A 144,179-nucleotide genomic window follows, 5' to 3' on the forward strand; every position below is an offset into this window, starting at 1 on the left:
AATGTCACAAAAGGACTACGCATTGATCGTTCCCTGGAAGACCAGTAGTAGTTTCCGATGCACATCTGGAGGCATTCTGTAATCTGTATACTATCAGAGTGTTGATGAAACACAGAAATTGCATCGGGATTGTACACAACAGTCACCATGCACACTTTCGTCCATGGGAGTAATGTCTCAAACAGTTTACGCTTTGATCGTTCCCTGGAAGATCGGTGGTAGTTTCCGATACACATCTGGGGGCATTCTGTAATGTGTGGACTATCAGATTGTTGATGAAACACAGAAATTGCATCGGGATTGTATACAACAGTCACCATGCGCACTTTCCTCCATGTTAGTAATGTCTCAAACAGTCTACGCTTTGATCGTTCCCTGGAAGACCAGTAGTAGTTTCCGATGCACATCTGGGGGCATTCTGTAATGTTTGGACTATCAGAGTGTTGATGAAACACAGAAATTGCATCAGGATTGAATACAACAGTAACCATGCGCACTTTCCTCCATGGGAGTAATGCCTCAAACAGTTTACGCTTTGATCGTTCCCTGGAAGACCAGTAGTAGTTTCCGATGCACATCTGGGGGCATTCTGTAATCTGTGGACTATCAGAGTGTTGATGAAACACACAAATTGCATCGGGATTGAATACAACAGTCACCATGCGCACTTTCCTGCATGGGAGTAACTTCTCAAACAGTTTATGTTTTGATCGTTCCCTGGAAGACCAGTAGTAGTTTCCGATGCACATCTGGCGACATTCTGTAAAGTGTGGACTAACAGAGTGTTGATGAAACACAGAAATTGCATCAGGATTGAATACAACGGTCACCATCTGCACTTTCCCCCATGGGAGTAATGTCTCAAACAGTTTACGCTTTGATCGTTCCCTGGAAGACCAGTAGTAGCTTCCGATGCACATCTTTAGGCATTCTGTAATCTATGGACTATCAGAGTGTTGATGAAACACAGAAATTGCATCGCGAATGAATACAACAGTCACCATGCGCACTTTCCTCCATGGGAGTAATGTCTCAAACAATCTACGCTTTGATCGTTCCCTGCAAGACCAGTAGTAGCTTCCGATGCACATCTGGAGACTTTCTGTAATCTGTGGAATTTCAACGTGTTGATGAAACACAGAAATTGCATCGGGATTGAATACAACAGTCACCATGTGCACTTTCCTCCATGGGAGTAATGTCTCAAACAGTCTACGCTTTGATCGTTCCCTGGAAGACAAGTAGTAGTTTCCGATGCACATCTGGCGTCATTCTGTAACCTGTGGACTATCAGAGTGTTGATGAAACACAGAAATTGCATCAGGATTGAATACAACAGTCACCATGCGCACTTTCCTCCATGGGGGTAATGTCTCAAACAGTCTACGCTTTGATCGTTTCCTGGAAGACCAGTAGCAGTTTCCGATGCACATCTTGAGGCATTCTGTAATCTGTGGACTATCAGAGTGTTGATGAAACACAGAAATTGCACCGGGATTGAACACAACAGTCACCATGTGCACTTTCGTCCAAGGGAGTAATGTCTCAAACAGTTTACGCTTTGATCGTGCCCTGGAAGATCAGTAATAGTTTCCGATGCACATCTGGGGGCATTCTGTAATGTGTGGACTATCAGATTGTTGATGAAACACAGAAATTGCATCAGGATTGAATACAACAGTAGCCATGCGCACTTTCCTCCATGGGAGTAATGTCACAAACAGTCTACGCTTTGATCGTTTCCTGGAAGACCGGTAGCAGTTTCCGATGCACATCTTGAGGCATTCTGTAATCTGTGGACTATCAGAGTGTTGATGAAACACAGAAATTGCATCGGGATTGAACACAACAGTCACCATGCACACTTTCGTCCATGGGAGTAACTTCTCAAACAGTTTATGTTTTGATCGTTCCCTGGAAGACCAGTAGTAGTTTCCGATGCACACCTGGCGACATTCTGTAAAGTGTGGACTAACAGAGTGTTGATGAAACACAGAAATTGCATCAGGATTGAATACAACGGTCACCATCTGCACTTTCCCCCATGGGAGTAATGTCTCAAACAGTTTACGCTTTGATCGTTCCCTGGAAGACCAGTAGTAGCTTCCGATGCACATCTTTAGGCATTCTGTAATCTATGGACTATCAGAGTGTTGATGAAACACAGAAATTGCATCGCGAATGAATACAACAGTCACCATGCGCACTTTCCTCCATGGGAGTAATGTCTCAAACAATCTACGCTTTGATCGTTCCCTGCAAGACCAGTAGTAGCTTCCGATGCACATCTGGAGACTTTCTGTAATCTGTGGAATTTCAACGTGTTGATGAAACACAGAAATTGCATCGGGATTGAATACAACAGTCACCATGTGCACTTTCCTCCATGGGAGTAATGTCTCAAACAGTCTACGCTTTGATCGTTCCCTGGAAGACAAGTAGTAGTTTCCGATGCACATCTGGCGTCATTCTGTAACCTGTGGACTATCAGAGTGTTGATGAAACACAGATATTGCATCAGGATTGAATACAACAGTCACCATGCGCACTTTCCTCCATGGGGGTAATGTCTCAAACAGTCTACGCTTTGATCGTTTCCTGGAAGACCAGTAGCAGTTTCCGATGCACTTCTTGAGGCATTCTGTAATCTGTGGACTATCAGAGTGTTGATGAAACACAGAAATTGCACCGGGATTGAACACAACAGTCACCATGTGCACTTTCGTCCAAGGGAGTAACGTCTCAAACAGTTTACGCTTTGATCGTTCCCTAGAAGACCAGTAGTAGCTTCCGATGCACATCTTTAGGCATTCTGCAATCTATGGACTATCAGAGTGTTGATGAAACACAGAAATTGCATCGCGAATGAATACAACAGACACCATGCGCACTTTCCTCCATGGGAGTAATGTCTCAAACAGTCTACGATTTTGATCGTTCCCTGCAAGACGATTAGTAGTTTCCGATGCACATCTGGCGACATTCTGTAATGTGTGGACGAACAGAGTGTTGATGAAACACAGAAATTGCATCAGGATTGAATACAACGGTCACCATCTGCACTTTCCTCCATGGGAGTAATGTCTCAAACAGTTTACGCTTTGATCGTTCCGTGGAAGACCAGTAGTAGCTTCCGATGCTCATCTGTGGGCATTCTGTAATGTGTGGACTATCAGAGTGTTGAGGAAACACAGAAATTGCATCGGGATTGAATACAACTGTCACCATGCGCACTTTCCTCCATAAGAGTAATGTCTCAAACAGTCTACGCTTTGATCGTTCCCTGCAAGACCAGTAGTGGTTTCCGATGCACATCTGGAGGCATTCTGTAATCTGTGGACCTTCAAAGTGTTGATGAAACACGGAAATTGCATCGGGATTGATCACAACAGTCACCATGCGCACTTTCCTCCATTTGAGTAATGTCACAAAAGGTCTACGCATTGATCGTTCCCTGGAAGACCAGTAGTAGTTTCCGATGCACATCTGGAGGCATTCTGTAATCTGTGGACTATCATAGTGTTGATGAAACACAGAAATTGCATCGGGATTGAACACAACAGTCACCATGCACACTTTCGTCCATGGGAGTAATGTCTCAAACAGTTTACGCTTTGATCGTTCCCTGGAAGATCAGTAGTAGTTTCCGATGCACATCTGGGGGCATTCTGTAATGTGTGGACTATCAGATTGTTGATGAAACACAGAAATTGCATTGGGATTGTATACAACAGTATCCATGCGCACTTTCCTCCATGTTAGTAATGTCTCAAACAGTCTACGCTTTGATCGTTCCCTGGAAGACCAGTAGTAGTTTCCGATGCACATCTGGGGGCATTCTGTAATGTTTGGACTATCAGAGTGTTGATGAAACACAGAAATTGCATCAGGATTGAATACAACAGTAACCATGCGCACTTTCCTCCATGGGAGTAATGCCTCAAACAGTTTACGCTTTGATCGTTCCCTGGAAGACCAGTAGTAGTTTCCGATGCACATCTGGGGGCATTCTGTAATCTGTGGACTATCAGAGTGTTGATGAAACACACAAATTGCATCGGGATTGAATACAACAGTCACCATGCGCACTTTCCTGCATGGGAGTAACTTCTCAAACAGTTTATGTTTTGATCGTTCCCTGGAAGACCAGTAGTAGTTTCCGATGCACATCTGGCGACATTCTGTAAAGTGTGGACTAACAGAGTGTTGATGAAACACAGAAATTGCATCAGGATTGAATACAACGGTCACCATCTGCACTTTCCCCCATGGGAGTAATGTCTCAAACAGTTTACGCTTTGATCGTTCCCTGGAAGACCAGTAGTAGCTTCCGATGCACATCTTTAGGCATTCTGTAATCTATGGACTATCAGAGTGTTGATGAAACACAGAAATTGCATCGCGAATGAATACAACAGTCACCATGCGCACTTTCCTCCATGGGAGTAATGTCTCAAACAATCTACGCTTTGATCGTTCCCTGCAAGACCAGTAGTAGCTTCCGATGCACATCTGGAGACTTTCTGTAATCTGTGGAATTTCAACGTGTTGATGAAACACAGAAATTGCATCGGGATTGAATACAACAGTCACCATGTGCACTTTCCTCCATGGGAGTAATGTCTCAAACAGTCTACGCTTTGATCGTTCCCTGGAAGACAAGTAGTAGTTTCCGATGCACATCTGGCGTCATTCTGTAACCTGTGGACTATCAGAGTGTTGATGAAACACAGAAATTGCATCAGGATTGAATACAACAGTCACCATGCGCACTTTCCTCCATGGGGGTAATGTCTCAAACAGTCTACGCTTTGATCGTTTCCTGGAAGACCAGTAGCAGTTTCCGATGCACATCTTGAGGCATTCTGTAATCTGTGGACTATCAGAGTGTTGATGAAACACAGAAATTGCACCGGGATTGAACACAACAGTCACCATGTGCACTTTCGTCCAAGGGAGTAATGTCTCAAACAGTTTACGCTTTGATCGTGCCCTGGAAGATCAGTAATAGTTTCCGATGCACATCTGGGGGCATTCTGTAATGTGTGGACTATCAGATTGTTGATGAAACACAGAAATTGCATCAGGATTGAATACAACAGTAGCCATGCGCACTTTCCTCCATGGGAGTAATGTCACAAACAGTCTACGCTTTGATCGTTTCCTGGAAGACCGGTAGCAGTTTCCGATGCACATCTTGAGGCATTCTGTAATCTGTGGACTATCAGAGTGTTGATGAAACACAGAAATTGCATCGGGATTGAACACAACAGTCACCATGCACACTTTCGTCCATGGGAGTAACTTCTCAAACAGTTTATGTTTTGATCGTTCCCTGGAAGACCAGTAGTAGTTTCCGATGCACACCTGGCGACATTCTGTAAAGTGTGGACTAACAGAGTGTTGATGCAACACAGAAATTGCATCAGGATTGAATACAACGGTCACCATCTGCACTTTCCCCCATGGGAGTAATGTCTCAAACAGTTTACGCTTTGATCGTTCCCTGGAAGACCAGTAGTAGCTTCCGATGCACATCTTTAGGCATTCTGTAATCTATGGACTATCAGAGTGTTGATGAAACACAGAAATTGCATCGCGAATGAATACAACAGTCACCATGCGCACTTTCCTCCATGGGAGTAATGTCTCAAACAATCTACGCTTTGATCGTTCCCTGCAAGACCAGTAGTAGCTTCCGATGCACATCTGGAGACTTTCTGTAATCTGTGGAATTTCAACGTGTTGATGAAACACAGAAATTGCATCGGGATTGAATACAACAGTCACCATGTGCACTTTCCTCCATGGGAGTAATGTCTCAAACAGTCTACGCTTTGATCGTTCCCTGGAAGACAAGTAGTAGTTTCCGATGCACATCTGGCGTCATTCTGTAACCTGTGGACTATCAGAGTGTTGATGAAACACAGAAATTGCATCAGGATTGAATACAACAGTCACCATGCGCACTTTCCTCCATGGGGGTAATGTCTCAAACAGTCTACGCTTTGATCGTTTCCTGGAAGACCAGTAGCAGTTTCCGATGCACTTCTTGAGGCATTCTGTAATCTGTGGACTATCAGAGTGTTGATGAAACACAGAAATTGCACCGGGATTGAACACAACAGTCACCATGTGCACTTTCGTCCAAGGGAGTAATGTCTCAAACAGTTTACGCTTTGATCGTTCCCTAGAAGACCAGTAGTAGCTTCCGATGCACATCTTTAGGCATTCTGCAATCTATGGACTATCAGAGTGTTGATGAAACACAGAAATTGCATCGCGAATGAATACAACAGACACCATGCGCACTTTCCTCCATGGGAGTAATGTCTCAAACAGTCTACGATTTTGATCGTTCCCTGCAAGACCATTAGTAGTTTCCGATGCACATCTGGCGACATTCTGTAATGTGTGGACTAAAAGAGTGTTGATGAAACACAGAAATTGCATCAGGATTGAATACAACGGTCACCATCTGCACTTTCCTCCATGGGAGTAATGTCTCAAACAGTTTACGCTTTGATCGTTCCGTGGAAGACCAGTAGTAGCTTCCGATGCTCATCTGTGGGCATTCTGTAATGTGTGGACTATCAGAGTGTTGAGGAAACACAGAAATTGCATCCGGATTGAATACAACTGTCACCATGCGCACTTTCCTCCATAAGAGTAATGTCTCAAACAGTCTACGCTTTGATCGTTCCCTGCAAGACCAGTAGTGGTTTCCGATGCACATCTGGAGGCATTCTGTAATCTGTGGACCTTCAAAGTGTTGATGAAACACGGAAATTGCATCGGGATTGATCACAACAGTCACCATGCGCACTTTCCTCCATTTGAGTAATGTCACAAAAGGTCTACGCATTGATCGTTCCCTGGAAGACCAGTAGTAGTTTCCGATGCACATCTGGAGGCATTCTGTAATCTGTGGACTATCAGAGTGTTGATGAAACACAGAAATTGCATCGGGATTGAACACAACAGTCACCATGCACACTTTCGTCCATGGGAGTAATGTCTCAAACAGTTTACGCTTTGATCGTTCCCTGGAAGATCAGTAGTAGTTTCCGATGCACATCTGGGGGCATTCTGTAATGTGTGGACTATCAGATTGTTGATGAAACACAGAAATTGCATTGGGATTGTATACAACAGTATCCATGCGCACTTTCCTCCATGTTAGTAATGTCTCAAACAGTCTACGCTTTGATCGTTCCCTGGAAGACCAGTAGTAGTTTCCGATGCACATCTGGGGGCATTCTGTAATGTTTGGACTATCAGAGTGTTGATGAAACACAGAAATTGCATCAGGATTGAATACAACAGTAACCATGCGCACTTTCCTCCATGGGAGTAATGCCTCAAACAGTTTACGCTTTGATCGTTCCCTGGAAGACCAGTAGTAACTTCCTGGCAGATTAAAACTGTGTGCCCGACCGAGACTCGAACTCGGGACCTTTGCCTTTCGCGGGCAAGTGCTCTACCAACTGAGCTACCGAAGCACGACTCACGCCCGGTACTCACAGCTTTACTTCTGCCAGTATCCGTCTCCTACCTTCCAAACTTTACAGAAGCTCTTCTGCTTACCATGCAGAACTAGCACTCCTGAAAGAAAGGATATTGCGGAGACATGGCTTAGCCACAGCCTGGGGGATGTTTCCAGAATGAGATTTTCACTCTGCAGCGGAGTGTGCGCTGATATGAAACTTCCTGGCAGATTAAAACTGTGTGCCCGACCGAGACTCGAACTCGGGACCTTTGCCTTTCGCGGGCAAGTGCTCTACCAACTGAGCTACCGAAGCACGACTCACGCCCGGTACTCACAGCTTTACTTCTGCCAGTATCCGTCTCCTACCTTCCAAACTTTACAGAAGCTCTTCTGCTTACCATGCAGAACTAGCACTCCTGAAAGAAAGGATATTGCGGAGACATGGCTTAGCCACAGCCTGGGGGATGTTTCCAGAATGAGATTTTCACTCTGCAGCGGAGTGTGCGCTGATATGAAACTTCCTGGCAGATTAAAACTGTGTGCTCGACGGAGACTCGAACTCGGGACCTTTGCCTTTCGCGGGCAAGTACTCTACCAACTGAGCTACCGAAGCACGACTCACGCCGGTACTCACAGCTTTACTTCTGCCAGTATTCGTCTCCTACATTCCAAACTTTACAGAAGCTCTTCTGCTTACCATGCAGAACTAGCACTCCTTAAAGAAAGGATATTGCGGAGACATGGCTTAGCCACAGCCTGGGGGATGTTTCCAGAATGAGATTTTCACTCTGCAACGGAGTGTGCGCTGATATTAAACTTCCTGGCAGATTAAAACTGTGTGCCCGACCGAGACTCGAACTCGGGACCTTTGCCTTTCGCGGGCAAGTGCTCTACCAACTGAGCTACCGAAGCACGACTCACGCCCGGTACTCACAGCTTTACTTCTGTCAGTATCCGTCTCCTACCTTCCAAACTTTACAGAAGCTCCTCTGCTTACCATGCAGAACTAGCACTCCTGAAAGAAAGGATATTGCGGAGATATGGCTTAGCCACAGCCTGGGGGATGTTTCCAGAATGAGATTTTCACTCTGCAGCGGAGTGTGCGCTGATATGAAACTTCCTGGCAGATTAAAACTGTGTGCCCGACCGAGACTCGAACTCGGGACCTTTGCCTTTCGCGGGCAAGTGCTCTACCAACTGAGCTACCGAAGCACGACTCACGCCCGGTACTCACAGCTTTACTTCTGTCAGTATCCGTCTCCTACCTTCCAAACTTTACAGAAGCTCTTCTGCTTACCATGCAGAACTAGCACTCCTGAAAGAAAGGATATTGCGGAGACATGGCTTAGCCACAGCCTGGGGGATGTTTCCAGAATGAGATTTTCACTCTGCAGCGGAGTGTGCGCTGATATGAAACTTCCTGGCAGATTAAAACTGTGTGCCCGACCGAGACTCGAACTCGGGACCTTTGCCTTTCGCGGGCAAGTGCTCTACCAACTGAGCTACCGAAGCACGACTCACGCCGGTACTCACAGCTTTACTTCTGCCAGTATCCGTCTCCTACCATCCAAACTTTACAGAAGCTCTTCTGCTTACCATGCAGAACTAGCACTCCTGAAAGAAAGGATACTGCGGAGACATGGCTTAGCCACAGCCTGGGGGATGTTTCCAGAATGAGATTTTCACTCTGCAGCGGAGTGTGCGCTGATATGAAACTTCCTGGCAGATTAAAACTGTGTGCCCGACCGAGACTCGAACTCGGGACCTTTGCCTTTCGCGGGCAAGTGCTCTACCAACTGAGCTACCGAAGCACGACTCACGCCCGGTACTCACAGCTTTACTTCTGCCAGTATCCGTCTCCTACCTTCCAAACTTTACAGAAGCTCTTCTGCTTACCATGCAGAACTAGCACTCCTGAAAGAAAGGATATTGCGGAGACATGGCTTAGCCACAGCCTGGGGGATGTTTCCAGAATGAGATTTTCACTCTGCAGCGGAGTGTGCGCTGATATGAAACTTCCTGGCAGATTAAAACTGTGTGCCCGACCGAGACTCGAACTCGGGACCTTTGCCTTTCGCGGGCAAGTGCTCTACCAACTGAGCTACCGAAGCACGACTCACGCCCGGTACTCACAGCTTTACTTCTGCCAGTATCCGTCTCCTACCTTCCAAACTTTACAGAAGCTCTTCTGCTTACCATGCAGAACTAGCACTCCTGAAAGAAAGGATATTGCGGAGACATGGCTTAGCCACAGCCTGGGGGATGTTTCCAGAATGAGATTTTCACTCTGCAGCGGAGTGTGCGCTGATATGAAACTTCCTGGCAGATTAAAACTGTGTGCCCGACCGAGACTCGAACTCGGGACCTTTGCCTTTCGCGGGCAAGTGCTCTACCAACTGAGCTACCGAAGCACGACTCACGCCCGGTACTCACAGCTTTACTTCTGCCAGTATCCGTCTCCTACCTTCCAAACTTTACAGAAGCTCTTCTGCTTACCATGCAGAACTAGCACTCCTGAAAGAAAGGATATTGCGGAGACATGGGTTAGCCACAGCCTGGGGGATGTTTCCAGAATGAGATTTTCACTCAGCAGCGGAGTGTGCGCTGATATGAAACTTCCTGGCAGATTAAAACTGTGTGCCCGACCGAGACTCGAACTCGGGACCTTTGCCTTTCGCGGGCAAGTGCCATGTCTCCGCAATATCCTTTCTTTCAGGAGTGCTAGTTCTGCATGGTAAGCAGAAGAGCTTCTGTAAAGTTTGGAAGGTAGGAGACGGATACTGGCAGAAGTAAAGCTGTGAGTACCGGGCGTGAGTCGTGCTTCGGTAGCTCAGTTGGTAGAGCACTTGCCCACGAAAGGCAAAGGTCCCGAGTTCGAGTCTCGGTCGGGCACACAGTTTTAATCTGCCAGGAAGTTTCATATCAGCGCACACTCCGCTGCAGAGTGAAAATCTCATTGTGGAAACATCCCCCAGGCTGTGGCTAAGCCATGTCTCCGCAGTATCCTTTCTTTCAGGAGTGCTAGTTCTGCATGGTAAGCAGAAGAGCTTCTGTAAAGTTTGGATGGTAGGAGACGGATACTGGCAGAAGTAAAGCTGTGAGTACCGGCGTGAGTCGTGCTTCGGTAGCTCAGTTGGTAGAGCACTTGCCCGCGAAAGGCAAAGGTCCCGAGTTCGAGTCTCGGTCGGGCACACAGTTTTAATCTGCCAGGAAGTTTAATATCAGCGCACACTCCGCTGCAGAGTGAAAATCTCATTCTGGAAACATCCCCCAGGCTGTGGCTAAGCCATGTCTCCGCAATATCCTTTCTTTCAGGAGTGCTAGTTCTGCATGGTAAGCAGAAGAGCTTCTGTAAAGTTTGGAAGGTAGGAGACGGATACTGGCAGAAGTAAAGCTGTGAGTACCGGGCGTGAGTCGTGCTTCGGTAGCTCAGTTGGTAGAGCACTTGCCCGCGAAAGGCAAAGGTCCCGAGTTCGAGTCTCGGTCGGGCACACAGTTTTAATCTGCCAGGAAGTTTCATATCAGCGCACACTCCGCTGCAGAGTGAAAATCTCATTCTGGAAACATCCCCCAGGCTGTGGCTAAGCCATGTCACCGCAATATCCTTTCTTTCAGGAGTGCTAGTTCTGCATGGTAAGCAGAAGAGCTTCTGTAAAGTTTGGAAGGTAGGAGACGGATACTGGCAGAAGTAAAGCTGTGAGTACCGGGCGTGAGTCGTGCTTCGGTAGCTCAGTTGGTAGAGCACTTGCCCGCGAAAGGCAAAGGTCCCGAGTTCGAGTCTCGGTCGGGCACACAGTTTTAATCTGCCAGGAAGTTTCATATCAGCGCACACTCCGCTGCAGAGTGAATATCTCATTCTGGAAACATCCCCCAGGCTGTGGCTAAGCCATGTCTCCGCAATATCCTTTCTTTCAGGAGTGCTAGTTCTGCATGGTAAGCAGAAGAGCTTCTGTAAAGTTTGGAAGGTAGGAGACGGATACTGGCAGAAGTAAAGCTGTGAGTACCGGGCGTGAGTCGTGCTTCGGTAGCTCAGTTGGTAGAGCACTTGCCCGCGAAAATCAAAGGTCCCGAGTTCGAGTCTCGGTCGGGCACACAGTTTTAATCTGCCAGGAAGTTTCATATCAGCGCACACTCCGCTGCAGAGTGAAAATCTCATTCTGGAAACATCCCCCAGGCTGTGGCTAAGCCATGTCTCCGCAATATCCTTTCTTTCAGGAGTGCTAGTTCTGCATGGTAAGCAGAAGAGCTTCTGTAAAGTTTGGAAGGTAGGAGACGGATACTGGCAGAAGTAAAGCTGTGAGTACCGGGCGTGAGTCGTGCTTCGGTAGCTCAGTTGGTAGAGCACTTGCCCGCGAAAGGCAAAGGTCCCGAGTTCGAGTCTCGGTCGGGCACACAGTTTTAATCTGCCAGGAAGTTTCATATCAGCGCACACTCCGCTGCAGAGTGAAAATCTCATTCTGGAAACATCCCCCAGGCTGTGGCTAAGCCATGTCACCGCAATATCCTTTCTTTCAGGAGTGCTAGTTCTGCATGGTAAGCAGAAGAGCTTCTGTAAAGTTTGGAAGGTAGGAGACGGATACTGGCAGAAGTAAAGCTGTGAGTACCGGGCGTGAGTCGTGCTTCGGTAGCTCAGTTGGTAGAGCACTTGCCCGCGAAAGGCAAAGGTCCCGAGTTCGAGTCTCGGTCGGGCACATAATTTTAATCTGCCAGGAAGTTTCATATCAGCGCACACTCCGCTGCAGAGTGAAAATCTCATTCTGGAAACATCCCCCAGGCTGTGGCTAAGCCATGTCTCCGCAATATCCTTTCTTTCAGGAGTGCTAGTTCTGCATGGTAAGCAGAAGAGCTTCTGTAAAGTTTGGAAGGTAGGAGACGGATACTGGCAGAAGTAAAGCTGTGAGTAACGGGCGTGAGTCGTGCTTCGGTAGCTCAGTTGGTAGAGCACTTGCCCGCGAAAATCAAAGGTCCCGAGTTCGAGTCTCGGTCGGGCACACAGTTTTAATCTGCCAGGAAGTTTCATATCAGCGCACACTCCGCTGCAGAGTGAAAATCTCATTCTGGAAACATCCCCCAGGCTGTGGCTAAGCCATGTCTCCGCAATATCCTTTCTTTCAGGAGTGCTAGTTCTGCATGGTAAGCAGAAGAGCTTCTGTAAAGTTTGGAAGGTAGGAGACGGATACTCGCAGAAGTAAAGCTGTGAGTACCGGGCGTGAGTCGTGCTTCGGTAGCTCAGTTGGTAGAGCACTTGCCCGCGAAAGGCAAAGGTCCCGAGTTCGAGTCTCGGTCGGGCACACAGTTTTAATCTGCCAGGAAGTTTCATATCAGCGCACACTCCGCTGCAGAGTGAATATCTCATTCTGGAAACATCCCCCAGGCTGTGGCTAAGCCATGTCTCCGCAATATCCTTTCTTTCAGGAGTGCTAGTTCTGCATGGTAAGCAGAAGAGCTTCTGTAAAGTTTGGAAGGTAGGAGACGGATACTGGCAGAAGTAAAGCTGTGAGTACCGGGCGTGAGTCGTGCTTCGGTAGCTCAGTTGGTAGAGCACTTGCCCGCGAAAGGCAAAGGTCCCGAGTTCGAGTCTCGGTCGGGCACACAGTTTTAATCTGCCAGGAAGTTTCATATCAGCGCACACTCCGCTGCAGAGTGAAAATCTCATTCTGGAAACATCCCCCAGGCTGTGGCTAAGCCATGTCACCGCAATATCCTTTCTTTCAGGAGTGCTAGTTCTGCATGGTAAGCAGAAGAGCTTCTGTAAAGTTTGGAAGGTAGGAGACGGATACTGGCAGAAGTAAAGCTGTGAGTACCGGGCGTGAGTCGTGCTTCGGTAGCTCAGTTGGTAGAGCACTTGCCCGCGAAAGGCAAAGGTCCCGAGTTCGAGTCTCGGTCGGGCACACAGTTTTAATCTGCCAGGAAGTTTCATATCAGCGCACACTCCGCTGCAGAGTGAATATCTTATTCTGGAAACATCCCCCAGGCTGTGGCTAAGCCATGTCTCCGCAATATCCTTTCTTTCAGGAGTGCTAGTTCTGCATGGTAAGCAGAAGAGCTTCTGTAAAGTTTGGAAGGTAGGAGACGGATACTGGCAGAAGTAAAGCTGTGAGTACCGGGCGTGAGTCGTGCTTCGGTAGCTCAGTTGGTAGAGCACTTGCCCGCGAAAATCAAAGGTCCCGAGTTCGAGTCTCGGTCGGGCACACAGTTTTAATTTGCCAGGAAGTTTCATATCAGCGCACACTCCGCTGCAGAGTGAAAATCTCATTCTGGAAACATCCCACAGGCTGTGGCTAAGCCATGTCTCCGCAATATCCTTTCTTTCAGGAGTGCTAGTTCTGCATGGTAAGCAGAAGAGCTTCTGTAAAGTTTGGAAGGTAGGAGACGGATACTGGCAGAAGTAAAGCTGTGAGTACCGGGCGTGAGTCGTGCTTCGGTAGCTCAGTTGGTAGAGCACTTGCCCGCGAAAGGCAAAGGTCCCGAGTTCGAGTCTCGGTCGGGCACACAGTTTTAATCTGCCAGGAAGTTTCATATCAGCGCACACTCCGCTGCAGAGTGAATATCTCATTCTGGAAACATCCCCCAGGCTGTGGCTAAGCCATGTCTCCGCAATATCCTTTCTTTCAGGAGTGCTAGTTCTGCATGGTAAGCAGAAGAGCTTCTGTAAAGTTTGGAAGGTAGGAGACGGATACTGGCAGAAGTAAAGCTGTGAGTACCGGGCGTGAGTCGTGCTTCGGTAGCTCAGTTGGTAGAGCACTTGCCCGCGAAAGGCAAAGGTCCCGAGTTCGAGTCTCGGTCGGGCACACAGTTTTAATCTGCCAGGAAGTTTCATATCAGCGCACACTCCGCTGCAGAGTGAAAATCTCATTCTGAGACCAGTAGTAGTTTCCGATGCACATCTGGGGGCATTCTGTAATCTGTGGACTATCAGAGTGTTGATGAAACACACAAATTGCATCGGGATTGAATACAACAGTCACCATGCGCACTTTCCTGCATGGGAGTAACTTCTCAAACAGTTTATGTTTTGATCGTTCCCTGGAAGACCAGTAGTAGTTTCCGATGCACATCTGGCGACATTCTGTAATGTGTGGACTAACAGAGTGTTGATGAAACACAGAAATTGCATCAGGATTGAATACAACGGTCACCATCTGCACTTTTCCCCATGGGAGTAATGTCTCAATCAGTTTACGCTTTGATCGTTCCCTGGAAGACCAGTAGTAGCTTCCGATGCACATCTTTAGGCATTCTGTAATCTATGGACTATCAGAGTGTTGATGAAACACAGAAATTGCATCGGGATTGAATACAACATTCACCATGCGCACTTTCCTCCATGGGAGTAATGTTTCAAACAGTCTACGCTTATATCGTTCCCTGCAAGACCAGTAGAAGTTTCCGATGCACATCTGGAGGCATTCTGTAATCCGTGGACATTCAAAGTTTTGATGAAACACGGAAATTGCATCTGGATTGATTACAACAGTCACCATGCGCACTTTCCTCCATTTGAGAAATGTCTCAAAAGGTCTACGCATTAATCGTTCCCTGGAAGACCAGTAGTAGTTTCCGATGCACATCTGGAGGCATTCTGTAATCTGTGGACCTTCAAAGTGTTAATGAAAAACAGAAATTGCTTCGTGATTGAATACGACAGTCACCAAGCGCACTTTCCTCCATGGGAGTAATGTCACAACCAGTCTCCAGTAGAAGTTTCCGATGCACATCTGGAGGCATTCTGTAATCCGTGGACATTCAAAGTTTTGATGAAACACGGTAATTGCATCTGGATTGATTACAACAGTCACCATGCGCACTTTCCTCCATTTGAGAAATGTCTCAAAAGGTCTACGCGTTAATCGTTCCCTGAAAGACCAGTAGTAGTTTCCGATGCACATCTGGAGGCATTCTGTAATCTGTGGACCTTCAAAGTGTTAATGAAAAACAGAAATTGCTTCGTGATTGAATACGACAGTCACCAAGCGCACTTTCCTCCATGGGAGTAATGTCACAACCAGTCTACGCTTAGATCGTTCCCTGGAAGACCAGTAGTAGTTTCCGATGCACATCTGGAGGCATTCTGTAATCTGTGGACTATCAGAGTGTTGATGAACCACAGAAATTGCATCGGGATTGAATAGAACAGTCACCATGCGCACTTTCCTGCATGGGAGTAACTTCTCAAACAGTTTACGTTTTGATCGTTCCCTGGAAGACCATTAGTAGTTTCCGATGCACATCTGGCGACATTCTGTAATGTGTGGACTAACAGAGTGTTGATGAAACACAGACATTGCATCAGGATTGAATACAACGGTCACCATCTGCACTTTCCTCCATGGGAGTAATGTCTCAAACAGTTTACGCTTTGATCGTTCCCTGGAAGACCAGTAGTAGCTTCCGATGCTCATCTGTGGGCATTCTGTAATGTGTGGACTACCAGAGTGTTGAGGAAACACAGAAATTGCATCGGGATTGAATACAACTGTCACCATGCGCACTTTCCTCCATGGGAGTAATGTCTCAAACAGTCTACGCTTTGATCGTTCCCTGCAAGACCAGTAGTGGTTTCCAATGCACATCTGGAGGCATTCTGTAATCTGTGGACCTTCAAAGTGTTGATGAAACACGGAAATTGCATCGGGATTGAATACAACAGTCACCATGCGACTTTCCTCCATTTGAGTAATGTCACAAAAGGTCTACGCATTGATCGTTCCCTGGAAGACCAGTAGTAGTTTCCGATGCACATCTGGAGGCATTCTGTAATCTGTGGACTATCAGAGTGTTGATGAAACACAGAAATTGCATCGGGATTGAACACAACAGTCACCATGCACACATTCGTCCATGGGAGTAATGTCTCAAACAGTTTACGCTTTGATCGTTCCCTGGAAGATCAGTAGTAGTTTCCGATACACATCTGGGGGCATTCTGTAATGTGTAGACTATCAGATTGTTGATGAAACACAGAAATTGCATCGGGATTGTATACAACAGTCACCATGCGCACTTTCCTCCATGTTAGTAATGTCTCAAACAGTCTACGCTTTGATCGTTCCCTGGAAGACCAGTAGTAGTTTCCGATGTACATCTGGGGGCATTCTGTAATGTTTGGACTATCAGAGTGTTGATGAAACACAGAAATTGCATCAGGATATAATACAACAGTAACCATGGGCACTTCCCTCCATGGGAGTAATGCCTCAAACAGTTTACGCTTTGATCGTTCCCTGGAAGACCAGTAGAAGTTTCCGATGCACATCTGGGGGCATTCTGTAATCTGTGGACTATCGGAGTGTTGATGAAACACACAAATTGCATCGGGATTGAATACAACAGTCACCATGCGCACTTTCCTGCATGGGAGTAACTTCTCAAACAGTTTATGTTTTGATCGTTCCCTGGAAGACCAGTAGTAGTTTCCGATGCACATCTGGCGACATTCTGTAATGTGTGGACTAACAGAGTAATGATGAAACACAGAAATTGCATCAGGATTGAATACAACGGTCACCATCTGCACTTTCCCCCATGGGAGTAATGTCTCAAACAGTTTACGCTTTGATCGTTCCCTGGAAGAGCAGTAGTAGCTTCCGATGCACATCTTTAGGCATTCTGTAATCTATGGACTATAGGAGTGTTGATGAAACACAGAAATTGCATCGCGAATGAATACAACAGACACCATGCGCACTTTCCTCCATGGGAGTAATGTCTCAAACAGTCTACGCTTTGATCGTTCCCTGCAAGATCAGTAGTAGCTTCCGATGCACATCTGGAGACGTTCTGTAATCTGTGGAATTTCAAAGTGTTGATGAAACACAGAAATTGCATCGGGATTGAATACAACAGTCACCATGTGCACTTTCCTCCATGGGAGTAATGTCTCAAACAGTCTACGCTTTGATCGTTCCCTGGAAGACAAGTAGTAGTTTCCGATGCACATCTGGCGTCATTCTGTAATCTGTGGACTATCAGAGTGTTGATGAAACACAGAAATTGCATCAGGATTGAATACAACAGTCACCATGCCCACTCTCCTCCATGGGAGTAATGTCTCAAACAGTCTACGCTTTGATCGTTTCCTGGAAGACCAGTAGCAGTTTCCGATGCACATCTTGAGGCATTCTGTAATCTGTGGACTATCAGAGTGTTGATGAAACACAGAAATTGCATCGGGATTGAACACAACAGTCACCATGCGCACTTTCGTCCAAGGGAGTAATGTCTCAAACAGTTTACGCTTTGATCGTTCCCTGGAACATCAGTAATAGTTTCCGATGCACATCTGGGGGCATTCTGTAATGTGTGGACTATCAGATTGTTGATGAAACACAGAAATTGCATCAGGATTGAATACAACAGTAGCCATGCGAACTTTCCTCCATGGGAGTAATGTCACAAACAGTCTACGCTTTGATCGTTCCCTGGAAGACCATTAGTAGTTTCCGATGCACATCTGGCGACATTCTGTAATGTGTGGACTAACAGAGTGTTGATGAAACACAGAAATTGCATCAGGACTGAATACAACAGTCACCATGTGCACTTTCCTCCATGGGAGTAATGTCTCAAACAGTTTACGCTTTGATCGTTTCCTGGAAGACCAGTAGTAGCTTCCGATGCACATCTGTGGGCATTCTGTAATGTGTGGACTATCAGAGTGTTGATGAAACACAGAAATTGCATCGGGATTGAATACAACAGTCACCATGCGCACTTTCCTCCATGGGAGTAATGTTTCAAACAGTCTACGCTTATATCGTTCCCTGCAAGACCAGTAGAAGTTTCCGATGCACATCTGGAGGCATTCTGTAATCTGTGGATATTCAAAGTGTTGATGAAACACGGAAATTGCATCTGGATTGATTACAACAGTCACGATGCGCACTTTCCTCCATTTGAGAAATGTCTCAAAAGGTCTACGCATTGATCCTTCCCTGGAAGACCAGTAGTAGCTTCCGATGCACATCTGGAGGCATTCTGTAATCTGTGGACCTTCAAAGTGTTAATGAAAAACAGAAATTGCTTCGGGATTGAATACAACTGTCATCATGCGCACTTTCCTCCATGGGACTAATGTCTCAAACAGTTTACGCTTAGATCGTTCCCTGGAAGACCAGTAGTAGTTTCCGATGCACATCTTTATTCATTCTGTAATCTGTGGACTATCAGAGTGTTGATGAAACACAAAAATTGCATCGGGATTGAATACAACAGTCACCATGCGCACTTTCCTCCATGGGTGTAATGTCTCTAACAGTTTACGCTTTGATCGTTCCCTGCATGACCAGTAGTAGTTTACGATGCACATCTGGAGGCATTCTGTAATCTGTGGACATTCAAAGAGTTGATGAAACACAGAAATTGCATCGGGATTGAATACAACAGTCACCATGCGCACTTTCCTCCATGGGAGTAATGTCTGAAACAGTCTACGCTTTGATCGTTCCCTGGAAGACCAGTAGTAGTTTCCGATGCACATCTGGGGGCATTCTGTAATGTTTGGACTATCAGAGTGTTGATGAAACACAGAAATTGCTTCGGGATTGAATACAACAGTCACCATGCGCACTTTCCTCCATGGGACTAATGTCTCAAACAGTTAACGCTTTGATCGATCCCTGGAAGACCAGTAGTAGTTTCCGATGCACATCTGGGGGCATTCTGTAATGTGTACACTATCAGAGTGTTGATGAAACACAGAAATTGCATCGCGAATGAATACAACAGACACCATGCGCACTTTCCTCCATGGGAGTAATGTCTCAAACAGTCTACGCTTTGATCGTTCCCTGCAAGACCAGTAGTAACTTCCGATGCACATCTGGAGACATTCTGTAATCTGTGGAATTTCAAAGTGTTGATGAAACACAGAAATTGCCTCGGGATTGAATACAACAGTCACCATGCGCACTTTCCTCCACGGGAGTAATGTCTCACACAGTCTACGCTTTGATGGTTCCCTGGAAGACCAGTAGTAGCTTCCGATGAACATCAGGAGGCATTCTGTAATCTGTGGACTTTCAAAGTGTTGATGAAACACAGAAAGTGCATCGGGTATAATGCAACAGTCACCATGCGCACTTTCCTCCATTTGAGAAATGTCTCAAAAGGTCTACGCATTAATCGTTCCCTGGAAGACCAGTAGTAGTTTCCGATGCACATCTGGAGGCATTCTGTAATCTGTGGACCTTCAAAGTGTTAATGAAAAACAGAAATTGCTTCGGAATTGAATACAACAGTCACCAAGCGCACTTTCCTCCATGGGAGTAATGTCACAACCAGTCTACGCTTAGATCGTTCCCTGGAAGACCAGTAGTAGTTTCCGATGCACATCTGGAGGCATTCTGTAACCTGTGGACTATCAGAGTGTTGATGAAACACAGAAATTGCATCGGGATTGAATAGAACAGTCACCATGCCCGCTTTCCTGCATGGGAGTAACTTCTCAAACAGTTTACGTTTTGATCGTTCCCTGGAAGACCATTAGTAGTTTCCGATGCACATCTGGCGAAATTCTGTAATGTGTGGACTAACAGAGTGTTGATGAAACACAGAAATTGCATCAGGATTGAATACAACGGTCACCATCTGCACTTTCCTTCATGGGAGTAATGTCTCAAACAGTTTACGCTTTGATCGTTCCCTGGAAGACCAGTAGTAGCTTCCGATGCGCATCTGTGGGCATTCTGTAATGTGTGGACTATCAGAGTGTTGAGGAAACACAGAAATTGCATCGGGATTGAATACAACTGTCACCATGCGCACTTTCCTCCATGGGAGTAATGTCTCAAACAGTCTACGCTTTGATCGTTCCCTGCAAGACCAGTAGTGGTTTCCGATGCACATCTGGAGGCATTCTGTAATCTGTGGACCTTCAAAGTGTTGATGAAACACGGAAATTGCATCGGGATTGAATACAACAGTCACCATGCGGACTTTCCTCAATTTGAGTAATGTCACAAAAGGTCTACGCATTGATCGTTTCCTGGAAGACCAGTAGTAGTTTCCGATGCACATCTGGAGGCATTCTGTAATCTGTGGACATTCAAAGTGTTGATGAAACACGGAAATTGCATCGGGATTAAGTACAACAGTCACCATGCGCACTTTCCTCCATGGGTGTAATGTCTCTAACAGTTTACGCTTTGATCGTTCCCTGCAAGACCAGTAGTAGTTTACGATGCACATCTGGAGGCATTCTGTAATCTGTGGACATTCAAAGAGTTGATGAAACACAGAAATTGCATCGGGATTGAATACAACAGTCACCATGCGCACTTTCCTCCATGGGAGTAATGTCTGAAACAGTCTACGCTTTGATCGTTCCCTGGAAGACCAGTAGTATCTTCCGATGCACATATGTGGGCATTCTGTAATGTGTGGACTATCAGAGTGTTGATGAAACACAGAAATTGCATCGGGATTGAATACAACAGTCACCATGCGCACTTTCTTCCATGGGAGTAATGTTTCAAACAGTCTACGCTTATATCGTTAACTGCAAGACCAGTAGAAGTTTCCGATGCACATCTAGAGGCATTCTGTAATCTGTGGACATTCAAAGTGTTAATGAAACACGGAAATTGCATCTGGATTGATTACAACAGTCACCATGCGCACTTTCCTCCATGGGAGTAATGTCACAACCAGTCTACGTTTAGATCGTTCCCTGGAAGACCAGTAGTAGTTCCCGATGCACATCTTTAGGCATTCTGTAATCTGTGGACTATCAGAGTGTTGATGAAACACAAAAATTGCATCGGGATTGAATACAACAGTCACCATGCGCACTTTCCTCCATGGGTGTAATGCCACAACCAGTCTACGTTTAGATCGTTCCCTGGAAGACCAGTAGTAGTTCCCGATGCACATCTTTAGGCATTCTGTAATCTGTGGACTATCAGAGTGTTGATGAAACACAAAAATTGCATCGGGATTGAATACAACAGTCGCCATGCGCACTTTCTTCCATGGGTGTAATGTCTCTAACAGTTTACGCTTTGATCGTTCCCTGCAAGACCAGTAGTAGTTTACGATGCACATCTGGAGGCATTCTGTAATCTGTGGACATTCAAAGTGTAATGAAACACAGAAATTGCATCGGGATTGAATACAACAGTCACCAAGCGCACTTTCCTCCATGGGAGTAATGCCACAACCAGTCTACGTTTAGATCGTTCCCTGGAAGACCAGTAGTAGTTCCCGATGCACATCTTTAGGCATTCTGTAATCTGTGGGCTATCAGAGTGTTGATGAAACACAAAAATTGCATCGGGATTGAATACAACAGTCACCATGCGCACTTTCCTCCATGGGTGTAATGTCTCTAACAGTTTACGCTTTGATCGTTCCCTGCAAGACCAGTAGTAGTTTACGATGCACATCTGGAGGCATTCTGTAATCTGTGGACATTCAAAGCGTTGATGAAACACAGAAATTGCATCGGGATTGAATACAACAGTCACCATGCGCACTTTTCTCCATGGGAGTAATGTCTGAAACAGTCTACGCTTTGATCGTTCCCTGGAACACCAGTAGTAGTTTCCGATGCACATCTGGGGCATTCTGTAATGTTTGGACTATCAGAGTGTTGATGAAACACAGAAATTGCATCAGGATTGAATACAACAGTAACCATGCGCACTTTCCTCCATGGGAGTAATGTCTCAAACAGTTTACGCTTTGATCGTTCCCTGGAAGACCAGTAGTAGTTTCCGATGCACATCTGGGGGCATTCTGTAACCTGTGGACTATCAGAGTGTTGATGAAACACAGAAATTGCATCGGGATTGAATACAACAGTCACCATGCGCACTTTCCTGCATGGGAGTAACTGCTCAAACCGTTTACGTTTTAATCGTTCCCTGGAAGACCAGTAGTAGTTTCCGATGCACATCTGGCGACATTCTGTAATGTGTGGACTAACAGAGTGTTGATGAAACACAGAAATTGCATCAGGATTGAATACAACGGTCACCATCTGCACTTTCCTCCATGGGAGTAATGTCTCAAACAGTTTACGCTTTGATCGTTCCCTGGAAGACTAGTAGTAGCTTCCGATGCACATCTTTAGGCATTCTGTAATCTATGGACTATCAGAGTGTTGATGAAACACAGAAATTGCATCGCGAATGAATACAACAGACACCATGCGCACTTTCCTCAATGGGAGTAATGTCTCAAACAGTCTACGCTTTGATCGTTCCCTGCAAGACCAGTAGTAGCTTCCGATGCACATCTTGAGGCATTCTGTAATCTGTGGACTATCAGAGTGTTGATGAAACACAGAAATTGCATCGGGATTGAACACAACAGTCACCATGCGCACTTTCGTCCATGGGAGTAATGTCTCAAACAGTTTACGCTTTGATCGTCCCTGGAAGATCAGTAGTACTTTCCCATGCACATCTGGGGGCATTCTGTAATGTGTGGACTATCAGATTGTTGATGAAACACAGAAATTGCATCGGGATTGAATACAACAGTCACCATGCGCACTTTCCTCCATGTTAGTAATGTCTCAAACAGTTAACGCTTTGATCGTTCCCTGGAAGACCAGTAGTAGTTTCCGATGCACATCTGGGGGCATTCTGTAATGTTTGGACTACCAGAGTGTTGATGAAACTCAGAAATTGCATCAGGATTGAATACAACAGTATCCATGCGCACTTTCCTCCATGGGAGTAATGTCTCAAACAGTTTACGCTTTGATCGTTCCCTGGAAGATCAGTAATAGTTTCCGATGCACATCTGGGGGCATTCTGTAATGTGTGGACTATCAGATTGTTGATGAAACACAGAAATTGCATCAGGATTGAATACAACAGTAGCCATGCGCACTTTCCTCCATGGGAGTAATGTCACAAACAGTCTACGCTTTGATCGTTCCCTGGAAGACCATTAGTAGTTTCCGATGCACATCTGGCGACATTCTGTAATGTATGGACTAACAGAGTGTTGATGAAACACAGAAATTGCATCAGGATTGAATACAACAGTCACCATGCGCACTTTCCTCCATGGGAGTAATGTATCAAACAGTTTACGCTTTGATCGTTTCCTGGAAGACCAGTAGTAGCTTCCGATGCACATCTGTGGGCATTCTGTAATGTGTGGACTATCAGAGTGTTGATGAAACACAGAAATTGCATCGGCATTGAATACAACAGTCACCATGCGCACTTTCCTCCATGGGAGTAATGTTTCAAACAGTCTACGCTTTTATCGTTCCCTGCAAGACCAGTAGAAGTTTCCGATGCACATCTGGAGGCATTCTGTAATCTGTGGACATTCAAAGTGTTGATGAAACACGGAAATTGCATCGGGATTGATTACAACAGTCACGATGCGTACTTTCCTCCATTTGAGAAATGTCTCAAAAGGTCTACGCATTGATCGTTCCCTGGAAGACCAGTAGTAGTTTCCGATGCACATTTGGAGGCATTCTGTAATCTGTGGACCTTCAAAGTGTTGATGAAAAACAGAAATTGCTTCGGGATTGAATACAACAGTCACCATGCACACTTTCCTCCATGGGTGTAAAGTCTCTAACAGTTTACGCTTTGATCGTTCCCTGCAAGACCAGTAGTAGTTTACGATGCACGTCTGGAGGCATTCTGTAAACTGTGGACATTCAAAGTGTTGATGAAACACAGAAATTGCATCGGGATTGAATACAACAGTCACCATGCGCACTTTCCTCCATGGGAGTAATGTCTCAAACAGTCTACGTTTTGATCGTTCCCTGCAAGACCAGTAGTGGTTTCCGATGCACATCTGGAGGCATTCTGTAATCTGTGGACCTTCAAAGTGTTGATGAAACACGGAAATTGCATCGGGATTGAATACAACAGTCACCATGCGGACTTTCCTCCATTTGAGTAATGTCACATAATGTCTACGCATTGATCGTTCCCTGGAAGACCAGTAGTAGTTTCCGATGCACATCTGGAGGCATTCTGTAATCTGTGGACTATCAGAGTGTTGATGAAACACAGAAATTGCACCGGGATTGAATACAACAGTCACCATGCGCACTTTCCTCCATGGAAGTAATGCCTCAAACATTTTACGCTTTGATCGTTCCCTGGAAGACCAGTAGTAGTTTCCGATGCACATCTGGTGGCTTTCTGTAATGTGTACACTCTCAGAGTGTTGATGAAACACAGAAATTTCATCATGATTGAATACAACAGTCACCATGCGCACTTTCCTCCATGGGAGTAATGTCTCAAACTGTCTACGCTTTGATCGTTTCCTGGAAGACCAGTAGTAGCTTCCGATGCACATCTGGAGGCATTCTGTAATCTGTAGACCTTCAAAGTGTTGATGAAAAACAGAAATTGCTTCGCGATTGAATACAAAAGTCACCAAGCGCACTTTCCTCCATGGGAGTAATGTCACAAACAGTCGACGATTAGATCGTTTCCTGGAAGACCAGTAGTAGTTTCCGATGCACATCTTTAGGCATTCTGTAATCTGTGGACTATCAGAGTGTTGATGAAACACAGAAATTGCATCATGATTGAATACAACAGTCTCCATGCGCACTTTCCTCCATGGGAGTAATGTCTCAAACTGTCTACGCTTTGATCGTTTCCTGGAAGACCAGTAGTAGTTTCCGATGCACATCTGGAAGCATTCTGTAATCTGTAGACCTTCAAAGTGTTGGTGAAAAACAGAAATTGCTTGGGGATTGAATACAACAGACACCAAGCGCACTTTCGTCCATGGGAGTATTGTCACAAACAGTCGACGATTAGATCGTTCCCTGGAAGACCAGTAGTAGTTTACGATGCACATCTGGAGCATTCTGTAATCAGTGGACTATCAGAGTGTTGATGAAACACAGAAATTTCATCGGGCTTGAATACAACAGTCACCATGCGCACTTTCCTCTACGGGAAGTATGTCTCAAACAGTCTACGCTTTGATCGTTCCCTGGAAGACCAGTAGTAGCTTCCGATGCACATCTGGTGGCATTCTGTAATATGTGGACTATCAGAGTGTTGATGAAACGCAGAAATTGCATCGGGATTGAACACAACAGTCACCATGCGCACTTCCCTAAACAGGAGTAATGTCTCAAACAGTCTACGCTTTGATCGTGCCCTGGAAGACCAGTAGTAGTTTCCGGTGCACTTCTGGTGGCATTCTGTAATCTGTGAACTATCAGAGTGTTGATGAAACACAGAAATTTAATAGGGATTGATTACAACAGTCACCATGCGCACCTTCCTCCATGGGAGTAATGTCTCAAAGAGTTTGCGCTTTGATCGTTCAATGGAGGACCAGTAGTAGTTTCCGATGCACATCTGGAGGCATTCTGTAATCTGTGGTCTATCAGAGTGTTGATGAAACGCAGAAATTGCATCGGGATTGAATACAACAGTCACCATGCGCACTTTCCTCCATGGGAGTAATGTCTCAAACAGTCTACGCTTTGATCGTTCCCTGGAAGAGAAGTAGTAGTTTCCGATGGACATCTGGGGGCATTCTGTAATGTTTGGACTATCAGAGTGTTGATGAAACACAGAAATTGCATCAGGATTGAATACAACAGTAACCATGCGCACATACCTCCATGGGAGTAATGTCTCAAACAGTTTACGTTTTGATCGTTCCCGGGAAGACCAGTAGTAGTTTCCGATGCACATCTGGGTGCATTCTGTAATCTGTGGACTATCAGAGTGTTGATGAAACACAGAAATTGCATCGGGATTGAATACAACAGTCACCATGCGCACTTTCCTCCATGGGAGTAACTTCTCAAACAGTTTACGTTTTGATCGTTCCCTGGGAGACCAGTAGTACTTTCCGATTCACATCTGGCGAAATTCTGTAATGTGTGGACTAAAAGAGTATTGATGAAACACAGAAATTGCATCTGGATTGAAAACAACGGTCACCATCTGCACTTTCCTCCATGGGAGCAATGTCTCAAACAGTTTACGTTTTGATCGTTCCCTGGAGGACCAGTAGTAGCTTCCGATGCACATCTGTGGGCATTCTGTAATGTGTGGACTATCAGAGTGTTGATGAAACACAGAAATTGCATCGGGATTGAATACAACTGCCACCATGCGCACTTTCGTCCATGGGAGTAATGTCTCAAACAGTCTACGCTTTGATCGTTCCCTGCAAGACCAGTAGTGGCTTCCGATGCACATCTGGAGGCATTCTGTAATCTGTGGACCTTCAAAGTGTTGATGAAACACGGAAATTGCATCGGGATTGAATACAACAGTCACCATGCGCACTTTCCTCCATTTGAGTAATGTCACAAAAGGTCTACGCATTGATCGTTCCCTGGAAGACCAGTAGTAGTTTCCGATGCACATCTGGAGGCATTCTGTAATCTGTGGACTATCAGAGTGTTGATGAAACACAGAAATTGCACCGGGATTGAATACAACAGTCACCATGCGCTCTTTCCTCCATGGAAGTAATGCCTTAAACATTTTACGCTTTGATCGTTCCCTGTAAGACCAGTAGTAGTTTCCGATGCACATCTGGGGGCTTTCTGTAATGTGTGGACTCTCAGAGTGTTGATGAAACACAGAAATATCATCATGATTGAATACAACAGTCACCATGCGCACTTTCCTCCATGGGAGTAATGTCTCAAACTGTCGACGCTTTGATCGTTTCCTGGAAGACCAGTAGTAGTTTCCGATGCACATCTGGAGGCATTCTGTAATCTGTAGACCTTCAAAGTGTTGATGAAAAACAGAAATTGCTTCGGGATTGAATACAACGGTCACCAAGCGCACTTTCCTCCATGGGAGTAATGTCACAACCAGTCTACGCTTAGATCGTTCCCTAGAAGACCAGTAGTAGTTTCCGATGCACATCTTTAGGCATTCTGTAATGTGTTGACTATCAGATTGTTGATGAAACACAGAAAATGCATCGGGATTGAATACAACTGTCACCATGTGCACTTTCCTCGATGGGAGTAATGTCTCAAACAGTCTACGCTTTGATCGTTCCCTGCAAGACCAGTAGTGGCTTCCGATGCACATCTGGAGGCATTCTGTAATCTGTGGACCTTCAAAGTGTTGATGAAACACGGAAATTGCATCGGGATTGAATACAACAGTAACCATGCGCACTTTCCTCCACTTGAGTAATGTCACAAAAGGTCTACGCATTGATCGTTCACTGGAAGACCAGTAGTAGTTTCCGATGCACATCTGGAGGCATTCTGTAATCTGTAGACTATCAGAGTGTTGATGAAACACAGAAATTGCACTGGGATTGAATACAACCTTCACCATGCGCACTTTCTTCCATGGAAGTAATGCCTCAAACATTTTACGCTTTGATCGTTCCCTGGAAGACCAGTAGTAGTTTCCGATGCACATCTGGGGGCTTTCTGTAATCTGTGGACTCTCAGAGTGTTGATGAAACACAGAAATATCATCATGATTGAATACAACAGTCACCATGCGCACTTTCCTCCATGGGAGTAATGTCTCAAACTGTCGACGCTTTGATCGTTTCCTGGAAGACCAGTAGTAGTTTCCGATGCACATCTGGAGGCATTCTGTAATCTGTAGACCTTCAAAGTGTTGATGAAAAACAGAAATTGCTTCGGGATTGAATACAACAGTCACCAAGCGCGCATTCCTCCATGGTAGTAATATCACAACCAGTCTACGCTTAGATCGTCCCCAGGAAGACCAGTAGTCGTTTCCGATGCACATCTTTAGGCATTCTGTAATCTGTGGACTATCAGATTGTTGATGAAACACAAAAATTGCATCGGGATTGAATACAACAGTCACCATGCGCACTTTCCTCCATGGGTGTAATGCCTCTAACAGTTTACGCTTTGATCGTTCCCTGCAAGACCAGTAGTAGTTTACGATGCATATCTGGAGGCATTCTGTAATCTGTGGACATTCAAGTGTTGATGAAACACAGAAATTGCATCAGGATTGAATACAACAGTCACCATGCGCACTTTCCTCATGGGAGTAATGTCTCAAACAGTCTACGCTTTGTTCGTTCCCTGGAAGACCAGTAGTAGTTTCCGATGCACATCTTTAGGCATTCTGTAATCTGTGGACTATCAGAGTGTTGATGAAACACAGAAATTGCATCGGGACTGAATACAACAGTCACCATGCGCACTTTCCTCCATGGGAGTAATGTCTCAAACAGTTTACGCTTTGATCGATCCCTGGAAGACCAGTAGTAGTTTCCGATGCACATCTGGGATCATTCTGTAATGTTTGGACTATCAGAGTGTTGATGAAACACAGAAATTGCATCAGGATTGAATACAACAGTAACCATGCGCACTTTCCTCCATGGGAGTAATGTCTTAAACAGTTTACGCTTTGATCGGTCCCTGGAAGACCAGTAGTAGTTTCCGATGCACATCTGGCGACATTCTGTAATGTGTGGACTAACAGAGTGTTGATGACACACAGAAATTGCATCAGGATTGAATACAACAGTCACCATGCGCACTTTCCTCCATGGGAGTAATGTCACATACAATTTACGCTTTGATCGTTCCCTGGAAGACCAGTAGTAGCTTCCGATGCACATCTGTGTGCATTCTGTAATATGTGGACTATCAGAGTGTTGATGAAACACAGAAATTGCATCGGGATTGAATACCACAGTCAACATGCGCGTTTTCCTGCATGGGAGTAACTTCTCATACAGTTTACGTTTTGATCGTTCCCTGGAAGACCAGTAGTAGTTTCCGATGCACATCTGGCGACATTCTGTAATGTGTGGACTAACAGAGTGTTGATGAAGCACAGAAATTGCATCAGGATTGTATACAACGGTCACCATCTGCACTTTCCTCCATGGGAGTAATGTCTCAAACAGTTTACGCTTTGATCGTTCCCTGGAAGACCAGTAGTAGCTTCCGATGCACATCTGTGTGCATTCTGTAATATGTGGACTATCAGAGTGTTGATGAAACACAGAAATTGCATCGGGATTGAATACAAGTCACCATGCGCACTTTCCTCCATGGGAGTAATGTCTCAAACAGTCTACGCTTTGATCGTTCCCTGGAAGACCAGTAGTAGTTTCCGATGCACATCTGGGGGCATTCCGTAATGTTTGGACTATCAGAGTGTTGATGAAACACTGAAATTGCATCAGGATTGAATACAACAGTAACCATGCGCACTTTCCTCCATGGGAGTAATGTCTCAAACAGTTTACGCTTTGATCGTTGCCTGGAAGGCCAGTAGTAGTTTCCGATGCATATCTGGAGGCATTCTGTAATCTGTGGACTATCAGAGTGTTCATGAAACACAGAAATTGCATCGGGATTGAATATTACAGTCAACATGCGCGTTTTCCTGCATGGGAGTAACTTCTCAAACAGTTTACGTTTTGATCGTTCCCTGGAAGACCAGTAGTAGTTTCCGATGCACATCTGGCGACATTCTGTAATGTGTGGACTAACAGAGTGTTGATGAAACACAGAAATTGCATCAGGATTGTATACAACGGTCACCATCTGCACTTTCCTCCATGGGAGTTATGTCTCAAACAGTTTACGCTTTGATCGTTCCCTGGAAGACCAGTAGTAGCTTCCGATGGACATCTGTGGGCATTCTGTAATATGTGGACTATCAGAGTGTTGATGAAACACAGAAATTGCATCGGGATTGAATACAACAGTCACCATGCGCACTTTCCTCTATGGGAGTAATGTCTCAAACAGTCTACGCTTTGATCGTTCCTGCAAGACCAGTAGTGGCTTCCGATGCACATCTGGAGGCATTCTGTAATCTGTGGACCTTCAAAGTGTTGATGAAACACGGAAATTGCATCGGGATTGAATACAACAGTCACCATGCGGACTTTCCTCCATTTGAGTAATGTCACAAAACGTCTACGCATTGATCGTTCCCTGGAAGACCAGTAGTAGTTTCCGATGCACATCTGGAGGCATTCTGTAATCTGTGGACCTTCAAAGTGTTAATAAAAAACAGAAATTGCTTCGGGATTGAATACGACAGTCACCAAGCGCACTTTCCTCCATGGGAGTAATGTCACAACCAGTCTACGCTTAGATCCTTCCCTGGAAGACCAGTAGTAGTTTCCGATGCACATCTGGAGGCATTCTGTAATCTGTGGACTATCAGAGTGTTGATGAACCACAGAAATTGCATCGGGATTGAATAGAACAGTCACCATGCGCACTTTCCTGCATGGGAGTAACTTCTCAAACAGTTTACGCTTTGATCGTTCCCTGGAAGATCAGTAGTAGTTTCCGATGCACATCTGGGGGCATTCTGTAATGTGTGGACTATAAGATTGTTGATGAAACACAGAAATTGCATCGGGATTGTATACAACAGTCACCATGCGCACTTTCCTCGATGTTAGTAATGTCTCAAACAGTCTACGCTTTGATCGTTCCCTGGAAGACCAGTAGTAGTTTCCGATGCACATCTGGGGGCATTCTGTAATGTTTGGACTATCAGAGTGTTGATGAAACACAGAAATTGCATCAGGATTGAATACAACAGTAACCATGCGCACTTTCCTCCATGGGAGTAATGTCTCAAAGAGTCTACGCTTTGATCGTTCCCTGCGAGACCAGTAGTAGTTTCCGATGCACATCTGGGGGCATTCTGTAATCTGTGGACTATCAGAGTGTTGATGAAACACACAAATTGCATCGGGATTGAATACAACAGTCACCATGCGCACTTTCCTGCATGGGAGTAACTTCTCAAACAGTTTATGTTTTGATCGATCCCTGGAAGACCAGTAGTAGTTTCCGATGCACATCTGGCGACATTCTGTAATGTGTGGACTAACAGAGTGTTGATGAAACACAGAAATTGCATCAGGATTGAATACAACGGTCACCATCTGCACTTTCCCCCATGGGAGTAATGTCTCAAACAGTTTACGCTTTGATCGTTCCCTGGAAGACCAGTAGTAGCTTCCGATGCACATCTTTAGGCATTCTGTAATCTATGGACTATCAGACTGTTGATGAAACACAGAAATTGCATCGCGAATGAATACAACAGACACCATGCGCACTTTCCTCCATGGGAGTAATGGTTCAAACAGTCTACGCTTTGATCGTTCCCTGCAATACCAGTAGTAGCTTCCGATGCACATCTGGAGACATTCTGTAATCCGTGGAATATCAAAGTGTTGATGAAACACAGAAATTGCATCGGGATTGAATACAACAGTCACCATGTGCACTTTCCTCCATGGGAGTAATGTCTCAAACAGTCTACGCTTTGATCGTTCCCTGGAAGACAAGTAGTAGTTTCCGATGCACATCTGGTGTCATTCTGTAATCTGTGGACTATCAGAGTGTTGATGAAACACAGAAATTGCATCAGGATTGAATACAACAGTCACCATGCGCACTTTCCTCCATGGGAGTAATGTCTCAAACAGTCTACGCTTTGATCGTTTCCTGGAAGACCAGTAGCAGTTTCCGATGCACATCTTGAGGCATTCTGTAATCTGTGGACTATCAGAGTGTTGATGAAACACAGAAACTGCATCGGGATTGAACACAACAGTCACCATGCGCACTTTCGTCCAAGGGAGTAATGTCTCAAACAGTTTACGCTTTGATCGTTCCCTGGAAGATCAGTAATAGTTTCCGATGCACATCTGGGGGCATTCTGTAATGTGTGGACTATCAGATTGTCAATGAAACACAGAAATTGCATCAGGATTGAATACAACAGTAGCCATGCGCACTTTCCTCCCTATGGGAGTAATGTCACAAACAGTCTACGCTTTGATCGTTCCCTGGAAGACCATTAGTAGTTTCCGATGCACATCTGGCGAAATTCTGTAATGTGTGGACTAACAGAGTGTTGATGAAACACAGAAATTGCATCAGGATTGAATACAACAGTCACCATGCGCACTTTCCTCCATGGGAGTAATGTCTCAAACAGTTTACGCTTTGATCGTTTCCTGGAAGACCAGTAGTAGCTTCCGATGCACATCTGTGGGCATTCTGTAATGTGTGGACTATCAGAGTGTTGATGAAACACAGAAATTGCCTCGGGATTGAATACAACAGTCACCATGCGCACTTTCCTCCATGGGAGTAATGTTTCAAACAGTCTACGCTTATATCGTTCCCTGCAAGACCAGTAGAAGTTTCCGATGAACATCTGGTGGCATTCTGTAATCTGTGGACATTCAAAGTGTTGATGAAACACGGAAATTGCATCTGGATTGATTACAACAGTCACGATGCGCACTTTCCCCCATTTGAGAAATGTCTCAAAAGGTCTACGCATTGATCGTTCCCTGGAAGACCTGTAGTAGTTTCCGATGCACATCTGGAGGCATTCTGTAATCTGTGGACCTTTAAAGAGTTGATGAAAAACAGAAATTGCTTCGGGATTGAATACAACAGTCATCATGCGCACTTTCCTCCATGGGACTAATGTCTCTAACAGTTTACGCTTAGATCGTTCCCTGGAAGACCAGTAGTAGTTTCCGATGCACATCTTTAGGCATTCTGTAATCTGTGGACTATCAGAGTGTTGATGAAACACAAAAATTGCATCGGGATTGAATAAAACAGTCACCATGCGCACTTTCCTCCATGGGTGTAATGTCTCTAACAGTTTAGCTTTGATCGTTCCCTGCAAGACCAGTAGTAGTTTACGATGCACATCTGGAGGCATTCTGTAATCTGTGGACATTCTAAGCGTTGATGAAACACAGAAATTGCATCGGGATTGAATACAACAGTCACCATGCGCACTTTCCTCCATGGGAGTAATGTCTGAAACAGTCTACGCTTTGATCGTTCCATGGAAGACCAGTAGCAGTTTCCGATGCACATCTGGGGGCATTCTGTAATGTTTGGACTATCAGAGTGTTGATGAAACACAGAAATTGCTTCGGGATTGAATACAACAGTCACCATGCGCACTTTCCTCCATGGGACTAATGTCTCAAACAGTTTACGCTTTGATCAGTCCCTGGAAGACCAGTAGTAGTTTCCGATGCACATCTGGGGTCATTCTGTAATGTGTACACTATCAGAGTGTTGATGAAACACAGAAATTGCATCGCGAATGAATACAACAGACACCATGCGCACTTTCCTCCATGGGAGTAATGTCTCAAACAGTCTACGCTTTGATCGTTCCCTGCAAGACCAGTAGTAGTTTCCGATACCCATCTGGTGTCATTCTGTAATCTGTGGACTATCAGAGTGTTGATGAAACACAGAAATTGCATCAGGATTGAATACAACAGTCACCATGCGCACTTTCCTCCATGGGAGTAATGTCTCAAACAGTCTACGCTTTGATCGTTTCCTGGAAGACCAGTAGCAGTTTCCGATGCACATCTTGAGGCATTCTGTAATCTGTGGACTATCAGAGTGTTGATGAAACACAGAAATTGCATCGGGATTGAACACAACAGTCACCATGCGCACTTTCGTCCAAGGGAGTAATGTCTCAAACAGTTTACGCTTTGATCGTTCCCTGGAAGATCAGTAATAGTTTCCGATGCACATCTGGGGGCATTCTGTAATGAGTGGACTATCAGATTGTTGATGAAACACAGATATTGCATCAGGATTGAATACAACAGTAGCCATGCGCACTTTCCTCCATGGGAGTAATGTCACAAACAGTCTACGCTTTGATCGTTCCCTGGAAGACCATTAGTAGTTTCCGATGCACATCTGGCGACATTCTGTAATGTGTGGACTAACAGAGTGTTGATGAAACACAGAAATTGCATCAGGATTGAATACAACAGTCACCATGCGCACTTTCCTCCATGGGAGTAATGTCTCAAACAGTCTACGTTTTGATCGTTTCCTGGAAGACCAGTAGCAGTTTCCGATGCACATCTTGAGGCATTCTGTAATCTGTGGACTATCAGAGTGTTGATGAAACACAGAAATTGCATCGGGATTGAACACAACAGTCACCATGCGCACTTTCGTCCAAGGGAGTAATGTCTCAAACAGTTTACGCTTTGATCGTTCCCTGGAAGATCAGTAATAGTTTCCGATGCACATCTGGGGGCATTCTGTAATGAGTGGACTATCAGATTGTTGATGAAACACAGATATTGCATCAGGATTGAATACAACAGTAGCCATGCGCACTTTCCTCCATGGGAGTAATGTCACAAACAGTCTACGCTTTGATCGTTCCCTGGAAGACCATTAGTAGTTTCCGATGCACATCTGGCGACATTCTGTAATGTGTGGACTAACAGAGTGTTGATGAAACACAGAAATTGCATCAGGATTGAATACAACAGTCACCATGCGCACTTTCCTCCATGGGAGTAATGTCTCAAACAGTTTACGCTTTGATCGTTTCCTGGAAGACCAGTAGTAGCTTCCGATGCACATCTGTGGGCATTCTGTAATGTGTGGACTATCAGAGTGTTGATGAAACACAGAAATTGCATCGCGATTGAATACAACAGTCACCATGCGCACTTTGCTCCATGGGAGTAATGTTTCAAACAGTCTACGCTTATATCGTTCCCTGCAAGACCAGTAGAAATTTCCGATGCACATCTGGAGGCATTCTGTAATCTGTGGACATTCAAAGTGTTGATGAAACACGGAAATTGCATCTGGATTGATTACAACAGTCACGATGCGCACTTTCCTCCATTTGAGAAATGTCTCAAAAGGTCTACGCATTGATCGTTCCCTGGAAGACCAGTAGTAGTTTCCGATGCACATCTGGAGGCATTCTGTAATCTGTGGACCTTCAAAGTGTTGATGAAAAACAGAAATTGCTTCGGGATTGAATACAACAGTCATCATGCGCACTTTCCTCCATGGGACTAATGTCTCAAACAGTTTACGCTTAGATCGTTCCCTGGAAGACCAGTAGTAGTTTCCGATGCACATCTTTAGGCATTCTGTAATCTGTGGACTATCAGAGTGTTGATGAAACACAAAAATTGCATCGGGATTGAATAAAACAGTCACCATGCGCACTTTCCTCCATGGGTGTAATGTCTCTAACAGTTTAGCTTTGATCGTTCCCTGCAAGACCAGTAGTAGTTTACGATGCACATCTGGAGGCATTCTGTAATCTGTGGACATTCTAAGCGTTGATGAAACACAGAAATTGCATCGGGATTGAATACAACAGTCACCATGCGCACTTTCCTCCATGGGAGTAATGTCTGAAACAGTCTACGCTTTGATCGTTCCATGGAAGACCAGTAGCAGTTTCCGATGCACATCTGGGGGCATTCTGTAATGTTTGGACTATCAGAGTGTTGATGAAACACAGAAATTGCTTCGGGATTGAATACAACAGTCACCATGCGCACTTTCCTCCATGGGACTAATGTCTCAAACAGTTTACGCTTTGATCAGTCCCTGGAAGACCAGTAGTAGTTTCCGATGCACATCTGGGGTCATTCTGTAATGTGTACACTATCAGAGTGTTGATGAAACACAGAAATTGCATCGCGAATGAATACAACAGACACCATGCGCACTTTCCTCCATGGGAGTAATGTCTCAAACAGTCTACGCTTTGATCGTTCCCTGCAAGACCAGTAGTAGTTTCCGATACCCATCTGGTGTCATTCTGTAATCTGTGGACTATCAGAGTGTTGATGAAACACAGAAATTGCATCAGGATTGAATACAACAGTCACCATGCGCACTTTCCTCCATGGGAGTAATGTCTCAAACAGTCTACGCTTTGATCGTTTCCTGGAAGACCAGTAGCAGTTTCCGATGCACATCTTGAGGCATTCTGTAATCTGTGGACTATCAGAGTGTTGATGAAACACAGAAATTGCATCGGGATTGAACACAACAGTCACCATGCGCACTTTCGTCCAAGGGAGTAATGTCTCAAACAGTTTACGCTTTGATCGTTCCCTGGAAGATCAGTAATAGTTTCCGATGCACATCTGGGGGCATTCTGTAATGAGTGGACTATCAGATTGTTGATGAAACACAGATATTGCATCAGGATTGAATACAACAGTAGCCATGCGCACTTTCCTCCATGGGAGTAATGTCACAAACAGTCTACGCTTTGATCGTTCCCTGGAAGACCATTAGTAGTTTCCGATGCACATCTGGCGACATTCTGTAATGTGTGGACTAACAGAGTGTTGATGAAACACAGAAATTGCATCAGGATTGAATACAACAGTCACCATGCGCACTTTCCTCCATGGCAGTAATGTCTCAAACAGTCTACGCTTTGATCGTTTCCTGGAAGACCAGTAGCAGTTTCCGATGCACATCTTGAGGCATTCTGTAATCTGTGGACTATCAGAGTGTTGATGAAACACAGAAATTGCATCGGGATTGAACACAACAGTCACCATGCGCACTTTCGTCCAAGGGAGTAATGTCTCAAACAGTGTACGCTTTGATCGTTCCCTGGAAGATCAGTAATAGTTTCCGATGCACATCTGGGGGCATTCTGTAATGAGTGGACTATCAGATTGTTGATGAAACACAGATATTGCATCAGGATTGAATACAACAGTAGCCATGCGCACTTTCCTCCATGGGAGTAATGTCACAAACAGTCTACGCTTTGATCGTTCCCTGGAAGACCATTAGTAGTTTCCGATGCACATCTGGCGACATTCTGTAATGTGTGGACTAACAGAGTGTTGATGAAACACAGAAATTGCATCAGGATTGAATACAACAGTCACCATGCGCACTTTCCTCCATGGGAGTAATGTCTCAAACAGTTTACGCTTTGATCGTTTCCTGGAAGACCAGTAGTAGCTTCCGATGCACATCTGTGGGCATTCTGTAATGTGTGGACTATCAGAGTGTTGATGAAACACAGAAATTGCATCGCGATTGAATACAACAGTCACCATGCGCACTTTGCTCCATGGGAGTAATGTTTCAAACAGTCTACGCTTATATCGTTCCCTGCAAGACCAGTAGAAATTTCCGATGCACATCTGGAGGCATTCTGTAATCTGTGGACATTCAAAGTGTTGATGAAACACGGAAATTGCATCTGGATTGATTACAACAGTCACGATGCGCACTTTCCTCCATTTGAGAAATGTCTCAAAAGGTCTACGCATTGATCGTTCCCTGGAAGACCAGTAGTAGTTTCCGATGCACATCTGGAGGCATTCTGTAATCTGTGGACCTTCAAAGTGTTGATGAAAAACAGAAATTGCTTCGGGATTGAATACAACAGTCATCATGCGCACTTTCCTCCATGGGACTAATGTCTCAAACAGTTTACGCTTAGATCGTTCCCTGGAAGACCAGTAGTAGTTTCCGATGCACATCTTTAGGCATTCTGTAATCTGTGGACTATCAGAGTGTTGATGAAACACAAAAATTGCATCGGGATTGAATACAACAGTCACCATGCGCACTTTCCTCCATGGGTGTAATGTCTCTAACAGTTTACGCTTTGATCGTTCCCATCAAGACCAGTAGTAGTTTACGATGCACATCTGGAGGCATTCTGTAATCTGTGGACATTCAAAGCGTTGATGAAACACAGAAATTGCATCGGGATTGAATACAACAGTCACCATGCGCACTTTCCTCCATGGGAGTAATGTCTGAAACAGTCTACGCTTTGATCGTTCCCTGGAAGACCTGTAGTAGTTTCCGATGCACATCTGGAGGCATTCTGTAATCTGTGGACCTTCAAAGTGTTGATGAAAAACAGAAATTGCTTCGGGATTGAATACAACAGTCATCATGCGCACTTTCCTCCATGGGACTAATGTCTCTAACAGTTTACGCTTAGATCGTTCCCTGGAAGACCAGTAGTATTTTCCGATGCACTTCTTTAGGCATTCTGTAATCTGTGGACTATCAGAGTGTTGATGAAACACAAAAATTGCATCGGGATTGAATACAACAGTCACCATGCGCACTTTCCTCCATGGGAGTAATGTCTCAAACAGTCTACGCTTTGATCGTTTCCTGGGAGACCAGTAGCAGTTTCCGATGCACAGCATGAGGCATTCTGTAATCTGTGGACTATCAGAGTGTTGATGAAACACAGAAATTGCATCGGGATTGAACACAACAGTCACCATGCGCACTTTCGTCCATGGGAGTAATGTCTCAAACAGTTTACGCTTTGATCGTTCCCTGGAAGATCAGTAGTAGCTTCCGATGCACATCTGGGGGCATTCTGTAATGTGTGGACTATCAGATTGTTGATGAAACACAGAGATTGCATCAGGATTGAATACGACAGTAACCATGCGCACTTTCCTCCATGGGAGTAATGTCACAAACAGTCTACGCTTTGATCGTTCCCTGGAAGACCAGTAGTAGTTTCCGATGCACATCTGGAGGCATTCTGTAATCTGTGGACTATTAGAGTGTTGATGAAACACAGAAATTGCATCGGGATTGAATACAACAGTCACCATGTGCACATTCCTGCATGGGAGTAATGTCTCAAACAGTTTACGATTTGATCGTTTCCTGGAAGACCAGTAGTAGCTTCCGATGCACATCTGTGGGCATTTTGTAATGTGTGGACTATCAGAGTGTTGATGAAACACAGAAATTGCATCGGGATTGAATACAACAGTCACCATGCGCACTTTCCACCATGGGAGTAATGTTTCAAACAGTCTACGCTTATATCGTTCCCTGCAAGACCAGTAGAAGTTTCCGATGCACATCTGGAGGCATTCTGTAATCTGTGGACATTCAAAGTGTTGATGAAACACGGAAATTGCATCTGGATTGATTACAACAGTCACGATGCGCACTTTCCTCCATTTGAGAAATGTCTCAAAAGGTCTACGCATTGATCGTTCCCTGGAAGACCTGTAGTAGTTTCCGATGCACATCTGGAGGCATTCTGTAATCTGTGGACCTTCAAAGTGTTGATGAAAAACAGAAATTGCTTCGGGATTGAATACAATAGTCATCATGCGCACTTTCCTCCATGGGACTAATGTCTCTAACAGTTTACGCTTAGATCGTTCCCTGGAAGACCAGTAGTAGTTTCCGATGCACATCTTTAGGCATTCTGTAATCTGTGGAGTATCAGAGTGTTGATGAAACACAAAAATTGCATCGGGATTGAATAAAACAGTCACCATGCGCACTTTCCTTCATGGGTGTAATGTCTCTAACAGTTTACGCTTTGATCGTTCCCTGCAAGACCAGTAGTAGTTTACGATGCACATCTGGAGGCATTCTGTGATCTGTGGACATTCAAAGCGTTGATGAAACACAGAAATTGCATCGGGATTGAATACAACAGTCACCATGCGCACTTTCCTCCATGGGAGTAATGTCTGAAACAGTCTACGCTTTGATCGTTCCATGGAAGACCTGTAGTAGTTTCCGATGCACATCTGGGGGCATTCTGTAATGTTTGGACTATCAGAGTGTTGATGAAACACAGAAATTGCTTCGGGATTGAATACAACAGTCACCATGCGCACTTTCCTCCATGGGACTAATGTCTCAAACAGTTTACGCTTTGATCGATCCCTGGAAGACCAGTAGTAGTTTCCGATGCACATCTGGGGGCATTCTGTAATGTGTGGTCTATCAGATTGTTGATGAAACACAGATATTGCATCAGGATTGAATACAACAGTAGCCATGCGCACTTTCCTCCATGGGTGTAATGTCTCTAACAGTTTACTCTTTGATCGTTCCCTGCAAGACAAGTAGTAGCTTCCGATGCACATCTGGAGACATTCTGTAATCTGTGGAATTTCAAAGTGTTGATGAAACACAGAAATTGCCTCGGGATTGAATACAACAGTCACCATGCGCACTTTCCTCCACAGGAGTAATGTCTCACACAGTCTACGCTTTGATGGTTCCCTGGAAGACCAGCAGTAGCTTCCGATGAACATCTGGAGGCATTCTGCAATCTGTGGACTTTCAAAGTGTTGATGAAACACAGAAAGTGCATCGGGATTGAACACAACAGTCACCATGCGCACTTTCCTCCATTTGAGAAATGTCTCAAAAGGTCTACGCATTAATCGTTCCCTGGAAGACCAGTATTAGTTTCCGATGCACATCTGGAGGCATTCTGTAATCTGTGGACCTTCAAAGTGTTAATGAAAAACAGAAATTGCTTCGGGATTGAATACAACAGTCACAAAGCGCACTTTCCTCCATGGGAGTAATGTCACAACCAGTCTACGCTTAGATCGTTCCCTGGAAGACCAGTAGTAGTTTCCGATGCACATCTGGAGGCATTCTGTAATCTGTGGACTATCAGAGTGTTGATGAAACACAGAAATTGCATCGGGATTGAATAGAACAGTCACCATGCGCACTTTCCTGCATTGGAGTAACTTCTCAAACAGTTTACGCTTTGATCGTTCCCTGGAAGACCATTAGTAGTTTCCGATGCACATCTGGCGACATTCTGTAATGTGTGGACTAACAGAGTGTTGATGAAACACAGAAATTGCATCAGGATTGAATACAACGGTCACCATCTGCACTTTCCTCCATGGGAGTAATGTCTCAAACAGTTTACGCTTTGATCGTTCCCTGGAAGACCAGTAGTAGCTTCCGATGCTCATCTGTGGGCATTCTGTAATGTGTGGACTATCAGAGTGCTGAGGAAACACAGAAATTGCATCGGGATTGAATACAACTGTCACCATGCGCACTTTCTTCCATGGGAGTAATGTTTCAAACAGTCTACGCTTATATCGTTAACTGCAAGACCAGTAGATGTTTCCGATGCACATCTAGAGGCATTCTGTAATCTGTGGACATTCAAAGTGTTGATGAAACACGGAAATTGCATCTGGATTGATTACAACAGTCACCATGCGCACTTTCCTCCATGGGAGTAATGTCACAACCAGTCTACGTTTTGATCGTTCCCTGGAAGACCAGTAGTAGTTTCCGATGCACATCTTTAGGCATTCTGTAATCTGTGGACTATCAGAGTGTTGATGAAACACAAAAATTGCATCGGGATTGAATACAACAGTCACCATGCGCACTTTCTTCCATAGGTGTAATGTTTCTAACAGTTTACGCTTTGATCGTTCTCTGCAAGACCAGTAGTAGTTTACGATGCACATCTGGAGGCATTCTGTAATCTGTGGACATTCAAAGTGTAATGAAACACAGAAATTGCATCGGGATTGAATACAACAGTCACCAAGCGCACTTTCCTCCATGGGAGTAATGTCACAACCAGTCTACGTTTAGATCGTTCCCTGGAAGACCAGTAGTAGTTTCCGATGCACATCTTTAGGCATTCTGTAATCTGTGGACTATCAGAGTGTTGATGAAACACAAAAATTGCATCGGGATTGAATACAACAGTCACCATGCGCACTTTCCTCCATGGGTGTAATGTCTCTAACAGTTTACGCTTTGATCGTTCCCTGCAAGACCAGTAGTAGTTTACGATGCACATCTGGAGGCATTCTGTAATCTGTGGACATTCAAAGCGTTGATGAAACACAGAAATTGCATCGGGATTGAATACAACAGTCACCATGCGCACTTTCCTCCATGGGAGTAATGTCTGAAACAGTCTACGCTTTGATCGTTCCCTGGAAGACCAGTAGTAGTTTCCGAAGCACATCTGGGGGCATTCTGTAATGTTTGGACTATCAGAGTGTTGATGAAACACAGAAATTGCATCAGGATTGAATACAACAGTAACCATGCGCACTTTCCTCCATGGGAGTAATGTCTCAAACAGTTTACGCTTTGATCGTTCCCTGGAAGACCAGTAGTAGTTTCCGATGCACATCTGGGGGCATTCTGTAATCTGTGGACTATCAGAGTGTTGATGAATCACAGAAATTGCATCGGGATTGAATACAACAGTCACCATGCGCACTTTCCTGCATGGGAGTAACTTCTCAAACCGTTTACGTTTTGATCGTTCCCTGGAAGACCAGTAGTAGTTTCCGATGCACATCTGGCGACATTCTGTAATGTGTGGACTAACAGAGTGTTGATGAAACACAGAAATTGCATCAGGATTGAATACAACGGTCACCATCTGCACTTTCCTCCATGGGAGTAATGTCTCAAACAGTTTACGCTTTGATCGTTCCCTGGAAGACCAGTAGTAGCTTCCGATGCACATCTTTAGGCGTTCTGTAATCTATGGACTATCAGAGTGTTGATGAAACACAGAAATTGCATCGCGAATGAATACAACAGACACAATGCGCACTTTCCTCAATGGGAGTAATGTCTCAAACAGTCTACGCTTTGATCGTTCCCTGCAAGACCAGTAGTAGCTTCTGATGCACATCTGGAGACATTCTGTAATCTGTGGAATTTCAAAGTGTTGATGAAACACAGAAATTGCATCGGGATTGAATACAACAGTTACCATGCGCACTTTCCTCCATGGGAGTAATGTCTCAAACAGTCTACGCTTTGATCGTTCCCTGGAAGACAAGTAGTAGTTTCCGATGCACATCTGGTGTCATTCTGTAATCTGTGGACTATCAGAGTGTTGATGAAACACAGAAATTGCATCAGGATTGAATACAACAGTCACCATGCGCACTTTCCTCCATGGGAGTAATGTCTCAAACAGTCTACGCTTTGATCGTTTCCTGGAAGACCAGTAGCAGTTTCCGATGCACATCTTGAGGCATTCTGTAATCTGTGGACTATCAGAGTGTTGATGAAACACAGAAATTGCATCGGGATTGAACACAACAGTCACCATGCGCACTTTCGTCCATGGGAGTAATGTCTCAAACAGTTTACGCTTTGATCGTCCCTGGAAGATCAGTAGTAGTTTCCCATGCACATCTGGGGGCATTCTGTAATGTGTGGACTATCAGATTGTTGATGAAACACAGAAATTGCATCGGGATTGAATACAACAGTCACCATGCGCACTTTCCTCCATGTTAGTAATGTCTCAAACAGTCTACGCTTTGATCGTTCCCTGGAAGACCAGTAGTAGTTTCCGATGCACATCTGGGGGCATTCTGTAATGTTTGGACTACCAGAGTGTTGATGAAACTCAGAAATTGCATCAGGATTGAATACAACAGTAACCATGCGCACTTTCCTCCATGGGAGTAATGTCTCAAACAGTTTACGCTTTGATCGTTCCCTGGAAGACCAGTAGTAGTTTCCGATGCACATCTTTGGGCATTCTGTAATCTGTGGACTATCAGAGTGTTGATGAAACACACAAATTGCATCGGGATTGAATACAACAGTCACCATGCGCACTTTCCTGCATGGGAGTAACTTCTCAAACAGTTTATGTTTTGATCGTTCCCTGGAAGACCAGTAGTAGTTTCCGATGCACATCTGGCGACATTCTGTAATGTGTGGACTAACAGAGTGTTGATGAAACACAGAAATTGCATCAGGATTGAATACAACAGTCACCATGCGCACCTTCCTCCATGGGAGTAATGTATCAAACAGTTTACGCTTTGATCGTTTCCTGGAAGACCAGTAGTAGCTTCCGATGCACATCTGTGGGCATTCTGTAATGTGTGGACTATCAGAGTGTTGATGAAACACAGAAATTGCATCGGGATTGAATACAACAGTAGCCATGCGCACTTTCCTCCATGGGAGTAATGTCACAAACAGTCTACGCTTTGATTGTTCCCTGGAAGACCATTAGTAGTTTCCGATGCACATCTGGCGACATTCTGTAATGTGTGGACTAACAGAGTGTTGATGAAACACAGAAATTGCATCAGGATTGAATACAACAGTCACCATGCGCACTTTCCTCCATGGGAGTAATGTATCAAACAGTTTACGCTTTGATCGTTTCCTGGAAGACCAGTAGTAGCTTCCGATGCACATCTGTGGGCATTCTGTAATGTGTGGACTATCAGAGTGTTGATGAAACACAGAAATTGCATCGGGATTGAATACAACAGTCACCATGCGCACTTTCCTCCATGGGAGTAATGTTTCAAACAGTCTACGCTTTTATCGTTCCCTGCAAGACCAGTAGAAGTTTCCGATGCACATCTGGAGGCATTCTGTAATCTGTGGACATTCAAAGTGTTGATGAAACACGGAAATTTCATCTGGATTGATTACAACAGTCACGATGCGCACTTTCCTCCATTTGAGAAATGTCTCAAAAGGTCTACGCATTGATCGTTCCCTGGAAGACCAGTAGTAGTTTCCGATGCACATCTGGAGGCATTCTGTAATCTGTGGACCTTCAAAGTGTTGATGAAAAACAGAAATTGCTTCGGGATTGAATACAACAGTCACCAAGCGCACTTTCCTCCATGGGAGTAATGTCACAACCAGTCTACGCTTAGATCGTTCCCTGGAAGACCTGTAGTAGTTTCCGATGCACATCTTTAGGCATTCTGTAATCTGTGGACTATCAGAGTGTTGATGAAACACAAAAATTGCATCGGGATTGAATACAACAGTCACCATGCGCACTTTCCTCCATGGGTGTAAAGTCTCTAACGGTTTACGCTTTGATCGTTCCCTGCAAGACCAGTAGTAGTTTACGATGCACATCTGGAGGCATTCTGTAATCTGTGGACATTCAAAGTGTTGATGAAACACAGAAATTGCATCGGGATTGAATACAACAGTCACCATGCGCACTTTCCTCCATGGGAGTAATGTCTCAGACAGTCTACGCTTTGATCGTTCCCTGGAAGACCAGTAGTAGTTTCCGATGCACATCCGGGGGCATTCTGTAATGTTTGGACTATCAGAGTGTTGATGAAACACAGAAATTGCACCTGGATTGAATACAACAGTAACAATGCGCACTTTCCTCCATGGGAGTAATGTCTCAAACAGTTTACGTTTTGATCGTTCCCTGGAAGACCAGTAGTAGCTTCCGATGCACATCTGTGGGCATTCTGTAATGTGTGCACTATCAGAGTGTTGATGAAACACAGAAATTGCATCGATATTGAATACAACTGTCACCATGCGCACTTTCCTCCATGGGAGTAATGTCTCAAACAGTCTACGCTTTGATCGTTCCCTGCAAGACCAGTAGTGGTTTCCGATGCACATCTGGAGGCATTCTGTAATCTGTGGACATTCAAAGTGTTGATGAAACACAGAAATTGCATCGGGATTGAATACAACAGTCACCAAGCGCACTTTCCTCCATGGGAGTAATGTCACAAACAGTCGACGATTAGATCGTTTCCTGGAAGACCAGTAGTAGTTTCCGATGCACATCTTTAGGCATTCTGTAATCTGTGGACTATCAGAGTGTTGATGAAACACAGAAATTGCATCATGATTGAATACAACAGTCTCCATGCGCACTTTCCTCCATGAGAGTAATGTCTCAATCTGTCTACGATTTGATCGTTTCCTGGAAGACCAGTAGTAGTTTCCGATGCACATCTGGAAGCATTCTGTAATCTGTAGACCTTCAAAGTGTTGATGAAAAACAGAAATTGCTTCGCGATTGAATACAACAGTCTCCAAGCGTACTTTCCTCCATGGGAGTAATGTCACAAACAGTCGACGATTAGATCGTTTCCTGGAAGACCAGTAGTAGTTTCCGATGCACATCTTTAGGCATTCTGTAATCTGTGGACTATCAGAGTGTTGATGAAACACAGAAATTGCATCATGATTGAATACAACAGTCTCCATGCGCACTCTCCTCCATGGGAGTAATGTCTCAAACTGTCTACGCTTCGATCGTTTCCTGGAAGACCAGTAGTAGTTTCCGATGCACATCTGGAAGCATTCTGTAATCTGTAGACCTTCAAAGTGTTGATGAAAAACAGAAATTGCTTGGGGATTGAATACAACACTCACCAAGCGCACTTTCCTCCATGGGAGTAATGTCACAAACAGTCGACGATTAGATCGTTCCCTGGAAGACCAGTAGTAGTTTCTGATGCACATCTTTAGGCATTCTGTAATCTGTGGACTATCAGAGTGTTGATGTAACACAGAAATTGCATCGAGTCTGAATACAACAGTCACCATGCGCACTTTCCTGCATGGGAGTAATGTCTCAAACAGTTTACGTTTTGATCGATCCCAGGAAGACCAGTAGTAGTTTCCGATGCACCTCTGGGGGCATTCTGTAATGTTTGGACTATCAGAGTGTTGAAGAAACACAGAAATTGCATCGGGATTGAATACAACAGTCACCAAGCGCACATACCTGCATGGGAGTAATGTCTCAAACAGTTTACGCTTTGATCGTTCCCTGGAAGACCAGTAGTAGCTTCCGATGTACATCTGGTGGCATTCTGTAATCTGTGGACTATCAGAGTGTTGATGAAACACAGAAATTGCATCGGGATTGAACACAACAGTCACCATGCGCACTTTCGTCCAAGGGAGTAATGTCTCAAACAGTTTACGCTTTGATCGTTCCCTGGAAGATCAGTAATAGTTTCCGGTGCACATCTGGGGGCATTCTGTAATGTGTGGACTATCAGATTGTTGATGAAACACAGAAATTGCATCAGGATTGAATACAACAGTAGCCATGCGCACTTTCCTCCATGGGAGTAATGTCACAAACAGTCTACGCTTTCATCGTTCCCTGGAAGACCATTAGTAGTTTCCGATGCACATCTGGCGACATTCTGTAATGTGTGGACTAACAGAGTGTTGATGAAACACAGAAATTGCATCAGGATTGAATACAACAGTCACCATGCGCACTTTCCTCCATGGGTGTAATGTATCAAACAGTTTACGCTTTGATCGTTTCCTGGAAGACCAGTAGTAGCTTCCGATGCACATCTGTGGGCATTCTGTAATGTGTGGACTATCAGAGTGTTGATGAAACACAGAAATTGCATCGGGATTGAATACAACAGTCACCATGCGCACTTTCCTCCATGGGAGTAATGTTTCAAACAGTCTACGCTTTTATCGTTCCCTGCAAGACCAGTAGAAGTTTCCGATGCACATCTGGAGGCATTCTGTAATCTGTGGACATTCAAAGTGTTGATGAATCACGGAAATTGCATCTGGATTGATTACAACAGTCACGATGCGCACTTTCCTCCATTTGAGAAATGTCTCAAAAGGTCTACGCATTGATCGTTCCCTGGAAGACCAGTAGTAGTTTCCGATGCACATCTGGAGGCATTCTGTAATCTGTGGACCTTCAAAGTGTTGATGAAAAACAGAAATTGCTTCGGGATTGAATACAACAGTCACCAAGCGCACTTTCCTCCATGGGAGTAATGTCACAACTAGTCTACGCTTAGATCGTTCCCTGGAAGACCAGTAGTAGTTTCCGATGCACATCTTTAGGCATTCTGTAATCTGTGGACTATCAGAGTGTTGATGAAACACAAAAATTGCATCGGGATTGAATACAACAGTCACCATGCGCACTTTCCTCCATGGGTGTAAAGTCACTAACAGTTTACGCTTTGATCGTTCCCTGCAAGACCAGTAGTAGTTTACGATGCACATCTGGAGGCATTCTGTAATCTGTGGACATTCAAAGTGTTGATGAAACACAGAAATTGCATCGGGATTGAATACAACAGTCACCATGCGCACTTTCCTCCATGGGAGTAGTGTCTCAGACAGTCTACGCTTTGATCGTTCCCTGGAAGACCAGTAGTAGTTTCCGATGCACATCCGGGGGCATTCTGTAATGTTTGGACTATCAGAGTGTTGATGAAACACAGAAATTGCATCAGGATTGAATACAACAGTAACCATGCGCACTTTCCTCCATGGGAGTAATGTCTCAAACAGTTTACGCTTTGATCGTTCCCTGGAAGACCAGTAGTAGCTTCCGATGCACATCTGTGGGCATTCTGTAATGTGTGCACTATCAGAGTGTTGATGAAACACAGAAATTGCATCGATATTGAATACAACTGTCACCATGCGCACTTTCCTCCATGGGCGTAATGTCTCAAACAGTCTACGTTTTGATCGTTCCCTGCAAGACCAGTAGTGGTTTCCGATGAACATCTGGAGGCATTCTGTAATCTGTGGACATTCAAAGTGTTGATGAAACACAGAAATTGCATCGGGATTGAATACAACAGTCACCATGCACACTTTCCTCCATGGGAGTAATGTCACAAACAGTCGACGATTAGGTCGTTTCCTGGAAGACCAGTAGTAGTTTCCGATGCACATCTTTAGGCATTCTGTAATCTGTGGACTATCAGAGTGTTGATGAAACACAGAAATTGCATCATGATTGAATACAACAGTCTCCATGCGCACTTTCCTCCATGGGAGTAATGTCTCAAACTGTCTACGCTTTGATCGTTTCCTGGAAGACCAGTAGTAGTTTCCGATGCACATCTTTAAGCATTCTGTAATCTGTAGACCTTCAAAGTGTTGATGAAAAACAGAAATTGCTTCGCGATTGAATACAACAGTCTCCAAGCGTACTTTCCTCCATGGGAGTAATGTCACAAACAGTCGACGATTAGATCGTTTCCTGGAAGACCAGTAGTAGTTTCCGATGCACATCTTTAGGCATTCTGTAATCTGTGGACTATCAGAGTGTTGATGAAACACAGAAATTGCATCATGATTGAATACAACAGTCTCCATGCGCACTCTCCTCCATGGGAGTAATGTCTCAAACTGTCTACGCTTTGATCGTTTCCTGGAAGACCAGTAGTAGTTTCCGATGCACATCTGGAAGCGTTCTGTAATCTGTAGACCTTCAAAGTGTTGATGAAAAACAGAAATTGCTTGGGGATTGAATACAACAGTCACCAAGCGCACTTTCCTCCATGGGAGTAATGTCACAAACAGTCGACGATTAGATCGTTCCCTGGAAGACCAGTAGTAGTTTCCGATGCACATCTTTAGGCATTCTGTAATCTGTGGACTATCAGAGTGTTGATGTAACACAGAAATTGCATCGAGTCTGAATACAACAGTCACCATGCGCACTTTCCTACATGGGAGTAATGTCTCAAACAGTTTACGTTTTGATCGATCCCAGGAAGACCAGTAGTAGTTTCCGATGCACCTCTGGGGGCATTCTGTAATGTTTGGACTATCAGAGTGTTGATGAAACACAGAAATTGCATCGGGTTTGACTACAACAGTCACCAAGCGCTCATACCTGCATGGGAGTAATGTCTCAAACAGTTTACGCTTTGATCGTTCCCTGGAAGACCAGTAGTAGCTTCCGATGCACATCTGGTGGCATTCTGTAATCTGTGGACTATCAGAGTGTTGATGAAACGCAGAATTTGCATCGGGATTGAACACAACAGTCACCATGCGCACTTCCCTCCACAGGAGTAATGTCTGAAACAGTCTACGCTTTGATCGTGCCCTGGAAGACCAGTAGTGGTTTCCGATGCACTTCTGGTGGCATTCTGTAATCTGTGAACTATCTGAGTGTTGATGAAACACAGAAATTGCATCAGGATTGAATACAACGGTCACCATCTGCACTTTCCTCCATGGGAGTAATGTCTCAAACAGTTTACGCTTTGATCGTTCCCTGGAAGACCAGTAGTAGCTTCCGATGCACATCTGTGGGCATTCTGTAATGTGCGGACTATCAGAGTGATGATGAAACACAGAAATTGCATCCGGATTGAATACAACTGTCACCATGCGCACTTTCGTCCATGGGAGTAATGTCTCAAACAGTCTACGCTTTGATCGTTTCCTGCAAGACCAGTAGTGGCTTCCGATGCACATCTGTGTGCATTCTGTAATCTGTGGACCTTCAAAGTGTTGATGAAACACGGAAATTGCATCGGGATTGAATACAACAGTCACCATGCGCACTTTCCTCCATTTGAGTAATGTCACAAAAGGTCTACGCATTGATCGTTCCCTGGAAGACCAGTAGTAGTTTCCGATGCACATCTGGAGGCATTCTGTAATCTGTGGACTATCAGAGTGTTGATGAAACACAGAAATTGCACCGGGATTGAATACAACAGTCACCATGCGCTCTTTCCTCCATGGAAGTAATGCCTCAAACATTTTACGCTTTGATCGTTCCCTGTAAGACCAGTAGTAGTTTCCGATGCACATCTGGGGGCTTTCTGTAATGTGTGGACTCTCAGAGTGTTGATGAAACACAGAAATATCATCATGATTGAATACAACAGTCACCATGCGCACTTTCCTCCATGGGAGTAATGTCTCAAACTGTCAACGCTTTGATCGTTTCCTGGAAGACCAGTAGTAGTTTCCGATGCACATCTGGAGGCATTCTGTAATCTGTAGACCTTCAAAGTGTTGATGAAAAACAGAAATTGCTTCGGGATTGAATACAACAGTCACCAAGCGCACTTTCCTCCATGGGAGTAATGTCACAACCAGTCTACGCTTAGATCGTTCCCTAGAAGACCAGTAGTAGTTTCCGATGCACATCTATAGGCATTCTGTAATGTGTTGACTATCAGATTGTTGATGAAACACAGAAAATGCATCGGGATTGAATACAACTGTCACCATGCGCACTTTCCTCGATGGGAGTAATGTCTCAAACAGTCTACGCTTTGATCGTTCCCTGCAAGACCAGTAGTGGCTTCCGATGCACATCTGGAGGCATTCTGTAATCTGTGGACCTTCAAAGTGTTGATGAAACACGGAAATTGCTTCGGGATTGAATACAACAGTCACCATGCGCACTTTCCTCCATTTGAGTAATGTCACAAAAGGTCTACGCATTGATCGTTCCCAGGAAGACCAGTAGTAGTTTCCGATGCACATCTGGAGGCATTCTGTAATCTGTGGACTATCAGAGTGTTGATGAAACACAGAAATTCCACCGGGATTGAATACAACCTTCACCATGCGCACTTTCTCCCATGGAAGTAATGCCTCAAACATTTTACGCTTTGATCGTTCCCTGGAAGACCAGTAGTAGTTTCCGATGCACATCTGGGGGCTTTCTGTAATGTGTGGACTCTCAGAGTGTTGATGAAACACAGAAATATCATCATGATTGAATACAACAGTCACCATGCGCACTTTCCTCCATGGGAGTAATGTCTCAAACTGTCGACGCTTTGATCGTTTCCTGGAAGACCAGTAGTAGTTTCCGATGCACATCTAGAGGCATTCTGTAATCTGTAGATCTTCAAAGTGTTGATGAAAAACAGAAATTGCTTCGGGATTGAATACAACAGTCACCAAGCGCACTTCCCTCCATGGGAGTAATGTCACAACCAGTCTACGCTTAGATCGTTCCCTGGAAGACCAGTAGTAGTTTCCGATGCACATCTTTAGGCATTCTGTAATCTGTGGACTATCAGATTGTTGATGAAACACTAAAATTGCATCGGGATTGAATACAACAGTCACCATGCGCACTTTCCTCCATGGGTGTAATGCCTCTAACAGTTTACGCTTTGATCGTTCCCTGCAAGACCAGTAGTAGTTTACGATGCATATCTGGAGGCATTCTGTAATCTGTGGACATTCAAAGTGTTGATGAAACACAGAAATTGCATCAGTATTGAATACAACAGTCACCATGCGCACTTTCCTCATGGGAGTAATGTCTCAAACAGTCTACGCTTTGATCGTTCCCTGGAAGACCAGTACTAGTTTCCGATGCACATCTTTAGGCATTCTGTAATCTGTGGACTATCAGAGTGTTGATGAAACACAGAAATTGCATCGGGACTGAATACAACAGTCACCATGCGCACTTTCCTCCATGGGAGTAATGTCTCAAACAGTTTACGCTTTGATCGATCCCTGGAACACCAGTAGTAGTTTCCGATGCACATCTGGGATCATTCTGTAATGTTTGGACTCTCAGAGTGTTGATGAAACACAGAAATTGCATCAGGATTGAATACAACAGTAACCATGCGCACTTTCCTCCATTGGATTAATGTCTTAAACAGTTTACGCTTTGATCGGTCCCTGGAAGACCAGTAGTAGTTTTCGATGCACATCTGGCGACATTCTGTAATGTGTGGACTAACAGAGTGTTGATGAAACACAGAAATTGCATCAGGATTGAATACAACAGTCACCATGCGCACTTTCCTCCATGGGAGTAATGTCACAAACAATTTACGCTTTGATCGTTCATTGGAAGACCAGTAGTAGCTTCCGATGCACATCTGAGGGCATTCTGTAATGTGTGGATTATCAGAGTGTTGATGAAACACAAGAATTGCATCGGGATTGAATACCACAGTCAACATGCGCGTTTTCCTGCATGGGAGTAACTTCTCAAACAGTTTACGTTTTGATCGTTCCCTGGAAGACCAGTAGTAGTTTCCGATGCACATCTGGCGACATTCTGTAATGTGTGGACTAACTGAGTGTTGATGAAACACAGAAATTGGATCAGGATTGTATACAACGGTCACCATCTGCACTTTCCTCCATGGGAGTAATGTCTCAAACAGTTTACGCTTTGATCGTTCCCTGGAAGACCAGTAGTAGCTTCCGATGCACATCTGTGTGCATTCTGTAATATGTGGACTATCAGAGTGTTGATGAAACACAGGTATTGCATCGGGATTGAATACAAGTCACCATGCGAACTTTCCTCCATGGGAGTAATGTCTAAAACAGTCTACGCTTTAATCGTTGCCTGGAAGGCCAGTAGTAGTTTCCGATGCATATCTGGAGGCATTCTGTAATCTGTGGACTATCAGAGTGTTGATGAAACACAGAAATTGCATCAGGATTGTATACAACGGTCACCATCTGCACTTTCCTCCATGGGACTAATGTCTCTAACAGTTTACGCTTTGATCGTTCCCTGGAAGACCAGTAGTAGCTTCCGATGCACATCTGTGTGCATTCTGTAATATGTGGACTATCAGAGTGTTGATGAAACACAGAAATTGCATCGGGATTGAATACAACAGTCACCATGCGCACTTTCATCCATGGGAGTAATGTCTCAAACAGTCTACGCTTTGATCGTTCCCTGCAAGACCAGTAGTGGCTTCCGATGCACATCTGGAGGCATTCTGTAATCTGTGGACCTTCAAAGTGTTGATGAAACACGGAAATTGCATCGGGATTGAATACAACAGTCACCATGCGCACTTTCCTCCATTTGAGTAATGTCACAAAAGGTCTACGCATTGATCGTTCATTGGAAGACCAGTAGTAGTTCCCGATGCACATCTGGAGGCATTCTTTAATCTGTGGACAATCAGAGTGTTGATGAAACACAGAAATTGCACCGGGATTGAATACTACAGTCACCATGCGCACTTTCCTCCATGGAAGTAATGCCTCACACATTTTACGCTTTGATCGTTCCCTGCAAGACCACTAGTCGTTTCCGATGCACATCTGGGGGCTTTCTGTAATGTGTGGACTCTCAGAGTGTTGATGAAACACAGAAATATCATCATGATTGAATACAACAGTCACCATGCGCACTTTCCTCCATGGGAGTAATGTCTCAAACTGTCGACTCTTTGATCGTTTCCTGGAAGACCAGTAGTAGTTTCCGATGCACATCTGGAGGCATTCTGTAATCTGTAGACCTTCAAAGTGTTGATGAAAAACAGAAATTGCTTCGGGATTGAATACAACAGTCACCAAGCGCACTTTCCTCCTTGGGAGTAATGTTACAACCAGTCTACGCTTAGATCGTTCCCTGGAAGACCAGTAGTAGTTTCCGATGCACATCTTTAGGCATTCTGTAATGTGTGGACTATCAGAGTGTTGATGAAACACAGAAATTGCATCGGGACTGAATACAACAGTCACCATGCGCATTTTCCTCCATGGGAGTAATGTCTCTAAATGTTTACGCTTTGATCGTTCCCTGGAAGACCAGTAGTAGTGTCCGATGCACATCTGTGGGCATTCTGTAATGTGTGGACTATCAGAGTGTTGATGAAACACAGATATTGCATCGGGATTGAATACAACTGTCACCATGCGCACTTTCCTCCATGGGAGTAATGTCTCAAACAGTCTACGCTTTGATCGTACCCTGGAAGACCAGTAGTGGTTTCCGATGCACACCTTGAGGCATTCCGTAATCTGTGGACCTTCAAAGTGTTGATGAAACACAGAAATTGCATCGGGATTGAATACAACAGTCACCATGCGCACTTTCCTCCATGGGAGTAATGTCTCAAACAGTTTACGCTTTGATCGTTCCCCGGAAGACCAGTAGTAGCTTCCGATGCACATCTGTGGGCATTCTGTAATGTGTGGACTATCAGAGTGTTGATGAAACACAGAAATTGCATCGGGATTGAATACAACTGTCACCATGCGCACTTTCCTCCATTGGAGTAATGTATCATACAGTTTACGTTTGATCGTTCCCTGGAAGACCAGTAGTTGTTTCCGATGTACATCTGGGTTCATTCTGTAATGTGCAAACTATCAGAGTGTTGTTCAAACACAGAGATTGCATTGGTATTATACACAACAGTCACCATGCGCTCTTACCTCCATGGGAGTAATGTCTCAAACAGTTTACGCTTTGATCGTTCCCTGGAAGACCAGTAGTAGTTTCCGATGCACTTCTGGGGGCATTCTGTAATCTGTGGATTATCAGAGTGTTGATGAAACACAGAAATTGCATCGGGATTGAATACAACAGTCACCATGCGCACTTTCTTGCATGGGAGTAACTTCTCAAACAGTTTACGTTTTGATCGTTCCCTGGAAGACCAGTAGTAGTTTCCGATGCACATCTGGGGGCATTCTGTAGTGTTTGGACTATCAGAGTGTTGATGAAACCCAGAAATTGCATCAGGATTGAATACAACAGTAACCATGCGCACTTTCCTCCATGGGAGTAATGTCTCAAACAGTTTACGCTTTGATCGTTCCCTGGAAGACCAGTAGTAGCATCCGATGCACATCTGTGGGCATTCTGTAATGTGTGGACTATCAGAGTGTTGATGAAACACAGAAATTGCATCGGGATTGAATACAACTGTCACCATGCGCACTTTCCTCCATGGGAGTAATGTCTCAAACAGTCTACGCTTTGATCGTTCCCTGCAAGACCAGTAGTGGCTTCCGATGCACATCTGGAGGCATTCTGTAATCTGTGGACCTTCAAAGTGTTGATGAAACACGGAAATTGCATCGGGATTGAATACAACAGTCACCATGCGCACTTTCCTCCATTTGAGTAATGTCACAAAAGGTCTACGCATTGATCGTTCCCTGGAAGACCAGTAGTAGTTTCCGATGCACATCTGGAGGCATTCTGTAATCTGTGGACTATCAGAGTGTTGATGAAACACAGAAATTGCACCGGGATTGAATACAACCTTCACCATGCGCACTTTCTCCCATGGAAGTAATGCCTCAAACATTTTACGCTTTGATCGTTCCCTGGACGACCAGTAGTAGTTTCCGATGCACATCTGGGGGCTTTCTGTAATGTGTGGACTCTCAGAGTGTTGATGAAACACAGAAATATCATCATGATTGAATACAACAGTCACCATGCGCACTTTCCTCCATGGGAGTAATGTCTCAAACTGTCGACGCTTTGATCGTTTCCTGGAAGACCAGTAGTAGTTTCCGATGCACATCTGGAGGCATTCTGTAATCTGTAGATCTTCAAAGTGTTGATGAAAAACAGAAATTGCTTCGGGATTGAATACAACAGTCACCAAGCGCACTTTCCTCCATGGGAGTAATGTCACAACCAGTCTACGCTTAGATCGTTCCCTGGAAGACCAGTAGTAGTTTCCGATGCACATCTTTAGGCATTCTGTAATCTGTGGACTATCAGATTGTTGATGAAACACAAAAATTGCATCGGGATTGAATACAACAGTCACCATGCGCACTTTCCTCCATGGGTGTAATGCCTCTAACAGTTTACGCTTTGATCGTTCCCTGCAAGACCAGTAGTAGTTTACGATGCATATCTGGAGGCATTCTGTAATCTGTGGACATTCAAAGTGTTGATGAAACACAGAAATTGCATCAGGATTGAATACAACAGTCACCATGCGCACTTTCCTCATGGGAGTAATGTCTCAAACAGTCTACGCTTTGATCGTTCCCTGGAAGACCAGTAGTAGTTTCCGATGCACATCTTTAGGCATTCTGTAATCTGTGGACTATCAGAGTGTTGATGAAACACAGATATTGCATCGGGACTGAATACAACAGTCACCATGCGCACTTTCCTCCATGGGAGTAATGTCTCAAACAGTTTACGCTTTGATCAATCCCTGGAACACCAGTAGTAGTTTCCGATGCACATCTGGGATCATTCTGTAATGTTTGGACTATCAGAGTGTTGATGAAACACAGAAATTGCATCAGGATTGAATACAACACTAACCATGCGCACTTTCCTCCATTGGATTAATGTCTTAAACAGTTTACGCTTTGATCGGTCCCTGGAAGACCAGTAGTAGTTTTCGATGCACATCTGGCGACATTCTGTAACGTGTGGACTAACAGAGTGTTGATGAAACACAGAAATTGCATCAGGATTGAATACAACAGTCACCATGCGCACTTTCCTCATTGGGAGTAATGTCACAAACAATTTACGCTTTGATCGTTCATTGGAAGACCAGTAGTAGCTTCCGATGCACATCTGAGGGCATTCTGTAATGTGTGGATTATCAGAGTGTTGATGAAACACAAAAATTGCATCGGGATTGAATACCACAGTCAACATGCGCGTTTTCCTGCATGGGAGTAACTTCTCAAACAGTTTACGTTTTGATCGTTCCCTGGAAGACCAGTAGTAGTTTCCGATGCACATCTGGCGACATTCTGTAATGTGTGGACTAACTGAGTGTTGATGAAACACAGAAATTGGATCAGGATTGTATACAACGGTCACCATCTGCACTTTCCTCCATGGGAGTAATGTCTCAAACAGTTTACGCTTTGATCGTTCCCTGGAAGACCAGTAGTAGCTTTCGATGCACATCTGTGTGCATTCTGTAATATGTGGACTATCAGAGTGTTGATGAAACACAGAAATTGCATCGGGATTGAATACAAGTCACCATGCGCACTTTCCTCCATGGGAGTAATGTCTCAAACAGTCTACGCTCTGATCGTTGCCTGGAAGGCCAGTAGTAGTTTCCGATGCATATCTGGAGGCATTCTGTAATCTGTGGACTATCAGAGTGTTGATGAAACACAGAAATTGCATCAGGATTGTATACAACGGTCACCATCTGCACTTTCCTCCATGGGAGTAATGTCTCAAACAGTTTACGCTTTGATCGTTCCCTGGAAGACCAGTAGTAGCTTCCGATGCACATCTGTGTGCATTCTGTAATATGTGGACTATCAGAGTGTTGATGAAACACAGAAATTGCATCGGGATTGAATACAACTGTCACCATGCGCACTTTCCTCCATGGGAGTAATGTCTCAAACAGTCTACGCTTTGATCGTTCCCTGCAAGACCAGTAGTGGCTTCCGATGCACATCTGGAGGCTTTCTGTAATCTGTGGACCTTCAAAGTGTTGATGAAACACGGAAATTGCATCGGGATTGAATACAACAGTCACCATGCGCACTTTCCTCCATTTGAGTAATGTCACAAAAGGTCTACGCATTGATCGTTCCCTGGAAGACCAGTAGTAGTTTCCGATGCACATCTGGAGGCATTCTTTAATCTGTGGACAATCAGAGTGTTGATGAAACGCAGAAATTGCATCAGGATTGTATACAACGGTCACCATCTGCACTTTCCTCGATGGGAGTAATGTCTCAAACAGTTTACGCTTTGATCGTTCCCTGGAAGACCAGTAGTAGCTTCCGATGCACATCTGTGTGCATTCTGTAATATGTGGACTATCAGAGTGTTGATGAAACACAGAAATTGCATCGGGATTGAATACAACTGTCACCATGCGCACTTTCCTCCATGGGAGTAATGTCTCAAACAGTCTACGCTTTGATCGTTCCCTGCAATACCAGTAGTGGCTTCCGATGCACATCTGGAGGCTTTCTGTAATCTGTGGACCTTCAAAGTGTTGATGAAACACGGAAATTGCATCGGGATTGAATACAACAGTCACCATGCGCACTTTCCTCCATTTGAGTAATTTCACAAAAGGTCTACGCATTGATCGTCCCTGGAAGACCAGTAGTAGTTTCCGATGCACATCTGGAGGCATTCTTTAATCTGTGGACAATCAGAGTGTTGATGAAACACAGAAATTGCACCGGGATTGAATACAACAGTCACCATGCGCACTTTCCTCCATGGAAGTAATGCCTCACACATTTTACGCTTTGATCGTTCCCTGCAAGACCACTAGTCGTTTCCGATGCACATCTGGGGGCTTCCTGTAATGTGTGGACTCTCAGAGTGTTGATGAAACACAGGAATATCATCATGATTGAATACAACAGTCACCATGCGCACTTTCCTCCATGGGAGTAATGTCTCAAACTGTCGACTCTTTGATCGTTTCCTGGAAGACCAGTAGTAGTTTCCGATGCACATCTGGAGGCATTCTGTAATCTGTAGACCTTCAAAGTGTTGATGAAAAACAGAAATTGCTTCGGGATTGAATACAACAGTCACCAAGCGCACTTTCCTCCTTGGGAGTAATGTTACAACCAGTCTACGCTTAGATCGTTCCCTGGAAGACCAGTAGTAGTTTACGATGCACATCTTTAGGCATTCTGTAATGTGTGGACTATCAGAGTGTTGATGAAACACAGAAATTGCATCGGGACTGAATACAACAGTCACCATGCGCATTTTCCTCCATGGGAGTAATGTCTCTAAATGTTTACGCTTTGATCGTTCCCTGGAAGACCAGTAGTAGTGTCCGATGCACATCTGTGGGCATTCTGTAATGTGTGGACTATCAGAGTGTTGATGAAACACAGATATTGCATCGGGATTGAATACAACTGTCACCATGCGCACTTTCCTCCATGGGAGTAATGTCTCAAACAGTCTACGCTCTGATCGTTCCCTGCAAGACCAGTAGTGGTTTCCGATGCACATCTTGAGGCATTCCGTAATCTGTGGACCTTCAAAGTGTTGATGAAACACGGAAATTGCATCGGGATTGAATACAACAGTCACCATGCGCACTTTCCTCCATGGGAGTAATGTCTCAAACAGTTTACGCTTTGATCGTTCCCTGGAAGACCAATAGTAGCTTCCGATGCACATCTGTGGGCATTCTGTAATGTGTGGACTATCAGAGTGTTGATGAAACACAGAAATTGCATCGGGATTGAATACAACTGTCACCATGCGCACTTTCCTCCATTGGAGTAATGTATCATACAGTTTACGTTTGATCGTTCCCTGGAAGACCAGTAGTTGTTTCCGATGTACATCTGGGTTCATTCTGTAATGTGCAAACTATCAGAGTGTTGTTCAAACACAGAGATTGCATTGGTATTATACACAACAGTCACCATGCGCTCTTACCTCCATGGGAGTAATGTCTCAAACAGTTTACGCTTTGATCGTTCCCTGGAAGACCAGTAGTAGTTTCCGATGCACTTCTGGGGGCATTCTGTAATCTGTGGATTATCAGAGTGTTGATGAAACACAGAAATTGCATCGGGATTGAATACAACAGTCACCATGCGCACTTTCTTGCATGGGAGTAACTTCTCAAACAGTTTACGTTTTGATCGTTCCCTGGAAGACCAGTAGTAGTTTCCGATGCACATCTGGGGGCATTCTGTAGTGTTTGGACTATCAGAGTGTTGATGAAACCCAGAAATTGCATCAGGATTGAATACAACAGTAACCATGCGCACTTTCCTCCATGGGAGTAATGTCTCAAACAGTTTACACTTTGATCGTTCCCTGGAAGACCAGTAGTAGCTACCGATGCACATCTGTGGGCATTCTGTAATGTGTGGACTATCAGAGTGTTGATGAAACACAGAAATTGCATCGGGATTGAATACAACTGTCACCATGCGCACTTTTCTCCATGGGAGTAATGTCTCAAACTGTCGACGCTTTGATCATTTCCTGGAAGACCAGTAGTAGTTTCCGATGCACATCTGGAGGCATTCTGTAATCTGTAGACCTTCAAAGTGTTGATGAAAAACAGAAATTGCTTCGGGATTGAATACAACAGTCACCAAGCGCACTTTCCTCCATGGGAGTAATGTCACAACCAGTCTACGCTTAGATCGTTCCCTAGAAGACCAGTAGTAGTTTCCGATGCACATCTTTAGGCATTCTGTAATGTGTTGACTATCAGATTGTTGATGAAACACAGAAAATGCATCGGGATTGAATACAACTGTCACCATGCGCACTTTCCTCGATGGGAGTAATGTCTCAAACAGTCTACGCTTTGATCGTTCCCTGCAAGACCAGTAGTGGCTTCCGATGCACATCTGGAGGCATTCTGTAATCTGTGGACCTTCAAAGTGTTGATGAAACACGGAAATTGCATCGGGATTGAATACAACAGTCACCATGCGCACTTTCCTCCATTTGAGTAATGTCACAAAAGGTCTACGCATTGATCGTTCCCTGGAAGACCAGTAGTAGTTTCCGATGCACATCTGGAGGCATTCTGTAATCTCTGGAATATCAGAGTGTTGATGAAACACAGAAATTGCACCGGGATTGAATACAACCTTCACCATGCGCACTTTCTCCCATGGAAGTAATGCCTCAAACATTTTACGCTTTGATCGTTCCCTGGAAGACCAGTAGTAGTTTCCGATGCACATCTGGGGGCTTTCTGTAATGTGTGGACTCTCAGAGTGTTGATGAAACACAGAAATATCATCATGATTGAGTACAACAGTCACCATGCGCACTTTACTCCATGGGAGTAATGTCTCAAACTGTCGACGCTTTGATCGTTTCCTGGAAGACCAGTAGTAGTTTCCGATGCACATCTGGAGGCATTCTGTAATCTGTAGATCTTCAAAGTCTTGATGAAAAACAGAAATTGCTTCGGGATTGAATACAACAGTCACCAAGCGCACTTTCCTCCATGGGAGTAATGTCACAACCAGTCTACGCTTAGATCGTTCCCTGGAAGACCAGTAGTAGTTTCCGATGCACATCTTTAGGCATTCTGTAATCTGTGGACTATCAGATTGTTGATGAAACACAAAAATTGCATCGGGATTGAATACAACAGTCACCATGCGCACTTTCCTCCATGGGTGTAATGCCTCTAACAGTTTACGCTTTGATCGTTCCCTGCAAGACCAGTAGTAGTTTACGATGCATATCTGGAGGCATTCTGTAATCTGTGGACATTCAAAGTGTTGATGAAACACAGAAATTGCATCAGGATTGAATACAACAGTCACCATGCGCACTTTCCTCATGGGAGTAATGTCTCAAACAGTCTACGCTTTGATCGTTCCCTGGAAGACCAGTAGTAGTTTCCGATGCACATCTTTAGGCATTCTGTAATCTGTGGACTATCAGAGTGTTGATGAAACACAGAAATTGCATCGGGATTGAATACAACTGTCACCATGCGCACTTTCCTCCATGGGAGTAATGTCTCAAACAGTCTACGCTTTGATCGTTCCCTGCAAGACCAGTAGTGGCTTCCGATGCACATCTGGAGGCTTTCTGTAATCTGTGGACCTTCAAAGTGTTGATGAAACACGGAAATTGCATCGGGATTGAATACAACAGTCACCATGCGCACTTTCCTCCATTTGAGTAATGTCACAAAAGGTCTACGCATTGATCGTCCCTGGAAGACCAGTAGTAGTTTCCGATGCACATCTGGAGGCATTCTTTAATCTGTGGACAATCAGAGTGTTGATGAAACACAGAAATTGCACCGGGATTGAATACAACAGTCACCATGCGCACTTTCCTCCATGGAAGTAATGCCTCACACATTTTACGCTTTGATCGTTCCCTGCAAGACCACTAGTCGTTTCCGATGCACATCTGGGGGCTTTCTGTAATGTGTGGACTCTCAGAGTGTTGATGAAACACAGAAATATCATCATGATTGAATACAACAGTCACCATGCGCACTTTCCTCCATGGGAGTAATGTCTCAAACTGTCGACTCTTTGATCGTTTCCTGGAAGACCAGTAGTAGTTTCCGATGCACATCTGGAGGTATTCTGTAATCTGTAGACCTTCAAAGTGTTGATGAAAAACAGAAATTGCTTCGGGATTGAATACAACAGTCACCAAGCGCACTTTCCTCCTTGGGAGTAATGTTACAACCAGTCTACGCTTAGATCGTTCCCTGGAAGACCAGTAGTAGTTTACGATGCACATCTTTAGGCATTCTGTAATGTGTGGACTATCAGAGTGTTGATGAAACACAGAAATTGCATCGGGACTGAATACAACAGTCACCATGCGCATTTTCCTCCATGTTAGTAATGTCTCTAAATGTTTACGCTTTGATCGTTCCCTGGAAGACCAGTAGTAGTGTCCGATGCACATCTGTGGGCATTCTGTAATGTGTGGACTATCAGAGTGTTGATGAAACACAGATATTGCATCGGGATTGAATACAACTGTCACCATGCGCACTTTCCTCCATGGAAGTAATGTCTCAAACAGTCTACGCTCTGATCGTTCCCTGCAAGACCAGTAGTGGTTTCCGATGCACATCTTTAGGCATTCCGTAATCTGTGGACCTTCAAAGTGTTGATGAAACACAGAAATTGCATCGGGATTGAATACAACAGTCACCATGCGCACTTTCCTCCATGGGAGTAATGTCTCAAACAGTTTACGCTTTGATCGTTCCCTGGAAGACCAGTAGTAGCTTCCGATGCACATCTGTGGGCATTCTGTAATGTGTGGACTATCAGAGTGTTGATGAAACACAGAAATTGCATCGGGATTGAATACAACTGTCACCATGCGCACTTTCCTCCATTGGAGTAATGTATCATACAGTTTACGTTTGATCGTTCCCTGGAAGACCAGTAGTTGTTTCCGATGTACATCTGGGTTCATTCTGTAATGTGCAAACTATCAGAGTGTTGTTCAAACACAGAGATTGCATTGGTATTATACACAACAGTCACCATGCGCTCTTACCTCCATGGGAGTAATGTCTCAAACAGTTTACGCTTTGATCGTTCCCTGGAAGACCAGTAGTAGTTTCCGATGCACTTCTGGGGGCATTCTGTAATCTGTGGATTATCAGAGTGTTGATGAAACACAGAAATTGCATCGGGATTGAATACAACAGTCACCATGCGCACTTTCTTGCATGGGAGTAACTTCTCAAACAGTTTACGTTTTGATCGTTCCCTGGAAGACCAGTAGTAGTTTCCGATGCACATCTGGGGGCATTCTGTAGTGTTTGGACTATCAGAGTGTTGATGAAACCCAGAAATTGCATCAGGATTGAATACAACAGTAACCATGCGCACTTTCCTCCATGGGAGTAATGTCTCAAACAGTTTACGCTTTGATCGTTCCCTGGAAGACCAGTAGTAGCTTCCGATGCACATCTGTGGGCATTCTGTAATGTTTGGACTATCAGAGTGTTGATGAAACACAGAAATTGCATCGGGATTGAATACAACTGTCACCATGCGCACTTTCCTCCATGGGAGTAATGTCTCAAACAGTCTACGCTTTGATCGTTCCCTGCAAGACCAGTAGTGGCTTCCGATGCACATCTGGAGGCATTCTGTAATCTGTGGACCTTCAAAGTGTTGATGAAACACGGAAATTGCATCGGGATTGAATACAACAGTCACCATGCGCACTTTCCTCCATTTGAGTAATGTCACAAATGGTCTACGCATTGATCGTTCCCTGGAAGACCAGTAGTAGTTTCCGATGCACATCTGGAGGCATTCTGTAATCTGTGGACTATCAGAGTGTTGATGAAACACAGAAATTGCACCGGGATTGAATACAACCTTCACCATGCGCACTTTCTCCCATGGAAGTAATGCCTCAAACATTTTACGCTTTGATCGTTCCCTGGAAGACCAGTAGTAGTTTCCGATGCACATCTGGGGGCTTTCTGTAATGTGTGGACTCTCAGAGTGTTGATGAAACACAGAAATATCATCATGATTGAATACAACAGTCACCATGCGCACTTTACTCCATGGGAGTAATGTCTCAAACTGTCGACGCTTTGATCGTTTCCTGGAAGACCAGTAGTAGTTTCCGATGCACATCTGGAGGCATTCTGTAATCTGTAGATCTTCAAAGTGTTGATGAAAAACAGAAATTGCTTCGGGATTGAATACAACAGTCACCAAGCGCACTTTCCTCCATGGGAGTAATGTCACAACCAGTCTACGCTTAGATCGTTCCCTGGAAGACCAGTAGTAGTTTCCGATGCACATCTTTAGGCATTCTGTAATCTGTGGACTATCAGATTGTTGATGAAACACAAAAATTGCAACGGGATTGAATACAACAGTCACCATGCGCACTTTCCTCCATGGGTGTAATGCCTCTAACAGTTTACGCTTTGATCGTTCCCTGCAAGACCAGTAGTAGTTTACGATGCATATCTGGAGGCATTCTGTAATCTGTGGACATTCAAAGTGTTGATGAAACACAGAAATTGCATCAGGATTGAATACAACAGTCACCATGCGCACTTTCCTCATGGGTGTAATGTCTCAGACAGTCTACGCTTTGATCGTTCCCTGGAAGACCAGTAGTAGTTTCCGATGCACATCTTTAGAAATTCTGTAATCTGTGGACTATCAGAGTGTTGATGAAACACAGAAATTGCATCGGGACTGAATACAACAGTCACCATGCGCACTTTCCTCCATGGGAGTAATGTCTCAAACAGTTTACGCTTTGATCGATCCCTGGAACACCAGTAGTAGTTTCCGATGCACATCTGGGATCATTCTGTAATGTTTGGACTATCAGAGTGTTGATGAAACACAGAAATTGCATCAGGATTGAATACAACAGTAACCATGCGCACTTTCCTCCATTGGATTAATGTCTTAAACAGTTTACGCTTTGATCGGTCCCTGGAAGACCAGTAGTAGTTTTCGATGCACATCTGGCGACATTCTGTAATGTGTGGACTAACAGAGTGTTGATGAAACACAGAAATTGCATCAGGATTGAATACAACAGTCACCATGCACACTTTCCTCCATGGGAGTAATGTCACAAACAATTTACGCTTTGATCGTTCATTGGAAGACCAGTAGTAGCTTCCGATGCACATCTGAGGGCATTCTGTAATGTGTGGATTATCAGAGTGTTGATGAAACACAAAAATTGCATCGGGATTGAATACCACAGTCAACATGCGCGTTTTCCTGCATGGGAGTTACTTCTCAAACAGTTTACGTTTTGATCGTTCCCTGGAAGACCAGTAGTAGTTTCCGATGCACATCTGGCGACATTCTGTAATATGTGGACTATCAGAGTGTTGATGAAACACAGAAATTGCATCGGGATTGAATACAACTGTCACCATGCGCACTTTCCTCCGTGGGAGCAATGTCTCAAACAGTCTACGCTTTGATCGTTCCCTGCAAGACCAGTAGTGGCTTCCGATGCACATCTGGAGGCATTCTGTAATCTGTGGACCTTCAAAGTGTTGATGAAACACGGAAATTGCATCGGGATTGAATACAACAGTCACCATGCGCACTTTCCTCCATTTGAGTAATGTCACAAAAGGTCTACGCATTGATCGTTCCCTGGAAGACCAGTAGTAGTTTCCGATGCACATCTGGAGGCATTCTTTAATCTGTGGACAATCAGAGTGTTGATGAAACACAGAAATTGCACCGGGATTGAATACAACAGTCACCATGCGCACTTTCCTCCATGGAAGTAATGCCTCACACATTTTACGCTTTGATCGTTCCCTGCAAGACCACTAGTCGTTTCCGATGCACATCTGGGGGCTTTCTGTAATGTGTGGACTCTCAGAGTGTTGATGAAACACAGAAATATCATCATGATTGAATACAACAGTCACCATGCGCACTTTCCTCCATGGGAGTAATGTCTCAAACTGTCGACTCTTTGATCGTTTCCTGGAAGGCCAGTAGTAGTTTCCGATGCACATCTGCAGGCATTCTGTAATCTGTAGACCTTCAAAGTGTTGATGAAAAACAGAAATTGCTTCGGGATTGAATACAACAGTCACCAAGCGCACTTTCCTCCTTGGGAGTAATGTTACAACCAGTCTACGCTTAGATCGTTCACTGGAAGACCAGTAGTAGTTTCCGATGCACATCTTTAGGCATTCTGTAATGTGTGGACTATCAGAGTGTTGATGAAACACAGAAATTGCATCGGGACTGAATACAACAGTCACCATGCGCATTTTCCTCCATGGGAGTAATGTCTCTAAATGTTTACGCTTTGATCGTTCCCTGGAAGACCAGTAGTAGTGTCCGATGCACATCTGTGGGCATTCTGTAATGTGTGGACTATCAGAGTGTTGATGAAACACAGATATTGCATCGGGATTGAATACAACTGTCACCATGCGCACTTTCCTCCATGGGAGTAATGTCTCAAACAGTCTACGCTCTGATCGTTCCCTGCAAGACCAGTAGTGGTTTCCGATGCACATCTTCAGGCATTCCGTAATCTGTGGACCTTCAAAGTGTTGATGAAACACAGAAATTGCATCGGGATTGAATACAACTGTCACCATGCGCACTTTCCTCCATGGGAGTAATGTCTCAAACAGTTTACGCTTTGATCGTTCCCTGGAAGACCAGTAGTAGCTTCCGATGCACATCAGTGGGCATTCTGTAATGTGTGGACTATCAGAGTGTTGATGAAACACAGAAATTGCATCGGGATTGAATACAACTGTCACCATGCGCACTTTCCTCCATTGGAGTAATGTATCATACAGTTTACGTTTGATCGTTCCCTGGAAGACCAGTAGTTGTTTCCGATGTACATCTGGGTTCATTCTGTAATGTGCAAACTATCAGAGTGTTGTTCAAACACAGAGATTGCATTGGTATTATACACAACAGTCACCATGCGCTCTTACCTCCATGGGAGTAATGTCTCAAACAGTTTACGCTTTGATCGTTCCCTGGAAGACCAGTAGTAGTTTCCGATGCACTTCTGGGGGCATTCTGTAATCTGTGGATTATCAGAGTGTTGATGAAACACAGAAATTGCATCGGGATTGAATACAACAGTCACCATGCGCACTTTCTTGCATGTGAGTAACTTCTCAAACAGTTTACGTTTTGATCGTTCCCTGGAAGACCAGTAGTAGTTTCCGATGCACATCTGGGGGCATTCTGTAGTGTTTGGACTATCAGAGTGTTGATGAAACCCAGAAATTGCATCAGGATTGAATACAACAGTAACCATGCGCACTTTCCTCCATGGGAGTAATGTCTCAAACAGTTTACGCTTTGATCGTTCCCTGGAAGACCAGTAGTAGCTTCCGATGCACATCTGTGGGCATTCTGTAATGTGTGGACTATCAGAGTGTTGATGAAACACAGAAATTGCATCGGGATTGAATACAACTGTCACCATGCGCACTTTCCTCCATGGGAGTAATGTCTCAAACAGTGTACGCTTTGATCGTTCCCTGCAAGACCAGTAGTGGTTTCCGATGCACATCTGGAGGCATTCTGTAATCTGTGGACCTTCAAAGTGTTGATGAAACAAGGAAATTGACTCGGGATTGAATACAACAGTCACCATGCGCACTTTCCTCCATTTGAGTAATGTCACAAAAGGTCTACGCATTGATCGTTCCCTGGAAGACCAGTAGTAGTTTCCGATGCACATCTGGAGGCATTCTGTAATCTGTGGACTATCAGAGTGTTGATGAAACACAAAAATATCACCGGGATTGAATACAACAGTCACCATGCGCACTTTCCTCCATGGAAGTAATGTCTCAAACTGTCTACGATTTGATCGTTCCTGGAAGACCTGTAGTAGTTTTCGATGCACATCTTTGGGCATTCTGTAATGTGTGGACTATCAGAGTGTTCATGAAACACAGAAATTGCATCGGGATTGAGTACAACAGTCACCTTGCGCACTTTCCTCCATTGGAGTAATGTATCATACAGTTTACGTTTGATCGTTCCCTGGAAGACCAGTAGTTGTTTCTGATGTACATCTGGGTTCATTCTGTAATGTGCAAACTATCAGAGTGTTGTTCGAACACAGAAATTGCATTGGTATTATACACAACAGTCACCATGCGCTCTTTCCTCCATGGGAGTAATGTCTCACACAGTCTACGCTTTGACCGTTCCCTAGAAGACTTGTAGTAGTTTCCGATGCACATCTGGGGGCATTCTGTAATGTGTGGACTATCAAAGTGTTGATGAAACACAGAAATTGCTTCAGGATTGAATTCAACAGTCACCATGCGCTCTTTCCTCTTTGGGAGTAATGTCTCAAACAGTCTACGTTTTGATCGTTCACTGGAAGACCAGTAGTAGTTTCCGATGAACATCTGTGGGCATTCTGTAATGTGTGGACTATCAGAGTGTTGATGAAACACCGAATATGCATCAGGATTGAATACAACAGTAACCATGCGCACTTACCTCCATGGGAGTAATGTCTCAAACAGTTTACGCTTTGATCGTTCCCTGGAAGACCAGTAGTAGTTTCCGATGCACATCTGGGGGCATTCTGTAATCTGTGGATTATCAGAGTGCTGATGAAACACAGAAATTGCATCGGGATTGAATACAACAGTCAGCATGCGCACTTTCCTGCATGGGAGTAACTTCTCAAACAGTTTACGTTTTGATCGTTCCCTGGAAGACCAGTAGTAGTTTCCGATGCACATCTGGGGGCATTCTGTAGTGTTTGGACTATCAGAGTGTTGATGAAACCCAGAAATTGCATCAGGATTGAATACAACAGTAACCATGCGCACTTTCCTCCATGCGAGTAATGTCTCAAACAGTTTACGCTTTGATTGTTCCCTGGAAGACCAGTAGTAGCTTCCGATGCACATCTGTGGGCATTCTGTAATGTGTGGGCTATGAGGGTGTTGATGAAACACAGAAATTGCATCATGATTGAATACAACAGTCACCATGCGCACTTTCCTCTATGGGAGTAATGTCTCAAACTGTCTACGCTTTGATCGTTTCCTGGAAGACCAGTAGTAGTTTCCGATGCACATCTGGAGGCATTCTGTAATCTGTAGACCTTCAAAGTGTTGATGAAAAACAGAAATTGCTTCGGGATTGAATACAAAGGTCACCAAGCGCACTTTCCTCCATGGGAGTAATGTCACAAACAGTCGACGATTAGATCGTTCCCTGGAAGACCAGTAGTAGTTTCCGATGCACATCTGGGGGCTTTCTGTAATGTATGGACTCTCAGAGTGTTGATGAAACACAGATATCGCGTCATGATTGAATACAACAGTCACCATGCGCACTTTCCTCCATGGGAGTAATGTCTCAAACGGTCTAAGCTTTGATCGTTTCCTGGAAGACCAGTAGTTGTTTCCGATGCACATCTGGAGGCATTCTGTAATCTGTAGACCTTCAAAGTGTTGATGAAAAACAGAAATTGCTTCGGGATTGAATACAACAGTCACCAAGCGCACTTTCCTAAATGGGAGTAATGTCACAAACAGTCGACGATTAGGTCGTTCCCTGGAAGACCAGTAGTAATTTCCGATGCACATCTTTGGGCATTCTGTAATCTGAGGACTATCAGAGTGTTGATGAAACACAGAAATTGCATCGGGACTGAATACAACAGTCACCATGCGCATTTTCCTCCATGGGAATAATGTCTCTAACAGTTTACGCTTTGATCGTTCCCTGGAAGACCAGTAGTAGTTTCCGATGCACATCTGTGGGCATTCTGTAATGTGTGGACTATCAGAGTGTTGATGAAACACAGAAATTGCATCGGGATTGAATACAACTGTCACCATGCGCACTTTCCTCCATGGGAGTAATGTCTCAAACAGTCTATGCTTTGATCGTTCCCGGCAAGACCAGTAGTGGTTTCCGATGCACATCTTGAGGCATTCCGTAATCTATCGACCTTGAAAGTGTTGATGAAACACAGAAATTGCATCGGGATTGAATACAACAGTCACCATGCGCACTTTCCTCCATGGGAGTAATGTCTCAAACTGTCTACGATTAGATCGTTCCTGGAAGATCAGTAGTAGTTTTCGATGCACATCTTTGGGCATTCTGTAATGTGTGGACTATCAGAGTGTTGATGAAACACAGAAATTGCATCGGGATTGAGTACAACAGTCACCTTGCGCACTTTCCTCCATTCGAGTAATGTATCAAACAGTTTACGTTTGATCGTTCCCTGGAAGACCAGTAGTTGTTTCCGATGTACTTCTGGGTTCATTCTGTAATGTGCAAACTATCAGAGTGTTGTTCAAACACAGATATTGCATTGGTATTATACACAACAGACACCATGCGCTCTTTCCTCCATGGGAGTAATGTCTCACACAGTCTACGCTTTGATCGTTCCCTAGAAGACTTGTAGTAGTTTCCGATGCACATCTGGGGGCATTTTGTAATGTGTGGACTATCAAAGTGTTGATGAAACACAGAAATTGCTTCAGGATTGAATTCAACAGTCACCATGCGCTCTTTCCTCTTTGGGAGTAACGTCTCAAACAGTCTACGTTTTGATCGTTCACTGGAAGACCAGTAGTAGTTTCCGATGCACATGTGTGGGCATACTGTAATGTGTGGACTATCAGAGTGTTGATGAAACACAGAAATTGCATCGGGATTGAATACAACAGTCACCATGAGCACTTCCCATGGGAGTAATGTCTCAAACAGTCTACGCGTTGATCATTCCCTGGAAGACCAGTAGTAGTTTCCGATGCACATCTGGAGGCATTCTGTAATCTGTGGACTATCACAGTGTTGATGAAACACAGACATTGCATCGGGATTGAATACAACAGTCACCATGCGCACTTTCCTCCATGGGAGTAACGTCTCAAACAGTTTACGCTTTGATCGTTCCCTGGAAGACCAGTAGTAGTTTCCGATTCACATCTGGGGGCATTCTGTAATGTGTTTACTATCAGAGTTTTGATGAAACACAGATATTGCATCGGGATTGAATACATCAGTCACCATGCGCACTTTCCTCCATGGTAGTAATGTCTCAAACAGTCTACGCTTTGATCGTTTCCTGGAGGACCAGTAGTAGTTTCCGATGCACATCTGGAGGCATTCTGTAATCTGTGGACCTTCAAAGTGTTGATGAATCACAGAAATTGAATCGGGATTGAATACAACAGTCACCATGCGCACTTTCCTCCATGGGAGTAATGTCTCAAACAGTTTACCCTTTGATCGTTCCCTGAAAGACCAGAAGTAGTTTCCGATGCACATCTGGGGGCATTCTGTTATGTGTGTACTATCAGAGTGTTGTTGAGACACAGAAATTGCATCAGGATTGAATACAACAATCACTATGCGCACTTTCCTCCATGGGAGTAATGTCACAAACAGTCTACGCTTTGATCGTTCCCTGGAAGACCAGAAGTAGTTTCCAATGCAGATCTGGAGGCATTCTGTAATCTGTGGACTATCAGAGAGTTGATGAAACACAGAAATTGCACCGGGATTGAATACAACAGTCACCATGCGCACTTTCCTCCATGGAAGTAATGCCTCACACATTTTACGCTTTGATCGTTCCCTGCAAGACCACTAGTCGTTTCCGATGCACATCTGGGGGCTTTCTGTAATGTGTGGACTCTCAGAGTGTTGATGAAACACAGAAATATCATCATGATTGAATACAACAGTCACCATGCGCACTTTCCTCCATGGGAGTAATGTCTCAAACTGTCGACGCTTTGATCGTTTCCTGGAAGACCAGTAGTAGTTTCCGATGCACATCTGGAGGCATTCTGTAATCTGTAGACCTTCAAAGTGTTGATGAAAAACAGAAATTGCTTCGGGATTGAATACAACAGTCACCAAGCGCACTTTCCTCCTTGGGAGTAATGTTACAACCAGTCTACGCTTAGATCGTTCCCTGGAAGACCAGTAGTAGTTTCCGATGCGCATCTTTAGGCATTCTGTAATGTGTGGACTATCAGAGTGTTGATGAAACACAGAAATTGCATCGGGACTGAATACAACAGTCACCATGCGCACTTTCCTGCATGGGAGTAACTTCTCAAACAGTTTACGTTTTGATCGTTCCCTGGAAGACCAGTAGTATTTTCCGATGCACATCTGGGGGCATTCTGTAATCTGTGGATTATCAGAGTGCTGATGAAACAGAGAAATTGCATCGGGATTGAATACAACAGTCACCATGCGCACTTTCCTGCATGGGAGTAACTTCTCAAACAGTTTACGTTTTGATCGTTCCCTGGAAGACCAGTAGTAGTTTCCGATGCACATCTGGGGGCATTCTGTAGTGTTTGGACTATCAGAGTGTTGATGAAACCCAGAAATTGCATCAGGATTGAATACAACAGCAACCATGCGCACTTTCCTCCATGGGAGTAATGTCTCAAACAGTTTACGCTTTGATCGTTCCCTGGAAGACCAGTAGTAGCTTCCGATGCACATCTGTGGGCATTCTGTAATGTGTGGGCTATGAGGGTGTTGATGAAACACAGAAATTGCATCGGGATTGAATACAACTGTCACCATGCGCACTTTCCTCCATGGGAGTAATGTCTCAAACAGTCTACGCTTTGATCGTTCCCTGCAAGACCAGTAGTGGTTTCCGATGCACATCTGGAGGCATTCTGTAATCTGTTTACCTTCAAAGTGTTGATGAAACAATGAAATTGCCTCGGGATTGAATACAACAGTCACCATGCGCACTTTCCTCCATTTGAGTAATGTCACAAAAGGTCTACGCATTGATCGCTCCCTGGAAGACCAGTAGTAGTTTCCGATGCACATCTGGGGTTTTTCTGTAATGTGTGGACTCTCAGAGTGTTGATGACACACAGAAATTTCATCATGATTGAATACAACAGTCACCATGCGCACTTTCCTCCATGGGAGTAATGTCACAAACAGTCGACGATTAGATCGTTCCCTGGAAGACCAGTAGTAGTTTCCGATGCACATCTGGGGGCTTTCTGTAATGTGTGGACTCTCAGAGTGTTGATGAAACACAGAAATCGCGTCATGATTGAATACAACAGTCACCATGCGCACTTTCCTCCATGGGAGTAATGTCTCAAACGGTCTAAGCTTTGATCGTTTCCTGGAAGACCAGTAGTTGTTTCCGATGCACATCTGGAGGCATTCTGTAATCTGTAGACCTTCAAAGTGTTGATGAAAAACAGAAATTGCTTCGGGATTGAATACAACAGTCACCAAGCCCACTTTCCTAAATGGGAGTAATGTCACAAATAGTCGACGATTAGGTCGTTCCCTGGAAGACCAGTAGTAAATTCCGATGCACATCTTTAGGCATTCTGTAATCTGTGGACTATCAGAGTGTTGATGAAACACAGAAATTGCATCGGGACTGAATACAACAGTCACCATGCGCATTTTCCTCCATGGGAATAATGTCTCTAACAGTTTACGCTTTGATCGTTCCCTGGAAGACCAGTAGTAGTTTCCGATGCACATCTGTGGGCATTCTGTAATGTGTGGACTATCAGAGTGTTGATGAAACACAGAAATTGCATCGGGATTGAATACAACTGTCACCATGCGCACTTTCCTCCATGAGAGTAATGTCTCAAACAGTCTACGCTTTGATCGTTCCCGGCAAGACCAGTAGTAGTTTCCGATGCACATCTTGAGGCATTCCGTAATCTATCGACCTTGAAAGTGTTGATGAAACACAGAAATTGCATCGGGATTGAATACAACAGTCACCATGCGCACTTTCCTCCATGGGAGTAATGTCTCAAACTGTCTACGATTAGATCGTTCCTGGAAGATCAGTAGTAGTTTTCGATGCACATCTTTGGGCATTCTGTAATGTGTGGACTATCAGAGTGTTGATGAAACACAGAAATTGCATCGGGATTGAGTACAACAGTCACCTTGCGCACTTTCCTCCATTGGAGTAATGTATCAAACAGTTTACGTTTGATCGTTCCCTGGAAGACCAGTAGTTGTTTCCGATGTACATCTGGGTTCATTCTGTAATGTGCAAACTATCAGAGTGTTGTTCAAACACAGATATTGCATTGGTATTATACACAACAGACACCATGCGCTCTTTCCTCCATGGGAGTAATGTCTCACACAGTCTACGCTTTGATCGTTTCCTAGAAGACTTGTAGTAGTTTCCGATGCACATCTGGGGGCATTTTGTAATGTGTGGACTATCAAAGTGTTGATGAAACACAGAAATAGCTTCAGGATTGAATTCAACAGTCACCATGCGCTCTTTCCTCTTTGGGAGTAACGTCACAAACAGTCTACGTTTTGATCGTTCACTGGAAGACCAGTAGTAGTTTCCGATGCACATGTGTGGGCATACTGTAATGTGTGGACCATCAGAGTGTTGATGAAACACAGAAATTGCATCGGGATTGAATACAACAGTCACCATGAGCACTTACCATGGGAGTAATGTCTCAAACAGTCTACGCGTTGATCATTCCCTGGAAGACCAGTAGTAGTTTCCGATGCACATCTGGAGGCATTCTGTAATCTGTGGACTATCACAGTGTTGATGAAACACAGAAATTGCATCGGGATTGAATACAACAGTCACCATGCGCACTTTCCTCCATGGGAGTAACGTCTCAAACAGTTTACGCTTTGATCGTTCCCTGGAAGACCAGTAGTAGTTTCCGATTCACATCTGGGGGCATTCTGTAATGTGTTTACTATCAGAGTTTTGATGAAACACAGATATTGCATCGGGATTGAATACATCAGTCACCATGCGCACTTTCCTCCTTGGTAGTAATGTCTCAAACAGTCTACGCTTTGATCGTTCCCTGGAGGAACAGTAGTAGTTTCCGATGCACATCTGGAGGCATTCTGTAATCTGTGGACCTTCAAAGTGTTGATGAATCACAGAAATTGAATCGGGATTGAATACAACAGTCACCATGCGCACTTTCCTCCATGGGAGTAATGTCTCAAACAGTTTACCCTTTGATCGTTCCCTGAAAGACCAGCAGTAGTTTCCGATGCACATCTGGGGGCATTCTGTTATGTGTGGAATATCAGAGTGTTGTTGAGACACAGAAATTGCATCAGGATTGAATACAACAATCACTATGCGCACTTTCCTCCATGGGAGTAATGTCTCAAACAGTCTACGCGTTGATCATTCCCTGGAAGACCAGTAGTAGTTTCCGATGCACATCTGGAGGCATTCTGTAATCTGTGGACTATCACAGTGTTGATGAAACACAGAAATTGCATCGGGATTGAATACAACAGTCACCATGCGCACTTTCCTCCATAGGACTAATGTCTCAAACAGTCTACCTTTTGATCGTTCCGTGGATGTCCAGGAGTAGTTTCCGATGCACATCTGGAGGCATTCTGTAATCTGTGGACTATCAGAGTGTTGTTGAAACACAGAAATTGAATCGGGATTGAATACAACAGCCACCATGCGCACTTTCCTCCACGGGAGTAAAGTCTCACACAGTCTACGCTTTGATCGTTCCCTGGAAGACCAGTAGTAGTTTTCGATGAACATCTGGAGGCATTCTGTAATCTGTGGACCTTCAAAGTGTTGATGAAACACAGATATATCCTCGGGATTGTATACAACAGTCACCATGCGCACTTTCCTTCATGGGAGTAATGTCTCAAACAGTCTACGGTTTGATCGTTTCCTGGAAGACCAGTAGTAGTTTCAGATGCACATCTGGAGGCATTCTGTAATCGTTGGACTTTCAAAGTGTTGATGAAACACAGAAATTGCAACAGGATTAAATACAACAGTCACCATGCGCACTTTCCTCCATGGGAATAATGTCTCAAACAGTCTACGCTATGATCGTTCCCTGGAAGACCAGTAGTAGTTTCCGATGCACATCTGGAGGCATTCTGTAATCTGTGGACTATCAGAGTGTTGATGAAACACAGAAATTCCCTCGGGATTGAATAAAACAGTCACCATGCGCACTTTCCTCCATGGGAGTAATGTCTCAAACAGTTTACGCTTTGATCGTTCCCTGGAAGACCAGTAGCAGTTTCCAATGCACATCAGGGGACGTTGTGTAATCTGTGGACTAACAGAGTGTTGATGAAACAAAGAAATTGCATCACGACTATATACAACAGTCACAATGCGCACTTTCCTCCATGGGAGTAATGTCTCAAACAGTTTACGCTTTGATCGTTCCCTGGAAGACCAGTAGTAGTTTCCGATGCACATCTGTGAGCATTCTGTAATGTGTGGACTATCAGAGTGTTGATGAAACACAGAAATTGCATCGGGATTGAATACAACAGTCACCATGCGCTCTTTCCTCCATGGGAGCAATGTCGCAAAACAGTCTAAGCTTTGGTCGTTCCCTGCACGACCTGTAGTAGTTTCCGATGCACATCTGGAGGCATTCTGTAATCTGTGGACCTTCAAAGTGTTGATCAAACACAGGAATTAACGCGGGATTGAATACAACAGTCACCATGTGCTCTTTCATCCACGGGTGTAATATCTCAAACAGTCTACGCTTTGATCGTACCCTGGAAGACCAGTAGAAGTTTCCGATGCACATCTGGAGGCATTCTGTAATCTGTGGACTATCAGAGTGTTGATGAAACACAGAAATTGCATCGGGATTGAATACAACAGTCACCATGCGCACTTTCCTCCACGGGAGTAAAGTCTCAAACAGTCTACGCTTTAATGGTTCCCTGGAAGACCAGTAGTAGCTTCCGATGAACATCTGGAGGCATTGTGTAATCTGTGGACTATCTGAGTGTTGATGAAACACAGAAATTGCATCGGGATTGAATACAACTGTCACCATGCGCACTTTCCTCCATGGGAGTAATGTCTCAAACAGTCTACGCTTTGATCGTTCCCTGCAAGACCAGTAGTGGTTTCCGATGCACATCTGGAGGCATTCTGTAATCTGTTTACCTTCAAAGTGTTGATGAAACAAGGAAATTGCCTCGGGATTGAATACAACAGTCACCATGCGCACTTTCCTCCATTTGAGTAATGTCACAAAAGGTCTACGCATTGATAGCTCCCTGGAAGACCAGTAGTAGTTTCCGATGCACATCTGGGGTTTTTCTGTAATGTGTGGACTCTCAGAGTGTTGATGAAACACAGAAATTTCATCATGATTGAATACAACAGTCACCATGCGCACTTTCCTCCATGGGAGTAATGTCTCAAACTGTCTACGCTTTGATCGTTTCCTGGAAGACCAGTAGTAGTTTCCGATGCACATCTGGAGGCATTCTGTAATCTGTAGACCTTCAAAGTGTTGATGAAAAACAGAAATTGCTTCGGGATTGAATACAAAGGTCACCAAGCGCACTTTCCTCCATGGGAGTAATGTCACAAACAGTCGACGATTAGATCGTTCCCTGGAAGACCAGTAGTAGTTTCCGATGCACATCTGGGGGCTTTCTGTAATGTGTGGACTCTCAGAGTGTTGATGAAACACAGAAATCGCGTCATGATTGAATACAACAGTCACCATGCGCACTTTCCTCCATGGGAGTAATGTCTCAAACGGTCTAAGCTTTGATCGTTTCCTGGAAGACCAGTAGTTGTTTCCGATGCACATCTGGAGGCATTCTGTAATCTGTAGACCTTCAAAGTGTTGATGAAAAACAGAAATTGCTTCGGGATTGAATACAACAGTCACCAAGCGCACTTTCCTAAATGGGAGTAATGTCACAAACAGTCGACGATTAGGTCGTTCCCTGGAAGACCAGTAGTAATTTCCGATGCACATCTTTAGGCATTCTGTAATCTGTGGACTATCAGAGTGTTGATGAAACACAGAAATTGCATCGGGACTGAATACAACAGTCACCATGCGCATTTTCCTCCATGGGAATAATGTCTCTAACAGTTTACGCTTTGATCGTTCCCTGGAAGACCAGTAGTAGTTTCCGATGCACATCTGTGGGCATTCTGTAATGTGTGGACTATCAGAGTGTTGATGAAACACAGAAATTGCATCGGGATTGAATACAACTGTCACCATGCGCACTTTCCTCCATGGGAGTAATGTCTCAAACAGTCTACGCTTTGATCGTTCCCGGCAAGACCAGTAGTGGTTTCCGATGCACATCTTGAGGCATTCCGTAATCTATCGACCTTGAAAGTGTTGATGAAACACAGAAATTGCATCGGGATTGAATACAACAGTCACCATGCGCACTTTCCTCCATGGGAGTAATGTCTCAAACTGTCTACGATTAGATCGTTCCTGGAAGATCAGTAGTAGTTTTCGATGCACATCTTTGGGCATTCTGTAATGTGTGGACTATCAGAGTGTTGATGAAACACAGAAATTGCATCGGGATTGAGTACAACAGTCACCTTGCGCACTTTCCTCCATTGGAGTAATGTATCAAACAGTTTACGTTTGATCGTTCCCTGGAAGACCAGTAGTTGTTTCCGATGTACATCTGGGTTCATTCTGTAATGTGCAAACTATCAGAGTGTTTTTCAAACACAGATATTGCATTGGTATTATACACAACAGACACCATGCGCTCTTTCCTCCATGGGAGTAATGTCTCACACAGTCTACGCTTTGATCGTTCCCTAGAAGACTTGTAGTAGTTTCCGATGCACATCTGGGGGCATTTTGTAATATGTGGACTATCAAAGTGTTGATGAAACACAGAAATTGCTTCAGGATTGAATTCAACAGTTACCATGCGCTCTTTCCTCTTTGGGAGTAACGTCTCAAACAGTCTACGATTTGATCGTTCACTGGAAGGCCAGTAGTAGTTTCCGATGCACATGTGTGGGCATACTGTAATGTGTGGACCATCAGAGTGTTGATGAAACACAGAAATTGCATCGGGATTGAATACAACAGTCACCATGAGCACTTACCATGGGAGTAATGTCTCAAACAGTCTACGCGTTGATCATTCCCTGGAAGACCAGTAGTAGTTTCCGATGCACATCTGGAGGCATTCTGTAATCTGTGGACTATCACAGTGTTGATGAAACACAGAAATTGCATCGGGATTGAATACAACAGTCACCATGCGCACTTTCCTCCATGGGAGTAACGTCTCAAACAGTTTACGCTTTGATCGTTCCCTGGAAGACCAGTAGTAGTTTCCGATTCACATCTGGGGGCATTCTGTAATGTGTTTACTATCAGAGTTTTGATGAAACACAGATATTGCATCGGGATTGAATACATCAGTCACCATGCGCACTTTCCTCCTTGGTAGTAATGTCTCAAACAGTCTACGCTTTGATCGTTTCCTGGAGGAACAGTAGTAGTTTCCGATGCACATCTGGAGGCATTCTGTAATCTGTGGACCTTCAAAGTGTTGATGAATCACAGAAATTGAATTGGGATTGAATACAACAGTCACCATGCGCACTTTCCTCCATGGGAGTAATGTCTCAAACAGTTTACCCTTTGATCGTTCCCTGAAAGACCAGCAGTAGTTTCCGATGCACATCTGGGGGCATTCTGTTATGTGTGGACTATCAGAGTGTTGTTGAGACACAGAAATTGCATCAGGATTGAATACAACAATCACTATGCGCACTTTCCTCCATGGGAGTAATGTCTCAAACAGTCTACGCGTTGATCATTCCCTGGAAGACCAGTAGTAGTTTCCGATGCACATCTGGAGGCATTCTGTAATCTGTGGACTATCACAGTGTTGATGAAACACAGAAATTGCATCAGGATTGAATACAACAGTCACCATGCGCACTTTCCTCCATAGGACTAATGTCTCAAACCGTCTACCCTTTGATCGTTCCGTGGATGTCCAGGAGTAGTTTCCGATGCGCATCTGGAGGCATTCTGTAATCTGTGGACTATCAGAGTGTTGTTGAAACACAGAAATTGAATCGGGATTGAATACAACAGCTACCATGCGCACTTTCCTCCACGGGAGTAAAGTCTCACACAGTCTACGCTTTGATCGTTCCCTGGAAGACCAGTAGTAGTTTTCGATGAATATCTGGAGGCATTCTGTAATCTGTGGACCTTCAAAGTGTTGATGAAACACAGACATATCCTCGGGATTGTATACAACGGTCACCATGCGCACTTTCCTTCATGGGAGTAATGTCTCAAACAGTCTACGGTTTGATCGTTTCCTGGAAGACCAGTAGTAGTTTCAGATGCACATCTGGAGGCATTCTGTAATCGTTGGACTTTCAAAGTGTTGATGAAACATGAAAATTGCAACAGGATTAAATACAACAGTCACCATGCGCACTTTCCTCCATGGGAATAATGTCTCAAACAGTCTACGCTATGATCGTTCCCTGGATGACCAGTAGTAGTTTCCGATGCACATCTGGAGGCATTCTGTAATCTGTGGACTATCAGAGTGTTGATGAAACACAGAAATTCCCTCGGGATTGAATAAAACAGTCACCATGCGCACTTTCCTCCATGGGAGTAATGTCTCAAACAGTTTACGCTTTGATCGTTCCCTGGAAGACCAGTAGCAGTTTCCAATGCACATCAGGGGACGTTGTGTAATCTGCGGACTAACAGAGTGTTGATGAAACAAAGAAATTGCATCACGACTATATACAACAGTCACAATGCGCACTTTCCTCCATGGGAGTAATGTCTCAAACAGTTTACGCTTTGATCGTTCCCTGGAAGACCAGTAGTAGTTTCCGATGCACATCTGTGTGCATTCTGTAATGTGTGGACTATCAGAGTGTTGATGAAACACAGAAATTGCATCGGGATTGAATACAACAGTCACCATGCGCTCTTTCCTCCATGGGAGCAATGTCGCAAAACAGTCTAAGCTTTGGTCGTTCCCTGCACGACCTGTAGTAGTTTCCGATGCACATCTGGAGGCATTCTGTAATCTGTGGACCTTCAAAGTGTTGATGAAACACAGGAATTAACGCGGGATTGAATACAACAGTCACCATGTGCTCTTTCATCCACGGGAGTAATATCTCAAACAGTCTACGCTTTGATCGTACCCTGGAAGACCAGTAGAAGTTTCCGATGCACATCTGGAGGCATTCTGTAATCTGTGGACTATCAGAGTGTTGATGAAACACAGAAATTGCATCGGGATTGAATACAACAGTCACCATGCGCACTTTCCTCCACGGGAGTAAAGTCTCAAACAGTCTACGCTTTAATGGTTCCCTGGAAGACCAGTAGTAGCTTCCGATGAACATCTGGAGGCATTGTGTAATCTGTGGACTATCAGAGTGTTGATGAAACACAGAAATTGCTTCGGGATTGAATACAACAGTCACCATGCGCACTTTCCTCCATGGGACTAATGTCTCAAACAGTTTACGCTTTGATCGATCCCTGGAAGACCAGTGGTAGTTTCCGAATAACATCTGGCGGCATTTTGTAATGTGTGGCCTATCAGAGTGTTGATGAAACACAGAAATTGCATCAGGATTGAATACAACAGACACCACGCTCACTTTCCTCCATGGGAGTAATGTCTCAAATGGTTTACACTTTGATCGATCCCTGGAAGACCAGTAGTAGTTTCCGATGCACATCTGGGGGCATTCTGTATTGTGTGGACTATCTGAGTGTTGATGAAACACAGAAATTGCATCGCGATTGAATACAACATTCACCATGCGCACTTTCCTCCATGGGAGTAATGTCTCACACAGTCTACGCTTTGATCGTTCCCTGGAAGACCAGTAGTAGTTTCCGATGAACATCAGGTGGCATTCTGTAATCTGTGGACTTTCAAGGTGTTGATGAAACACAGAAATTGCATCGGGATTGAATACAACAGTCACCTTGCGCACTTTCCTCCATTTGAGTAATGTCTTAAACAGTCTACGCTTTGATCGTTCCCTGGAAGACAAGTGGTAGTTTCCGATGCACATCTGGTGTCATTCTGTAATCTGTGGACTATCAGACTGTTGATGAAACACAGAAATTGCATCGGGATTGAACACAACAGTCACCATGCGCACTTTCGTCCATGGGAGTAATGTCTCAAACAGTTTACGCTTTGATCGTTCCCTGGAAGATCAGTAGTAGTTTCCGATGCACATCTGGAGGCATTCTGTAATCTGTGGACCATCAGAGTGTTGATGAAACACGGAAATTGCATCGGGATTGAATACAACAGTCACCATGCGCACTTTCCTCTATGATAGTAATGTCTCAAACAGTTTACGCTTTGATCGTTCCCTGGAAGACCAGTAGTAGTTTCCGATGCACATCTGGTGACATTCTGTAATGTGTGGACTAACAGAGTGTTGATGAAACACAGAAATTGCATCAGGATTGAATACAACAGTCACCATGCGCACTTTCCTCCATGGGAGTAATGTCACAAACAGTTTACGCTTTGATCGTTCCCTGGAAGACCAGTAGTAGCTTCCGATGCACATCTGTGGGCATTCTGTAATGTGTGGACTATCAGAGTGTTGATGAAACACAGAAATTGAATCGGGATTGAATACAACAGTCACCATGCGCACTTTCCTCCATGGGAGTAATGTTTCAAACAGTCTATGCTTATATCGTTCCCTGCAAGACCAGTAGAAGTTTCCGATGCACATCTGGAGGCATTCTGTAATCTGTGGACCTTCAAAGTGTTGATGAAACACGGAAGTTGCATCTGGATTGATTACAACAGTCACCATGCGCACTTTCTTTCATTTGATAAACGTCTCAAAAGGTCTACGCATTGATCGTTCCTTGGAATACCAGTAGTAGTTTCCGATGCACATCTGGAGGCATTCTGTAATCTGTGGACTATCAGAGTGTTGATGAAACACAGAAATTGCACCGGGATTGAATACAACAGTCACCATGCGCACATTCCTCCATGGAAGTAATGCCTCAAACAGTTTACGCTTTCATCGTTCCCTGGAAGACAAGTAGTAGTTTCCGATGCACATCTTTAGGCATTCTGTAATCTGTGGACTATCAGAGTGTTGATGAAACACAGAAATTGCATCGGGACTGAATACAACAGTCACCATGCACACTTTCCTCCATGGGAGTAATGTCTCAAACAGTTTACGCTTTGATCGATCCCTGGAACACCAGTAGTAGTTTCCGATGCACATCTGGGATCATTCTGTAATGTTTGGACTATCAGAGTGTTGATGAAACACAGAAATTGCATCAGGATTGAATACAACAGTAACCATGCGCACTTTCCTCCATTGGATTAATGTCTTAAACAGTTTACGCTTTGATCGGTCCCTGGAAGACCAGTAGTAGTTTCCGATGCACATCTGGCGACATTCTGTAATGTGTGGACTAACAGAGTGTTGATGAAACACAGAAATTGCATCAGGATTGAATACAACAGTCACCATGCGCACTTTCCTCCATGGGAGTAATGTCACAAACAATTTACGCTTTGATCGTTCATTGGAAGACCAGTAGTAGCTTCCGATGCACATCTGAGGGCATTCTGTAATGTGTGGATTATCAGAGTGTTGATGAAACACAAAAATTGCATCGGGATTGAATACCACAGTCAACATGCGCGTTTTCCTGCATGGGAGTAACTTCTCAAACAGTTTACGTTTTGATCGTTCCCTGGAAGACCAGTAGTAGCTTCCGATGCACATCTGTGGGCATTCTGTAATGTGTGGACTATCAGAGTGTTGATGAAACACAGAAATTGAATCGGGATTGAATACAACAGTCACCATGCGCACTTTCCTCCATGGGAGTAATGTTTCAAACAGTCTATGCTTATATCGTTCCCTGCAAGACCAGTAGAAGATTCCGATGCACATCTGGAGGCATTCTGTAATCTGTGGACCTTCAAAGTGTTGATGAAACACGGAAATTGCATCTGGATTGATTACAACAGTCACCATGCGCACTTTCCTCCATGGGAGTAATGTCTCAAACAGTCTACGCTTTTATCGTTCCCTGGAAGACCAGTAGTAGTTTCCGATGCACAACTGGGGGCATTCTGTAATGTGTGGAATATCAGAGTGTTGATGAAAAGCAGAAATTGCATCGGATTGAATACAACAGACACCATGCGCACTTTCCCCCATGGGAGTAATGGCTCAAACAGTCTACGCTTAGATCGTTCCCTGCAAGACCTGTAGTAGTTTCCGATGCACATCTGGCGACATTCTGTAATGTGTGGACTAACAGAGTGTTGATGATACACAGAAATTGCATCAGGATTGAATACAACAGTCACCATGCGCACTTTCCTCCATGGGAGTAATGTCACAAACAGTTTACGCTTTGATCGTTCCCTGGAAGACCAGTAGTAGCTACTGATGCACATCTATGGGCATTCTGTAATGCGTGGACTATCAGAGTGTTGATGAAACACAGAAATTGTATCAGGATTGAATACAACAGTCACCATGCGCACTTTCCTCCATGGGAGTAATGTCTGAAACAGTCTACGTTTTGATCGTTCCCTGCAAGACCAGTAGTAGTTTCCGATGCACATCTGGGGGCTTGGTGTAATGTGTGGACTCTTAGAGTGTTGATGAAACACAGAAATTGCATCATGATTGAATACAACAGTCACCATGCGCACTTTCCTCCATGGGAGTAATGTCTCAAACAGTCTACGCTTTGATCGTTCCCTGGAAGACCAGTAGTAGTTTCCGATGCACATCTGGGGGCATTCTGTAATGTTTGGACTATCAGAGTGTTGATGAAACACAGAAATTGCATCATGATTGAATACAACAGTAACCATGCGCACTTTCCTCCATGGGAGTAATGTCTCAAACAGTTTACGCTTTGATCGTTCCTTGGAAGACCAGTAGTAGTTTCCGATGCACATCTGTGGGCATTCTGTAATCTGTGGACTATCAGAGTGTTGATGAAACACAGAAATTGCATCGGGATTGAATACAACAGTCACCATGCGCACTTTCCTGCATGGGAGTAACTTCTCAAACAGTTTACGTTCTGATCGTTCCCTGGAAGACCAGTAGTAGTTTCCGATGCACATCTGGCGACATTCTGTAATGTGTGGACTAACAGAGTGTTGATGAAACACAGAAATTGCATCAGGATTGAATACAACGGTCACCATGTGCACTTTCCTCCATGGGAGTAATGTCTCAAACAGTTTACGCTTTGATCGTTCCCTGGAAGACCAGTAGTAGTTTCCGATGCACATCTGGGGGCATTCTGTAATGTGTGGACTATCAGAGTGTTGACGAAACACTGAAATTGCATCGGGATTGAATACAACAGTCACCATGCGCACTTTCCTCCATGGGAGTAATGTTTCAAACAGTTTACGCTTTGATCTTTCCCTGCAAGACCAGTAGAAGTCTCCGATGCACATCTGGAGGCATTCTGTAATCTGTGGACCTTCAAAGTGTTGATGAAACACGGAAATTGCATCGGGATTGAATACAACAGTCACCATACGCACTTTCCTCCATTTGAGTAATGTCACAAAAGGTCTACGCATTGATCGTTCCCTGGAAGACCAGTAGTAGTTTCCGATGCACATCTGGAGGAATTCTGTAATCTGTGGACTATCAGAGTGTTGATGAAACACAGAAATTGCACCGGGATTGAATACAACAGTCACCATGCGCACTTTCCTCCATGGAAGTAACGCCTCAAACAGTTTACGCTTTGATCGTTCCCTGGAAGACCAGTAGTAGTTTCCGATGCACATCTGGGGGCATTCTGTAATGTGCGGACTCTTAGAGTGTTGATGAAACACAGAAATTGCATCATGATTGAATACAACAGTCACCATGCGCACTTTCCTCCATGGGAGTAATGTCTCAAACAGTCTACGGTTTGATCGTTTCCTGGAAGACTAGTAGTAGTTTCCGATGCACATCTGAGGACATTCTGTAATGTGTGGACTATCAGAGTGTTGATGAAACACAGAAATTGCATCAGGATTGAATACAACAGTCACCATGCGCACTTTCCTCCGTGGGAGTTATGTCTCAAACAGTTTACGCTTTGATCTTTCCCTGGAAGACAAGTATTAGTTTCCGATGCACATTTGGTGTCATTCTGTAATCTGTGAAATTTCTAAGTGTTGATGAAAAACAGAAATGGCCTCGGGATTGAATACGACAGTCACCATGCGCACTTTCCTACATGGGAGTTATGACTCAAACAGTTTACGATTTGATCGTTAACTGGAAGACTAGGAGTAGTTTCCGATGCACATCTGAGGACATTCTGTAATGTGTGGCCTAACAGAGTGTTGATGAAACACAGAAATTGCATCAGGATTGAATACAACAGTCACCATGCGCACTTTCCTCCACGGGAGTAATGTCTCACACAGTCTATGCTTTGATCGTTCCCTGGAAGACCAGTAGTAGTTTCCGATGAACATCTGGAGGCATTCTGTAATCTGTGGACTTTCAAAGTGTTGATGAAACACAGAAATTGCATCGGGATTGAATACAACAGTCACCATGCGCACTTTCCTCCATGGGAGTAATGTCTCAAACAGTCTACGCTTTGATCGTTCCCTGGAAGACAAGTAGTAGTTTCCGATGCACATCTGGTGTCATTCTGTAATCTGTGGACTATCAGAGTGTTGATGAAACACAGAAATTGCATCAGGATTGAATACAACAGTCACCATGCGCACTTTCCTCCATGGGAGTTATGTCTCAAACAGTTTACGCTTTGATCGTTCCCTGGAAGACAAGTAGTAGTTTCCGATGCACATCTGGTGTCATTCTGTAATCTGTGGACTATCAGAGTGTTGATGAAACACAGAAATTGCATCAGGATTGAATACAACAGTCACCATGCGCACTTTCCTCCATGGGAGTAATGTCTCAAACAGTCTGCGCTTAGATCGTGTGCTGCAAGACCAGTAGTAGTTTCCGATGCACATCTGGAGGCATTCTGTAATCTGTGGACATTCAAAGTGTTGATGAAACACGGAAGTTGCATCTGGATTGATTACAACAGTCACCATGCGCACTTTCCTCCATGGGAGTAATGTTTTAAACAGTTTACCGCTTTGATCGTTCCCTGGAAGACCAGTAGTAGTTTCCGATGCACATTTGGAGGCATTCTGTAATCTGTGGCCTATCAGAGTGTTGATGAAACACAGAAATTGCGCCGGGATTGAATACAACAGTCACCATGCGCACTTTCCTCCATGGAAGTAATGCCTCAAACAGTTTACACTTTGATCGTTCCCTGGAAGACCAGTAGTAGTTTCCGATGCACATCTGGAGGCATTCAGTAATCTGTGGACTATCAGAGTGTTGATAAAACACAGAAATTGCATCGGGATTGAATACAACAGTCACCATGCGCACTTTCCTAGCTGGGAGTAACTTCTCAAACAGTTTACGTTTTGATCGTTCCCTGGAAGACCAGTAGTAGTTTCCGATGCACATCTGGCGACATTCTGTAATGTGTGGACAAACAGAGTGTTGATGAAACACAGAAATTGCATCAGGATTGAATACAACGGTCACCATGTGCACTTTCCTCCATGGGAGTAATGTCTCAAACAGTTTACGCTTTGATCGTTCCCTGGAAGACCAGTAGTAGCTTCCGATGCACATCTGTGTGCATTCTGTAATGTGTGGACTATCAGAGTATTGATGAAACACAGAAATTGCATCGGGATTGAATACAACTGTCACCATGCGCACTGTCCTCCATGGGAGTAATGTCTCAAACAGCCTACGCTTTGATCGTTCCCTGCAAGACCAGTAGTGGTTTCCGATGCACATCTGGAGGCATTCTGTAATCTGTGGACCTTCAAAGTGTTGATGAAACACGGAAATTGCATCGGGATTGAATACAACAGTCATCATGCGCACTTTCCTCCATTTGAGTAATGTCACTATAGCTCTACGCATTGATCGTTCCCTGGAAGATCAGTAGTAGTTTCCGATGCACAACTGGAGGCATTCTGTAATCTGTGGACTATCAGAGTGTTGATGAAACACAGAAATTGCACCGGGATTGAATACAACAGTCACCATGCAACACTTTCCTCCATGGAAGTAATGCCTCAAACAGTTTACGCTTTGATCGTTCCCTGGAAGATCAGTAGTAGTTTCCGATGCACATCTGGGGGCTTTCTGTAATGTGTGGACTCTCAGAGTGTTGATGCAACACAGAAATTGCATCATGATTGAATACAACATTTACCATGCGCACTTTCCTCCATGGGAGTAACATCTCAAACAGTTTACGCTTTGATCGTTCCCTAGAAGACCAGTAGTAGCTTCCGATGCACATCTGGAGGCATTCTGTAATCTGTGTACTATCAGAGTGTTGTTGAAACACAGAAATTGCATCGGGATTGAATACAATAGTCACCATGCGCACTTTCCTCCATGGGTGTAATGTCTCAAACTATCTACGTTTTGATCGTTTCCTGGAAGACCAGTAGTAGTTTCCGATCCACATCTGGAGGCATTCTGTAATCTGTGGACTGTCAGAGTGTTGATAAAACACAGAAAATGCATCCGGATTGAATACAACAGTCACCATGCGCACTTTCCTGCATGGGAGTAACTTCTCAAACAGTTTACGTTTTGATCGTTCCCTGGAAGACCAGTAGTAGTTTCCGATGCACATCTGGCGACATTCTGTAATGTGTGGACTAACAGAGTGTTGATGAAACACAGAAATTGCATCAGGATTGAATACAACAGTAACCATGCGCACTTTCCTCCATGGGAGTAATGTCTCAAACAGTTTACGCTTTGATCGTTCCCTGGAAGACCAGTTGTAGTTTCCGATGCACATCTGGAGGCATTCTGTAAGCTGTGGACTATCAGAGTGTTGATGAAACACAGAAATTGCATCGGGATTAAATACAACAGTCACCATGCGCACTTTCCTCCATTTGAGTAATGTCACAAAAGGTCTACGCATTGATCGTTCCCTGGAAGACCAGTTGTAGTTTCCGATGCACATCTGGAGGCATTCTGTAATCTGTGGACCTTCAAAGTGTTGATGAAAAACAGAAATTGCTTCGGGATTGAATACAACAGTCACCAAGCGCACTTTCCTCCATGGGAGTAATGTCACAACCATTCTACGCTTAGATCGTTCCCTGGAAGACCAGTAGTAGTTTCCGATGCACATCTTTAGGCATTCTGTAATCTGTGGTCTATCAGAGTGTTGATGAAACACAAAAATTGCATCGGGATTGAATACAACAGTCACCATGCCCACTTTCCTCCATGGGAGTAATGTCTCAAACAGTCTACGCTTTGATCGTTCCGTGGAAGACCAGTAGTAGTTTCCGATGTACATCTGGGAGCATTCTGTAATGTTTGGACTATCAAAGTGTTGATGAAACACAGAAATTGCATCAGGATTGAATACAACGGTCACCATGTGCACTTTCCTCAATGGGAGTAATGTCTCAAACAGTTTACGCTTTGATCGTTCCCTGGAAGACCAGTAGTAGCTTCCGATGCACATCTGTGTGCATTCTGTAATGTGTGGACTATCAGAGTGTTGATGAAACACAGAAATTGCATCGGGATTGAATACAACTGTCACCATGCGCACTTTCCTCCATGGGAGTTATGTCTCAAACAGTCTACGCTTTGATCGTTCCCTGCAAGACCAGTAGTGGTTTTCGATGCACATCTGGAGGCATTCTGTAATCTGTGGACCTTCAAAGTGTTGATGAAACACGGAAATTGCATCGGGATTGAATACAACAGTCACCATGCGCACTTTCCTCCATTTGAGTATTGTCACAATAGGTCTACGCATTGATCGTTCCCTGGTAGACCAGTAGTAGTTTCCGATGCACATCTGGAGGCATTCTCTAATCTGTGGACTATCAGAGTGTTGATGAAACACAGAAATTGCACCGGGATTGAATACAACAGTCACCATGCAACACTTTCCTCCATGGAAGTAATGCCTCACACAGTTTACGCTTTGATCGTTCCCTGGAAGACCAGTAGTAGTTTCCGATGCACATCTGGGGGCTTTCTGTAATGTGTGGACTCTCAGTGTGTTGATGCAACACAGAAATTGCATCATGATTGAATACAACAGTCACCATGCGCACTTTCCTCCATGGGAGTAACATCTCAAACAGTTTACGCTTTGATCGTTCCCTGGAAGACCAGTAGTAGCTTCCGATGCACAGCTGGAGGCATTCTGTAATCTGTGTACTATCAGAGTGTTGTTGAAACACAGAAATTGCATCGGGATTGAATACAATATTCACCATGCGCACTTTCCTCCATGGGAGTAATGTCTCAAACTGTCTACGCTTTGATCGTTTCCTGGAAGGCCAGTAGTAGTTTCCGATGCACATCTGGAGGCATTCTGTAATCTGTGGACCTTCAAAGTGTTGATGAAAAACAGAAATTGCTTCGGGATTGAATACAATAGTCACCAAGCGCACTTTCCTCCATTTGAGTAATGTCACAAAGAGTTGACGCTTAGATCGTTCCCTGGAAGACCAGTAAAAGTTCCCGATGCACATCTTTAGGCATTCTGTAATCTGTGGACTATCAGAGTGTTGATGAAACACAGAATTGCATCGGGACTGAATACAACAGTCACCATGCGCACTTTCCTCCATGGGAGTAATGTCACTAACAGTTTACGCTTTGATCGTTCCCTGGAAGACCAGTAGTAATTTCCGATGCACATCTGGGGGCTTTCTGTAATGTGTAGACTCTTAGAGTGTTGAAGAAACACAGAAATTGCATCATGATTGAAAATACAACAGTCACCATGCGCACTTTCCTCCATGGGAGTAATGTCTCAAACAGTCTACGCTTTGATCGTTCCCTGGAAGACCAGTAGTAGTTTCCGATGCCCATCTGGGGGCATTCTGTAATGTTTGGACTATCAGAGTGTTGATGAAACACAGAAATTGCATCAGGATTGAATACAAAAGTAACCATGCGCACTTTCCTCCATGGCAGTAACGTCTCAAACAGTTTACGCTTTGATCGTTCCCTGGAAGACCAGTAGTATTTTCCGATGCACATGTGGAGGCATTCTGTAATCTGTGGACTATCAGAGTGTTGATGAAACACAGAAATTGCATCGGGATTGAATACAACAGTCACCATGCGCACTTTCCTGCATGGGAGTAACTTCTCAAACAGTTTACGTTTTGATCGTTCCCTGGAATACCAGTAGTAGTTTCAGATGCACATCTGGCGACATTCTGTAATGTGTGGACTCTTAGAGTGTTGATGAAACACAGAAATTGCATCAGGATTGAATACAACAGTCACCATGCGCACTTTCCTCCATGGGAGTAATGTCACAAACAGTTTACGCTTTGATCGTTCCCTGGAAGACCAGTAGTAGCTTCCGATGCACATCTGCGGGCATTCTGTAATGTGTGGACTATCAGAGTGTTGATGAAACACAGAAATTGCATCGGGATTGAATACAACAGTCACCATGCGCACTTTCCTCCATGGGAGTAATGTCTCAAACAGTGTTCGCTTTGATCGTTCCCTGGAAGACCAGTAGTAGTTTCCGATGCCCATCTGGAGGCATTCTGTAATGTTTGGACTATCAGAGTGTTGATGAAACACAAAAATTGCATCGGGATTGAATACAACAGTCACCATGCGCACTTTCCTCCATGGGAGTAATGTCTCAAACAGTCTACGCTTTGATCGTTCCGTGGAAGAGCAGTAGTAGTTTCCGATGTACATCTGGGGGCATTCTGTAATGTTTGGACTATCAGAGTGTTGATGAAACACAGAAATTGCATCAGGATTGAATACAGCAGTAACCATGCGCACTTTCCTCCATGGGAGTAATGTCTCAAACAGTTTACACTTTGATCGTTCCTGGAAGACCAGTAGTAGTTTCCGATGCACATCTGGAGGCATTCTGTAATCTGTGGACTATCAGAGTGTTGATAAAACACAGAAATTGCATCGGGATTGAATACAACAGTCACCATGCGCACTTTCCTGCATGGGAGTAACTTCTCAAACAGTTTACGTTTTGATCGTCCCCTGGAAGACGAGTAGTAGTTTCCGATGCACATCTGGCGACATTCTGTAATTAGTGGACTAACAGAGTGTTGATGAAACACAGAAATTGCATCACGATTGAATACAACGGTCACCATGTGCACTTTCCTCAATGGGAGTAATGTCTCAAACAGTTTACGCTTTGATCGTTCCCTGGAAGACCAGGAGTAGCTTCCGATGCACATCTGTGTGCATTCTGTAATGTGTGGACTATCAGAGTGTTGATGAAACACAGAAATTGCATCGGGATTGAATACAACTGTCACCATGCGCACTTTCCTCCATGGGAGTAATGTCTCAAACAGTCTACGCTTTGATCGTTCCCTGCAAGACCAGTAGTGGTTTCCGATGCACATCTGGAGGCATTCTGTAATCTGTGGACCTTCAAAGTGTTGATGAAACACGGAAATTGCATCGGGATTGAATACAACAGTCACCATGCGCACTTTCCTCAATTTGAGTAATGTCACAATGGGTCTACGCATTGATCATTCCCTGGAAGACCAGTAGTAGTTTCCGATGCACATCTGGAGGCATTCTCTAATCTGTGGACTATCAGAGTGTTGATGAAACACAGAAATTGCACCGGGATTGAATACAACAGTCACCATGCAACACTTTCCTCCATGGAAGTAATGCCTCACACAGTTTACGCTTTGATCGTTCCCTGGAAGACCAGTAGTAGTTTCCGATGCACATCTGGGGGCTTTCTGTAATGTGTGGACTCTCAGAGTGTTGATGCAACACAGAAATTGCATAATGATTGAATACAACAGTCACCATGCGCACTTTCCTCCATGGGAGTAACATCTCAAACAGTTTACGCTTTGATCGTTCCCTGGAAGACCAGTAGTAGTTTCCGATGCACAGCTGGAGGCATTCTGTAATCTGTGTACTATCAGAGTGTTGTTGAAACACAGAAATTGCATCGGGATTGAATACAATAGTCACCATGCGCACTTTCCTCCATGGGAGTAATGTCTCAAACTGTCTACGCTTTGATCGTTTCTTGGAAGGCCAGTAGTAGTTTCCGATGCACATCTGGTGGCATTCTGTAATCTGTGGACCTTCAAAGTGTTGATGAAAAACAGAAATTGCTTCGGGATTGAATACAATAGTCACCAAGCGCACTTTCCTCCATTTGAGTAATGTCACAAAGAGTTGACGCTTAGATCGTTCCCTGGAAGACCAGTAGAAGTTTCCGATGCACATCTTTAGGCATTCTGTAATCTGTGGACTATCAGAGTGTTGATGAAACACAGAATTGCATCGGGACTGAATACAACAGTCACCATGCGCACTTTCCTCCATGGGAGTAATGTCACTAACAGTTTACGCTTTGATCGTTCCCTGGAAGACCAGTAGTAATTTCCGATGCACATCTGGGGGTTTTCTGTAATGTGTAGACTCTTAGAGTGTTGATGAAACACAGAAATTGCATCATCATTGAATACAACAGTCACCATGCGCACTTTCCTCCATGGGAGTTATGTCTCAAACAGTCTATTCTTTGATCGTTCCCTGGAAGACCAGTAGTAGTTTCCGATGCACATCTGGGGGCATCCACTAATGTTTGGAATATCAGAGTGTTGATGAAACACAGAAATTGCATCAGGATTGAATACAACAGTAACCATGCGCACTTTCCTCCATGGGAGTAATGTCTCAAACAGTTTACGCTTTGATCGTTCCCTGGAAGACCAGTAGTAATTTCCGATGCACATCTGAAGGCATTCTGTAATCTGTGGACTATCAGAGTGTTGATGAAACACAGAAATTGCACCGGAATTGAATACAACAGTCACCACGCGCACTTTCCTCCATGGAAGTAACGCCTCAAACAGTTTACGCTTTGATCGTTCCCTGGAAGACCAGTAGTAGTTTCCGATGCACATCTGGGGGCTTTCTGTAATGTGTAGACTCTTAGAGTGTTGATGAAACACAGAAATTGCATCATGATTGAAAATACAACAGTCACCATGCGCACTTTCCTCCATGGGAGTAATGTCTCAAACAGTCTACGCTTTGATCGTTCCCTGGAAGACCAGTAGTAGTTTCCGATGCCCATCTGGGGGCATTCTGTAATGTTTGGACTATCAGAGTGTTGATGAAACACAGAAATTGCATCAGGATTGAATACAAAAGTAACCATGCGCACTTTCCTCCATGGGAGTAATGTCTCAAACAGTTTACGCTTTGATCGTTCCCTGGAAGACCTGTAGTAGTTTCCGATGCACATCTGGAGGCATTCTGTAATCTGTGGACTATCAGAGTGTTGATGAAACACAGAAATTGCATCGGGATTGAATACAACAGTCACCATGGGCACTTTCCTGCATGGGAGTAACTTCTCAAACAGTTTACGCTTTGATCGTTCCCTGGAATACCAGTAGTAGTTTCCGATGCACATCTGGCGACATTCTGTAATGTGTGGACTCTTAGAGTGTTGATGAAACACACAAATTGCATCAGGATTGAATACAACAGTCACCATGCGCACTTTCCTCCATGGGAGTAATGTCACAAACAGTTTACGCGTTGATCGTTCCCTGGAAGACCAGTAGTAGCTTCCGATGCACATCTGCGGGCATTCTGTAATGTGTGGACTATCAGAGTGTTGATGAAACACAGAAATTGCATCGGGATTGAATACAACAGTCACCATGCGCACTTTCCTCCATGGGAGTAATGTCTCAAACAGTCTACGCTTTGATCGTTCCCTGGAAGACCAGTAGTAGTTTCCGATGCCCATCTGGAGGCATTCTGTAATGTTTGGACTATCAGAGTGTTGATGAAACACAGAAATTATATCAGGATTGAATACAACAGTAACCATGCGCACTTTCCTCCATGGGAGTAATGTCTCAAACAGTTTACGCTTTTATCGTTCCCTGGAAGACCAGTAGTAGTTTCCGATGAACATCTGGAGGCATTCTGTAATCTGTGGACTATCAGAGTGTTGATGAAACACAGAAATTGCATCGGGATTGAATACAACAGTCACCACGCACACTTTCCTCCATGGGAGTAATGTCTCAAACAGTTTACGCTTTGATCGTTCCCTGGAAGACCAGTAGTAGTTTCCGAAGCACATCTGGAGGCATTCTGTAATCTGTGGACTATCAGAGTGTTGATGAAACACTGAAATTGCACCGGAATTGAATACAACAGTCACCATGCGCACTTTCCTCCATGGAAGTAACGCCTCAAACAGTTTACGCTTTGATCGTTCCCTGGAAGACCAGTAGTAGTTTCTGATGCACATCTGGGGGCTTTCTGTTATGTGTAGACTCTTAGAGTGTTGATGAAACACAGAAATTGCATCATGATTGAATACAACAGTCACCATGCGCACTTTCCTCCATGGGAGTAATGTCTCAAACAGTCTACGCTTTGATCGTTCCCTGGAAGACCAGTAGTAGTTTCCGATGCCCATCTGGAGGCATTCTGTAGTGTTTGGACTATCAGAGTGTTGATGAAACACAGACATTGCATCAGGATTGAACACAACAGTAACCATGCGCACTTTCCTACATGGGAGTAATGTCTCAAACAGTTTACGCTTTTATCGTTCCCTGGAAGACCAGTAGTAGTTTCCGATGCACATCTGGAGGCATTCTGTAATCTGTGGACTATCAGAGTGTTGATGGAACACAGAAATTGCATCGGGATTGAATACAACAGTCACCACACACACTTTCCTCCATGGGAGTAATGTCTCAAACAGTTTACGCTTTGATCGTTCCCTGGAAGACTAGTAGTAGTTTCCGAAGCACATCTGGAGGCATTCTGTAATCTGTGGACTATCAGAGTGTTGATGAAACACTGAAATTGCACCGGAATTGAATACAACAGTCACCATGCGCACTTTTCCTCCATGGAAGTAACGCCTCAAACAGTTTACGCTTTGATCGTTCCCTGGAAGACCAGTAGTAGTTTCCGATGCACATCTGGGGGCTTCCTGTAATGTGTAGACTCTTAGAGTGTTGATGAAACACAGAAATTGCATCATGATTGAATACAACAGTCACCATGCGCACTCACCTCCATGGGAGTAATGTCTCAAACAGTCTACGCTTTGATCGTTCCCTGGAAGACCAGTAGTAGTTTCCGATGCACATCTGGGGGCATTCACTAATGTTTGGAATATCAGAGTGTTGATGAAACACAGAAATTGCATCAGGATTGAATACAACAGTAACCATGCGCACTTTCCTCCATGGGAGTAATGTCTCAAACAGTTTACGCTTTGATCGTTCCCTGGAATACCAGTAGTAGTTTCCGATGCACATCTGGAGGCATTCTGTAATCTGTGGACTATCAGAGTGTTGCTGAAAACACAGAAATTGAACCGGAATTGAATACAACAGTCACCATGCGCAATTTCCTCCATGGAAGTAACGCCTCAAACAGTTTACGCTTTGATCGTTCCCTGGTAGACCAGTAGTAGTTTCCGATGCACATCTGGGGGCTTTCTGTAATGTGTAGACTTTTAGAGTGTTGATGAAACACAGAAATTGCACCATGATTGAATACAACAGTCACCATGCGCACTTTCCTCCATGGGAGTAATGTCTCAAACAGTCTACGCTTTGATCGTTCCCTGGAAGACCAGTAGTAGTTTTCGATGCCCATCTGGGGGCATTCTGTAATGTTTGGACTATCAGAGTGTTGATGAAACACAGAAATTGCATCAGGATTGAATACAACAGTAACCATGCGCACTTTCCTCCATGGGAGTAATGCCTCACACAGTTTACGCTTTGATCGTTCCCTGGAAGACCAGTAGTAGTTTCCGATGCACATCTGGGGGCTTTCTGTAATGTGTGGACTCTCAGAGTGTTGATGCAACACAGAAATTGCATCATGATTGAATACAACAGTCACCATGCGCACTTTCCTCCATGGGAGTAACATCTCAAACAGTTTACGCTTTGATCGTTCCCTGGAAGACCAGTAGTAGTTTCCGATGCACATCTGGAGGCATTCTGTAATCTGTGGACCTTCAAAGTGTTGATGAAACACGGAAATTGCATCGGGATTGAATACAACAGTCACCATGCGCACTTTCCTCAATTTGAGTAATGTCACAATGGGTCTACGCATTGATCATTCCCTGGAAGACCAGTAGTAGTTTCCGATGCACATCTGGAGGCATTCTCTAATCTGTGGACTATCAGAGTGTATATGAAACACAGAAATTGCACCGGGATTGAATACAACAGTCACCATGCAACACTTTCCTCCATGGAAGTAATGCCTCACACAGTTTACGCTTTGATCGTTCCCTGGAAGACCAGTAGTAGTTTCCGATGCACATCTGGGGGCTTTCTGTAATGTGTGGACTCTCAGAGTGTTGATGCAACACAGAAATTGCATCATGATTGAATACAACAGTCACCATGCGCACTTTCCTCCATGGGAGTAACATCTCAAACAGTTTACGCTTTGATCTTTCCCTGGAAGACCAGTAGTAGTTTCCGATGCACAGCTGGAGGCATTCTGTAATCTGTGTACTATCAGAGTGTTGTTGAAACACAGAAATTGCATCGGGATTGAATACAATAGTCACCATGCGCACTTTCCTCCATGGGAGTAATGTCTCAAACTGTCTACGCTTTGATCGTTTCTTGGAAGGCCAGTAGTAGTTTCCGATGCACATCTGGAGGCATTCTGTAATCTGTGGACCTTCAAAGTGTTGATGAAAAACAGAAATTGCTTCGGGATTGAATACAATAGTCACCAAGCGCACTTTCCTCCATTTGAGTAATGTCACAAAGAGTTGACGCTTAGATCGTTCCCTGGAAGACCAGTAGAAGTTTCCGATGCACATCTTTAGGCATTCTGTAATCTGTGGACTATCAGAGTGTTGATGAAACACAGAATTGCATCAGGACTGAATACAACAGTCACCATGCGCACTTTCCTCCATGGGAGTAATGTCACTAACAGTTTACGCTTTGATCGTTCCCTGGAAGACCAGTAGTAATTTCCGATGCACATCTGGGGGTTTTCTGTAATGTGTAGACTCTTAGAGTGTTGATGAAACACAGAAATTGCATCATCATTGAATACAACAGTCACCATGCGCACTTTCCTCCATGGGAGTAATGTCTCAAACAGTCTACGCTTTGATCGTTCCCTGGAAGACCAGTAGTAGTTTTCGATGCCCATCTGGGGGCATTCTGTAATGTTTGGACTATCAGAGTGTTGATGAAACACAGAAATTGCATCAGGATTGAATACAACAGTAACCATGCGCACTTTCCTCCATGAGAGTAATGCCTCACACAGTTTACGCTTTGATCGTTCCCTGGAAGACCAGTAGTAGTTTCCGATGCACATCTGGGGGCTTTCTGTAATGTGTGGACTCTCAGAGTGTTGATGCAACACAGAAATTGCATCATGATTGAATACAACAGTCACCATGCGCACTTTCCTCCATGGGAGTAACATCTCAAACAGTTTACGCTTTGATCGTTCCCTGGAAGACCAGTAGTAGTTTCCGATGCACATCTGGAGGCATTCTGTAATCTGTGGACCTTCAAAGTGTTGATGAAACACGGAAATTGCATCGGGATTGAATACAACAGTCACCATGCGCACTTTCCTCAATTTGAGTAATGTCACAATGGGTCTACGCATTGATCATTCCCTGGAAGACCAGTAGTAGTTTCCGATGCACATCTGGAGGCATTCTCTAATCTGTGGACTATCAGAGTGTATATGAAACACAGAAATTGCACCGGGATTGAATACAACCGTCACCATGCAACACTTTCCTCCATGGAAGTAATGCCTCACACAGTTTACGCTTTGATCGTTCCCTGGAAGACCAGTAGTAGTTTCCGATGCACATCTGGGGGCTTTCTGTAATGTGTGGACTCTCAGAGTGTTGATGCAACACAGAAATTGCATCATGATTGAATACAACAGTCACCATGCGCACTTTCCTCCATGGGAGTAACATCTCAAACAGTTTACGCTTTGATCGTTCCCTGGAAGACCAGTAGTAGTTTCCGATGCACAGCTGGAGGCATTCTGTAATCTGTGTACTATCAGAGTGTTGTTGAAACACAGAAATTGCATCGGGATTGAATACAATAGTCACCATGCGCACTTTCCTCCATGGGAGTAATGTCTCAAACTGTCTACGCTTTGATCGTTTCTTGGAAGGCCAGTAGTAGTTTCCGATGCACATCTGGAGGCATTCTGTAATCTGTGGACCTTCAAAGTGTTGATGAAAAACAGAAATTGCTTCGGGATTGAATACAATAGTCACCAAGCGCACTTTCCTCCATTTGAGTAATGTCACAAAGAGTTGACGCTTAGATCGTTCCCTGGAAGACCAGTAGAAGTTTCCGATGCACATCTTTAGGCATTCTGTAATCTGTGGACTATTAGAGTGTTGATGAAACACAGAATTGCATCAGGACTGAATACAACAGTCACCATGCGCACTTTCCTCCATGGGAGTAATGTCACTAACAGTTTACGCTTTGATCGTTCCCTGGAAGACCAGTAGTAATTTCCGATGCACATCTGGGGGTTTTCTGTAATGTGTAGACTCTTAGAGTGTTGATGAAACACAGAAATTGCATCATCATTGAATACAACAGTCACCATGCGCACTTTCCTCCATGGGAGTAATGTCTCAAACAGTCTATTCTTTGATCGTTCCCTGGAAGACCAGTAGTAGTTTCCGATGCACATCTGGGGGCATCCACTAATGTTTGGAATATCAGAGTGTTGATGAAACACAGAAATTGCATCAGGATTGAATACAACAGTAACCATGCGCACTTTCCTCCATGGGAGTAATGTATCAAACAGTTTACGCTTTGATCGTTCCCTGGAAGACCAGTAGTAATTTCCGATGCACATCTGAAGGCACTCTGTAATCTGTGGACTATCAGAGTGTTGATGAAACACAGAAATTGCACCGGAATTGAATACAACAGTCACCACGCGCACTTTCCTCCATGGAAGTAACGCCTCAAACAGTTTACGCTTTGATCGTTCCCTGGAAGACCAGTAGTAGTTTCCGATGCACATCTGGGGGCTTTCTGTAATGTGTAGACTCTTAGAGTGTTGATGAAACACAGAAATTGCATCATGATTGAAAATACAACAGTCACCATGCGCACTTTCCTCCATGGGAGTAATGTCTCAAACAGTCTACGCTTTGATCGTTCCCTGGAAGACCAGTAGTAGTTTCCGATGCCCATCTGGGGGCATTCTGTAATGTTTGGACTATCAGAGTGTTGATGAAACACAGAAATTGCATCAGGATTGAATACAAAAGTAACCATGCGCACTTTCCTCCATGGGAGTAATGTCTCAAACAGTTTACGCTTTGATCGTTCCCTGGAAGACCAGTAGTAGTTTCCGATGCACATCTGGAGGCATTCTGTAATCTGTGGACTATCAGAGTGTTGATGAAACACAGAAATTGCATCGGGATTGAACACAACAGTCACCATGGGCACTTTCCTGCATGGGAGTAACTTCTCAAACAGTTTACGCTTTGATCGTTCCCTGGAATACCAGTAGTAGTTTCCGATGCACATCTGGCGACATTCTGTAATGTGTGGACTCTTAGAGTGTTGATGAAACACAGAAATTGCATCAGGATTGAATACAACAGTCACCATGCGCACTTTCCTCCATGGGAGTAATGTCACAAACAGTTTACGCGTTGATCGTTCCCTGGAAGACCAGTAGTAGCTTCCGATGCACATCTGCGGGCATTCTGTAATGTGTGGACTATCAGAGTGTTGATGAAACACAGAAATTGCATCGGGATTGAATACAACAGTCACCATGCGCACTTTCCTCCATGGGAGTAATGTCTCAAAGAGTCTACGCTTTGATCGTTCCCTGGAAGACCAGTAGTAGTTTCCGATGCCCATCTGGAGGCATTCTGTAATGTTTGGACTATCAGAGTGTTGATGAAACACAGAAATTATATCAGGATTGAATACAACAGTAACCATGCGCACTTTCCTCCATGGGAGTAATGTCTCAAACAGTTTACGCTTTTATCGTTCCCTGGAAGACCAGTAGTAGTTTCCGATGAACATCTGGAGGCATTCTGTAATCTGTGGACTATCAGAGTGTTGATGAAACACAGAAATTGCATCGGGATTGAATACAACAGTCACCACGCACACTTTCCTCCATGGGAGTAATGTCTCAAACAGTTTACGCTTTGATCGTTCCCTGGAAGACCAGTAGTAGTTTCCGAAGCACATCTGGAGGCATTCTGTAATCTGTGGACTATCAGAGTGTTGATGAAACACTGAAATTGCACCGGAATTGAATACAACAATCACCATGCGCACTTTCCTCCATGGAAGTAACGCCTCAAACAGTTTACGCTTTGATCGTTCCCTGGAAGACCAGTAGTAGTTTCTGATGCACATCTGGGGGCTTTCTGTTATGTGTAGACTCTTAGAGTGTTGATGAAACACAGAAATTGCATCATGATTGAATACAACAGTCACCATGCGCACTTTCCTCCATGGGAGTAATGTCTCAAACAGTCTACGCTTTGATCGTTCCCTGGAAGACCAGTAGTAGTTTCCGATGCCCATCTGGAGGCATTCTGTAGTGTTTGGACTATCAGAGTGTTGATGAAACACAGACATTGCATCAGGATTGAACACAACAGTAACCATGCGCACTTTCCTACATGGGAGTAATGTCTCAAACAGTTTACGCTTTTATCGTTCCCTGGAAGACCAGTAGTAGTTTCCGATGAACATCTGGAGGCATTCTGTAATCTGTGGACTATCAGAGTGTTGATGGAACACAGAAATTGCATCGGGATTGAATACAACAGTCACCACACACACTTTCCTCCATGGGAGTAATGTCTCAAACAGTTTACGCTTTGATCGTTCCCTGGAAGACTAGTAGTAGTTTCCGAAGCACATCTGGAGGCATTCTGTAATCTGTGGACTATCAGAGTGTTGATGAAACACTGAAATTGCACCGGAATTGAATACAACAGTCACCATGCGCACTTATCCTCCATGGAAGTAACGCCTCAAACAGTTTACGCTTTGATCGTTCCCTGGAAGACCAGTAGTAGTTTCCGATGCACATCTGGGGGCTTCCTGTAATGTGTAGACTCTTAGAGTGTTGATGAAACACAGAAATTGCATCATGATTGAATACAACAGTCACCATGCGCACTCACCTCCATGGGAGTAATGTCTCAAACAGTCTACGCTTTGATCGTTCCCTGGAAGACCAGTAGTAGTTTCCGATGCACATCTGGGGGCATTCACTAATGTTTGGAATATCAGAGTGTTGATGAAACACAGAAATTGCATCAGGATTGAATACAACAGTAACCATGCGCACTTTCCTCCATGGGAGTAATGTCTCAAACAGTTTACGCTTTGTTCGTTCCCTGGAAGACCAGTAGTAGTTTCCGATGCACATCTGGAGGCATTCTGTAATCTGTGGACTATCAGAGTGTTGCTGAAAACACAGAAATTGAACCGGAATTGAATACAACAGTCACCATGCGCAATTTCCTCCATGGAAGTAACGCCTCAAACAGTTTACGCTTTGATCGTTCCCTGGTAGACCAGTAGTAGTTTCCGATGCACATCTGGGGGCTTTCTGTAATGTGTAGACTCTTAGAGTGTTGATGAAACACAGAAATTGCACCATGATTGAATACAACAGTCACCATGCGCACTTTCCTCCATGGGAGTAATGTCTCAAACAGTCTACGCTTTGATCGTTCCCTGGAAGACCAGTAGTAGTTTTCGATGCCCATCTGGGGGCATTCTGTAATGTTTGGACTATCAGAGTGTTGATGAAACACAGAAATTGCATCAGGATTGAATACAACAGTAACCATGCGCACTTTCCTCCATGGGAGTAATGCCTCACACAGTTTACGCTTTGATCGTTCCCTGGAAGACCAGTAGTAGTTTCCGATGCACATCTGGGGGCTTTCTGTAATGTGTGGACTCTCAGAGTGTTGATGCAACACAGAAATTGCATCATGATTGAATACAACAGTCACCATGCGCACTTTCCTCCATGGGAGTAACATCTCAAACAGTTTACGCTTTGATCGTTCCCTGGAAGACCAGTAGTAGTTTCCGATGCACAGCTGGAGGCATTCTGTAATCTGTGTACTATCAGAGTGTTGTTGAAACACAGAAATTGCATCGGGATTGAATACAATAGTCACCATGCGCACTTTCCTCCATGGGAGTAATGTCTCAAACTGTCTACGCTTTGATCGTTTCTTGGAAGGCCAGTAGTAGTTTCCGATGCACATCTGGAGGCATTCTGTAATCTGTGGACCTTCAAAGTGTTGATGAAAAACAGAAATTGCTTCGGGATTGAATACAATAGTCACCAAGCGCACTTTCCTCCATTTGAGTAATGTCACAAAGAGTTGACGCTTAGATCGTTCCCTGGAAGACCAGTAGAAGTTTCCGATGCACATCTTTAGGCATTCTGTAATCTGTGGACTATCAGAGTGTTGATGAAACACAGAATTGCATCGGGACTGAATACAACAGTCACCATGCGCACTTTCCTCCATGGGAGTAATGTCACTAACAGTTTACGCTTTGATCGTTCCCTGGAAGACCAGTAGTAATTTCCGATGCACATCTGGGGGTTTTCTGTAATGTGTAGACTCTTAGAGTGTTGATGAAACACAGAAATTGCATCATCATTGAATACAACAGTCACCATGCGCACTTTCCTCCATGGGAGTAATGTCTCAAACAGTCTATTCTTTGATCGTTCCCTGGAAGACCAGTAGTAGTTTCCGATGCACATCTGGGGGCATCCACTAATGTTTGGAATATCAGAGTGTTGATGAAACACAGAAATTGCATCAGGATTGAATACAACAGTAACCATGCGCACTTTCCTCCATGGGAGTAATGTATCAAACAGTTTACGCTTTGATCGTTCCCTGGAAGACCAGTAGTAATTTCCGATGCACATCTGAAGGCACTCTGTAATCTGTGGACTATCAGAGTGTTGATGAAACACAGAAATTGCACCGGAATTGAATACAACAGTCACCACGCGCACTTTCCTCCATGGAAGTAACGCCTCAAACAGTTTACGCTTTGATCGTTCCCTGGAAGACCAGTAGTAGTTTCCGATGCACATCTGGGGGCTTTCTGTAATGTGTAGACTCTTAGAGTGTTGATGAAACACAGAAATTGCATCATGATTGAAAATACAACAGTCACCATGCGCGCTTTCCTCCATGGGAGTAATGTCTCAAACAGTCTACGCTTTGATCGTTCCCTGGAAGACCAGTAGTAGTTTCCGATGCCCATCTGGGGGCATTCTGTAATGTTTGGACTATCAGAGTGTTGATGAAACACAGAAATTGCATCAGGATTGAATACAAAAGTAACCATGCGCACTTTCCTCCATGGGAGTAATGTCTCAAACAGTTTACGCTTTGATCGTTCCCTGGAAGACCAGTAGTAGTTTCCGATGCACATCTGGAGGCATTCTGTAATCTGTGGACTATCAGAGTGTTGATGAAACACAGAAATTGCATCGGGATTGAACACAACAGTCACCATGGGCACTTCCTGCATGGGAGTAACTTCTCAAACAGTTTACGCTTTGATCGTTCCCTGGAATACCAGTAGTAGTTTCCGATGCACATCTGGCGACATTCTGTAATGTGTGGACTCTTAGAGTGTTGATGAAACACAGAAATTGCATCAGGATTGAATACAACAGTCACCATGCGCACTTTCCTCCATGGGAGTAATGTCACAAACAGTTTACGCGTTGATCGTTCCCTGGAAGACCAGTAGTAGCTTCCGATGCACATCTGCGGGCATTCTGTAATGTGTGGACTATCAGAGTGTTGATGAAACACAGAAATTGCATCGGGATTGAATACAACAGTCACCATGCGCACTTTCCTCCATGGGAGTAATGTCTCAAAGAGTCTACGCTTTGATCGTTCCCTGGAAGACCAGTAGTAGTTTCCGATGCCCATCTGGAGGCATTCTGTAATGTTTGGACTATCAGAGTGTTGATGAAACACAGAAATTATATCAGGATTGAATACAACAGTAACCATGCGCACTTTCCTCCATGGGAGTAATGTCTCAAACAGTTTACGCTTTTATCGTTCCCTGGAAGACCAGTAGTAGTTTCCGATGAACATCTGGAGGCATTCTGTAATCTGTGGACTATCAGAGTGTTGATGAAACACAGAAATTGCATCGGGATTGAATACAACAGTCACCACGCACACTTTCCTCCATGGGAGTAATGTCTCAAACAGTTTACGCTTTGATCGTTCCCTGGAAGACCAGTAGTAGTTTCCGAAGCACATCTGGAGGCATTCTGTAATCTGTGGACTATCAGAGTGTTGATGAAACACTGAAATTGCACCGGAATTGAATACAACAATCACCATGCGCACTTTCCTCCATGGAAGTAACGCCTCAAACAGTTTACGCTTTGATCGTTCCCTGGAAGACCAGTAGTAGTTTCTGATGCACATCTGGGGGCTTTCTGTTATGTGTAGACTCTTAGAGTGTTGATGAAACACAGAAATTGCATCATGATTGAATACAACAGTCACCATGCGCACTTTCCTCCATGGGAGTCATGTCTCAAACAGTCTACGCTTTGATCGTTCCCTGGAAGACCAGTAGTAGTTTCCGATGCCCATCTGGAGGCATTCTGTAGTGTTTGGACTATCAGAGTGTTGATGAAACACAGACATTGCATCAGGATTGAACACAACAGTAACCATGCGCACTTTCCTACATGGGAGTAATGTCTCAAACAGTTTACGCTTTTATCGTTCCCTGGAAGACCAGTAGTAGTTTCCGATGAACATCTGGAGGCATTCTGTAATCTGTGGACTATCAGAGTGTTGATGGAACACAGAAATTGCATCGGGATTGAATACAACAGTCACCACACACACTTTCCTCCATGGGAGTAATGTCTCAAACAGTTTACGCTTTGATCGTTCCCTGGAAGACTAGTAGTAGTTTCCGAAGCACATCTGGAGGCATTCTGTAATCTGTGGACTATCAGAGTGTTGATGAAACACTGAAATTGCACCGGAATTGAATACAACAGTCACCATGCGCACTTATCCTCCATGGAAGTAACGCCTCAAACAGTTTACGCTTTGATCGTTCCCTGGAAGACCAGTAGTAGTTTCCGATGCACATCTGGGGGCTTCCTGTAATGTGTAGACTCTTAGAGTGTTGATGAAACACAGAAATTGCATCATGATTGAATACAACAGTCACCATGCGCACTCACCTCCATGGGAGTAATGTCTCAAACAGTCTACGCTTTGATCGTTCCCTGGAAGACCAGTAGTAGTTTCCGATGCACATCTGGGGGCATTCACTAATGTTTGGAATATCAGAGTGTTGATGAAACACAGAAATTGCATCAGGATTGAATACAACAGTAACCATGCGCACTTTCCTCCATGGGAGTAATGTCTCAAACAGTTTACGCTTTGTTCGTTCCCTGGAAGACCAGTAGTAGTTTCCGATGCACATCTGGAGGCATTCTGTAATCTGTGGACTATCAGAGTGTTGCTGAAAACACAGAAATTGAACCGGAATTGAATACAACAGTCACCATGCGCAATTTCCTCCATGGAAGTAACGCCTCAAACAGTTTACGCTTTGATCGTTCCCTGGTAGACCAGTAGTAGTTTCCGATGCACATCTGGGGGCTTTCTGTAATGTGTAGACTCTTAGAGTGTTGATGAAACACAGAAATTGCACCATGATTGAATACAACAGTCACCATGCGCACTTTCCTCCATGGGAGTAATGTCTCAAACAGTCTACGCTTTGATCGTTCCCTGGAAGACCAGTAGTAGTTTTCGATGCCCATCTGGGGGCATTCTGTAATGTTTGGACTATCAGAGTGTTGATGAAACACAGAAATTGCATCAGGATTGAATACAACAGTAACCATGCGCACTTTCCTCCATGGGAGTAATGCCTCACACAGTTTACGCTTTGATCGTTCCCTGGAAGACCAGTAGTAGTTTCCGATGCACATCTGGGGGCTTTCTGTAATGTGTGGACTCTCAGAGTGTTGATGCAACACAGAAATTGCATCATGATTGAATACAACAGTCACCATGCGCACTTTCCTCCATGGGAGTAACATCTCAAACAGTTTACGCTTTGATCGTTCCCTGGAAGACCAGTAGTAGTTTCCGATGCACAGCTGGAGGCATTCTGTAATCTGTGTACTATCAGAGTGTTGTTGAAACACAGAAATTGCATCGGGATTGAATACAATAGTCACCATGCGCACTTTCCTCCATGGGAGTAATGTCTCAAACTGTCTACGCTTTGATCGTTTCTTGGAAGGCCAGTAGTAGTTTCCGATGCACATCTGGAGGCATTCTGTAATCTGTGGACCTTCAAAGTGTTGATGAAAAACAGAAATTGCTTCGGGATTGAATACAATAGTCACCAAGCGCACTTTCCTCCATTTGAGTAATGTCACAAAGAGTTGACGCTTAGATCGTTCCCTGGAAGACCAGTAGAAGTTTCCGATGCACATCTTTAGGCATTCTGTAATCTGTGGACTATCAGAGTGTTGATGAAACACAGAATTGCATCGGGACTGAATACAACAGTCACCATGCGCACTTTCCTCCATGGGAGTAATGTCACTAACAGTTTACGCTTTGATCGTTCCCTGGAAGACCAGTAGTAATTTCCGATGCACATCTGGGGGTTTTCTGTAATGTGTAGACTCTTAGAGTGTTGATGAAACACAGAAATTGCATCATCATTGAATACAACAGTCACCATGCGCACTTTCCTCCATGGGAGTAATGTCTCAAACAGTCTATTCTTTGATCGTTCCCTGGAAGACCAGTAGTAGTTTCCGATGCACATCTGGGGGCATCCACTAATGTTTGGAATATCAGAGTGTTGATGAAACACAGAAATTGCATCAGGATTGAATACAACAGTAACCATGCGCACTTTCCTCCATGGGAGTAATGTCTCAAACAGTTTACGCTTTGATCGTTCCCTGGAAGACCAGTAGTAATTTCCGATGCACATCTGAATTCATTCTGTAATCTGTGGACTATCAGAGTGTTGATGAAACACAGAAATTGCACCGGAATTGAATACAACAGTCACCACGCGCACTTTCCTCCATGGAAGTAACGCCTCAAACAGTTTACGCTTTGATCGTTCCCTGGAAGACCAGTAGTAGTTTATGATGCACATCTGGGGGCTTTCTGTAATGTGTAGACTCTTAGAGTGTTGATGAAACACAGAAATTGCATCATGATTGAAAATACAACAGTCACCATGCGCACTTTCCTCCATGGGAGTAATGTCTCAAACAGTCTACGCTTTGATCGTTCCCTGGAAGACCAGTAGTAGTTTCCGATGCCCATCTGGGGGCATTCTGTAATGTTTGGACTATCAGAGTGTTGATGAAACACAGAAATTGCATCAGGATTGAATACAAAAGTAACCATGCGCACTTTCCTCCATGGGAGTAATGTCTCAAACAGTTTACGCTTTGATCGTTCCCTGGAAGACCAGTAGTAGTTTCCGATGCACATCTGGAGGCATTCTGTAATCTGTGGACTATCAGAGTGTTGATGAAACACAGAAATTGCATCGTGATTGAATACAACAGTCACCATGGGCACTTTCCTGCATGGGAGTAACTTCTCAAACAGTTTACGCTTTGATCGTTCCCTGGAATACCAGTAGTAGTTTCCGATGCACATCTGGCGACATTCTGTAATGTGTGGACTCTTAGAGTGTTGATGAAACACAGAAATTGCATCAGGATTGAATACAACAGTCACCATGCGCACTTTCCTCCATGGGAGTAATGTCACAAACAGTTTACGCGTTGATCGTTCCCTGGAAGACCAGTAGTAGCTTCCGATGCACATCTGCGGGCATTCTGTAATGTGTGGACTATCAGAGTGTTGATGAAACACAGAAATTGCATCGGGATTGAATACAACAGTCACCATGCGCACTTTCCTCCATGGGAGTAATGTCTCAAACAGTCTACACTTTGATCGTTCCCTGGAAGACCAGTAGTAGTTTCCGATGCCCATCTGGAGGCATTCTGTAATGTTTGGACTATCAGAGTGTTGATGAAACACAGAAATTATATCAGGATTGAATACAACAGTAACCATGCGCACTTTCCTCCATGGGAGTAATGTCTCAAACAGTTTACGCTTTTATCGTTCCCTGGAAGACCAGTAGTAGTTTCCGATGAACATCTGGAGGCATTCTGTAATCTGTGGACTATCAGAGTGTTGATGAAACACAGAAATTGCATCGGGATTGAATACAACAGTCACCACGCACACTTTCCTCCATGGGAGTAATGTCTCAAACAGTTTACGCATTGATCGTTCCCTGGAAGACCAGTAGTAGTTTCCGAAGCACATCTGGAGGCATTCTGTAATCTGTGGACTATCAGAGTGTTGATGAAACACTGAAATTGCACCGGAATTGAATACAACAGTCACCATGCGCACTTTCCTCCATGGAAGTAACGCCTCAAACAGTTTACGCTTTGATCGTTCCCTGGAAGACCAGTAGTAGTTTCTGATGCACATCTGGGGGATTTCTGTTATGTGTAGACTCTTAGAGTGTTGATGAAACACAGAAATTGCATCATGATTGAATACAACAGTCACCATGCGCACTTTCCTCCATGGGAGTAATGTCTCAAACAGTCTACGCTTTGATCGTTCCCTGGAAGACCAGTAGTAGTTTCCGATGCCCATCTGGAGGCATTCTGTAGTGTTTGGACTATCAGAGTGTTGATGAAACACAGACATTGCAGCAGGATTGAACACAACAGTAACCATGCGCACTTTCCTACATGGGAGTAATGTCTCAAACAGTTTACGCTTTTATCGTTCCCTGGAAGACCAGTAGTAGTTTCCGATGAACATCTGGAGGCATTCTGTAATCTGTGGACCATCAGAGTGTTGATGGAACACAGAAATTGCATCGGGATTGAATACAACAGTCACCACACACACTTTCCTCCATGGGAGTAATGTCTCAAACAGTTTACGCTTTGATCGTTCCCTGGAAGACTAGTAGTAGTTTCCGAAGCACATCTGGAGGCATTCTGTAATCTGTGGACTATCAGAGTGTTGATGAAACACTGAAATTGCACCGGAATTGAATACAACGGTCACCATGCGCACTTTTCCTCCATGGAAGTAACGTCTCAAACAGTTTACGCTTTGATCGTTCCCTGGAAGACCAGTAGTAGTTTCCGATGCACATCTGGGGGCTTCCTGTAATGTGTAGACTCTTAGAGTGTTGATGAATTACAGAAATTGCATCATGATTGAATACAACAGTCACCATGCGCACTCACCTCCATGGGAGTAATGTCTCAAACAGTCTACGCTTTGATCGTTCCCTGGAAGACCAGTAGTAGTTTCCGATGCACATCTGGGGGCATTCACTAATGTTTGGAATATCAGAGTGTTGATGAAACACAGAAATTGCATCAAGATTGAATACAACAGTAACCATGCGCACATTCCTCCATGGGAGTAATGTCTCAAACAGTTTACGCTTTGATCGTTCCCTGGAAGACCAGTAGTAGTTTCCGATGCACATCTGGAGGCATTCTGTAATCTGTGGACTATCAGAGTGTTGCTGAAAACACAGAAATTGAACCGGAATTGAATACAACAGTCACCATGCGCAATTTCCTCCATGGAAGTAACGCCTCAAACAGTTTACGCTTTGATCGTTCCCTGGTAGACCAGTAGTAGTTTCCGATGCACATCTGGGGGCTTTCTGTAATGTGTAGACTCTTAGAGTGTTGATGAAACACAGAAATTGCACCATGATTGAATACAACAGTCACCATGCGCACTTTCCTCCATGGGAGTAATGTCTCAAACAGTCTACGCTTTGATCGTTCCCTGGAAGACCAGTAGTAGTTTTCGATGCCCATCTGGGGGCATTCTGTAATGTTTGGACTATCAGAGTGTTGATGAAACACAGAAATTGCATCAGGATTGAATACAACAGTAACCATGCGCACTTTCCTCCATGGGAGTAATGTCTCAAACAGTTTACGCTTTGATCGTTCCCTGGAAGACCAGTAGTAGTTTCCGATGCACATCTGGAGGCATTCTGTAATCTGTGGACTATCAGAGTGTTGATGAAACACAGAAAATGCATCGGGATAGAATACAACAGTCACCATGCGCACTTTCCTGCATGGGAGTAACTTCTCAAACAGTTTACGTTTTGATCGTTCCCTGGAAGACCAGTAGTAGTTTCCGATGCACATCTGGCGACATTCTGTAATGTGTGGACTCTTAGAGTGTTGATGAAACACAGAAATTGCATCAAGATTGAATACAACAGTCACCATTCGCACTTTCCTCCATGGGAGTAATGTCACAAACAGTTTACGTTTTGATCGTTCCCTGGAAGGCCAGTAGTAGTTTCCGATGCACATCTGCGGGCATTCTGTAATGTGTGGACTATCAGAGTGTTGATGAAACACAGAAATTGCATCGGGATTGTATACAACAGTCACCATGCGCACTTTCCCCCATGGGAGTAATGTTATAAACAGTCTACGCTTATATCGTTCCCTGCAAGACCTGTAGAAGTTTCCGATGCACATCTGGAGGCATTCTGTAATCTGTGGACATTCAAAGTGTTGATGAAACACGGAAATTGCATCTGGATTGATTACAACAGTCTCCATGCGCACTTTCCTCCATTTGAGAAATGTCTCAAAAGGTCTACGCATTGATGGTTCCCTGGAAGACCAGTAGTAGTTTCCGATGCACATCTGGAGGCATTCTGTAATCTGTGGACTATCAGAGTGTTGATGAAACACAAAAATTGCACCGGGATTGAATACAACAGTCACCATGCGCACTTTCCTCCATGGAAGTAATGCCTCAAACAGTTTACACTTTGATCATTCCCTGGAAGACCAGTAGTAGTTTCCGGTGCACATCTGGAGGCATTCTGTAATCTGTGGACCTTCAAAGTGTTGATGAAAAACAGAAATTGCTTCGGGATTGATTACAACAGTCACCAAGCACACTTTCCTCCATGGGAGTAATGTCACAACCAGTCTACGCTTAGATCGTTCCTGGAAGACCAGTAGTAGTTTCCGATGCACATCTTTAGGCATTCTGTAATCTGTGGACTATCAGAGTGTGAAGTGAAACACAAAAATTGCATCGGGATTGAATACAACAGTCACCATGCGCACTTTCCTCCATGGGAGTAATGTCTCAAACAGTCTACGCTTTGATCGTTCCCTGCAAGACCAGTAGTGGTTTCCGATGCACATCTGGAGGCATTCTGTAATGTTTGGACTATCAGAGTGTTGATGAAACACAAAAATTGCATCGGGATTGTATACAACAGTCACCATGCGCACTTTCCTCCATGGGGGTAATGTCTCAAACAGTCTACGCTTTGATCGTTCCGTGGAAGACCAGTAGTAGTTTCCGATGTACATCTGGGGGCATTCTGTAATGTTTGGACTATCAGAGTGTTGATGAAACACAGAAATTGCATCAGGATTGAATACAACAGTAACCATGCGCACTTTCCTCCATGGGAGTAATGTCTCAAACAGTTTACACTTTGATCGTTCCTGGAAGACCAGTAGTAGTTTCCGATGCACATCTGGAGGCATTCTGTAATCTGTGGACTATCAGAGTGTTGATAAAACACAGAAATTGCATCGGGATTCAATACAACAGTCACCATGCGCACTTTCCTGCATGGGAGTAACTTCTCAAACAGTTTACGTTTTGATCGTCCCCTGGAAGACCAGTAGTAGTTTCCGATGCACATCTGGCGACATTCTGTAATGTGTGGACTAACAGAGTGTTGATGAAACACAGAAATTGCATCAGGATTGAATACAACGGTCACCATGTGCACTTTCCTCAATGGGAGTAATGTCTCAAACAGTTTACGCTTTGATCGTTCTCTGGAAGACCAGTAGTAGCTTCCGATGCCCATCTGTGGGCATTCTGTAATGTGTGGACTATCAGAGTGTTGATGAAACACAGAAATTGCATCGGGATTGAATACAACTGTCACCATGCGCACTTTCCTCCATGGGAGTAATGTCTCAAACAGTCTACGCTTTGATCGTTCCCTGCAAGACCAGTAGTGGTTTCCGATGCACATCTGGAGGCATTCTGTAATCTGTGGACCTTCAAAGTGTTGATGAAACACGGAAATTGCATCGGGATTGAATACAACAGTCACCATGCGCACTTTCCTCCATTTGAGTAATGTCACAATAGGTCTACGCATTGATCGTTCCCTGGAAGACCAGTAGTATTTTCCGATGCACATCTGGAGGCATTCTCTAATCTGTGGACTATCAGAGTGTTGATGAAACACAGAAATTGCACCGGGATTGAATACAACAGTCACCATGCAACACTTTCCTCCATGGAAGTAATGCCTCACACAGTTTACGCTTTGATCGTTCCCTGGAAGACCAGTAGTAGTTTCCGATGCACATCTGGGGGCTTTCTGTAATGTGTGGACTCTCAGAGTGTTGATGCAACACAGAAATTCCATCATGATTGAATACAACAGTCACAATGCGCACTTTCCTCCATGGGAGTAACATCTCAAACAGTTTACGCTTTGATCGTTCCCTGGAAGACCAGTAGTAGTTTCCGATGCACAGCTGGAGGCATTCTGTAATCTGTGTACTATCAGAGTGTTGTTGAAACACAGAAATTGCATCGGGATTGAATACAATAGTCACCATGCGCACTTTCCTCCATGGGAGTAATGTCTCAAACTGTCTACGCTTTGATCGTTTCCTGGAATGCCAGTAGTAGTTTCCGATGCACATCTGGAGGCATTCTGTAATCTGTGGACCTTCAAAGTGTTGATGAAAAACAGAAATTGCTTCGGGATTGAATACAATAGTCACCAAGCGCACTTTCCTCCATGGGAGTAATGTCACTAACAGTTTACGCTTTGATCGTTCCCTGGAAGACCAGTAGTAATTTCCGATGCACATCTGGGGGTTTTCTGTAATGTGTAGACTCTTAGAGTGTTGATGAAACACAGAAATTGCATCATCATTGAATACAACAGTCACCATGCGCACTTTCCTCCATGGGAGTAATGTCTCAAACAGTCTATTCTTTGATCGTTCCCTGGAAGACCAGTAGTAGTTTCCGATGCACATCTGGGGGCATCCACTAATGTTTGGAATATCAGAGTGTTGATGAAACACAGAAATTGCATCAGGATTGAATACAACAGTAACCATGCGCACTTTCCTCCATGGGAGTAATGCCTCAAACAGTTTACGCTTTGATCGTTCCCTGGAAGACCAGTAGTAATTTCCGATGCACATCTGGAGGCATTCTGTAATCTGTGGACTATCAGAGTGTTGATGAAACACAGAAATTGCACCGGAATTGAATACAACAGTCACCACGCGCACTTTCCTCAATGGAAGTAACGCCTCAAACAGTTTACGCTTTGATCGTTCCCTGGAAGACCAGTAGTAGTTTCCGATGCACATCTGGGGGCTTTCTGTAATGTGTAGACTCTTAGAGTGTTGATGAAACACAGAAATTGCATCATGATTGAAAATACAACAGTCACCATGCGCACTTTCCTCCATGGGAGTAATGTCTCAAACAGTCTACGCTTTGATCGTTCCCTGGAAGACCAGTAGTAGTTTCCGATGCCCATCTGGGGGCATTCTGTAATGTTTGGACTATCAGAGTGTTGATGAAACACAGAAATTGCATCAGGATTGAATACAAAAGTAACCATGCGCACATTCCTCCATGGGAGTAATGTCTCAAACAGTTTACGTTTTGATCGTTCCCTGGAAGACCAGTAGTAGTTTCCGATGCACATCTGGAGGCATTCTGTAATCTGTGGACTATCAGAGTGTTGATGAAACACAGAAATTGCATCGGGATAGAATACAACAGTCACCATGGGCACTTTCCTGCATGGGAGTAACTTCTCAAACAGTTTACGCTTTGATCGTTCCCTGAAATACCAGTAGTAGTTTCCGATGCACATCTGGCGACATTCTGTAATGTGTGGACTCTTAGAGTGTTGATGAAACACATCAATTGCATCAGGATTGAATACAACAGTCACCATGCGCACTTTCCTCCATGGGAGTAATGTCACAAACAGTTTACGCTTTGATCGTTCCCTGGAAGACCAGTAGTAGCTTCCGATGCACATCTGCGGGCATTCTGTTATGTGTGGACTATCAGAGTGTTGATGAAACACAGAAATTGCATCGGGATTGAATACAACAGTCACCATGCGCACTTTCCTCCATGGGAGTAATGTCTCAAACAGTCTACGCTTTGATCGTTCCCTGGAAGACCAGTAGTAGTTTCCGATGCCCATCTGGTGGCATTCTGTAATGTTTGGACTATCAGAGTGTTGATGAAACACAGAAATTGCATCAGGATTGAATACAACAGTAACCATGCGCACTTTCCTCCATGGGAGTAATGTCTCAAGCAGTTTACGCTTTTATCGTTCCCTGGAAGACCAGTAGTAGTTTCCGATGAACATCTGGAGGCATTCTGTAATCTGTGGACTATCAGAGTGTTGATGAAACACAGAAATTGCACCGGAATTGAATACAACAGTCACCATGCGCACTTTCCTCCATGGAAGTAACGCCTCAAACAGTTTACGCTTTGATCGTTCCCTGGAAGACCAGTAGTAGTTTCCGATGCACATCTGGGGGCTTTCTGTAATGTGTAGACTCTTAGAGTGTTGATGAAACACAGAAATTGCATCATGATTGAATACAACAGTCACCATGCGCACTTTCCTCCATGGGAGTAATGTCTCAAACAGTCTACGCTTTGATCGTTCCCTGGAAGACCAGTAGTAGTTTCCGATGCCCATCTGGAGGCATTCTGTAATGTTTGGACTATCAGAGTGTTGATGAAACACAGAAATTGCATCAGGATTGAACACAACAATAACCATGCGCACTTTCCTACATGGGAGTAATGTCTCAAACAGTTTACGCTTTTATCGTTCCCTGGAAGACCAGTAGTAGTTTCCGATGAACATCTGGAGGCATTCTGTAATCTGTGGACTATCAGAGTGTTGATGGAACACAGAAATTGCATCGGGATTGAATACAACAGTCACCACGCACACTTTCCTCCATTGGAGTAATGTCTCAAACAGTTTACGCTTTGATCGTTCCCTGGAAGACCAGTAGTAGTTTCCGAAGCACATCTGGAGGCATTCTGTAATCTGTGGACTATCAGAGTGTTGATGAAACACTGAAATTGCACCGGAATTGAATACAACAGTCACCATGCGCACTTTTCCTCCATGGAAGTAACGCCTCAAACAGTTTACGCTTTGATCGTTCCCTGGAAGACCAGTAGTAGTTTCCGATGCACATCTGGGGGCTTTCTGTAATGTGTAGACTCTTAGAGTGTTGATGAAACACAGAAATTGCATCATGATTGAATACAACAGTCACCATGCGCACTCACCTCCATGGGAGTAATGTCTCAAACAGTCTACGCTTTGATCCTTTCCTGGAAGACCAGTAGTAGTTTCCGATGCACATCTGGGGGCATTCACTAATGTTTGCAATATCAGAGTGTTGATGAAACACAGAAATTGCATCAGGATTGAATACAACAGTAACCATGCGCACTTTCCTCCATGGGAGTAATGTCTCAAACAGTTTACGCTTTGATCGTTCCCTGGAAGAACAGTAGTAGTTTCCGATGCACATCTGGAGGCATTCTGTAATCTGTGGACTATCAGAGTGTTGCTGAAAACACAGAAATTGAACCGGAATTGAATACAACAGTCACCATGCGCAATTTCCTCCATGGAAGTAACGCCTCAAACAGTTTACGCTTTGATCGTTCCCTGGTAGACCAGTAGTAGTTTCCGATGCACATCTGGGGGCTTTCTGTAATGTGTAGACTCTTAGAGTGTTGATGAAACACAGAAATTGCACCATGATTGAATACAACAGTCACCATGAGCACTTTCCTCCATGGGAGTAATGTCTCAATCAGTCTACGCTTTGATCGTTCCCTGGAAGACCAGTAGTAGTTTCCGATGCCCATCTGGGGGCATTCTGTAATGTTTGGACTATCAGAGTGTTGATGAAACACAGAAATTGCATCAGGATTGAATACAACAGTAACCATGCGCACTTTCCTCCATGGGAGTAATGTCTCAAACAGTTTACGCTTTGATCGTTCCCTGGAAGACTAGTAGTAGTTTCCGATGCACATCTGGAGGCATTCTGTAATCTGTGGACTATCAGAGTGTTGATGAAACACAGAAATTGCATCGGGATAGAATACAACAGTCACCATGCGCACTTTCCTGCATGGGAGTAACTTCTCAAACAGTTTACGTTTTGATCGTTCTCTGGAAGACCAGTAGTAGTTTCCGATGCACATCTGGCGACATTCTGTAATGTGTGGACTCTTAGAGTGTTGATGAAACACAGAAATTGCATCAAGATTGAATACAACAGTCACCATTCGCACTTTCCTCCATGGGAGTAATGTCACAAACAGTTTACGTTTTGATCGTTCCCTGGAAGACCAATAGTAGCTTCCGATGCACATCTGCGGGCATTCTGTAATGTGTGGACTATCAGAGTGTTGATGAAACACAGAAATTGCATCGGGATTGTATACAACAGTCACCATGCGCACTTTCCCCCATGGGAGTAATGTTATAAACAGTCTACGCTTATATCGTTCCCTGCAAGACCTGTAGAAGTATCCGATGCAGATCTGGAGGCATTCTGTAATCTGTGGACATTCAAAGTGTTGATGAAACACGGAAATTGCATCTGGATTGATTACAACAGTCACCATGCGCACTTTCCTCCATTTGAGAAATGTCTCAAAAGGTCTACGCATTGACGGTTCCCTGGAAGACCAGTAGTAGTTTCCGATGCACATCTGGAGGCATTCTGTAATCTGTGGACTATCAGAGTGTTGCTGAAAACACAGAAATTGAACCGGAATTGAATACAACAGTCACCATGCGCAATTTCCTCCATGGAAGTAACGCCTCAAACAGTTTACGCTTTGATCGTTCCCTGGTAGACCAGTAGTAGTTTCCGATGCACATCTGGGGGCTTTCTGTAATGTGTAGACTCTTAGAGTGTTGATGAAACACAGAAATTGCACCATGATTGAATACAACAGTCACCATGCGCACTTTCCTCCATGGGAGTAATGTCTCAAACAGTCTACGCTTTGATCGTTCCCTGGAAGACCAGTAGTAGTTTCCGATGCCCATCGGGGGGCATTCTGTAATGTTTGGACTATCAGAGTGTTGATGAAACACAGAAATTGCATCAGGATTGAATACAACAGTCACCATGCGCACTTTCCTGCATGGGAGTAACTTCTCAAACAGTTTACGTTTTGATCGTTCCCTGGAAGACCAGTAGTAGTTTCCGATGCACATCTGGCGACATTCTGTAATGTGTGGACTCTTAGAGTGTTGATGAAACACAGAAATTGCATCAAGATTGAATACAACAGTCACCATTCGCACTTTCCTCCATGGGAGTAATGTCACAAACAGTTTACGTTTTGATCGTTCCCTGGAAGACCAGTAGTAGCTTCCGATGCACATCTGCGGGCATTCTGTAATGTGTGGACTATCAGAGTGTTGATGAAACACAGAAATTGCATCGGGATTGTATACAACAGTCACCATGCGCACTTTCCCCCATGGGAGTAATGTTATAAACAGTCTACGCTTATATCGTTCCCTGCAAGACCAGTAGTAGTTTCCGATGCACATCTGGCGACATTCTGTAATGTGTGGACTCTTAGAGTGTTGATGAAACACAGAAATTGCATCAAGATTGAATACAACAGTCACCATTCGCACTTTCCTCCATGGGAGTAATGTCACAAACAGTTTACGTTTTGATAGTTCCCTGGAAGACCAGTAGAAGTTTCCGATGCACATCTTTAGGCATTCTGTAATCTGTGGACTATCAGAGTGTTGATGAAACACAGAATTGCATCGGGACTGAATACAACAGTCACCATGCGCACTTTCCTCCATGGGAGTAATGTCACTAACAGTTTACGCTTTGATCGTTCCCTGGAAGACCAGTAGTAATTTCCGATGCACATCTGGGGGTTTTCTGTAATGTGTAGACTCTTAGAGTGTTGATGAAACACAGAAATTGCATCATCATTGAATACAACAGTCACCATGCGCACTTTCGTCCATGGGAGTAATGTCTCAAACAGTCTATTCTTTGATCGTTCCCTGGAAGACCAGTAGTAGTTTCCGATGCACATCTGGGGGCATCCACTAATGTTTGGAATATCAGAGTGTTGATGAAACACAGAAATTGCATCAGGATTGAATACAACAGTAACCATGCGCACTTTCCTCCATGGGAGTAATGTCTCAAACAGTTTACGCTTTGATCGTTCCCTGGAAGACCAGTAGTAATTTCCGATGCACATCTGGAGGCATTCTGTAATCTGTGGACTATCAGAGTGTTGATGAAACACAGAAATTGCACCGGAATTGAATACAACAGTCACCATGTGCACTTTCCTCAATGGGAGTAATGTCTCAAACAGTCTACGCTTTGATCGTTCCCTGGAAGGCCAGTAGTAGTTTCCGATGCCCATCTGGGGGCATTCTGTAATGTTTGGACTATCAGAGTGTTTATGAAACACAGAAATTGCATCAGGATTGAATACAAAAGTAACCATGCGCACTTTCCTCCATGGGAGTAATGTCTCAAACAGTTTACGCTTTGATCGTTCCCTGGAAGACCAGTAGTAGTTTCCGATGCACATCTGGAGGCATTCTGCAATCTGTGGACTATCAGAGCGTTGATGAAACACAGAAATTGCATCGGGATTGAATACAACAGTCACCATGGGCACTTTCCTGCATGGGAGTAACTTCTCAAACAGTTTACGCTTTGATCGTTCCCTGGAATACCAGTAGTAGTTTCCGATGCACATCTGGCGACATTCTGTAATGTGTGGACTCTTAGAGTGTTGATGAAACACAGAAATTGCATCAGGATTGAATACAACAGTCGCCATGCGCACTTTCCTCCATGGGAGTAATGTCACAAACAGTTTACGCTTTGATCGTTCCCTGGAGGACCAGTAGTAGCTTCCGATGCACATCTGCGGGCATTCTGTTATGTGTGGACTATCAGAGTGTTGATGAAACACACAAATTGCATCGGGATTGAATACAACAGTCACCATGCGCACTTTCCTCCATGGGAGTAATGTCTCAAACAGTCTACGCTTTGATCGTTCCCTGGAAGACCAGTAGTAGTTTCCGATGCCCATCTGGAGGCATTCTGTAATGTTTGGACTATCAGAGTGTTGATGAAACACAGAAATTGCATCAGGATTGAATACAACAGTAACCATGCGCACTTTCCTCCATGGGAGTAATGTCTCAAACAGTTTACGCTTTTATATTTCCCTGGAAGACCAGTAGTAGTTTCCGATGAACATCTGGAGGCATTCTGTAATCTGTGGACTATCAGAGTGTTGATGAAACACAAAAATTGCATCGGGATTGAATACAACAGACACCACGCACACTTTCCTCCATGGGAGTAATGTCTCAAACAGTTTACGCTTTGATCGTTCCCTGGAAGACCAGTAGTAGTTTCCGAAGCACATATGGAGGCATTCTGTAATCTGTGGACTATCAGAGTGTTGATGAAACACTGAAATTGCACCGGAATTGAATACAACAGTCACCATGCGCACTTTCCTCCATGGAAGTAACGCCTCAAACAGTTTACGCTTTGATCGTTCCCTGGAAGACCAGTAGTAGTTTCCGATGCACATCTGGGAGCATTCTGTAATGTGTAGACTCTTAGAGTGTTGATGAAACACAGAAATTGCATCATGATTGAATACAACAGTCACCATGCGCACTTTCCGCCATGGGAGTAATGTCTCAAACAGTCTACGCTTTGATCGTTCCCTGGAAGACCAGTAGTAGTTTCCGATGCCCATCTGGAGGCATTCTGTAATATTTGGACTATCAGAGTGTTGATGAAACACAGAAATTGCATCAGGATTGAACACAACAGTAACCTTGCGCACTTTCCTACATGGGAGTAACGTCTCAAACAGTTTACGCTTTTATCGTTCCCTGGAAGACCAGTAGTAGTTTCCGATGAACATCTGGAGGCATTCTGTAATCTGTGGACTATCAGAGTGTTGATGGAACACAGAAATTGCATCGGGATTGAATACAACAGTCACCACGCACACTTTCCTCCATGGGAGTAACGTCTCAAACAGTTTACGCTTTGATCGTTCCCTGGAAGACCAGTAGTAGTTTCCGAAGCATATCTGGAGGCATTCTGTAATCTGTGGACTATCAGAGTGTTGATGAAACACTGAAATTGCACCGGAATTGAATACAACAGTCACCATGCGCACTTTTCCTCCATGGAAGTAACGCCTCAAACAGTTTACGCTTTGATCGTTCCCTGGAAGACCAGTAGTAGTTTCCGATGCACATCTGGGGGCTTTCTGTAATGTGTAGACTCTAAGAGTGTTGATGAAACACAGAAATTGCATCATGATTGAATACAACAGTCACCATGCGCACTCACCTCCATGGGAGTAATGTCTCAAACAGTCTACGCTTTGATCCTTCCCTGGAAGACCAGTAGTAGTTTCCGATGCACATCTGGGTGCATTCACTAATGTTTGCAATATCAGAGTGTTGATGAAACACAGAAATTGCATCAGGATTGAATACAACAGTAACCATGCGCACTTTCCTCCATGGGAGTAATGTCTCAAACAGTTTACGCTTTGATCGTTCCCTGGAAGAACAGTAGTAGTTTCCGATGCACATCTGGAGGCATTCTGTAATCTGTGGACTATCAGAGTGTTGCTGAAAACACAGAAATTGAACCGGAATTGAATACAACAGTCACCATGCGCAATTTCCTCCATGGAAGTAACGCCTCAAACAGTTTACGCTTTGATCGTTCCCTGGTAGACCAGTAGTAGTTTCCGATGCACATCTGGGGGCTTTCTGTAATGTGTAGACTCTTAGAGTGTTGATGAAACACAGAAATTGCACCATGATTGAATACAACAGTCACCATGCGCACTTTCCTCCATGGGAGTAATGTCTCAATCAGTCTACGCTTTGATCGTTCCCTGGAAGACCAGTAGTAGTTTCCGATGCCCATCTGGGGGCATTCTGTAATGTTTGGACTATCAGAGTGTTGATGAAACACAGAAATTGCATCAGGATTGAATACAACAGTAACCATGCGCACTTTCCTCCATGGGAGTAATGTCTCAAACAGTTTACGCTTTGATCGTTCCCTGGAAGACCAGTAGTAGTTTCCGATGCACATCTGGAGGCATTCTGTAATCTGTGGACTATCAGAGTGTTGATGAAACACAGAAATTGCATCGGGATAGAATACAACAGTCACCATGCGCACTTTCCTGCATGGGAGTAACTTCTCAAACAGTTTACGTTTTGATCGTTCCCTGGAAGACCAGTAGTAGTTTCCGATGCACATCTGGCGACATTCTGTAATGTGTGGACTCTTAGAGTGTTGATGAAACACAGAAATTGCATCATGATTGAATACAACAGTCACCATTCGCACTTTCCTCCATGGGAGTAATGTCACAAACAGTTTACGTTTTGATCGTTCCCTGGAAGACCAGTAGTAGCTTCCGATGCACATCTGCGGGCATTCTGTAATGTGTGGACTATCAGAGTGTTGATGAAACACAGAAATTGCATCGGGATTGTATACAACAGTCACCATGCGCACTTTCCCCCATGGGAGTAATGTTATAAACAGTCTACGCTTATATCGTTCCCTGCAAGACCTGTAGAAGTATCCGATGCACATCTGGAGGCATTCTGTAATCTGTGGACATTCAAAGTGTTGATGAAACACGGAAATTGCATCTGGATTGATTACAACAGTCACCATGCGCACTTTCCTCCATTTGAGAAATGTCTCAAAAGGTCTACGCATTGATGGTTCCCTGGAAGACCAGTAGTAGTTTCCGATGCACATCTGGAGGCATTTTGTAATCTGTGGACTATCAGAGTGTTGCTGAAAACACAGAAATTGAACCGGAATTGAATACAACAGTCACCATGCGCAATTTCCTCCATGGAAGTAACGCCTCAAACAGTTTACGCTTTGATCGTTCCCTGGTAGACCAGTAGTAGTTTCCGATGCACATCTGGGGGCTTTCTGTAATGTGTAGACTCTTAGAGTGTTGATGAAACACAGAAATTGCACCATGATTGAATACAACAGTCACCATGCGCACTTTCCTCCATGGGAGTAATGTCTCAAACAGTCTACGCTTTGATCGTTCCCTGGAAGACCAGTAGTAGTTTTCGATGCCCATCTGGGGGCATTCTGTAATGTTTGGACTATCAGAGTGTTGATGAAACACAGAAATTGCATCAGGATTGAATACAACAGTAACCATGCGCACTTTCCTCCATGGGAGTAATGTCTCAAACAGTTTACGCTTTGATCGTTCCCTGGAAGACCAGTAGTAGTTTCCGATGCACATCTGGAGGCATTCTGTAATCTGTGGACTATCAGAGTGTTGATGAAACACAGAAATTGCATCGGGATAGAATACAACAGTCACCATGCGCACTTTCCTGCATGGGAGTAACTTCTCAAACAGTTTACGTTTTGATCGTTCCCTGGAAGACCAGTAGTAGTTTCCGATGCACATCTGGCGACATTCTGTAATGTGTGGACTCTTAGAGTGTTGATGAAACACAGAAATTGCATCAAGATTGAATACAACAGTCACCATTCGCACTTTCCTCCATGGGAGTAATGTCACAAACAGTTTACGTTTTGATCGTTCCCTGGAAGACCAGTAGTAGCTTCCGATGCACATCTGCGGGCATTCTGTAATGTGTGTACTATCAGAGTGTTGATGAAACACAGAAATTGCATCGGGATTGTATACAACAGTCACCATGCGCACTTTCCCCCATGGGAGTAATGTTATAAACAGTCTACGCTTATATCGTTCCCTGCAAGACCTGTAGAAGTTTCCGATGCACATCTGGAGGCATTCTGTAATCTGTGGACATTCAAAGTGTTGATGAATCACGGAAATTGCATCTGGATTGATTACAACAGTCACCATGCGCACTTTCCTCCATTTGAGAAATGTCTCAAAAGGTCTACGCATTGATGGTTCCCTGGAAGACCAGCAGTAGTTTCCGATGCACATCTGGAGGCATTCTGTAATCTGTGGACTATCAGAGTGATGATGAAACACAAAAATTGCACCGGGATTGAATACAACAGTCACCATGCGCACTTTCCTCCATGGAAGTAATGCCTCAAACAGTTTACACTTTGATCATTCCCTGGAAGACCAGTAGTAGTTTCCGATGCACATCTGGAGGCATTCTGTAATCTGTTGACCTTCAAAGTGTTGATGAAAAACAGAAATTGCTTCGGGATTGATTACAACAGTCACCAAGCACACTTTCCTCCATGGGAGTAATGTCACAACCAGTCTACGCTTAGATCGTTCCTGGAAGACCAGTAGTAGTTTCCGATGCATATCTTTAGGCATTCTGTAATCTGTGGACTATCAGAGTGTTGATGAAACACAAACATTGCATCGGGATTGAATACAACAGTCACCATGCGCACTTTCCTCCATGGGAGTAATGTCTCAAACAGTCTACGCTTTGATCGTTCCCTGGAAGACCGGTAGTAGTTTCCGATGTACATCTGGGGGCATTCTGTAATGTTTGGACTATCAGAGTGTTGTTGAAACACAGAAATTGCATCAGGATTGAATACAACAGTAACCATGCGCACTTTCCTCCATGGGAGTAATGTCACAAATGGTCTACGCATTGATCGTTCCCTGGAAGACCAGTAGTAGTTTCCGATGCACATCTGGAGGCATTCTGTAATCTGTGGACTATCAGAGTGTTGATGCAACACAGAAATTGCATCATGATTGAATACAACAGTCACCATGCACACTTTCCTCCATGGGAGTAACATCTCAAACAGTTTACGGTTTGATCGTTCCCTACAAGACCAGTAGTAGCTTCCGATGCACATCTGGAGGCATTCTGTAGTCTGTGTACTATCAGAGTGTTGTTGAAACACAGAAATTGCATCGGGATTGAATACAATAGTCACCATGCGCACTTTCCTCCATGGGAGTAATGTCTCAAACTGTCTACGCTTTGATCGTTTCCTGGAAGACCAGTAGTAGTTTCCGATGCACATCTGGAGGCATTCTGTAATCTGTGGACCTTCAAAGTGTTGATGAAAAACAGAAATTGCTTCGGGATTGAATACAATAGTCACCAAGCGCACTTTCCTCCATGGGAGTAATGTCTCAAACAGTCTACGCTTAGATCGTTCCCTGCAAGACCAGTAGTAGTTTCCGATGCACATCTGGAGGCATTCTGTATTCTTTGGACCTTCAAAGTGTTGATGAAACACAGAAATTGCATCGGGATTGAATACAACTGTCACCATGCGCACTTTCCTCCATGGGAGTAATGTCTCAAACAGTCTACGCTTTGATCGTTCCCTGCAAGACCAGTAGTAGTTTCCGATGCACATCTGGAGGCATTCTGTAATCTGTGGACTTTCAAAGTGTTGATGAAACACGGAAATTGCATCGGGATAGAATACAACAGTCACCATGCGCACTTTCCTCCATTTGAGTAATGTCACAAAAGGTCTACGCGTTGATCGTTTCCTGGAAGACCAGTAGTAGTTTCCGATGCACATCTGGAGATATTCTCTAATCTGTGGACTATCAGAGTGTTGATGAAACACAGAAATTGCATCGGGATTGAATACAACAGTCACCATGCGCACTTTTCCTATACGGGAGTAATGTCTCACACAGTCTACGCTTTGATCGTTCCCTGGAGGACCAGTTGTAGTTTCCGATGCACATCTGTGGGCATTCTGTAATCTGTGGACTATCAGAGTGTTGATGAAACACAGAAATTGCTTCGGGATTGAATACAACAGTCACCATGCGCACTTTCCTCCATGGGACTAATGTCTCAAAGAGTTTACGCTTTGATCGATCCCTGGAAGACCAGTAGTAGCTTCCGATGCACATCTGGAGACATTCTGTAATCTGTGGAATTTCAAAGTGTTGATGAAACACAGAAATCGCCTCGGGATTGAATACGACAGTCACCATGCGCACTTTCCTCCATGGGAGTAATGTCTCAAACAGTTTACGTTTCGATCGATCCCTGGAAGACCAGTAATAGTTTCCGATGCACATCTGGGGGCTTTCTGTAATGTGTGGACTATCAGAGTGTTGATGAAACTCAGAAATTGCATCGCGATTGAATACAACAGACACCATGCGCACTTTCCTCCATGGGAGTAATGTCTCAAACAGTCTACGCTTTGATCGTTCCCTGCAAGACCAGTAGTAGCTTCCGATGCACATCTGGAGACATTCTGTAATCTGTGGAATTTCAAAGTGTTGATGAAACACAGAAATCGCCTCGGGATTGAATACGACAGTCACCATGCGCACTTTCCTCCATGGGAGTAATGTCTCAAACAGTCAACGGTTTGATCGGTTCCTGGAAGACCAGTAGTAGTTCCCGATGCACATCTGGAGGCATTCTGTAATCTGTGGACTGTCAGAGTGTTAAAGAAACACAGAAATTACATCAGGCTTGAATACAACAGTCACCATGCGCACTTTCCTCCATGGGAGTAATGTCTCAAACAGTCTACGCTTAGATCGTTCCCTGCAAGACCAGTAGTAGTTTCCGATGCACATCTAAAGGCATTCTGTATTCTTTGGACCTTCAAAGTGTTTATGAAACACAGAAATTGCATCGGGATTAAATACAACAGTCACCATGCGCACTTTCCTCCATGGGAGTAATGTCTTAAACAGTCTACGCTTTGATCGTTCCCTGGAAGACAAGTAGTAGTTTCCGACGCACATCTGGTGTCATTCTGTAATCTGTGGACTATCAGAGTGTTGATGAAACACAGAAATTGCATCAGGATTGAATACAACAGTCACCACGCGCACTTTCCTCCATGGGAGTAATGTAACAAACAGTTTACGCTTTGATCGTTCCCTGGAAGATCAGTAGTAGCTTCCGATGCACATCTGTGGGCATTCTGTAATGTGTGGACTATCAGAGTGTTGATGAAACACAGAAATTGCATCGGGATTGAATACAACAGTCACCATGCGCACTTTCCTCCATGGGAGTAATGTTTCAAACAGTGTACGCTTATATCGTTCCCTGCAAGACCAGTAGAAGTTTCCAATGCACATCTGGAGGCATTCTGTAATCTGTGGACATTCAAAGTGTTGATGAAACACGGAAATTGCATCTTGATTGATTACAACAGTCACCATGCGCACTTTCCTCCATTTGAGAAATGTTTCAAAAGGTCTACGCATTGATCGTTCCCTGGAAGACCAGTAGTAGTTTCCGATGCACATCTGGAGGCATTCTGTAATCCGTGGACTATCATAGTGTTGATGAAACACAGAAATTGCACCGGGATTGAATACAACAGTCACAATGCGCACTTTCCTCCATGGAAGTAATGCCTCATACAGTTTACAGTTTGATCGTTCCCTGGATGACCAGTAGTAGTTTCCGATGCACATCTGGAGGCAATCTGTAATCTGTGGACCTTCAAAGTGTTGATGAAAAACAGAAATTGCTTCGGGATTGAATACAACAGTCACCAAGCGCACTTTCCTCCATGGGAGTAATGTCACAACCAGTCTACGCTTAGATCGTTCCCTGGAAGACCAGTAGTAGTTTCCGATGCACATCTTTGGCATTCTGTAATCTGTGGACTATCAGAGTGTTGATGAAACACAAAAATTGCATCGGGATTGAATACAAAAGTCACCATGCGCACTTTCCTCCATGGGAGTAATGTCTCAAACAGTCTACGCTTTGATCGTTCCCTGGAAGACCAGTAGTAGTTTCCGATGTACATCTGGGGGCATTCTGTAATGTTCGGACTAGCAGAGTGTTGACGAAACACAGAAATTGCATCAGGATTGAATACAACAGTAACCATGCGCACTTTCCTCCATGGGAGTAATGTCTCAAACAGTTTACGCTTTGATCGTTCCCTGGAAGACCAGTAGTAGCTTCCGATGCACATCTGTGGGCATTCTGTAATGTGTGGACTATCAGAGTGTTGATGAAACACAGAAATGGCATCGGGATTGAATACAACAGTCACCATGCGCACATTCCTCAATGGGAGTTATGTCTCAAACAGTTTACGCTTTGATCGTTCCCTGGAAGACCAGGAGTAGTTTCCGATGCACATCTGAGGACATTCTTTAATGTGTGGGCTAACAGTGTGTTGATGAAACACAGAAATTGCATCAGGATTGAATACAACAGTCACCATGCGCACTTTGCTCCACGGGAGTAATGTCTCACACAGTCTATGCTTTTATCGTTCCCTGGAAGACAAGTAGTAGTTTCCGATGAACATCTGGAGGCATTCTGTAATCTGTGGACTTTCAAAGTGTTGTTGAAACACAGAAATTGCATCGGGATTGAATACAACAGTCACCATGCGCACTTTAATCCATGGGAGTAATGTCTTAAACAGTCTACGCTTTGATCGTCCCCTGGAAGACAAGTAGTAGTTTCCGATGCACATCTGGTGTCATTCTGTAATCTGTGGACTATCGGAGTGTTGATGAAACACAGAAATTGCATCAGAATTGAATACAACAGTCACCATGCGCACTTTCCTCCTTTGGAGTTATGTCTCAAACAGTCTACGCTTTTATCGTTCCCTGGAAGACAAGTAGTAGTTTCCGATGCACATCTGGTGTCATTCTGTAATCTGTGGACTATCAGAGTGTTGATGAAACACAGAAATTGCATCAGGATTGAATACAACAGTCACCATGCGCACTTTCCTCCATGGGAGTTATGTCACAAACAGTTTACGCTTTGATCTTTCCCTGGAAGACAAGTAGTAGTTTCCGATGCACATCTGGTGTCATTCTGTAATCTGTGGACTATCAGAGTGTTGATGAAACACAGAAATTGCATCGGGATAGAATACAACAGTCACCATGCGCACTTTCCTCCATGGGAGTAATGTCTCAAACAGTCTACGCTTAGATCGTTCCCTGCAAGACCAGTAGTAGTTTCCGATGCACATCTGGAGGCATTCTGTATTCTTTGGACCTTCAAAGTGTTGATGAAACACAGAAATTGCATCGGGATTGAATACAACTGTCACCATGCGCACTTTCCTCCATGGGAGTAATGTCTCAAACAGTCTACGCTTTGATCGTTCCCTGCAAGACCAGTAGTAGTTTCCGATGCACATCTGGAGGCATTCTGTAATCTGTGGACTTTCAAAGTGTTGATGAAACACGGAAATTGCATCGGGATAGAATACAACAGTCACCATGCGCACTTTCCTCCATTTGAGTAATGTCACAAAAGGTCTACGCGTTGATCGTTTCCTGGAAGACCAGTAGTAGTTTCCGATGCACATCTGGAGATATTCTCTAATCTGTGGACTATCAGAGTGTTGATGAAACACAGAAATTGCACCGGGATTGAATACAACAGTCACCATGCAACACTTTCCTCCATGGAAGTAATGCCTCAAACAGTTTACGCTTTGATCGTTCCCTGGAAGACCAGTAGTAGTTTCCGATGCACATCTGGGGGCTTTCTGTAATGTGTGGACTCTCAGAGTGTTGATGAAATACAGAAATTGCATCGGGATTGAGTACAACAGTTACCTTGCGCACTTTCCTCCATGAGACTAATGTATCAAACAGTTTACGTTTGATCGTTCCCTGGAAGACCAGTAGTTGTTTCCGATGTACATCTGGGTTCATTCTGTAATGTGCAAACTATCAGAGTGTTGTTCAAACACAGAAATTGCATTGGTATTATACACAACAGTCACCATGCGCTCTTTCCTCCATGGGAGTAATGTCTCAAATAGTCTACGTTTTGATCGTTCCCTAGAAGACTTGTAGTAGTTTCCGATGCACATCTGGGGGCATTCTGTAATGTGTGGACTATCAGAGTGTTGATGAAACACAGAAATTGCATCGGGATTGAATACAACAGTCACCATGCGCACTTTCCATTGGAGTAATGTCTCAAACAGTCTACGCGTTGATCGTTCCCTGGAAGACCAGTAGTAGTTTCCGATGCACATCTGGAGGCATTCTGTTATCTGTGGACTATCACAGTGTTGATGAAAGACAGAAATTGCATCAGGATTGAATACAACAGTCACCATGCGCACTTTCCTCCATGGGAGTAATGTCTGAAACAGTCTACGATTTGATCGTTCCCTATAAGACCAGTAGCAGTTTCCGATGCACATCTGGAGGCATTCTGTAATCTGTGGACTATCAGAGTGTTGATGAAACACAGAAATTGCATCGGGATTGAATACAACAGTCACCATTCGCACTTTCCATTGGAGTAATGTCTCAAACAGTCTACGCGTTGATCGTTCCCTGGAAGACCAGTAGTAGTTTCCGATGCACATCTGGAGGCATTCTGTTATCTGTGGACTATCACAGTGTTGATGAAAGACAGAAATTGCATCAGGATTGAATACAACAGACACCATGCGCACTTTCCTCCATGGGAAAAATGTCTCAAACAGTTTACCGCTTTGATCGTTCCCTGGAAGACCAGTAGTAGTTTCCGATGCACGTCTGGAGGCATTCTGTAACGTGTGGACTGTCAGAGTGTTGACGAAACACAGAAATTGCATCAGGATTGAATAAAACAGTCACCATGCGCACGTTCCTCCATGGGAGTAACGTCTCAAACAGTTTACGCTTTGATCGTTCCCTGGAAGACCAGTAGTAGTTTCCGATGCACATCTGGGGGCATTCTGTAATGTGTTTACTATCAGACTGTTGATGAAACACAGAAATTGCATCAGGATTGAATACAACAGTAACCATGCGCACTTTAGTCCATGGGAGTAATGTCACAAACAGTCTACGCTTTGATCGTTCCCTGGAAGACCAGTAGTAGTTTCCGATGCACATCAGGAGGCTTTCTGTAATCTGTGGACTTTCAAAGTGTTGATGAAACACGGAAATTGCATCGGGTTTGAATACAACAGTCACCATGCGCACTTACCTCCATTTGAGTAATGTCACAAACAGTCTACGCTTTGATCGTTCCCTGCAAGACCAGTAGAAGTTTCCGATGCACATCTTTAGGCATTCTGTAATCTGTGGACTATCAGTGTGTTGATGAAACACAGAAATTGCATCGCGATTGAATACAACAGTCACCATGAGCACTTTCCTCCATGGGAGTAATGTCTCAAACAGTCTACGATTTGATCGTTTCCTATAAGACCAGTAGTAGTTTCCGATGCACATCTGGAGGCATTCTGTAATCTGTGGACCTTCAAAGTGTTGATGAAACACAGAGAGTGCATCGGGATCGAATACAACAGCCACCATGCACACTTTCCTCCACAGGAGTAATGTCTCACACAGTCTACGCTTTGATGGTTTCCTGGAAGACCAGTAGTAGCTTCCGATGAACATCTGGAAGCATTCTGTAATCTGTGGACTATCAGAGTGTTGATGAAACACAGAAATTGTTTCGGGATTGAATACAACAGTCAACTTGCGCAGTTTCCTCCATGGGAGTAATGTCTCAAACAGTTTACCGCTTTGATCGTTCCCTGGAAGACCAGTAGTAGTTTCCGATGCACATCTGGTGGCATTCTGTATTGTGTTTACTATCAGAGTGTTGATGAAACACAGAAATTACATCAGGATTGCATACAACAGTAACCATGCACACTTTCCTCCATGGGAGTAATGTCACAAACAGTCTACGATTTGATCGTTCCCTATAAGACCAGTAGTAGTTTCCGATGCACATCTCGAGGCATTCTGTATTCTGTGGACTATCAGAGTGTAGTTCAAACACAGAAATTGCATCGGGATCGAATACAACAGCCACCATGCGCACATTCCTCCACGGGAGTAATGTCTCACACAGTCTACGCTTTGATGGTTCCCTGGAAGACCAGTAGTAGCTCCCGATGAACATTTGGAGGCATTCTGTAATCTGTGGACTATCAGTGTGTTGATGAAACACAGAAATTGCTTCGGGATTGAATACAACAGTCACCATGCGTACTTTTCTCCATCGGACTAATGTCTCAAACAGTTTACGCTTTGATCGTTCCCTGGAAGACAAGTAGTAGTTTCCGATGCACATCTTTGGGCATTCTGTAATCTCTGGACTATAAGAGTGTTGATGAAACACAGAAATTGAATCGGGATTGAATACAACAGTCACCATGCGCACTTTCCTCCATGGGAGTAATGTTTCAAACAGTCTACGCTTTGATCGTTCCCTGCAAGACCAGTAGAAGTTTCCGATGCACATCAGGAGGCATTATGTAATCTGTGGACCTTCAAAGTGTTGATGAAACACGGAAATTGCATCGGGATTGATTACAACAGTCACCATGCGCTCTTTCCTCCATTTGAGTAATGTCACAAACAGTTTACGCTTTGACCGTTCCCTGGAAGACCAGTAGTAGTTTCCGTTGCACATCTGTGGGCATTCTGTAATGTGTGGAATATCAGAGTGTTGATGAAACACAGAAATTGCATCGGGATTGAATACAACTGTCACCATGCGCACTTTCCTCCATGGGAGTAATGTCTCATGCATTCTACGCTTTGATCGTTCCCTGCAAGACCAGTAGTAGTTTCCGATGCACATCGGGAGGCATTCTGTAATCTGTGGACCTTCAAAGTGTTGATGAAACACAAAAATTGCATCGGGATTGAATACAACAGTCACCATGCGCACTTTCCTCCATGGGAGTAATGTCTCAAACAGTCTACGATTTGATCGTTCTCTATAAGACCAGTAGTAGTTTCCGATGCACATCTGGAGGCATTCTGTAATCTGTGGACTATCAGAGTGTTGATGAAACACAGAAATTGCTTCGGGATTGAATACAACAGTCACCATGCGCACTTTCCTCCATCGGACAAATGTCTCAAACAGTTTACGCTTTGATCGTTCACTGGAAGACCAGTAGTAGTTTCCGATGCACATCTTTAGGCATTCTGTAATCTGTGGACTATCAGAATGTTGACGAAACACAGAAATTGCATCGGGACTGAATACAACAGTCACCATGCGCACTCTCCTCCATGGGAGTAATGTCTCTAACAGTTTACGCTTTGATCGTTCCCTGGGAGACCAGTAGTAGTTTCCGATGCACATCTGTGGGCATTCTGTAATGTGTGGACTATCAGAGTGTTGATGAAACACAGAAATTGCATCGGGATTGAATACAACAGTCACCATGCGCACTTTCCTCATTGGGAGTAATGTATCAAACTGTTTACGTTTGATCGTTCCCTGGAAGACCAGTAGTTGTTTCCGATGTACATCTGGGTTCATTCTGTAATGTGCAAACTATCAGAGTGTTGTTCAAACACAGAAATTGCATTGGTATTATACACAACAGTCACCATGCGCTCTTTCCTCCATGGGAGTAATGTCTCAAACAGTCTACGCTTTGATCGTTCCCTAGAAGATTTGTAGTAGTTTCCGATGCACATCTGGGGGCATTCTGTAATGTGTGGACTATCAAAGTGTTGATGAAACACAGAAATTGCATCAGGATTGAATTCAACAGTCACCATACACTCTTTCCTCCTTGGGAGTAATGTCTCAAACAGTTTACCGCTTTGATCGTTCCCTGGAAGACCAGTAGTAGTTTCCGATGCACATCTGGAGGCATTCTGTAATGTGTTTACTATCAGAGTATTGATGAAACACAGGAATTGCATCAGGATTGCATACAACAGTAACCATGCGCACTTTCCTCCATGGGAGTAATGTCACAAACAGTCTACGCTTTGATCGTTCCCTGGAAGACCAGTAGTAGTTTCCGATGCACATCTGGAGGCATTCTGTAATCTGTGGAATATCAGAGTGTTGATGAAACACATAAATTGCATCGGGATTGAATACAACAGTCACCATGCGCACTTTCCTCCATGGGAGTAAAGTCTCTAACAGTTTACGCTTTTATCGTTCCCTGGAAGACCAGTAGTAGTTTCCGATGCACATCTGTGGGCATTCTGTAATGTGTGGACTATCAGAGTGTTGATGAAACACAGAAATTGCATCGGGAATGAATACAACTGTCACCATGCGCACTTTCCTCCATGGGAGTAATGTCTCAAACAGTCTACGCTTTGATCGTTCCCTGCAAGACCAGTAGTACTTTCCGATGCACATCTGGAGGCATTCCGTAATCTGTGGACCTTCAAAGTGTTGATGAAACACAGAAATTGCATCGGGATTGAATACAACAGTCACCATGCGCACTTTCCTGCATGGGAGTAATGTCTCAAACTGTCTACGATTTGATCGTTCCCTGGAAGACCAGTAGTAGTTTCCGATGCACATCTTTAGGCATTCTGTAATGTGTGGACTATCAGAGTGTTGATGAAAAACAGAAATTGCATCGGGATTGAATACAACAGTCACCATGCGCACTTTCCTCCATGGGAGTAATGTCTCAAACAGTCTACGATTTGATCGTTCCCTATAAGACCAGTAGTAGTTTCCGATGCACATCTGGAGGCATTCTGTAATCTGTGGATATCAGAGTGTTGATGAAACACAGAAATTGCTTCGGGATTGAATACAACAGTCACCATGCGCACTTTCCTCCATCGGACTAATGTCTCAAACAGTTTACTCTTTGATCGTTCTCTGGAAGACCAGTAGTAGTTTCCGATGCACATCTTTAGGCATTCTGTAATCCGTGGACTATCAGAGTGTTGATGATACACAGAAATTGCATCGGGACTGAATACAACAGTCACCATGCGCACTTTCCTCCATGGGAGTAATGTCTCTAACAGTTTACGCTTTGATCGTTCCCTGGAAGACCAGTAGTAGTTTCCGATGCACATCTGTGGGCATTCTGTAATGTGTGGACTTCAGAGTGTTGATGAAACACAGAAATTGCATCGGGAATGAATACAACTGTCACCATGCGCACTTTCCTCCATGGGAGTAATGTCTCAAACAGTCTACGATATGATCGTTCCCAGCAAGACCAGTAGTACTTTCCGATGCACATCTGGAAGCATTCCGTAATCTGTGGACCTTCAAAGTGTTGATGAAACACAGAAATTGCATCAGGATTGAATTCAACAGTCACCATGCGCTCTTTCCTCCTTGGGAGTAATGTCTCAAACAGTCTACGATTTGATCGTTCCCTGGAAGACCAGTAGTAGTTTCCGATGCACATCTGTTGTCATTCTGTAATGTGTGGACTATCAGAGTGTTGATGAAACACAGAAATTGCATCGGGATTGAATACAACAGTCACCATGCGCACTTTCCATGGGAGTAATGTCTCAAACAGTCTACGCGTTGATCGTTCCCTGGAAGACCAGTAGTAGTTTCCGATGCACATCTGGAGGCATTCTGTAATGTGTGGACTATCAGAGTGTTGACGAAACACAGAAATTGCATCGGGATTGAATACAACAGTCACCATGCGCACTTTCCTCCATGGGAGTAACGTCTCAAAAAGTTAACGCTTCGATCGTTTCCTGGAAGATCAGTAGTAGTTTCCGATGCACATCTGGGGGCATTCTGTAATGTGTTTACTATCATAGTGTTGATGAAACACAGAAATTGCATCAGGATTGAATACAACAGCCACCATGCGCACTTTCCTCCACGGGAGTAATGTGTCACACAGTTTACGCTTTGATCGTTCCCTGGAAGACCAGTAGTAGTTTCCGATGCACATCTGGAGGCATTCTGTAATCTGTGGACCATCAGAGTGTTGATGAAACACAGAAATTGAATCGGGATTGAATACAACAGTCACCATGCGCACTTTCCTGCATGGGAGTAATGTCTCAAACAGTTTACGCTTTGATCGCTCACTGGAAGACCAGTAGTAGTTTCCGATGCACATCTGGCGACATTCTGTAATGTGTGGACTAACAGAGTGTTGATGAAACACAGAAATTGCATCAGGATTGAATACAACAGTGACCATGCGCACTTTCCTCCATTTGAGTAATGTCTCAAACAGTTTACGCTTTGATCGTTCCCTGGAAGACCAGTAGTAACTTCCGATGCACATCTGTGGGCATTCTGTAATGTGTGGACTATCAGAGTGTTGATTAAACACAGAAATTGCATCGGGATTGAATACAACAGTCACCATGCGCACTTTCCTCCATGGGAGTAATGTTTCAAACAGTCTACGCTTTGATCGTTCCCTGGAAGACCAGTAGAAGTTTCCGATGCACATCAGGAGGCATTCTGTAATCTGTGGACCTTCAAAGTGTTGATGAAACACGGAAATTGCATCGGGATTGAATACAACAGTCACCATGCGCACTTTCCTCCATTTGAGTAATGTCTCAAAAGGTCTACGCATTGATCGTTACCTGGAAGACCAGTAGTAGTTTCCGATGCACATCTGGACGCATTCTGTAATCTGTGGACCTTCAAAGTGTTGATGAAACACGAAAATTGCATCGGGATTGAATACAACAGTCACCATGCGCACTTTCCTCCATTTGAGTAATGTCTCAAAAGGTCTACGCATTGATCGTTCCCTGGAAGACCAGTAGTAGTTTCCGATGCACATCTGGAGGCATTCTGTAATCTGTGGACTATCAGAGTGTTGATGAAACACAGAAATAGCATCAGGATTGAATACAACAGTCACCATGCGCACTTTCCTCCATTTGAGTATTGTCTCAAACAGTTTACGCTTTGATCGTTCCCTGGAAGACCAGTAGTAGCTTCCGATACACATCTGTGGGCAATCTGTAATGTGTGGACTATCAGAGTGTTGATGAAACACAGAAATTGCATCGGGATTGAATACAACAGTCACCATGCGCACTTTCCTCCATGGGAGTAATGTCTCATGCATTCTACGCTTTGATCGTTTCCTGCAAGACCAGTAGTAGTTTCCGATGCACATCGGGAGGCATTCTGTAATCTGTGGACCATCTAAGTGTTGATGAAACACAGAAATTGCATTGGGATTGAATACAACAGTCACCATGCGCACTTTCCTCCATGGGAGTAATGTCTCAAACAGTCTACGATTTGATCGTTCCCTATAAGACCAGTAGTAGTTTCCGATCCACATCTGGAGGCATTCTGTAGTCTGTGGACTATCAGAGTGTTGATGAAACACAGAAATTGCTTCGGGATTGAATACAACAGTCACCATGCGCACTTTCCTCCATCGGACTAATGTCTCAAACAGTTTACGCTTTGATCGTTCTCTGGAAGACCAGTAGTAGTTTCCGATGCACATCTTTAGGCATTCTGTAATCTGTGGACTATCAGAGTGTTGATGAAACACAGAAATTGCATCAGGATTGAATACAACAGCCACCATTCGCACTTTCCTCCACGGGAGTAATGTCTCACACAGTCTACGCTTTGATGGTTTCCTGGAAGACCAGTAGTAGCTTCCGATGAACATCTGGAGGCATTCTGTAATCTGTGGACTATCAGAGTGTGGATGAAACACAGAAATTGCTTCGGGATTGAATACAACAGTCACCATGCGTACTTTTCTCCATCGGACTAATGTCTCAAATAGTTTACGCTTTGATCGTTCCCTGGAAGACCAGTAGTAGCTTCCGATGCACATCTGGAGGCATTCTGTAATCTGTGGACTATCAGGGTGTTAATAAAACACAGAAATTGAATCGGGATTGAATACAACGGTCACCATGCGCACTTTCCTCCATGGGAGTAACGTCTCAAAAAGTTAACGCTTCGATCGTTTCCTGGAAGATCAGTAGTAGTTTCCGATGCACATCTGGGGGCATTCTGTAATGTGTTTACTATCATAGTGTTGATGAAACACAGAAATTGCATCAGGATTGAATACAACAGCCACCATGCACACTTTCCTCCACGGGAGTAATGTGTCACACAGTCTACGCTTTGATGGTTTCCTGGAAGACCAGTAGTAGCTTCCGATGAACATCTGGAGGCATTCTGTAATCTGTGGACTATCAGAGTGTTGATGAAACACAGAAATTGCTTCGGGATTGAATACAACAGTCACCATGCGTACTTTTCTCCATCGGACTAATGTCTCACATAGTTTACGCTTTGATCGTTCCCTGGAAGTTCAGTAGTAGTTTCCGATGCACATCTGGAGGCATTCTGTAATCTGTGGACCATCAGAGTGTTGATGAAACACAGAAATTGAATCGGGATTGAATACAACAGTCACCATGCGCACTTTCCTGCATGGGAGTAATGTCTCAAACAGTTTACGCTTTGATCGCTCACTGGAAGACCAGTAGTAGTTTCCGATGCACATCTGGCGACATTCTGTAATGTGTGGACTAACAGAGTGTTGATGAAACACAGAAATTGCATCAGGATTGAATACAACAGTGACCATGCGCACTTTCCTCCATTTGAGTAATGTCTCAAACAGTTTACGCTTTGATCGTTCCCTGGAAGACCAGTAGTAACTTCCGATGCACATCTGTGGGCATTCTGTAATGTGTGGACTATCAGAGTGTTGATTAAACACAGAAATTGCATCGGGATTGAATACAACAGTCACCATGCGCACTTTCCTCCATGGGAGTAATGTTTCAAACAGTCTACGATTTGATCGTTCCCTGGAAGACCAGTAGAAGTTTCCGATGCACATCAGGAGGCATTCTGTAATCTGTGGACCTTCAAAGTGTTGATGAAACACGGAAATTGCATCGGGATTGAATACAACAGTCACCATGCGCACTTTCCTCCATTTGAGTAATGTCTCAAAAGGTCTACGCATTGATCGTTACCTGGAAGACCAGTAGTAGTTTCCGATGCACATCTGGACGCATTCTGTAATCTGTGGACCTTCAAAGTGTTGATGAAACACGAAAATTGCATCGGGATTGAATACAACAGTCACCATGCGCACTTTCCTCCATTTGAGTAATGTCTCAAAAGGTCTACGCATTGATCGTTCCCTGGAAGACCAGTAGTAGTTTCCGATGCACATCTGGAGGCATTCTGTAATCTGTGGACTATCAGAGTGTTGATGAAACACAGAAATAGCATCAGGATTGAATACAACAGTCACCATGCGCACTTTCCTCCATTTGAGTATTGTCTCAAACAGTTTACGCTTTGATCGTTCCCTGGAAGACCAGTAGTAGCTTCCGATACACATCTGTGGGCAATCTGTAATGTGTGGACTATCAGAGTGTTGATGAAACACAGAAATTGCATCGGGATTGAATACAACAGTCACCATGCGCACTTTCCTCCATGGGAGTAATGTCTCATGCATTCTACGCTTTGATCGTTTCCTGCAAGACCAGTAGTAGTTTCCGATGCACATCGGGAGGCATTCTGTAATCTGTGGACCATCTAAGTGTTGATGAAACACAGAAATTGCATTGGGATTGAATACAACAGTCACCATGCGCACTTTCCTCCATGGGAGTAATGTCTCAAACAGTCTACGATTTGATCGTTCCCTATAAGACCAGTAGTAGTTTCCGATGCACATCTGGAGGCATTCTGTAGTCTGTGGACTATCAGAGTGTTGATGAAACACAGAAATTGCTTCGGGATTGAATACAACAGTCACCATGCGCACTTTCCTCCATCGGACTAATGTCTCAAACAGTTTACGCTTTGATCGTTCTCTGGAAGACCAGTAGTAGTTTCCGATGCACATCTTTAGGCATTCTGTAATCTGTGGACTATCAGAGTGTTGATGAAACACAGAAATTGCATCAGGATTGAATACAACAGCCACCATTCGCACTTTCCTCCGCGGGAGTAATGTCTCACACAGTCTACGCTTTGATGGTTTCCTGGAAGACCAGTAGTAGCTTCCGATGAACATCTGGAGGCATTCTGTAATCTGTGGACTATCAGAGTGTGGATGAAACACAGAAATTGCTTCGGGATTGAATACAACAGTCACCATGCGTACTTTTCTCCATCGGACTAATGTCTCAAATAGTTTACGCTTTGATCGTTCCCTGGAAGACCAGTAGTAGTTTCCGATGCACATCTGGAGGCATTCTGTAATCTGTGGACTATCAGGGTGTTAATAAAACACAGAAATTGAATCGGGATTGAATACAACGGTCACCATGCGCACGTTCCTCCATGGGAGTAATGTCTCAAACAGTCTACGCTTTGATCGTTCTCTATAAGACCAGTGTAGTTTCTGATGCACATCTGGAGGCATTCTGTAATCTGTGGACTATCAGAGTGTTGATGGAACACAGTAATTGCATCGGGAGTGAATACAACAGTCACCATGCGCACTTTCCTGCATGGGAGTAATGTCTCAAACAGTTTACGCTTTGATCGTTCACTGGAAGACCAGTAGTAGTTTCCGATGCACAGCTGGCGACATTCTGTAATGTGTGGACTAACAGAGTGTTGATGAAACACAGAAATAGCATCAGGATTGAATACAACAGTCACCATGCGCACTTTCCTCCATTTGAGTATTGTCTCAAACAGTTTACACTTTGATCGTTCCCTGGAAGACCAGTAGTAGCTTCCGATACACATCTGTGGGCATTCTGTAACGTGTGGACTATCAGAGTGTTGATGAAACACAGAAATTGCATCGGGATTGAATACAACAGTCACCATGCGCACTTTCCTCCATGGGAGTAATGTCTCATGCATTCTACGCTTTGATCGTTCCCTGCAAGACCAGTAGTAGTTTCCGATGCACATCGGGAGGCATTCTGTAATCTGTGGACTATCAGAGTGTTGTTCAAACACAGAAATTGCATCAGGATTGCATACAACAGTAACCATGCGCACTTTCCTCCATGGGAGTAATGTCACAAACAGTCTACGCTTTGATCGTTCCCTATAAGACCAGTAGTAGTTTCCGATGCACATCTGGAGGCATTCTGTAATCTGTGGACTATCAGAGTGTTGATGGAACACAGAAATTGCATCGGGATTGAATACAACAGTCACCATGCGCACTTCCCTGCATGGGAGTAATGTCTCAAACAGTTTACGCTTTGATCGTTCACTGGAAGACCAGTACTAGTTTCCGATGCACATCTGGCGACATTCTGTAATGTGTGGACTAACAGAGTGTTGATGAAACACAGATATTGCAGCAGGATTGAATACAACAGTCACCATGCACACTTTCCTCCATGGGAGTAATGTCTCAAACAGTTTACACTTTGATCGTTCCCTGGAAGACCAGTAGTAGCTTCCGATGCACATCTGTGGGCATTCTCTAATGTGTGGACTATCAGAGTGTTGATGAAACACAGAAATTGCATCGGGATTGATTACAACAGTCACCATGCGCACTTTCCTCCATGGGAGTAATGTTTCAAACAGTCTACGCTTTGATCGTTCCCTGCAAGACCAGTAGAAGTTTCCGATGCACATCAGGAGGCATTCTGTAATCTGTGGACATTCAAAGTGTTGATGAAACACGGAAATTGCATCGGGATTGAATACAACCGTCACCATGCGCACTTTCCTCCATTTGTGTAATGTCACAAACAGTTTATGCTTTGATCGTTCCCTGGAAGACCAGTAGTAGTTTCCGATGCACATCTGTGGGCATTCTGTAATGTGTGGAATATCAGAGTGTTGATGAAACACAGAAATTGAATCGGGAATGAATACAACAGTCACCATGCGCACTTTCCTGCATGGGAGTAATGACTCAAACAGTTTACGCTTTGATCGTTCACTGGAAGACCAGTAGTAGTTTCCGATGCACATCTGGCGACATTCTGTAATGTGTGGACTAACAGAGTGTTGATGAAACACAGAAATTGCATCAGGATTGAATACGTCACCATGCGCACTTTCCTGCATGGGAGTAATGTCTCTAACAGTTTACGCTTTAATCGTTCACTGGAAGACCAGAAGTAGCTTCCGATGCACATCTGTGGGCATTCTGTAATGTGTGGACTATCAGAGTGTTGATGAAACACAGAAATTAAATCGGGATTGAATACAACAGTCACCATGCGCACTTTCCTCCATGGGAGTAATGTTTCAAACAGTCTACGCTTTGATCGTTCCCTGCAAGACCAGTAGAAGTTTCCGATGCACATCAGGAGGCATTCTGTAATCTGTGGACCTTCAAAGTGTTGATGAAACACGGAAATTGCATCGGGATTGAATACAACAGTCACCATGCGCACTTTCCTCCATTTTAGTAATGTCTCAAAAGGTCTACGCATTGATCGTTACCTGGAAGACCAGTAGTAGTTTCCGATGCACATCAGGAGGCATTCTGTAATGTGTGGACCTTCAAAGTGTTGATGAAACACGGAAATTGCATCGGGATTGAATACAACAGTCACCATGCGCACTTTCCTCCATTTGAGTAATGTCTCAAAAGTTCTACGCATTGATCGTTCCCTGGAGGACCAGTAGTAGTTTCCGATGCACATCTGGAGGCATTCTGTAATCTGTGGACTATCAGAGTGTTGAAGAAACACAGAAATTGCACCGGGATTGAATACATCAGTCACCATGCGCACTTTCCTCCATGGGAGTAATGTCTCAAACAGTCTACGCATTGATCGTTTCCTGGAGGACCAGTAGTAGTTTCCGATGCACATCTGGAGGCATTCTGTAATCTGTGGACTATCAGAGTGTTGATGGAACACAGAAATTGCATCGGGATTGAATACAACAGTCACCATGCGCACTTTCCTGCATGGGAGTAATGTCTCAAACAGTTTACGCTTTGATCGTTCACTGGAAGACCAGTACTAGTTTCCGATGCACATCTGGCGACATTCTGTAATGTGTGGACTAACAGAGTGTTGATGAAACACAGATATTGCAGCAGGATTGAATACAACAGTCACCATGCACACTTTCCTCCATGGGAGTAATGTCTCAAACAGTTTACACTTTGATCGTTCTCTGGAAGACCAGTAGTAGCTTCCGATGCACATCTGTGGGCATTCTCTAATGTGTGGACTATCAGAGTGTTGGTGATACACAGAAATTGCATCGGGATTGAATACAACAGTCACCATGCGCACTTTCCTCCATGGGAGTAATGTTTCAAACAGTCTACGCTTTGATCGTTCCCTGCAAGACCAGTAGAAGTTTCCGATGCACATCAGGAGGCATTCTGTAATCTGTGGACATTCAAAGTGTTGATGAAACACGGAAATTGCATCGGGATTGAATACAACCGTCACCATGCGCACTTTCCTCCATTTGTGTAATGTCACAAACAGTTTATGCTTTGATCGTTCCCTGGAAGACCAGTAGTAGTTTCCGATGCACATCTGTGGGCATTCTGTAATGTGTGGAATATCAGAGTGTTGATGAAACACAGAAATTGAATCGGGAATGAATACAACAGTCACCATGCGCACTTTCCTGCATGGGAGTAATGACTCAAACAGTTTACGCTTTGATCGTTCACTGGAAGACCAGTAGTAGTTTCCGATGCACATCTGGCGACATTCTGTAATGTGTGGACTAACAGAGTGTTGATGAAACACAGAAATTGCATCAGGACTGAATACAACAGTCACCATGCGCACTTTCCTACATGGGAGTAATGTATCTAACAGTTTACGCTTTAATCGTTCACTGGAAGACCAGTAGTAGCTTCCGATGCACATCTGTGGGCATTCTGTAATGTGTGAACTATCAGAGTGTTGATGAAACACAGAAATTAAATCGGGATTGAATACA

Source organism: Schistocerca gregaria, chromosome 10 (genome assembly GCF_023897955.1).
Source record: "Schistocerca gregaria isolate iqSchGreg1 chromosome 10, iqSchGreg1.2, whole genome shotgun sequence".
NCBI lineage: Eukaryota > Metazoa > Arthropoda > Insecta > Orthoptera > Acrididae > Schistocerca > Schistocerca gregaria.